The 141,862-nt window shown below is 38.8% G+C and overlaps 2 protein-coding genes and 1 long non-coding RNA gene across 4 annotated transcripts; 2 read left to right on the top strand and 1 right to left on the bottom strand.

Moving 5' to 3' along the window:
* Window positions 1-351: 351 nt before the first annotated feature.
* On the top strand, window positions 352-18,079 carry POU1F1 (POU class 1 homeobox 1). Of its 2 annotated transcripts, none has more exons than XM_051819177.2 (6): window positions 352-493; window positions 3,665-3,736; window positions 13,249-13,473; window positions 15,836-16,000; window positions 16,706-16,766; window positions 17,869-18,079. In XM_051819177.2, exons 1-6 carry the CDS (start codon window positions 352-354, stop codon window positions 18,077-18,079), a joined length of 876 nt encoding a protein of 291 aa, XP_051675137.1. The 2 variants fall into 2 exon arrangements, with proteins under 2 accessions (XP_051675137.1, XP_008265321.2); XM_008267099.4 differs by having other exon boundaries at window positions 3,587-3,736.
* Window positions 18,080-21,550: 3,471 nt separating this feature from the next.
* CHMP2B (charged multivesicular body protein 2B) lies at window positions 21,551-54,486 on the bottom strand. The gene is made up of 6 exons (XM_008267100.4): window positions 54,175-54,486; window positions 36,826-36,917; window positions 32,798-32,992; window positions 28,503-28,605; window positions 23,438-23,544; window positions 21,551-23,244 (listed from the first exon to the last, which is right to left on the bottom strand). The coding sequence occupies exons 1-6, from the start codon at window positions 54,206-54,208 to the stop codon at window positions 23,134-23,136; spliced, it is 642 nt and encodes a 213-aa protein (XP_008265322.1). The 5' UTR covers window positions 54,209-54,486; the 3' UTR covers window positions 21,551-23,133.
* A 117-nt stretch (window positions 54,487-54,603) lies between these two features.
* Window positions 54,604-66,543, top strand: LOC127482965 (uncharacterized). Its single transcript, XR_007908949.2, has 2 exons — window positions 54,604-55,225; window positions 58,720-66,543. It is a non-coding gene; the product is annotated as an uncharacterized lncRNA (long non-coding RNA).
* Window positions 66,544-141,862: the final 75,319 nt, after the last annotated feature.

Here is a 141,862-nt window from a genome sequence, read left to right as displayed (position 1 = left end):
TTCTTTTCTCTCTTAAAAGTCTGAATTAATGAAGTTGTCAAGTCAAGTTTCAGATTTCTTCTTTCTCAACCTGTACCCCAGAACTGGCTTCCTTCTTGGGCATGGATTATGTTTGGGTAAGAAAGGAGGACGGTCCAGATTGATACAGCAATACTCCTGGGAAAAGACTATTAACATGTATAAAGGGATTTCCTTGCAGTATAAATTCTAGCACACGCCCTCCTGGTGCCCCAGAGCCTTCCTGATGTATATATGCAAGGAGTGAGAATTGAAGCGGCCCTTTGAGACAGTAATACAATAACACGGACTAGGGAGCAGCGGTTCTTCTTCTTTTTCTACTTTCTTTTGGGAATGAGTTGCCAATCTTTTGCTTCAGCTGATACCTTTATACCTCTGAATTCTGACGCTCCTGCAACTCTGCCTCTGATAATGCATCACAGCGCCGCTGAGTGTCTACCAGTCTCCAACCACACCACCAATGTGATGTCCACAGGTACTAACTACAATGTCAGTTTGCAAATGGCTAGACCTAAGTATTTCAGAACGGATGCTTTGTTTTACTTTCCCCTTCAATTTAATATGTTAAATATGAAGAATATTTTAAAAAGCCAAAATGTCTAAGATTGTTTAAAGAAATATTAATAAGTGCAATCATTTAAATTATTCTTGGCTTTATTATAATAAAGATGTTTTCTACCTAAGAAAACAATGAACTTGAATATTTTAATATGAAAGCACTGTGATGGAAATGGTTATGAAATAAGGAACAAAACAAACGTTCTAAAGCAGCTTAATGTTTAAAAGTCATTATGTTTTTATATTAAAGATTGATTTGATTTTTCAGACATTTCCGATGCATAAAAGGAGCTATTATATTATAATAAAAAACTGCATAATAATTTCCAATACCAATAACAGAGTTCAAAGAATAAAATAATTAACTTTTAATGGTCTTAGACTTTAATATATCATAAAACTTACAGTTCAAATCTAGAAGTAATATAACATAGGGAGTCCATAAACAGTTGATTTTTTCACATTATTATATTCTTTGAATTGTATCTATGAACTATATTAAATATGTTAAAAACTAAGAAAAATTGACTTCTAAAGCGATTTCCACCTCCAATCAAGTTTTAATATTTGTCCTTAGTAACTTTATTGAATAAAAAATAAACTTGAAAATTCAAGCACATTGTCTCAACACATCAACCAGATATATATATTTTGCTAGTAAATCAACTCCTTATCTGAGATGTAGCAAGCAGTGATTTATTTATTTATTTATTATTAAATCTTGAACTGAGTAAATTTCTTCCATTAAGTAGCAGCATGATATTCATTTTCCATTTGTTTTAAATGTACTTTTCATTTAGAAATGAAATGAACTGTTTCATATTTAGAAATCAAAACTTGAATCGATACAGTTATATTCTAATTTAAAGAATTTATGCTTGGTCTTTTATTATAACTAGGCAGTTTCCAAAAATATATTTAAATTTAACATCAAGTTTTAGCTGAGATTTTTAAAAATCTAGAGATGAGATAGTTGGGCTTTGGTAAAATCATTAATGAGATTTTTTTCCCACCTATCAAAAATTATCATAATTTAATTAAAAAAACAATACTGTAAGTAACTTCAAAGCACGCTGTTTGGAAAATATAATAAAGTGCTTCGTTCACGAAAAATATATGCTATAAATAAATCTAAACCTTGACCACACAGCTAATTATGTATTCACATAATAGATCTCTCTGTCTCTAGGTTGGGAATAAGGAGAATCATGTATTATTTCTTTAACCTACTGTGGTGAAGAGCATTTGACCAACATGAAAATAAAATTTAGAATTTAAGTAATGATGTTAAAAATGATCTAATTTTAGGCTCATAATTCTATTTATTTTTAAAAAGTAAATGTATATATATTTAGTAACTTTGCCGTCCTTTACCCAACTTCTTAAAATCAGAGAAACAAAATTATTTAAAACTAAGAAGTAAAAAAAAGAATAAAAAAGTCCCAAAATATTTTGACATAATAATGTTCAAATTAAAATTATATACATCAAATTATCTAAGAAGTATAAATTCTAACAAGAGCACTTTCGTACTTGTTTTGTCCATGTTTATTTGTGTAACTTTAGAATATATAGTAAAATGTTTACATGTAATCATGTTGTCAAATGAAATTAGTTGTTTCTACATGCCAGTTGTAAAATGAAAGCATGCAGATATTTTAAAAAGTGAAGGTGTTCCTTTGTTTAGAACAAATATTGTACTTTTATTATTATTATTTTAGAGAGAGACAGAGAAGAAAGGTCTTCTTTCCATTGGTTCACCCCCCCAAATGGCGGCTACGGCCGGCGCACTGCGCTGATCTGAAGCCAGGAGCCAGGTGCTTCCTCCTGGTCTCCCATGTGGGTGCAGGGCCCAAGCATTTGGCCCGTCCTCCACTGCCTTCCCTGGGCCACAGCACAGAGCTGGAATGGAAGAGGAGCAACCAGAACAGAACCAACGTCTCAACCGGGACTAGAATCCAGGGTGCCGGCGCCACAGGCAAAGGGTTAGCCTAGTGAGCCGCAGCGCCGGCCAAGTATTGTGCTTTCTTCATGAAGATGTCACACATTTTTATCACAAGGTTATTTTTCAATATTCTCAAAGTAACTTCATTCTATATATTACCTCATATTTACTCACTAAAGTATAGTTATATTTCCATATACACCATATTCAAGATGTAAAGGAAAGCTGAGAAAATAAAATACATAAGGAAACATTGACTAGTGGTTTTATTGTCAGTAGTACATTTTTTTGTCATCTTGGTGGAAGTTTAGCAATTCAAGTTTACTTTCATAATACACATTGATTCCATGAAATCTATAAGTACTTATGAGTAAGGTGATATATATATCTACTAGGTTCAGTCATTATGAAACCTAGTCACTGAACAGTCAATTAACTTCTTTTTTGGCCGGCTTTATCATTAGAGTGGTTGAATGGATTATGGGCATGAAACATCAACATCATCAATATCAGCATATTATGCATCTGTTACAGGTTTTTCATAACACCCTGAATGAAGTAGGAGTTTTATGATTATATCCAACATGAAGCTAGTTACTCCACCATTTCCTCATTGACAGAAGAAGTTTGTTAAGAGGATGAGTAAAAGTAAAAATTAATCACATCAATTTCTGTGTTTTCTTCCAGAGAAATACCACTTTATAATACCATGGTACACAGGAGTTTTAAGACTATTCTTCTAGTCAGTTGTTGCGATGTCTGTGTTGTGTGGGACTTACATGGGTTATGTAAATTCCAAAAAAACAAAGTAAGAACTGGCCAGTCATCCCTTTTTTGTGGGGCCCTTAGCTGTAGCACAGGACGTGGGATAATTAATGGAGGTTATTCTTCTCTTTGATGACCTCATTACCTGAAACAAACTTTGATGCCTAATTTTAACCTATTCATCAGAGAACCTCCAGCAAATGAGAAAAAAAGTGTTTTGCATAATCTTAAGAATGGCATAAATGTCTATTTTTGAAATTAAGTGAATGTGTCTTGAATCCTCATACATTTTCTTACCAGTCCCATCTATTTTGTCTTTGATCCAAACTCCTAAATGTTTGCACACACATTTGTTGGTGATGATGTTGGAAAACACAGCAACGGGACTTCATTATTCTGTACCTTCCTGTCATTATGGAAACCAGCCGTCAACCTATGGAGTGATGGCAGGTAAGCCAAATTGTCCTTATACATGACATTGATTTGCAGAGACTCTTTTTTTCTTTTCTTTTTTTTTTTTTTTTTTTTTTTTTGACAGGCAGAGTGGACAGTGAGAGAGAGAGACAGAGAGAAAGGTCTTCCTTTTTGCCGTTGGTTCACCCTCCAATGGCCGCCGCGGCCAGCGCACTGCGGCCGGCGCACCGCGCTGATCCGATGGCAGGAGCCAGGAGCCAGGTGCTTTTCCTGGTCTCCCATGGGGTGCAGGGCCCAAGCACCTGGGCCATCCTCCACTGCACTCCCTGGCCACAGCAGAGGGCTGGCCTGGAAGAGGGGCAACCAGGACAGAATCCGGCGCCCCGACCGGGACTAGAACCCGGTGTGCCGGCGCCGCTAGGCGAAGGATTAGCCTAGTGAGCCGCGGCGCCGGCCTGCAGAGACTCTTTGCTGGATTTCCTGGGCCCGAGCGAATAGTGACCAGATGTGATGAGAGATCTGATCACTTAGCCATGGAAATCACTGGGAAAACAACCACTTATTGAGATGTTCCCTGATTTGTGATGTCTGCTGAGATCACAGTTATATCTAATTGTCCTGTTTTACATCCTGAACTCTTGTTTCTTATATCCTACGTTCGCTTTGTGTAAGTTTTGTTTGAATTCACTGTAGTCAAATTCTGGGCTGTCCCGTGTTAATGATATTACAGGATTGCCTTCAGTAATAATACAGTAGTTACTAGTTTTATGGGGCTATTTAAATTTAATGTAGATTAAAATAACATAAAATGTGAAATTCGGCTCCTCAATTGCACTAGCACTATTGCAAGTGCTCAGTACCCTCATGTGGCTGGCTAGTTGCTAACGTATGAAAACAACACTGCAGAATACTCCCTTCATCACTATTTCTATAGGATATTTGGTCCATAAAGATAAACAAGACACTGAATGAAGGCTAAGAGTGATGTTCAGGGACTTTAGCAATAGCTGTTCCAGGCTGTGGCAGTCCCTTCTGAATTGCGTCTGAGTCTTAACTGAGACTGCAATAATTGAAATTATACACTTTTCTCTTCTGGCTAAGGAAAGTATCACTACACCATCTATAGCCATTTATTTACTGATGCTTATAAGAATGCATTGAAAGCATGGTTTTTAAAGAATGGGAACATCTGGCCAATGAAGTTCACTCATCTCAAAATTCATTGCTTAATTTCACAGAATGGCCAGATAAGTGATTTTAATGATTTAATGAACTATTTAGTTGTGCTATACATAGACTTTGTACTTGTTGCTCTGTTTATAAAGGAGATTTTTGATCTATATTTATTTCTTCAGCAGAAGAACTCATCAGTAACAATAAATTACGATGATATGATAAAATGTACATATGTCTGTGTGTGTGTTGTGTGTTGTATGTGTGTGTATGTATCTGTGTGATACTGAGAAAGAAATATTGGATAAACGAATCAGATGTTAGGAAAATCTTTTCTAACTTATTTCTATTTTGTTATCCAGGTTAGCAATAAAACACAAACACACATAATACAAACACACATACACACAAACATACACAAGGATTTATGCTTTTAATTTTGAAATAAAATGCAACAAATAATTTAGTTCACCAATCTTTTTTTTTTTCAGATTTATTTATTTGTTTGAAAGGTAGAGTTAGAGGCTGAGACGGAGAGAGGGAGATCTTTCATCTGCTCGTTCACTCCCCATATGGTTGCAATAGTCGGGGCTGGTCCGGGCTTGAGCTGGTCTCAGACAGGAGGAATCCAGGAGCCAGGAACTTCTTTCCAGGTCTGCCAGGTGGGTGGCAGAGGCCCAAGCCCTTGGGCCATCTTCCGCTGCCTTTGCAGGCACATTAACAGAGAGTTGGATTAGAAATGGAGCAACCAGGACAGGAGCCAGCACTCGTATGAGATGCTGGCATTGCAGGCAGCGGTATCACCCACTATATCACAATGCTGGGCCCTAGTTCACCAACTTGTGATGCCTCAAAGTTTCTTAGTTGGACACTAAATAAGATACTAAAATTTTAAAATAAAAATAATATCCCATGAAAATGTTGGCTTCCCTAACATTCTATCAAGCAGCATTTTGAGTAAGCTAGTGTCCTCACATTTATGATAAAACGAAGGCTAATGTTCCTAAAGATTGCTATGAATCCTGATGTTTTTATTTATCAATTAAGAAACAAGGAATGCTACCTTTTTTCTTCCTCTTTGAAACTTGATCACCTAGGATCCATATACTTGATAAAGTGTACTTAGTAAAATGTATGCATTAGCTACTGGAGGTACAAGTGGATGCTTCCTGTAGCCTTGGAACATTTTGATTATGCAGACAAGAAATGACAAGCTCATGGCCAAGTGCTCTTGTCTCCTGGAGGAAAGGCCTCGCAGTTCAGTCACAGGAGTCCCAGGAACAAGGATGCTTCTTCAGCTTTTTCTCTAACCAAGCAGGGTCTGACCCTCTAACAACTGCCCTTAGAACAGAAATGAAATCAGTCACCCAATAGCTACCACTACCTTCTCCCTCAAACAACTTAAGAGGGTTTTGTGCTAGCAGCTTGCTTCCCACTAAATCGAAGTGGGCTGTGGCTCGCCTATGAGTTTGGCATCAGGCTCAGACGTCAAGCAAACTTCCCGCTCTGGAGACTACAGCCAACGGGCCTGTTGGGCACATTGAGTGTCAATAGGCAGCTCAGGTTTTGCTGATAAAACTACCCTCAGTGAATTTGCTTTGCATTTTCCTCTTCCTCATCACAGTTAAAGGAAAGGTTCCTAGAAAAGGCTCTTAAAAGTATTCAAAACCTGGCTTAGTGACAAGATTTAGAGGTTCCACTGTAGAATTAAATATATTTTTTCATTAAAAGAAAGGCCATGCCAGTACAAGATTGCAATTGACTATTTTTAAGAAGGATATTATGAAAAGGTGATATGCTTTATAATTTGCCAACATGGCTATAGTTGACATATATTCAGTATTAGCATTTACTTAATGCAAGATTAAATCTTAGAGAATCTGAACTCTCCTGCCTTCATCCCCAGAGAAGCTGCACAAATTGAGTTATAAATACAGGAATTCAGAAATACGAGAGATCTAGTAGGAAATACACAATAGAAACCTAGTGATGTCATTTTAATGTTCTGAGAAATCAAAAAGTGTTAATCAACTCAATTGCTTCCACAAAATCCAAAGCCACAGAAGTGCCTTGCCAACAACAAAGACAGGTTCAGTGTCACATATTTACATGAAAAGGAATCCACAGAGGACTGTACTTCAAAGGTGTGAAATTATTTTATTTTAATATGGCTATTTTATTACCCATATTTTGTTGCATTAGTCTGAGCATTTTATTAAGTTAATAGCCCACAGAAAGGAAAGAACTAGAGCTAGAATTCTGTCAGGTTGGTAGAACTTTTAGAAACACTGAATGAAAGCATCTCATGGAACAGGTGCAGCTAAACAAAAGAAAATGACTAATTGGGAGCAATAAATTAGCCACCCCATTAACGCATTTCTAACCTTGCTCAAGTCACTTTAACGCCTCTGAATTTCAATCTTTTCTTGTCTACATTGTGGTGGGTGCAAGAACTCTATGACAATTGAGTTGCAGTAATTTTTTTTTTTTTTTGACAGGCAGAGAGAGAGAAACAGAGAGAAAGGTCTTCCTTTTCCGTTGGTTAACCCCCCCAGTGGCTGCTGCAGCTGGCACACCGCGCTGATCCGAAGGCAGAAGCCAGGTGCTTCTCCTGGTCTCCCATGTGGGTGCAGGGCCCAAGGACTTGGGCCATCCTCCACTGCACTCCCGGGCCACAGCAGAGAGCTGGCCTGGAAGAGGGGGAACCGAGACAGAATCCGGTGCCCCGACTGGGACTAGAACCCGGTGTGCTGGCACCGCAGGCAGAGGATTAGCCTAGTGAGCCACAGCGCTGGCCGAGTTGCAGTAAATTTGTATCAACTCAATCTGCTTTCTCTTTTGATCTTGACAGATATAGTGGCAGCTAAATTCCTGCTTCTGTTTCTTCATTCCTAAGAAGTTAGATAATTCAACAGTTATAGAAAAAAATAATAGAGAACAGAGACTTTTTTTTTTTTTTGACAGGCAGAGTGGACAGTGAGAGAGGGAGACTGAGAGAAAGGTCTTCCTTTGCCGTTGGTTCACCCTCCAATGGCCGCCGCGGCCGGCGCATCGCGCTGATCCAATGGCAGAAGCCAGGTGCTTCTCCTGGTCTCCCATGGGGTGCAGGGCCCAAGCACTTGGGCCATCCTCCACTGCGCTCCCTGGGCCATCCTACACTGCACTCCCTGGCCACAGCAGAGAGCTGGCCTGGAAGAGGGGCAACTGGGACAGAATCCGGAACCCCGACCGGGACTAGAACCCGGTGTGCCGGCGCCGCAAGGCAGAGGATTAGCCTAGTGAGCCGCGGTGCTGGTGAGAACAGAGACTTTCAAATGCTATTCAAAACCTTTTCTAGGCCAACACAAAAGGAAAAAGTTTCAAAATTCACTAAATTCTGATTAGTGGATATTTGAAATCTTTCTTGTTCTCCAGTTTCTAAAACAGAGTGAAATTTAGGAAAAGCGCCCAAAGAGTTCTTCACTTTCCCACTGCCTGGTGGAAACTGAGCAACAAATGTGGCAGTCTTAGGCCAGCCATAGTTAACACGATGTAACTGCCACACCAGGAGGTGGTGGCAGAGTCCTGGTTTAAAAAATACTGATCTAAGAGGAAAGAAGAAGAAAGGAAACACTATTATTTGGGAATTAATCAAGATGGCAAACAGCTGCTTTATTTAATAAGTAGATAATAAGAGCAAAGACTGAATCTGCTCTCTTCACCTGGGCTCACACAAATGGCAGCAGACCTCAGCGTGACCGCCGACCTGGAGAAAGCGTCTACCCAGCATTCCATCTTCCTCCCCCCCCACCCCCTTCAGCTTCCTTCCTCCAGTTCTCCCTCTTTCTCGCCCTACTTCCCTCCTCCCTCCTTTCTGTTCTCCCTTCCTTGTTTGCTTACTTTATTTTGTTTAATGTTCTTTCACCCTAAATTGTTCTTTTGTAGAAGTTCTAACAGAAGCAGTAATTCTGAAGATCTTTGGTCTCTGAACAGAAGCCATCATTCAATAGCAGTTATTTTCAACTTGTCTACCTTTTTCTGTAAAGAACAAGACAGGAAATGCCTCAAGCTTTCTAGTCTCTGTTACTATAGCAGAAAAATAGTCATAAGTAATAAATGAACAAATAGGCATGGCTGTGTTCCAGTTAATTATTTACAAAAGCAGGCAGCGGGGGCTGGCACCGTGGTGCAGGTTAAGCCTCCACCTGCAGCACTGGCATCCCCTGTGGGCGCCGGTTCGAGTACCAGCTGCTTCACTTTCGATCCAGCTCTCTGCTAATGACTGAGAAACTAGTGAAGGATTGGCCCAAGTGCTTGGGCCCCTGCACTTACAAAGGAGACCCCGAGGAGGGTCCTGGCTCTTGACTCTTTGCTTCGGATAGGTCGGCCCAGCTCTGGCCGTTGTGGCCATTTGGGAAGTGAATCAGCAGATGGAAGACCTCTCCTCTGTCTGTAACTCTGCCTCTCAACTAAATAAACAAATCTTTAAAAAAAAAAAAAAAGCAAGGAGTGGATCCTTTTTGTACTTGGACAGGACATACCAACACACAAAAGGGAAAGAGCGCTGTGGAAATCTATGATTTGCTTCAAGTTGTTGTGTTTCAAGTGTGTTGTGCATATAAAAAGGAGAGAGAAATGGAAACGTCAGTGTTCCTGTGCATGTCAACATCAGGGGGTACATTTTATGCTGTCCCTTTGCCTCCTCTGTTGTCGTAAAGCTTCCACCCTGTATCCTGATGTCAGCTAGCGAGATGCCACAGAGATCAATTTGCCCCATTCCACGGTACATTGACTTAGCAGCGCCTTGCAAGGCAAGCCCTGTCTCTGTCCCCCTTTGCTATAAATGATTTACCATTTGTTCTCTTTCTACCTCCACCACACAAAAATGCACAGAGAGCAGTTCCGACAGGCCGTGGCACATGTGTCTGCATGTGAAAATGGACTTGTGACTGTACAGAGTGTGCAGACACTTCCACACTATTAAGCATGCACTTGTCTAGATCTAATGACAACTTTGCTCGGGCAATGTTTTGGAAAATCTTTGGAAGACTTCTGCTGCACTTGACTCGCCCCTTTTAGAAAAAGTCTTTTTTTTTTTTTTTTTTGACTCTTTTTAGTTTGTAGAAACACAGACTTTAAAACAACAGGAGAAATACCTTGCCACTTATACCATAGCATCTTTTCTCCATACTCTCTCAAATACAAGATTGAAACAGAAATTTGTTTGGCTGTGCTTGTAACTACCTAGTGAATTTCTGTGCAAAATCAGTTCCATGAAAACTGACACCTGCAGATAATTGTGGATGCTGTCATACAAGAGAAAATAGAAGTATGTGAGGCTCAGATTTTCCTTCTTGGCTGGAGGTCAAATGTTAGAGCATTCTATTTCTTGTCCACTTTTAATGAACTCCCTTCTAATTTATTTTTTATGTATCCACTTTTCCAAAGGAGTTATAATGTATAAAATACCTCTAAGCTTTCTTGATCTAGGGATGGCATGTGTCTAATATTCTCTGAACTAATTATAAATGTTTTGTCTTAAGGCATTTGCTTAATGCAGCTCAATGTGTTCAACTGCAGGGAAAAAAACTTTAAAGGAAAGTCATTTAATTTACCTGAGTACATCTTGCCTGCCAAATGAATTGGGTAATTATTTTTATGTGGTTAATTGCAACATTTATTGGAATTCAATTCTTCTTTGAACTGTATAACTAATCTGTCTTGGAATCAGAGGAAAGTTAAATAATTTCTTTTTACTTAAATTTCTTAAATTATAAGTTTGGGGAAACACACACACACACATATATATCCTTCTTAACTTGTTTTTACATATCTATCTATAAGGATAAAGAATGCAGCAAGTGTTAAGTGAGTAAAAAATATTTCATAGAAGATTTATAGTATTCATGATTATGATTAACAAGAGGAACAGAAAGTAATGATTAATAGTACTAAAATATTCAGAAATTAAATTTATGTAAAATCTACAACTCCATATGAGTCTCCCACATGGATAATAGTGGACAAAGCACTTGGAACATCTTATGGCGCTTTCCCAGGCGCGTTATTGGGAGTTGGCTTGGATGCGAAGCAGCCCAGACTCAAACTGGTGCTCATATGGGATGCCAGCGTCACACGCAACAGCTTCACTCACTTTGACAAGGTGCACACCCTGATACAATCAGGCTCTTTATGGCTTTTCTGTGATCTAATCAGCACACTTTACACCATAGCACAAAATGGAATGTTGTCATTTGCAGAAGTAAAACTGGATGATTTGGGTTTGTAAAATAACATAGACTTTTCAAGGCAAAATAGTGTGTTCCAAATTTTTTTCCCACTTTTAAGCAGCCATGCACTTTTCTTTGATCCTTCACTTGTATGTTTACTTTTCTTCAGAAAAATGATGTTCTGTTGGATTGCGGTGTACTTTATAATCACATATTCTCATGTAAATAATATAAACCAACAATTTGCTGACTTAACATGGTTCTTTGCTCATTATATATTGATATATTAATACAAGATTTATATATTCTGGTGAAATACATTATTACTCATGTCTTTGAATTATGAATGTATTTATGCAAAAATAATAGGCAGCATAAACTCCTGATGTGATTTTTAGTAAGTTTCTAAGAATAAGTATTGCATATATTCTGTAGCAATTGATTTTTAAATATTTATTTAAACTCATAAGAACAGTGATTAATTACTCTACATTTTTATATCCAAATGTCTTGATTATGCATGTTATTTAATATAAATTTAATTGAAAATTTTTTTAAGATTTATTTATTTGTTTGAAAGACAGTTACAGAGAGGGAGGTAGATACAGAGCCAGAGGTCTTCCATTCACTGGTTCACTCCATAAATGGCCACTACGGCCAGAGCTGAGCTCATCCAAAACCAGGAGCTTCTTCCAGGTCTGCCCCGTGGTTCAAGGGTCCAAGGACTAGTTTGGAAGTGGAACAGCCAGGACTTGAGCTGGTGCCCATATGGGATGATAGCACTGCAGGCTGGGGCTTTAATCCACTGTGCTACAGCATCAGCCTTTCAATTGAAATCTACCAATAAAACCTGTAATATAGTGAGGAAAAAAAGTGGAACAAAATTTGGCCCATGTACCATACTCTCAGCTATGCTCCAAACTAGGATAGACTCTTCTCTCCTAATGAGGAATAAAATCTGAAAACATTTTTTTAAATTTCATAGTATTTTATCTTTTTTGTGATCTGTCATTTCACCCGCTCAGTAGGGCTCATACATCATCACTGTCGGATAATTACCCATCATATCTGGGACTGCAATGTTCCTTGTCACTTATTTTTGCTTCTCCTTAAAAAATAATGTAGATGTGACTTCACTATATATTTTTCAAGAAATTTTGTAACTCTCATTTTACTAGTACACTTAATAATAAGAACTTTTTTATTGACTCCCCAAATCTATTTAACCACATTAGTGTATTTTATGTTTTCATAACTCTTTATACCTGTCTTGTTACATTTGAAGACACAGATATTTCTCACAGAAATTAAGCATTCAGCAGTAAAACAGTGGGACGTTTTAATACTGTAAAATCAATTTCTCAATCACAGGAGAACTCCTCAGTGCTAGTCTTAGCACCTTGAGTATAACAAACATCACAGATAACTTGTTCAATGAATTAACAAACCAGAGCTCAACACAGGCATTCTGCTTCTGGTGGAGCCTCAGAAAGTTATGTTTTAAGAAAGAAAAAAATGAAGGTAAACTGGTAAGCTGACATTTTTTTTTTTTTTTGACAGGCAGGCAGAGTGGACAGTAAGAGAGAGAGACAGAGAGAAAGGTCTTCTTTTTCCATTGGTTCACGCCCCAATGGCCGCTGCGGCCAGCGCACCGCACTGCGCTGATCTGAAGCCAGGAGCCAGGTGCTTCTCCTGGTCTCCCATGGGGTGCAGGGCCCAAGCACTTGGGCCATCCTCCACTGTTCTCCCGGGCCACAGCAGTGAGCTGGACTGGAAGAGGAGCAACTGGGACTAGAACCCGGTGCCCCGACTGGGACTAGAACCTGGTGTGCTGGCGCTGCAGGCGGAGGATTAGCTATTGAGCCGTGGCACCGGCTGAAAACTGCCATTTTTAGAAGTTGCTTGTTTTACTTCAGTCAGGGCAATCTCCTGCTTCTTTCCTTTCACATTAGCTTTGATTTTGCTCCTCTGGAGAAGGTGGAACATTAGCGCCATTTCTACTAAGCTGCTCTGACTCCTACTTTGGAAGACTGAAAGTTAAGGTAACCTTTAACCACTGAGGCTGGTGATAGCAGAGTAATGGGCTCTAGCAAGGAAAACCCTGGCTTTGCATAGAAATTAGAGATATTAACAAATGGCCCTTTCCTTTTCCTTGTTCACTCCCAGGTAGTTTAACCCCTTGTCTTTATAAGTTTCCTGACCACACCTTGAGTCACGGATTCCCTCCCTTACATCAGCCACTCCTGGCGGAGGACCCCACAGCTGCTGATTTCAAGCAAGAACTCAGGCGGAAAAGCAAACTGGCGGAAGAGCCAATAGACATGGATTCTCCAGAAATCCGCGAACTTGAAAAGTTTGCCAATGAATTTAAAGTGAGAAGGATTAAGTTGGGTATGTTTTTTTTTTTTTTTTTTAAGATTTATTTAATTATTTGAAACAGTTACAGAGAGAAGTAGAGACAGAGAGAGAGGTCTTCCATCTGCTGGTTCACTCCCCAAATGACCACAATGGCTGGAGCTGAGCCGATCCAAAGCCAGGAGCCAGGAGCTTCTTCTGGGTCTCCCATGTGGGTACAGAGGCCCAAGCACTTGGGCCATCCTCTGCTGCTTTCCCAGGCACATTGGCAGGAAGCTGGATTGGTAGTGGCCCAGTCGGGACTTGAACTGGTGGCCATATGGGATGCCAGCGCTGCAGGCCAGGGCTTTAACCCGCTGTCCGCCCCGAGTATGTGTTTTTTAAAGCAATGGGTCAAATGACGGGGTCTGCAAATCTTTACTCTTCCTACTGTTCAGTCTCTTCTACACTGTTTAGAAGTTTAAACAGTCATTCTACATTTTCAGTGTGGACTTTTTATAAAAAGCCTACAAAAACCGCTATTTCCTTGTATATTCTTGGCCCCAGTACATAGATTTCAAAATTAATAGTATTCTTTTCCAACTTAGCCTCTCAAAATTAGTTTTGGAGTGCCCTTTTAGTCCACATTTTCTTTGTATAGATAATGCATTCATTTGATACCAAACCGTGAAGGGTATAGGGACTTGAAGACAGTCTGTTTTTCCTGTTTATCAACGTTATTAATGTCTTGTACATCTTCCCAGATATAGCTCATACATATATAAGCAAATATTCATACTTTTTTCACGCCAGTATTTGTTGGAGACTTTTCGTTATTAATTTGCTTAGAGCTCCTTTCCTTTTATGGATCTGTCAAATTCCACTTTACAAATACACTGCAATTTACTTAACCAGTCCTCTACTGCTAGGAATGTTTAGAATATTTTGCTGTTAAAATCAATGCCACGGTGATTAGCCTTAAAACTGTCATTTTGTATCTATATAAATAAATGTTTAGAAAAAATGTTAGAAGCAACCCTAGGCAAAAAAGAAAAAATGCCATATGAAATAGAACTTGTATTGTAATTTTGATGGATACTGTCAAATTGGACTCTAGCAGTTGTACCAAATTTATTACTATGAGGAGTGCCTCTTTTGCCATCCTCAGAATGTAAGCTCCAAGAAGGCATAAGGTTTTTGGTTTTTGTATTTTCTTTTGCTTTCTCCTTAATGGTATATCTCCAGCACTGGGAACAGAGGCTGTAATATTGAATAAACAATGGAGGAAGGAAAAAATATGCTATTGATTTAATATTTGCAAATCAGATAGGTCAAAGTAGCATCTCATTGTAGATTCATTCTAAATTTCTCTTATTATGTGTAGAATGAAGTGTTTTCTTTCTTATGTTTTGCTGTCACTTGTATGCATTCTTTGTGAACTACCTAAGGAGAATCTATGCTCATTTTCTATTGAAAAATGTTTTAATATAAAATAATAATTAAGTTCAGTTAACATCCATAAAGTAGTACATTTTTTAAAAATGGATTGAAAAAGTAATTCAAACCTCTGCATTTGTGGAATGAACCACAGGTAATTTTAAAATAATATTTATCAATGGGCATCGCATGTAATCATTTTGTACAAATAGGTATGTAGCCTTGGGCAATGAAATAATATGTGGTTGCCACTTTCAATATAAACACAATAGAGGCACCTTTTTTTAACAATTATTTTCAGATTTATACTTATAGTTCTGTGAATGTTTCAAGTTATATGGTGATGGTTTATTTCAGCTGTATTTTTTAAAAAGTTTGGAACAACCAACAAGGATATTTTGCCTGGAGATAGAAACATTACCAAACAATATAATAAATAAATATGCTCAGAGATATGCATAAAACATATGATCACAGCCTGGTAATAAACATGTTTTTAGAGGCAGTAAGCATCATTATTAATTTTACTTGACACTCTTCAGCAATCTAGTTGAATTTTTCACTCTTACAATGGAAATAAAAATATTTATATCACCATAGATTTTATGGATTTTGGTTAGTATGTTAAAAATTTTAAGCATATATCAGATGTTTAAAATTGTTTAAAAATACAAGAACTTTTAAGTGTCTTGCAAAGTGTTTATGACCTACCTATCCAACTTGTCTAAATACTATGAATGGCTGATGTCCCTATCTGAATTTTTTGACTTCCAGGGGAAAAACAATTTACTAACTAGAGGGAATATTTGTTGAAGCACTGTACAGTCTTACCCTGATCCTTATTAAATAATGTAAGTCTCCAAAAATAAATAAGAACCAGAATTTAAAAATTTGCAAAGAATGCTGCCAGATTTGTGTAAGCATGGGCCAAAATGAATGCTCCGGAATAGCTGGCGCTAACGGTCTCAATGTCCTTCCACAGGATACACCCAGACGAATGTCGGGGAAGCACTGGCAGCTGTGCACGGCTCTGAATTCAGTCAGACCACTATCTGCCGATTTGAGAACTTGCAGCTCAGCTTTAAAAATGCCTGCAAACTAAAAGCAATATTATCCAAATGGCTGGAGGAAGCTGAGCAAGTCGGAGGTATAAAAGCTTTGTCTCTGAAAACTGCCCGATGTTTTAACCTAACAATAGGAGCTCCAACTGGTAGAATTAATGATAAAGCGAAAGGTGGGAGAGCACTCTCCTTTTCTTTGGAGATAAAAACTAAATATCTTGCTATATAATAGTGCAAAAGGTGGGGAAGGCAAGTGTCAAAATGTTTACTGAGAACAAGTAGGTAAGGAAAGCTCTCTAGATAAAGAGGCATCTGCAGGAAGAGGTGTAACACATTTTTAACATGTGCAGATTTTTTGCCTCTACTATACTGAAGTAAATGTACATAATCATTTTTTCAAGCTAATATTAATGAATGCAGAGCCTTGTACGCACTTGACATTCAAGAAAACAGATGAGCAATTTAAGGCTATCAAGTTATCTGCTCATACTAATGTCAAGACTGGAAAAACAGCAAGGTTTGCAAGTATTCACATGAAGTGTTTTAACAAAGGTGAGGAGAGGATATCATTTGAAAGAAATTATCTTTTCAAGGATAATACTTATCTCTACATTAACATCTCCTTTAGCATCTGTAATATAAAATGACATAGACTGTAAAACATTCAAGTCAAGAATGCGTGGAAGTTTTATTTTGCATTTTTTATAAAGAAAATTTGAACCCCAAGTCTGATAGGAGGTTAACAAAATCTACGTGGTGTTTGTAATTATCCTTCTTTTCCCATTGCACAGCTTTATACAATGAAAAAGTGGGAGCAAATGAAAGGAAAAGGAAACGGAGGACGACCATAAGGTATTCTTTTGAGATACTAAAATCACTAGAGGAAGAAAAAGATAGCTTACAAATGGAATCAGCACCTGATTGTACTGTAGTGCAGCATAAACACACAAATGGAAGATGAGGAATCAACTGAAGATCTAAGATAACATTATTAAACTTTAAAAACAATATAAATGGAGAACCAGTAATTTTTACAATTTGGTGGGAAAGTACGTATTGTTTGATTCAAGAACCCTTTTGCCCCAATAGTTTTTGATAAAAATAGAAACAAAACAATCATTTTTTTTTTAAGATTTTTTATTTATTTATTTGAGATGTAGAGTTAGACAGTGAGAGGCCTAGAGAGAGAGAGAGAGAGAGGGAGGTCTTCCTTCCGTTGGTTCACTCCCCAATGGCCACACGGTGCTTCTTCATGGTCTCCCATGCTGGTGCAGGGGCCCAAGGACTTGGGTCATCTTCTACTGCCTTCCCAGGCCACAGCAGAGAGCTGGACTAGAAGAGGAGCAGCTAGAACTAGAACCACCCATATGCGAGGCCAGCACAGCAGGCGGAGGATTAACCTACTGCACCATGGTGTTGGCCCTCAAACAATCATTTCTGAGAGTGTGATCACTTCTGCTGTTTTACCTTATTAAAAAGAACAAAACTAGTAATCAGTATTTCATTCTCAAAGTCTCTTAAAGTCTTGCATTTCACTACGGAAAGATTGTTGATATTTTCTGCAGTTTCTGTGAGGCACCACAGGAAAAGACAGGTTTTGTTTGGGTTGTTTACTTGTTAGCTAGACATCTCACTAACTGTTGAGTAACCGAAATGATTTGGGGGAGCACATTTAGAAATGCCTATGGAAATATTCGTTCCTTTTCAAGAACGTGGTGCCCTCTTGTGGCATAAAGTGGGATAAACACAGAAAGTAACCTGACTGGCATAAGAAACATCGAAATGTTTAGCAAATCGTGTTTGTCTTTGCTTGATGAGCTTCGAAAATATTTCTTTAAGTCTCCTTTTTTGTTAGTATTTACAAAATTGAATCTAAGTAGTTTCAATCTGCCAAAAAGAAAAAAAAAACACTAAAAACAACCTAATCTCACCCTCTGTCCCCATCCTACCCCAGCATTGCAGCTAAAGACGCTCTGGAGAGACACTTCGGAGAGCAGAACAAGCCTTCCTCTCAAGAAATCACGCGGATGGCTGAAGAACTGAACCTAGAGAAAGAAGTAGTAAGAGTTTGGTTTTGCAACCGAAGGCAGAGAGAAAAGCGGGTAAAAACAAGTCTGAATCAAAGTTTATTTTCTATTTCTAAGGAGCATCTTGAATGCAGATAAGATTGTCTGGTTAGTAGTAGCCATTCCTCCCCCCATACACCACCACCCACCCATTTTTTTCCTTCCTTTCTTTCCCCAGAAAAAACAGAAATTACTTGGTTAACTTAAAAACTCATTTCATACAAAGAACTTTTTGCAGATTTTCTTCCTCTATTTTAAAAACATCATCCAACAATTTGTATTGTTATCTTCTTTAAAATAATTATTCTCAGAAGTCACGTGGTACATTGTAAGCCAAAGAAGCTAACAGGAATAAAACGAGTCTCTGCTCACAGACAAGGTTATGAGGCCACATAAGGTTCTTTTCACTTAAAAGTTCCTTTTTGGAGCCTCTTCATTAGCATGTTAGCCTCATGGCGAGTGATGTCACATATTTAAAGACTACCTAATTATAAAATAAGCTAGCCAATATTCCACTTAACAACTCTGATAGTTTGAACTGAAAGTTTTGAACTTGAGGGCCAATATAGGTTCCTTAGAATTTTATTATGACATTAAGAACCTCTATCATAATTGACACCTTTGAAGCAAATATTTAGAGCATAGGGCCCAAAGAAGTGTTTCACAGCAATTTGTTTATTATTTTTTAAATCTTTCCAAACATTAGCTTTTTGCTGTTGAGCCACAGCAAATGTACTTTATGGATTCTTGCATCCTGAACTGTTAACACCAGGGCAGGGCAGACCCCTGGTGTGTCTGCTGTTACTTCTCCAGGTTTGCCAAAGTGTTGGCTCACAGTAGGCGTGCAGTCTTTGTTAAATGAATGAATGAGTGGAATGCTAACAATGACTACAGATACACAGGCTGCACCTACTTAATTTAAAAATGTAGTTTTGAAATCTCAACTAGAAAATCATCTTAACTCCTGTAAAAAAAGACTAACTTTTGGCATCACCAGAATCTCATTTATTAAGAAAAATGTGGGGGCTGGCGCTGTGGCTCACTTAGTTAATCCTCCGCCTGCGGCGCCGGCATCCCAATGGGTGCCGGGTTCTAGTCCCAGTTGCTCCTCTTCCAATCCAGCTCTCTGCTGTGGCCTGTGAAAGCAGTGGAGGATGGCCCAAGTGCTTGGGCTCCTGCACCCACATGGGAGACCAGGAAGAAGCACCTGGCTCCTGATCAGCGCAGCGCCGGCCATAGCGGCCATTTGGGGAGTGAACCAGTGGAAGGAAGATCTTTCTCTCTGTCTCTGACTGTCTAGAACTCTGTCAAATAAATAAAAAATATTTATTAAAAAAATAAAAATGCTTGATATGTTGAGCTTTTCAGTTCTGGCAACTGTATCTCAAAGACCATATTTATTTAATTTGTAACACTGCACTTTGAATCTCACAAGAGCAAACTCCAATGTGATATAAACCTAGCTCAATGATATTTTTTCTTTTTGCATTTTGAATGTAAATCTGCTGGCAATATTTATGTAATTTGTTTTGTGTAACAAAAATGGAAACTATTAGGCCAAATTTTGCTTTAGAATGCTATGCTTACTAAATATACTGTCACTCTCTTACTTTTCCTAAGGATCTCACATTATCCAGGTCAAAATCTACATAGATGATGTATTCACATGACACCCCTACATAGTCACCATCAACTGAATGGCTAGAATTTTTATATATTACTAACCAAAAAGATTTTTAACACTCACTGTACCCCATTAAAGGTACAAGTATTTCATGTTAATCCAAAGTTTTAAATAAGTTAAAAAACTTAAAAGTTTGGATAAAAGATAGTTTTCAGTGGCTTGATGATCTAAGCTTAGCATACCTTCCGCAACAAAAAGATGTGAAGATATTATACAAGAATAAATTGCAAATTACCCAACTATGCTGGTGTTTAGGTTTCTCCTCTGGATAACTTAATAATTCTTCATCTACCTAAAGCACACATTAATTGAGGGAGGTATTCTTCAGTTTGCAAAAGGTTCACTGTATACATACATTCATTCACACATACAAGCATTTAGGTAAAATTGAATATATTCTTTCAATTTGAAAATTACAAATAGAAGCAGATTGTAATATAATAAATCTAGATTTGCATTTTGGAATCTGCCAGCAAAGTTTAATCTGACAGGCTTATGTAACAAAGTGTGTATATATGTTTAAAGTTCATTTAAAATATAGTTTAGATCATAATCAGATGTTCATCCACAAGGTCATTTGCTTTCTTTGGGGGGAGCCACTTTCTCAACCTAAATGGATTTTCGAATGAATACTTAGCACAGAAATAACAATTCTTTATTTATTCACATTAGTTGTAAATGTACTGGTGTTTCCTATTAACTCATTTGTATTGAGTTTTAAGACTGTTTTCTATTGATATATTTTATTTGATATATCAAATAAAAAGTATATATATATATACTTTTAAAACAATAGAAAATGGTGAATATGATTTAGAATCCTAAACTGCACTTAAGCAAAGAATAGATGTGATTTACTGCATAGTATTGCTCTGTTTACTTTTGGGAATAAATGTCAAAGGCCGATTTAGTCTTATAGTTGTCCCATTGTGTGTGCTTATGAACTCTTCAGTGGCTAAGTCTTCAGGAATGCAATAGACTTCTACATTGAAATGGAACACCTAATTATCATTTTTACCAACTGACTCATTAAATTTTACTTAATAAAGCTGATTACAAACTCTTTCATATAACTGCCTTTCAGTCTCTAATGGTGGAAAGGATTTGTTTAGTCAAAGAAGCAGGATAGGCAAGGTATGAATATAGGTGTGTGTGGTCTGTTTTAAGTTCTTGACAAAGGGAGGTGACGATTACCTGAAATTAGTCTTGCCCAAAATCAATGCAAGCAGCACTGCAAGGAACTAAATTAGAAAAATGTTTTTAAATCCCCTTGTAGACTCAGTTTCTACAGAGAGGAAACTGGAAAGTAAATCTGAAATAAGTGTTATGCCATTGAAATATTTCTAGAATTGAAAACTTGGGATTTAATGAGTTAAGCTCAATCCCTAAGCATTCTAATTTCTTATTCTTTAAGAGTCTAAAAGGAACTTTTATTTCAGCAAAGGATAGAGTAATATTACAGATTTATGGTAATTGTGAAAACTGTCACATTTTATAAATGTAGTCATATCAGAATGACTCCATGCTCTTCAGGGTCCAAAAGCCTTCTGTGATAGCCATATTTGAATGAAATAAAAACAATCCCTAACATTTTATTGGTTCCAACATAAAAATATGTAGTCAATGGAAATTCCAGGAAAGGAATCATCAGATGAATTTAATGTAAAACCATTACTTACTTACTCCATTCACAAACATCAGTCTGGTAGCAACTGCTAATTTACAATAATATATTTTTTGTTTGCTTATTGTATGTAACAGAATTATCTAATTTTCCTCTCAAGAAAATAACCTAAATCATTCTTTTGAAAAATTACCAAAATGTATAACTCTAATTTCAGCAGTAGCCAGAAACAGATTAATAAAGGCGAGGGGGGAAAAAAGGATAACAGTAATAAATCTTTATTGGGATTTTTTTAACAAAATAATTTTTAAAATCAAAATCCCCCATATGTAAACAAGAAAGTAAAGTTAGATGGGTATTATTACATATACTCAAGCATCAAAACATGTTCTGGATTAACATTCCATAAGCCAGTAAAATGTTTTGACCCATCTACTATTCAGGGAAACTGTGTAGTACTTAAAATTGCTAATAATCAAACCTAATCTTTGAACATTGCAAAATGGGCTAGATTCAAAATGCACAGCGTAGCTTTTATTCCTCCCACCAATCTATGTGACACGTGAATACTAATCCTAAAATGTACTTTTTCTTCTGTTAACATTAAGCCCAAAATGTACATCACCCCAAATTAACAAGATTACACAAATCTGATCTCATTCAGAGGTTTTTTTTTAGTGAAATGTGTCAGAACTCATATATTACAGCATCATTTCCAAAACTAACCCAATTCAAAATTCTATTTCTAACCTGGTACTCCCATTTTCTCTCATACATACACTAAATATTACAGCAACTTTACCTTAAAAATACAGCTAATACAATAATGCACATTTAGGCAGTAATTTCTGACAAAGTTGTGGTTTATTTACAAAAAAAGGGTAATTTTTATTTTAAAAATTTAAGTCAAGTTATTGTCACAGTAGCAAGTACTTAATAGAGAATAATGGCTTGAATTTAGAGGGATCAATATATACATTAGTATGTTCAAAATTTAATGGACATTAAATTGCAATTCATATGGAGAAAATCTCAGTTCTTGGAAGACAGAACAAAATCTACCATTTTATTACTATAAAGTGTCACTAATTCAGTGTCTTTTTTTTTTTGGCCAATTATATTCAATTCACTTTTGTAAGCTTTACAAAAGAGAGCCTGGATAAGTCTTGTAAGAGGCCTCAATTTTAAAGTGTAGTCTTTTCTGCCAGTTAAAAATTTAAAGATGTGCACAATATGCTTGTGCTATTTAAGGCAGGTGCCAAGCACATCTTGAAATGCAATAAACCTACCAACTACAATGTTCTCCCAAAGGAAAAGAAAAGGAAAGGAAAGCTCGTAACAGTTTTGCTTAAGACAGATGTTTAAATAGCATCCTTCTTTTAGATCCCTTAGAAATAATTTGGCAAATGGACTGCCCATGGTCAAAACACGTAATTGTTTACAAAAGACAAGCAACAGATACAGAATTAACAATAAATTTTTAATAATTTACATGTCTCTTTAAGTTAGTGCTTATTGGCATTTAATGAGTTTTTTTATTCAATGTAAAAAGATTTAGAACAGAACCTGACACTAAATAATGAAGATACTTTCTGTATGCCATGCAGAAAAGAAGCCAACTTTTTCTACATCATCACGCCTAAGTGGCTGTAATTAAAATCCAAAATGTTCCCACTTTGCATCATTGTCATTCTTTGGCAAAAAATTCAATATAGCCATGGTTAGCAAACTGTTCACTCATGGTCTTCATTTTTGGAAAATAAAGTGTTTTGGAAAAGGAATCTGGACTGTGCCTGGTTGATACCTAATACTTTTCCATAAGCAAAAATACTACAATGTTTTTGACTAATCTACTCCTAAAGCTTTCAGTTGCCGTTCAATCTCTTCATCGGAGATTGTAGCCTTTGAAGTAGAGGCAGATGGTAAGCTTCTGGCAGCTGATGGAGCTTTGGCCATCTACATTAAAGAAAGGAAAAGAGAATAAAAAATATTTTATTAATTGTATGAGCCAGAATTAAACCTTTGCAAAAAGCTTTCATTTATTTCTGAATCAAAGATAAAAACATACAAGTAACTGCAAGCACAATTTAAACAAACTAAGGGAAAAAACTAGTCGGGACTATCTCCAACTGAGGAAAGACATTCATACCTTCCCAGAGATTTCAATTCCAATTTCATCAAGAACTTGATTCACAATATCCTGGCTTTCTTCTTCATCATCAGAGCCATCAAAGATGTCATCAAGTGTGTCATTGACTGGGGGGGGGGGTAGAAAAAATCAGTTATTTTCAAACAGATTTCACGTTGGATTTTACATTTTAGAAGGCAGCCCATCTATTTTGTATACATTTTACATATTATAGAAGACAAATGTAGGTTAATCAACAAACTGCAAAAGTCATTTTCAAGTGTCAATGAAGTAAATTAATGAACATATTTTTGAAACACTAAATCTGAAAGAATGTTCATTTCAACACAAATTATCCTATAATAAAACAAATCTACACTCTATCTTTAAAAGATTAAAACTAGGTGATATCCATAGCTACAGGCTTAAGGGTTTTAAATGTGATTTCACCAACTATATCCACTGAGCTGTTAAACCTAACCAAGGGGGCCAGTGCTGTGGCATAGTGAGCTAAGCCTCCGCCTACAGCACCAGCATCCCAAATGGGCATTGGTTCATGTCCCTGCTGCTCCTCGTCTGATCCAGCTCTCTGCAATGGCCTGAGAAAGCAGCGGAAAATGGCCCAAGTGCTTGGGTCCCTGCACCCACATGGGAGACTCCAAAGAAGCTCCTGGGCCCTAGCTCTGGATCATCCCAGTTCCAGCCATTGTGGTCATTTGAGGAGTGAGCCAGCAGACAGAAGACTTTTCTCTCTGTCTCTCCCTCTCTCTGTCTGTATTCTGCCTCTCAAATAAATAAATGAAGACCTTAAATCATTTATACTTCAATAGTAAAGAAAAAAAAAATCTGACTGTGGTAATGGAAAACTAAATGATGAGCCGGCGCCACGGCTCACTAGGCTAATCCTCAGCCTTGCGGCGCTGGCACACTGGGTTCTAGTCCCGGCTCTCTGCTGTGGCCCGGGAGTGCAGTGGAGGATGGCCCTGGTGCTTGGGCCCTGCACCCCATGGGAGACCAGGAGAAGCACCTGGCTCCTGCCTTCGGATCAGCGCAGTGTGCCGGCCACAGTGCGCCGGCCGCGGCAGCTATTGGAGGGTGAACCAATGGCAAAAGGAAGACCTTTCTCTCTGTCTCTCTCTCTCTCTCTCTCTCAATGTCCACTCTTCCTGTCCAAAACAAAACAAAACAAAACAAAAAACACCTAAATGATCACAAAGCTTCAGAGGGAAGACATCATACCTAAATAGCAGGAAGTAGCAAGTGAAGTAGTCCTGGAAGGATGCATGGGATTTACTCAAAAAGATAGAGGGCCCAGCAGGAGCAAAGACATGGTGAGGCAATAGGGACACATGCAAGGCAGAGCAAATTCTTCTGTTAGGTTATTTAAAGTGCATGAAAGGAAAATGTCTAAGAGGGAAAAAATTAAAGCGACTAGCCCATATTCGTATCTCCCCTGATAACTGGAGGATGACAGACAAGAAACCTAGGCTGATCTCCTTGTAACCATGTTGAAAATGGGGGTCCCGATAACAGGATAATACTTGCTAGGAAAACAGTCCTTGGCTATGCACTCAGTCAGCAGGATGTTTGGTACCCTGATTTCAGTCACTATAGTAACAAACCTACAGTCTATAAGCTAATGAGCCACGACTCCCTGGAAAATGTCACATAAGGTAAGTGACTGGCTGGGGTATACACTGGAGATGTTTCATAACCTAAACATTCCCTTCAACATAAAATGATAGGCAAACCTCATGAGAAACATTATTTTTCTGAGTCAGGATCTTGTGTCTGAGATGGGAAGGAAAAATGTGGAGGATTATTTAGGATATCCAAGTCCTCTCTCTCTGCTTTGTGCTTCTTAATTGCCTATATTCTTCACATTAATAATAAAACTTGATATTAAGATCTTTGATTTGTATAAGCATGACTTGACAGATTTTTCACTTTAGTTCCATAGTATAAAGTGAATCTGGAACAGACTAAACAGCTTATGGATACAAAAATGAACATCATTTCTAAAGAAATAAACTCAAAATAGAATCTGAAATTCCAGTTAGTACCAAAATACCCATATAACTTTAAGGGAATGTCACTTTAAATCGCTGGGGCTCAGTATTTTCAATGGCAAAATAAAGGGACTTAACCAGAAAATTTTTTTTTTTTATTTATGATTTGTAAATTCACTTTGTAGTCAGTAGGAAGCCACAGAAACAATCTATCAACATGTTCAGAGGTAAGCTTTTGGAAAAATAACTTAGCAGAATGCTATTTGGATGGTAAAGTGACATAAGGCAGGTGGGAAATCCATGTTAGAGTTTATAAGTATCTGAATTAGTAAGTGTTATAGTAAAAAAATCAAAGAAGGGGAGAGATGAGAAAGACCAGAAAGTTATAATCACAGATCCACACAGAGAAGATTGCTTTCAGAAAAATATGCAATAAAACTAATCAAAGATATAACAATGTCTCAAAAATCTTGTTTCTAAAACTTGGATATGAATAAAAAAATAAACTGGAGCTACACAGCAAAATATACATTCTAAGCAGGGGCAAGTGTTTGGCCTAGGAGTTAAGATGCTAATATCATCCACTGCAGTACGTTGTATTCACTACCCAGCAGCAGATCCTGACTCCAGCTTCCTGCTGGCCCAAGGAGGCAGTGATGGCTTATGTAATCGGATTCCTTCTATACATATGGAAGAATTGTGTTCCTGGCTGTTGCCTTCCTTCAGTCTCACCTCAGCCTGACCATTGTGGGCAACTGGAGAACAGGCCAGGCAACTGGAGCTCTCTGTCTCTCTCCCTCTGTCTCTCTGCTTCTTGAATAAAGTCAAATAAATAATTATTTTAATAAATTCTAATTGGAAAAAGATATACCTGTTTATACCTTGAATTTATTTTTGGATAAAAATGTGTTAATGTACTTTCCTAGGTTACTGAAAATATGAGTAACCATAAAAAAAAGCTTGCAAAGCAAATGAGAACAATTGTGACAGATGTGATCAATACAGATTGAGGGCTTACTGATTCTTTCCATCAGGGCTTAATGGAAAAATTAATTCCTGTTATCAGACTCACTGATACTTGTGCTATCACTGGAAATCACACAAACATATTAGATACTATGATCATTATATAAATAGCAATTTTCTCAGTCATTAAAAATCTATTGACAATGTTTTGAAGACCTGGAAAAAAATTGTGACTTTCAATGTAGAGGCTTGAAGTAAAATCTACAGAACTATGCAATTTTCAAAGGTAAACATATAGTAAGAAAAACATACTTTGAAATAGAACACCAGAACAATAGTGAGTTCTGTAATCTTGATAATCTAATTTGTAATATTTTTACATTGCATGCCATTAAACTAAAATGCCAACAAATAAGCTTACACAAACTGGCGTATTCCCCCATAGCTGAACAAAACTAGAAAAAAAAAATATATATATTTTGTTTTGACAGGCAGAGTGGACAGTGAGAGGGAGAGACAGAGAGAAAGGTCTTCCTTTTCCATTAGTTCATCCCTCAGTGGCCGCTGCGGCTGGCATGGGAGGCAGGTGCTTCTTCTGGTCTCCTGTGCGGGTGCAGGGCCCAAGCACTTGGGCCATCCTCCACTGCACTCCCAAGCCACAGCAGAGAGCTGGACTGGAAAAGGAGGAACCGGGACAGAACCCGGTGCCCCGACTGGGACTAGAACCTGGGGTGCTGGCACCACAGGCGGAGGATTAGCCTAGTAAACTGCGGTGCTGGCTGAAAATATATTGTCAAAACAACAATGCAAGCTTTTAACATGTAAGCACTGATTCAATTTTGACCAGAGTTTTGCTCTTAGTGAAAAAAACTGGCATAGTCTTTTGGGGAAGAATTTGTATTATGAACCAATAGTCTTATTAAGCTTAAGTAAAAGTCTAAAGAGATTTTAAACATTTAGACAAAGAAAACACATAAGCATATTTTTCCAAAGTATCAAGTACACTGAAAATTTTAAACTAATATTATTGACCAACACAAAGTGCATGATTAATTTAGGTATACTGATGTTACAAGATTTTAAAGCCATTTTTTAAAAAAAAGACTTCAGAGAAGATGCTTGTTATACTATTATATTTTTGAAAAATAGGATAAGATTCATAACTATAGAGGTAGCATTTATGAAAGCACTCTTAAAAAATAATGGAAAAACAAAGTAAATAAATATACATCATCAGAAGTGATGAAATCAGAATAGATCTTTTTATGGGTTCTGTATCTTTGTATTCTCCATATTTCCACCCAAAAATGTAATTATTTCATATTTTTTTAAAGATTTATTTATTTATTTAAAGGTCAGAGCTACACAGAGAGAAAGAGGGCGGCGGGGGGGCCTTCCATCCATTGGTTCACTACCAATTGACCGCAACGACCAGAGCCGCGCCAATCTGAAGCCAGAGCCTCCTCTGGGTCTCCCACGCGGGTGCAGGGGCCCAAGAATTTGGGCCATCCTCCACTGCTTTCTCAGGCCACAGCAGAGAGCTAGATTGGAAATGGAGCAGCCAGGTCTTGAACCGGTGCCCAAATGGGATGCCGGTGCTTCATGCCAGGGCTTTAACCCGCTGAGCCACAGCGCTGGCCCCAATAATTACTTTATATTTAAAAGAACAAAATTAACATTAAATGTATTCTGTTGAGGGGAAAAAAAAAAAAGAGTTCCAATATCTCTATCTTCAGTACAAAATATCTTCTGAAGAAGGAGTCCCTGCTACACTGAAACTATCTAATTTATATTAGGAAGAGCTATTTTATTCACAAGTTGGTTTTGGTACATGAATTTATAAAACTGTGAGGCCAATATCTAACAGAAATATGCCATAATATATATTTTCTTTCTCAGTTAAACAATGATAGAATTTTAAGCCTCACACATTACCAACCTGAAAATGTACTGAGGCTTTGATATAAATGTCTATCCACAAGGTTGCTCATATCATTTGTTGCTTAATCAATTGTGTCTTCATCAATGAGAATACGAGCATGCTAGAAAATCAACTTGGTTAATACAGAGATGAGAAAATTGTGAATTTCATTATGACTTATTAAACTTACTCATTTCTTCAGTCATTTCCATTTTCATGTTTTCCTTCTGGAAATTCTGCATTGTTTGTAATGTCTTTTGTGGATCCATCTTCTTGTTAACTGCCTGCATTGTCTTTAAATATATGAAAAAATTCACATTAGCTGCATAATTATGAAAATTTTACTATGGGGCAAGTTCAAAGGAAACATATCAAATATATACAAGCTTTTAGAAAATACACATCCTGTTACAATCAAATGAAAATTGCTAAGTGTTCTAGAAAAAATGAAATACTCATTTGGAAACCATCTGCTTAACATCTACATAATGAAGAACAATGTGAAAAACCTCATCTGAACAGTAGCACAAAAATCACACAATAGAAAACATCATCAACATAAAATTTATTGCTATTCAAATGGGAAAACTAAATTGACCTGTTATGTGGCAAGTAAATAATATCTAAATTTAAAATAATTTTATATTTAATTTTTAATTTGCATTAAAATTTTTAAACAAAAGAATCAGTGTATATGGCACATATTTATCTGATTTATTAACACATTTTAAACATTATTTAAAATAAAAAGTTTTTCAAAAATACATGAAAAGAACTCTCTCACAGTATATGATTACAACTTATTTTATTTAAAAAAGAATAATGCCATCTACTATGAACATAATTGATTTATATACAAACCATAATATATACATATCGTGTGTATGCATGTATGTATATATTATATAGTTAATTCAGTATATTAAAATACATAGTAAATACTAAAACATGTTGGTTTCAGGTTTCTCAATCTGCATGCATTGGTTTGCTGCAGCCAAGCCAACCTTTCCAGGGACACAACACTCTGCCCATACCACAAAATCTGCCTTTGAAACCTCACATCTATGGAACTATGCTTAACAAGGCTGTCTCATTTTGCATCACTGCCCCCTAGGTGAACTAGTCTTTTATTTCCTTCCATGTGTTATACTCTCTCCTGCAACTGGATCTTTATATATTTTAGTCCCTCACCTAGAATGTTTCCTCTACTTGTTTTCACCATCAATAATGTAGATTTCTACTTACACGTCTCTTTCTTAGGGAAGTAGTTTCTGATACCCTAGATCAGAACAGTCTCATTAAATCTTATTCACTAGACTACTGATGTAACTTATGTTACTTTAATATCCTTGTTATTGGTAATTCTAATAACAATAGTAATCATGATGATAATGATAATAAAAGAGTACCTAATATCCATATAATATCACCGTGTGCCAGGCACTATTCTAAGCACTTTATGTGAAATTATATTATATGATATTGAAACTGGACAAAAACTTTACGTACTAGGTATTACCATTTTCCTTATGTTACAAATGGTAAACAAAGGAATAAAAAGACTGAATAACTTGTTCAAAGTCACACGGCTACTAAATGAAGTGAGATTTGAACCAAAGTAGTCTTGTCCAAGAGTTTATATTCCTAACCACTGCAAAAACTACCTCTCAAATAGCATGTTTCTTAAGTAAACTATAAACTCCATGAAGGTTAAGCCCTTGCCTGGCTTTGCTCTCCATTTCATCTGTATCACTTGTTACAGTTCCTACTAAAGGACCTAAATAAATAGTTGCTGAGATAACATGCTCCCAACCAATTTAAATGAGAATTTCAATGCAGGGCCACAGGAAGCATCTTTCCCTAGCCCTTGACTTTCAGTAAACTGCAAATGAGTAATGTTCTTCAATGCTACGTCTCTGAAAAATTATGTGATCTTCATATGTGATCTTTTCCCCCAATCAGACATATTCAGTTCTATCTGTAAAACCAAAAAAGGAAAACAAAAGTTTTTGGCTTCAACTATGTATTTTTCATTCTAAAATCACTAAAATCCATCATGAGTAATTAACAGAGAAAACAAACTTTTTAATGTTTTTTAAGGTTTATATAATGCGAAAAGAAAGATAAGAAAGACAAAAATACACACAGGCAAGCAGATAGAATTCCCAGCCACTAATTCTCTCCCCAGACTGAACTCAATCCAGGTCTCCCATAGGATTGGTAGGAATCCAACTACTCCACCATCATTTGCTACACTGGCAGGAATCTGGAATTGGGAGCTGGAGCTGGGAATCAAACCTAGATACTCTGATGGGGAGCAAGGTATCTTATTTGGTATCTCAACTGCTAGGCCAAATGCTCATCTCTCTCTCTCTCTCTTTCTCTCTCTCTCTGTCTCTTAATATTGGTTCCTGGGTGGCAGGAACCAATTTTTATGAGCCATCACCATTGTCTCCCAGGTTCCCCACCATCAGGAAGCTTGAGTCAGGAACTGGGGCTGGGTATCAAACCCAGGTATGTTAATTCGATTCATGGATGTCTTACTCAGCATCTTCAACATGAGGCCAAGGACCTATCCCTATTTTATGTATATGACATAATGTGTCACTGTGTTTTCTGTACCTTGTTAAGATGGATGCATTCTACTTTCATATGTCTATAGTACAAAAGTCAATTAGAGTTGATCCTCATTATTTGTGAATTTGCCCACCTGCTAAATTTATTTGCACTCTCAATTCAGTATCTTTAAGGCTTGTCAGTGGACAGGCAAGGAGCAACAAAAATCCAAGTCACCCAACATGCCTGTTTCTAGCTGAGGTCAAACAAGACAACACTCCGCATTTTTATCTCAGCTTTCATATTGTAACCAAGTGTTCTTTTCACGATCTTTCACGATCTATTTAGTGTCACATTTTTCCCCTCACTTTTGTGCTTTTTATTGCTGAGTCTGCTGCTTAAAATGGTTCTCAAGTATAGTTTGCATGTGTCACATGTTATTCCTAAGTGAAAGCCGGCCATGATGTGCCTTATGGAGCAAAGACATGAAGTACGATACGTTTCATTGCGGTTGATATAGTGCTGTTGGTTGTGAGCAAAATGTTAATGAATCAGGAATATATATTAAAAATGTTTTCAAACAGAAAAAAGGTTAGAAATAGGCTGGTTGATGAAAATGAGACCAAAGGCTCATAGGAACATAACTGTATTACCTCTAGAAGCAATGGTTCAATAATCAGAATTTCAGGGTTTGTAACTTCACAGAACATAACTACCATGAAAACAAGAATCAAATACATACAAAATTTATCCTATAAAGCCTGTATTTTCCTCTACAGTTTTTCCTATTGTTTTTAATTTCCATAATCCCCCTTCCATACATCTAACACCTAGTAATATTTTTAAGACTTTGGTCTTCTGCAAAGTCTTTTGAATTATTGGATTCAAAGATCTGTGAGCTCAATGAAGTTTAGCCCAGACTGATGTACAATGGGGTAGTTTCCTACTCTGGTATATCTTAAGCTCCACCCAAATGAACTGTAATATCTATAAAACAATGCCTTTGTCTTAAATCTCTTTGGATTATTCATAGTATTTTATATACAATAAATCACTCATTATGTATTAAATGTTCAAAATGTTTAAAAGACTCAGTCTTTAAATACAATAATTATATGAAAATTACACATAAGTACAGTAAGTTAAACATAAGTTCCTGAGAAAACATTAACTGATAAATCCTTTTGACCATATGCCTGTGTCCTGACACATTCATAAAAATGATCGAAAGTGGGGGCTGGCATTGTGGCATAGTGGGTAAAGCTGCTGTCTGAAATGCTGGCATCCCATGTGGGCACCAGTTCAAGTCCTGGTTGCTCCCATTTCCTACTCAGTTCCCTGCTAATGTGCCTGGGAAAACAGCAAAGAATGGCCCAAGTACTTGGACCTGAGCCACCCACATGAAAGACCCGGAAGAAGCTTTTGGCTCCTTGCTTCAGACCAACCCAACTTTGGTTGTTGAAGCCATTTGGATAGAAGCCAGAGGATGGAAGCATGCGCTCGCTCGCTCTCTCTCTCTCTCTCTCTCTCTGTAACTCTGCCTTTCAAATAAATAAATCTTTAAAAAAATGAATCAAGAAGAAATTATTACTGGAACAAAATTAGAACTTACAAATTAATCAAAGAAGCAGCTCAACAATCTTCTGACAATTTAAGGGAATAATACAAATCCTGTTCAAATCAATTTAGTAAAAACTTAAAAGCTGTATGTGACTTTGGGAAACAGAATTTCCAAAACCAAGAAATTTTACATTAAATCTTCAAAAAAATCAAAAATTATTTGAATTATCTAGTACTATAACTATTATACTAAAAATTATACAGATTCTGAACCACACTTAGGAGGTATTTTTAAATCTGATTCAAATATAGATATTTAAGTATCTTAGATAAAATCATAAATTTATGAATACAAAGGCCGCCACTTACTTTTGCTGTGGTAGACATCGCACCAGCCATCTTCATCTGAGAATTCATCACTTTTGTTTGTGTGGACATAGAAGTGACTTTTGAACTTACAGCAAAAGTTCTTGTTTTCTGTTTCCGTAGATGTACAAGCTGTTTGGCTAAAACCCTACAAGCATCTTTATTACCGATCTTGGCCATTTTCTTAATTTCTAATTCCTAAAAAGAGAAAATAGAAATAAGAGAGTAAAATCACTGATGACTACTCCTCAAGAGTTTACAGATGAATAGATCTAACATCCATAATAGGCTCTTTCTCCCTGACCGCAAAGAGTAATTTGAGAAGACAATTTATTATATTTCGGAGAAAACTACTATCTTTATGCCCAATATAAACCAAGTCTAAAAGACAGTACTCCTATAAAATCCAGAAGAAAGTTAAAATAAAAATTCATTCAAAAGTAAGTAGTGAAAAAAGAAACAAAGAGTTGGTAGTACAAGGCAAAAAAAGGTAGAAGATTTAAAGCTAATATAGATAATTACATCAAATGAAATGGTTCATCTTCTAACTCCATTAAAAGCAAACTTTCAGATCAGATATGAAAGAATGCCCGGTTATGTACTACCTCAACAAATCGACTTTCAGTATTATAAACAAAGCTAGGTAAAAGAATGGAAAGTATTATTATATAAATGTTAACCAAAAGCTGCAAATCTGGAGTGGCTATATTAATATAAAGTCAAATGAACTTGAGAATAAGAAATATTATCAGAAATAAAAAAGGACATTTCACAACAATAAAGGAATCACTATATAATGAAATCAGGACAATCCTCAATGTGTGTGTATGCACCTAGTAACAATGTTCAAATGAGATACAAAGAAAGCAAAGGAAGGGAACTAAATAAATAAGAAAGCTGGAAGTTAGGAAAGGAAAACTAGTACAAAAAACTAAAAACTGAACATTTTCTCCTTAAGGTCAGTAAATGATAGGTATTTGCTATCATCACTTCTAGTCAATATTGTTCAGGAATTTCTAGGCAATGTAAAAAAAGTAAGAAAAATAAATTTTTCTTAAAGATAGACTCATTTATTTGAAAGACACAGTGAGAGAGAGAAGAAGAGAAACAGACAGAGAGATGTTTCATAATGTTGATTAACTCCTCAAGTGTCCACAGCAGCCAGGTCTGGGCCACGCTGAAGCCAGGAGCCTAGAACTCCACACAGATCTCCCGTGAGGGTGGCAGGGACCCAAGTACTGGGGCCATCATCTGCTGCCTCCCCAAGCTCGTCAGCAAAAAGCTGGATCGGAAGAGGAGTAGTCAGGTCTCAAATCAGCACTCTACATGGCACGCAAGCATACCAAGAATGGGTTTAACCCACTACACCAAAATGTGTATCCCAAAGAAATTTTTCAAGATTGGAAAGGAAGATACTAAGATTTATTTACTCATGATGACATGATCATCTATGTAGAAATCTCACAGAATCCACAAAAAAAGCTACAGGAATAAATGAGTTCAGGAAGGTTACAAAATTAAAGATGAAAATACAAAAAAGTAATACCTCTCTATACAAGCGCAAAAAAAATCAAAATCACTCTTAAAATACCATTTATCATCAAAAAATATAAAATGTGTAGGAATGAATCTGATAAAAGAAGTGTAAGACCTGTGTAGTTATAAGTACAAAGAACTGCTGAGAAAAACTAAAGACAATCTAAATAAACGGAGAGATAGAAAGTGTTTATGGATTTGAAGACATAATACTAATCTCCCAATTAGAACCTGACCTTTTTATTAGAAACTGACAATTTATTCAAAGGGAACAGAAAACATCTATAGCCAAGCTAATTATGAAAAAGGTAGTACAAAGTCAAAGCATTAATATTACCTAACTTGAAGACTTACTTTAAAACTATAATAAACAGCTTGATGTTGGCTTAAGAACAAACAAGTCAGTGGAAGAGCACATAGTCGGCCAGCGCCACGGCTCACTAGGCTAATCCTCTGCCTGTGGCACCAGCACTCCGGGTTCTAGTCCCGGTTGGGACGCCGGATTCTGTTCCAGTTGCCACTCTTCCAGTCCAGCTCTCTTCAGTGGCTCGGGAGGGCAGTGGAGGATGGCCCAAGTGCTTGGGCCCTGCACCCGCATGGGAGACCAGGAGGAAGCACCTGGCTCCTGGCTTTGGCTCGGTGCAGCACGTTGGCTGTAGAGGCCAGTTTGGGGGTGAAACAACGGAAGGAATACCTTTCTCTCTGTCTCTCTTTCTCACTGTCTAACTCTGCCTGTCAAAGAAAAAAAAACACACACACACACACACACACATAGTCCAGAATGAAAAAACTGACTTTTCTCAAAGACAACAAGGGAAAGGTGTGAGCAACAAATTTTGTTGGCACTACTAAATTTCCTTATGTAAAAAGTGAACTTCTAACTTCTTAACTTACACCATACTGAAACTTAATTCAATGTGGTTTAGTTTTACAAGTAAGAACTAAAACTTTAATACTTCTAAGGGGCAAAAAAAAATAAGAGAAAGCACTAGTCACTTCAGATTAGACAGATTTCTTTACAGAAGAAAAGAATACTATATTGTATCATAAAAACAAAGAAAAACCTTTTGTTCCTCAAAAGACACTTAAGAAAATGAAAGACAAGACAAGGAATTTGGAGATAATATTTGTGAAAAACATAAACTTAAGAAAGCATTAATATTTAGAGTATATAAGAAACCATTACAACTGAATAAGTTGGTGGAAAAAATAAGTAAAATATTTGAAAAGATGCTTTAGCAGAGAAGATATGCAAACTGCAAACAATTAATTGAAAATGTGCTCAGTATCACTAGTGATGGGGATACATGGTTTAAAACAACCATCTACCATAAACCCACTGGAATAGCTAAAATTAAAGACTGTCAATATGTAGAACCAGTGCTGCTGGTGCGAGGGGGAAACATTAGAGCCACTTTGGAAGTTGTTCAGCACTTTCTCATATAGTTAAACACACATTTACCCCATGATCCAGCAATCTCACTCTTAGAAATATACCCAAGAAAAATAAAAATGTATGCTCACAGAACAACTTTATTGAAATGTTTATAATAGTATTGTTTAAAATAAAAAAGATCTGAAACAACCCAAGTGCCCATTGCTTAGAAAATGGACAAACTGTGAAACATCCACACAATGGAATAACACTTACCAATAAAAATTAATATTGATGCATATAAAAATGTTGATTAACCTAAAAACAATTACACTAAGGAAAAGAAATCATGTTTTTAAAAGTTCATATGATACAACTCCACTCAATATTCTACAAATATAAACTAACCTACAGAGACATCAGTATTTGCCTCACTGGGCAGAAGGTAGACAAGAAGGGGTGGGTAGAAGGCATCCCAAAGGGCATAAGGATATCTTTGGGGATGATGGAAACACTCATTTGACTGTGGTAATGGTTTCATGATTTAACATGTATGCCAAAACATATCAAATCACACACTTGAATTAGGTAGTCTGTTGCTTGCCAATTATGCCTCACCAAAGCTTTTTAAGATTTGAGACAACATACATCTAAAAACATAGCATAAAGAATATTTAAAGACAGGCTAATAAAATAAAAAAGCATATTTGCTGTCACAGACACTATCTTTAAATATGAAGCAAGACACCTAAAGAGTTAATGTAATTATTTTTTGCAACCCTCTCTGTTTCCCATGACTATTTTAGCTTTTCTGTTAACTAAGAAGACAACGGTTTTGTTTTATACAATATTTCTTTGTAGGCATTTATGATGTACACAGCTGAAGAATAATTTGGTTCCATAATCAGTAGAATACACACAAAGAATCTCAATAAAAGTCAGCAGAATGACACTATAAACAAAGGTAAGCAGAAAACACAGGAAGGCATTAAATGCCATGTTTTAGTCAAGTAAATTACTTACCACCTGCTATGTGCCTTTTTGCTAGTTAGCTAATTATTCCAACACTAATTTCCAAATTTGTTTGAAAAGTTAAACTGAAATTTAATGTTCTACTTACCAGCTGTTTTTCTTGTTTCTCTAAAGCTGCTCGATCTCTGATTATAGCTCTCTGTGTACCTCGTAATTCTCGATTCTGCTCCTTTATTACATCTAAGAGAACCACAAAAGAAACCGAAATTTATGAGTTGTAAAATTTTAAATATGCTTTAAAATATTAGACTCAAAGCTCACAATTTCAAAAACAAGAAACACTGACTTAGCAGATGTTAAACTTTTCTCTCTCAATTTAACTCACTAAAAAAGTGTTAAACATTAAAACTTGTAGAAGATAAATGTAAACATGCTATAGTCTAAGGTTTAACCAAAAATAATAAAACATTCCTTAGAGAATTGATTAGTATAATCAATTAATTAGTAATAATAAATAATGTTTTATATGGCACATCTCCCTCTCTCTCTCAGATGGGTCATATATTTATTAAATCTTTTTTTTTATTCACAGTAAGTAAAAGTATAAACCTTTCAATGAGGCAGATCTGGGTCTGAATCCCTTTCACCATTTGATTATTATGCAATTATACATATCACATCTTGGAAAAGTTAATAAAAACACCTAAGACATTTTATTCATAAAGGATGGTTTTTAATGAGTAATTAACATCTGCAATGTCCCCTAAGTCTCCATTCAATTTTACGTTTTTTCTAATTTATCTCAACTCATCAGGTTTCTGTAGTATTATCTTTTGAAGAACTGAAGTAGTACCCTAAGTCTGATAGTCTATAATTCAGGTCAGTTTTACTAAACAGTGATTTCATCAAAAGTTCACAGATATTAATGTTAATCAGTACCAATACTGATCTTTTACTGTCAGAGACTTTTCTCAGTGCTTTACATATATTAAATAATTTAATGCTCAGAATAATGCTATGGAGTTGATTTTTCTACTATTTTATACACAAGAAGATTGAGTGTTAGCAAGGCTAAAAAACTTGCTCTAGGTCACACTGGTGGCAAGCAGTACCCAAATTTGGATCTAAGCACTCTGCCTTCTGAATCAGTAACATTCACCACTGTACTAAATTTTTTTTAAATAATGAAGTATATTAAAAACAACAGAAATGACAGTATCTTCATCAAATGATCCTGTGACAACTGGATAGCCACATGAAAAGCAATAAAAATTGGAACCCTACCTCCCAGAGAATAGAAAAATTAGCTCAAAGAAAAAGCAATATCTCAAATATAAGAGCTAAAATCACAATTTTTTAAAATGATTTATTTTATTTATTTTTGAAAGGCAGAGTTAAAGAAGATTTAGAGAGAGTAGCTTCATCAGGGTCTCCCATGTGGGTACAGAGAACCAAGCACTTGGGCCATCTTCGGCTGCTTTTCCCAGGCCATTAGCAGAAAGCTAGATCAGAAACTGAATCTGAAGTACAGGAGCTGGAACTTGAACTTGAGCTCAGAAGAGATGCCAGCATTGCAGGAAGTCACTTAACCTGCTATACCAGAAGGCTAGCTCCAGTAAGCTTCCCCCTCCCTCTTTTTTAAAGTAAGGGAAACCTGTCATTGTTAAATGACTTTTATTTTTTATTCTTTTAAAGATTTATTTATTTATTTTAAAGGCAGAGACAGAAAAGACAGAGGTAGAGAGAAAGAGACCTTCCATCCACTGGTTCACTGCCCAAATGGTCACAAAGGCCAGGGCAGGGCCAGGCAGAAGTCAGAAGCCAGGAGCTACATCTGGGTTTCCCTTGTGGATGCAGGGGCCCAACCACTTGGGCCATCTGCTGCTTTCCCAGACACATTACGAGGGAGCTGGATCAGAAGTGAAGCAGCCAGGAATCAAACCAGCACCCAAATGGGATGGCAGCACTGCAAGCGGCAGCTTCACCTGCTACACCACAGTGCTGGCCCTCCTGATAAACTTCTAACGTGGGACCAGCGCTGTGGCATAGCAGGTAAAGCTGCTATGGCATTCCATATGGATTCCAGTTCAAGTCCTAACTGCTCCACTTCCAATCCAGCTCTCTGCTATGGCCTGGGAAAACAGTAGAAGATGGCCCAAGTGTTTGGGCCCCTGCACCCACATGGGAGACCCAGAAGAAGCTCCTGGTTCCTGGCTCCTGGCTTCAGATCTGAGCATCTCTGGTCATTGCGGCCAACTGCGGAATGAACCAGCAGATGGAAGACCTCTTCCTCCCTCTCTCCCTCTCTCTCTCTTCTCCTCCTCCTCTCTCTCTGTGTAACTCTGGCTTTCAAATAAATAAATAAATCTTTTAAAATAAATAAATAAACTTCTAAAGTAGAATACACAGGAGTAAATTTTCATGACCTAGGATTTAGTAATGAATTCTTAGACATGACACTAAAAATATAATCAACAAAAGAGAAAAAACATAAATTGGAATTCATGGAAATTAGAAACATTAATTTTTAATTGGACATTATCAAGTGAGACAATCTACAGAATCGGATAAAATGCTGCAAATTACATATCTGATGACTCTGGTATTCACAAATATAAAGAATTCTTATAAATCAAGAACAAAAGACAAACTACCCCATTTCAAAAATGTCAAAGAGCTTGATTAGACAAGTCTCCAAAGAAACATAAGATGCCCAATAAAAACATGAAAACGATGCTCAACATCATTGGTCATTAGGGAAATAATCTACAACTTCATATCCATTAGAATGCCTGTAATTTTAAATAATTAGAAAGGAACAAGTATTGATGAAGATGCAGACTGAAACCCTTGTACATTGCTATCAGAATGTAAAATGGCATCAAGGCTACCACTGTGGCATAGTGGCTTAAGGTGCTTCACCTGTAAAGCCAACATTCCATATAAGCACAGGTCAACTCCTGGCTACTCCACTTTCAACCCAGCTTCCTGGAAAAACAACACATGATGGCCCAAGTACTTGGGTCTCTGCCACCTGGATGGAGTTTTAGGTTCCTAGCTTTAGCATGTCCCAACCTCAGCTGTAGTAGCCATTTGGGGAATGAATCAGTGGATGGAAATCTCTCTCTCTCTGTCTCCCTCTCTCTCTCTATCACTCTGCCTCTCAAATAAATCTTTATTTGAAAAGCAGAGTGACAAAGAGGCAGAGGAAGAGAGGGAGAGAGAGGTCTTCCGTCTGCTGTTTCACTCCCCAAATGGCCACAATGGCTGCAGCTTGGCCAACCCAAAGCCAGAAGCCAGGAGCCAGGAGCGTCCTCCGGGTCTCCCACACGGATACAGGGATCCAAGCTCTTGGGCCATCTTCCACTGCTTTCCTAGGCCATGGCAGAGAGCTGGATCAGAACTGGAGCAGCCAGGACTTGAACCAGAGCCAGGTGGGATGCCTGCACTGCAGGTGGCAGCTTTACCCATTATGCCACAGTGCCGGCCCCTAAATAAATCTTTAAAAAGAAAGAAAAAAAATGTAAAATGGTTCGGCCACCATGGATAATAAATTGCTGATTCCTCAACCAGTTAAACACAAAACTACCATTGGACGCGATTCCACTTACAGATATTTATCCTCAAGAGCTGAAGTAGGCACTCACGCACAAATACTTCTTTATGAATGTTCATAACATTATTTACATTAGCTGATCTAAAGCACCATGAACAGATGAACATATAAACAAATTGTGGTCTATACTTGAAATGAAATATTATTCAGCTATCAAAACAACTGACATTACAGGCTGGCGCCTTGGCTCGATAGGCTAATCCTCCACCTTGCTGCGCCGGCACACCGGGTTCTAGTCCTGGTCGTGGTGCCAGATTCTGTCCCAGTTGCCCCTCTTCCAGGCCAGCTCTCTGCTGTGGCCAGGGAGTGCAGTGGAGGATGGCCCAAGTGCTTGGGCCCTGTACCCGCATGGGAGACCAGGAGAAGCACCTGGCTCCTGGCTTTGGATCAGCGCGATGCACCAGCAGCGGCAGCCATTGGAGGGTGAACCAACGGCAAAAGGAAGACCTTTCTCTCTGTCTCTCTCTCTCTCACTGTCCACTCTGCCTGTCCAAAAAAAAAAAAAAAAAAAAAAAAACCAATTGACATTACAACAGATAAATCTCAAAAACATTATGTAAAGTGAATAAAAGCAAGATTCTAATGTCACAATTTATGATTTTACTTAAATGAAATATTCAGAATAGGTGATATAAATGGAAAGCAGATTGGTGGTAAGGTAGTTGCCAGTTGATAGAGAGAGGAGAATGTGAGTCACTGCTTAATTGGTTTTAGGTTTCATTTTGAAGTAATGAAAATGTTTTGGAACTAGATATAGGCAGTGGTTATCTGCCACTATGAATGTACTGAGTGCCACTGCACTGTTCCCTTTGAGATAATATTACATAATGTTCACCACATAACATTGGAGCAAGTGCCCATTATCCTTTTTAGGATAATTGTTAATACTACATAGTTAGAAGAGTTATAAATGGATCAACAGTTGCTATAATTATACTGTAAAAAAAATACTAATAAACTACAAGGAATTTCTAAACAAAAGTTACAATAAGATACCAAAGCTCCCATAGCATACATGTACGACACCAATTTTCCTTCCTTTGCTTACTTTGTTTCTCAATTAGGCTATATTATTGGCCACTTAGTGCTCAGGACTTACAGGGACATATCCTACAGGTTGTTTAAATATAGGACAGGGTACCATGGCACTTCTATATGCAAATGAAGAAAGTAGGGACTTTCTTTCCTAATACATTTCTTTCAAAGTGGTAATACTGGATAGAAGACATATTTCATTTAAAAGACAGAGAGGTAGCCAGCACTGTGGCATATCAGGTAAAGCCACTGCCTGCAGTACCTACATCCCATATGGGTGCCAGTTCCAGTCCCGGCTGTTCAACTTCTGATGTCTGGGAAAGCAGTGGAAGATGGCCCAAGTCCCTGTGCCCCTGCACCTGTATGGGAGACCTGGAAGAAGCTCCTGGCTCCTGGCTTTGGATAGGCGTAGCTCTGGCCATCTGGGAGTGAACCAGCGGATGGAAGACATCTCTCTGCCTCTCTATAATTCTGCCTTTCAAATAAAATAAATAAATCTTTAAAAAATAAAATAAAAAAATAAAAGACAGGGAGTAGATATTCTGTACACAAATATATTTGGGAAATGTCTAAATTGGGGGTAAAAAGTCTTTGCCTCAAGACAAAGAAAATGTTTTATTAATCAATGTTTTGTCAACCCTTAGAGGTGGAATATATTACAGATTATTTCCCAAATTTATTAAGTGAAGAATCCTTTCTAAGCAGCATCTATTAACATTTCTTAGATACTAGTGTTCCATGGCGCAGGTTGGGATTCTATTGTAAAACAATGTTATGCATTAGTTTTCTAGGGCTGCCACAACAAGATATCACAAACTGGGTGCTAAAACAATAGAAATTAATTCTCTCACAGGTCTAAAGGCCAGAAGTTCACAATCAAGGTGCCACCTGCAGGTTTGGTTTCTTTGGAGGCTTCTCTCTTTGGCTCGCAAATAACCACCTTGTCTACTATGTTTTCAGATGTGTACCCTTTCTTTCTGTCTCCTGCTCTACTTATAATTCGATCAGGGCTCCATTCTTTTGAATTCATTTAACTTGATTATGCCCAGTTTAAATATGTAGTCAAATTAGAGGTCAGAGGTGCATCATCAGAAATTTGGGAGCAAATAATTCATCTTTTATCACAGAACACCTATACATCTATAGACAGGTCTCAAACAAAGAAGGCTCTCATTTCTCCTATCCTAAAAAGCAATCATCAGTGTCTTCACCCTCAAAACTAAAAAACAAAAAAACAAACAAAAAAACCCTCTATTTTCTTCTTTTAGATTTGCTCACCATCTTGCCAAAGAAAAATGAGTTGGTATGAAAATACCTACCCACTACTATCACAGAAAATGACTCTAAATTTAAAATTATGAATTACAAATGCACAACTGGAGTATAATGCCTTTGAGTACTAAGAAGTCCCCTAAATTCAACTTGTATAAAATGGCAGTATCAGCTAGTGATAATGGTTGTCTACAGCTTCAGCTCAAAGAAGCCACTTTATAAATGTCTTCACCTGCTTTCTGTTAGTCTAACTCAATGCCTGACACCGAGGCAAGAAATAGAGGAAAGTTTTTTATTTAGCTCATAGTTCTGGAAGCTGAGAAACACAACAGCATGGTGCCAGCACCTGCTTAGCTTCTGGTGAGGCCCAGGTGCTGCTTCAACTCATAGTGAGAAGTGGAAGGGTAAGCAGATGTCTCCAAAAGAGGGAAAACACAAGGGACAGCCTCACTCTAAACCCACTTGCTCTCTTGCTTCAGTTCCTCAGAAATAAGAACTTACTCCTTGAATTCATTTATGAGATAAAGGCATCAATCCCTTTTACAGATCTAATCAGCTCTGAAAGGTCCCATCTTCCAAACACAAAAATGATCAAATTTCAACATGCATTTTAGAAGAAAAAAAAAAAAACCTGTGAATACATATACATAGCAATAAGTTAAATTTTTTCCAGATAATTAAAAGAAATGCAAAGCAATTGGTAATAACCCAAATTCTATTATTACACATATTTTTCCATGACTAGGGTAGTATAATTAAAAATATAAATTTGGTCTTTGCCCTGGATTCCTGGCACAAAGGGACTAAAAGGTTTCCAATTTCCTGAATAATAGGAATGTGTTTTGTTATTTATAACAAGTTAAGGGGCTGGCGCTGTGGCACAGCGGGTTAATGCCCTGGCCTAAAGCTCCAGCATCCCATATAGGAACCGGTTCGAGACCCGGCTGCCCCACTTCCAATCCAGCTCTCTGCTATGGCCTGGGAGAGCAGTAGATGGCCCAAGTTTTTGGGCCCCTGCACCTGTGTGGGAGACCTGGAGGCTCCTGGCTTTGGATTGGCACAGCTCCGGCCTTTGCGGCCATCTGGGGGGTGAACCAGCGGATGGAAGACCTCTCTCTCTCTCTCTCTCTCTTTCTCTCTCTCTGCCTCGCAAATAAATAAATAAATCTTTAAAAAAAAAGTTATATGTGAATAAGGTGAATTGGGGAAGGGGGGAGTGTTGAAAGCTTCAGGATGAAGCTAGCCAACAAAAGAACCAAATACCTCATTAGAAGGTGGGACTTCATGCCATACTCTATCTCCAGACCTCACAGGAATACGGGTGCTGAACAATGGGTTACAAGCTTCTTAGCAAAGAGATACTGAGAGTTTCCTAACGGGTGAACAGACAGATGTGCTGAGAAGGTAGCACAGTCAGAGAGTGTGGGAACGCTGTTCCCCTCCCACAACACTCCCACTGCTCTATGCATCTTTTCCATTTGGCTGCTCCTGAACCACATCCTTTAAAAGGAACCAGTAATAGTATATAAAGTATTTTCCTGAGTTCTGAGAGTTGTTCCAGAAAATTATTAACTCTGAAGAAAGAGTTGTAGTAACACCCGATGAGTCAGAAGTACAAGTGGCAATCTGGCACTTGGGAGTGGCATCTGAAATGGGGGCAGTCCTGTGGGACTCAATTCTTCACCTGTACCATCTGCTCTAACCCCAGAAAATTAGTGTTAGAATTAAACTGAATTTTCAGATAGCCAACTGGTGTCCAAGAATCTGAGTTGAGACAGCATACAGCCATCTTTGTTGCAAAACAAAAATTATGACATATGGCTTAAAACAAAAACATGTAACTTAACAAAATTAGCTTGGTTTCACTTTTTAAATTTTTATATCATTATGTGTAGCCTGTCATTGTATATCATAAAAGGAAAAATAAAGAAAATTAACTGCTGCATATTCCATAGCCTCATAGTTGTTAATAGACCTATTAATATTTAAACAGTTCTAAGCTATAAACTCAGAGTGGCTAATCTTATGCACTAAAACATAATCATAACACTTTAAAACATATTATCATAAGTAGAAAAAGATAGTAAAAGATCTTTTCACATAAGACAAATAGGAATATCCTATAAAATAAAAAAGACTCTTTAATTTGTCTTTAAGAATTCCTTTAAATCAAATTTCATGAGTTAGTCTTCCAGATAAGTAAAAAAGAATAAATGAGAATGGTTCTGAAACACTTTTAATGTTTTTTCAACCAAATTTATTTTTCATCAGATTTTTTTTTTAGTAGGACTGATTCTGTCCCAAGATCATAAACTCCTTAAGAGTACAGACTACATATATTTATTTATTTGCCTGCTTGTCTTCTCACCTTATTTCAGTGATAAATGCTATCCCAACATATCCTACCTAGTAGTAACTTACGAGTTACATATACACATAGAGAAAGAGAGAGAAATGCAAAAGGATTTGTCTAATAGGCATCTTTAAGATACTCCTTAAATGTATAATAAGTCTATTGCTTATCAATAAAGATGGTTGATAATTTAACAATTGTAAAATGTGAACAACAATAAAATGGATATTTTCTACAAATGGAAACATACAGCACTAGCTTTTTTCCTTAAATTTTTTTGCTCTCTTATTTTCAATCTGAGTCAAGACAATGATAAATGCATATGGGGTACTGCTGACATCTAGAAGAAACACAGCATGTGGCTCCTGCCTATCCTCTGCTTCCTTCTTATTTTTTATTTATTTATTTTTTTTGACAGGCAGAGTGGACAGTGAGAGAGAGAGAGACAGAGAGAAAGGTCTTCCTTTTGCCGTTGATTCACCCTCCAATGGCCGCCGCAACCGGCGCGCTGCAGCCGGCGCACTATGCCGATCCGATGGCAGGAGCCAGGTGCTTCTCCTGGTCTCCCATGGGGTGCAGGGTCCAAGTATTTGGGCCATCCTCCACTGCACTCCCTGGCCACAGCAGAGAGCTGGCCTGGAAGAGGGGCAACCGGGACAGAATCCGGCGCCCCGGTCGGGACTAGAACCCGGTGTGCCGGCGCCCCAAGGCGGAGGATTAGCCTAGTGAGCCGCGGCGCTGGTCTGTCTCTTCCTCTTTGTAATGCTGAGGTTCAAATAAATAAATACATTTATTTTAAAAAAGGAAAAAAGTCAAAAAAATAAAAATGAAACAAAAAGGGTCTCTGTAATAGTCTGGATGTTAAATGTGCCCCAAAGGCCCATATGTTAAATATCTGGACCTCAGGTGGCACCACTGGGAGGTAGTAAAAGCTTCAGGAGGTGGGGTTCAATGGGAGGTCCACAGATCATTGTTAGCATGACCTTGAAAGGTAGCTCTTGTGTGGGTAGTTCTTGTGGTAGATCTTGTGTGACTTCTGAGTTTTCACAACATGGTTGTCATAAAATTCTGAGTGTAGCCCAACCCACTCTGCTTCTCAGCTCACCATGGCATCCTCTGTACACGCTCCACCACCATCCCAGGGCCTTCACCAGAGCCTGCATCATCTCCTTTGGCCTTTCAGCTTCCAAAACTTTGAGTTGCATAAACTTTTCTTGCTTTTACAGCTAGCTTTTCTCAGTTATTTTGTTGTAGTAATGAAAAGCTGACAACACAGTACCCCATATGGTTCAACATAGCTCACTACATTTTTCTACTGGAATTTGAAACCAAAACCCAACTTGAATTATGATTGTCCTCTCTGCAACTTCCAGGGAAAAAAGCAAAAAGTAATTATTAACCATAAATATGGAAATTTGTTAATCTTTGAGGAGCACTACTTGTCTTTTCTGGGGGGAAAGCACAGGGCCTGTCTCAAGTTTGCACAGCTGTACAGGCTTACTGCTGATTATTGGCATAGATCACATCACCCAGTAAGATTCAACAAGACCAATAGACAGCATCCAATGTATCATGTACATACTCTGTTACGTGTAGACAGTGAGTTTGGCTATATGGTAAGTACCATCTTCTTACACTGATGAGAGAAAAATTTGTTCAAAAATGCTGCAAATTCAAAGGTACAGTGTAAGAAAAAAACACTTAAAGCTCAGTACCCAGACATCACCAGTTCTAGGAACCAGATTTACTTGAGGGAAGGAATGAAAATGACAGTGGGAAAAAATAATCGGAATATGACAGGCAAATAAAATTTATTTCTCAGGTCCAGCGCCATGGCGCAGTAGGTTAACCCTCCACCTGCGGCACCGGCATCCCATATGGGCACGGGGTTCTAGTCCCGGCTACTCCTCTTCCAATCCAGCTCTCTGCTGAGGTCTGGGAAAGCGGTAGAAGATGGCCCAAATCCTTGGGCCCCTGCACCCTCATGGGAGACCAGGAAGAAGTGCCTGGTTCCTGGCTTCAGATCAGCGCACCTCCGGCTGTTGCAGCCTTTTGGGGAGTGAACCAACAGAAGGAACACCTTTCTCTGTCTCTCCTTCTCACTGTCTGTAACTCTACCTCTCAAATAAATAAAAATCTTTAAAAAAAAATTTAGTTCCGAAGCCAGGAGCCAGGTGCTTCTCCTGGTCTCCCATGCGGGTGCAGGGCCCAAGCACTTGGGCCATCCTCCACTGCTCTCCCAGGCCACAGCAGAGAGCTGGCCTGGAAGAGGGGCAACTGGGACAGAATCCGGCGCCCCGACCGGGAGGGTGAACCAATGGCAAAAAGGAAGACCTTTCTCTTTGTCTCTCTCTCTCACTGTCCACTCTGCCTGTCCAAAAAAAAAAAAAAAATTATTTCTCAGGTTTTGAAAATGGTGTATCAGAAACACAGAGAAAAATATTATCATTTTAATTAACCAGTTTTAATACATGGTAAAGATATATATATAGAGAGAGAGAGAGCGCGAGCTATGGGAAGAAGAAAGGACAATAGATCATGTCAACAGCTTTACATACAGCCAAGAGCGTCCCTCAATTTAAGAAAGAGGTTGGGGCCAGTGTTGTGGCATACTGAGTAAAGCTACTACCTGCAACGCTGGCATCCCATATGGGAGCCAGTTCAAGTCCCTGATGCTCCATTTCTGATCCAGCTTCCTGATAATGCACCTGGAAAGGCAGAAGAAGATGGCCCAAGTGTGTGGGCCACTGTATTCCTGTGGGAAACCTGGAAAAAGCTCCTGGCTCCTGGCTTCGGCCTGGCCTAGCCCTGGTCATTGCAGCCATCTGGGGAGTGAACTAACAAATGGAAGACCCCTTCTCTCTCACTTTCTCTCTTTCTCCAACTCTGCATTAAAAAATAAATAAATTAAATAAAATAAAGAATGAAGTTAAACTCAGAAAACTCAGCAGGACTTGTCTGGAAGGAACAGGCAGAATACTTCAAGAAAATAGAATCAAATCCATGGCAGCATAAGCAATAGCAAAGACACACTTTGATGTTTTTTCTCCTGCCAGTCAGTCACAATAGTCACTAAAACCCAGAGGAGTTCATTCAAATGTATTATTATTAAAGTATACATGCTTTCAAGAGTTCAAGGAAGGTTCTGAGATGAAATGTGGCAGCAGATCTTTGATCTTCAAAGACAAAGGCTTTGGCAACATGATCAATCACAGCTTCAATTCAGAAAACAGTCAAAGGGTATTTTTACCTTAGAGAAATGAGGAAATGAGAGGAAAAGATACCCTAGAAGAAAAGTATCATAGACTTGGGGCCAGCGCTGTGGCGCAGCGGGTTAAAGCCCTGGCCTGAAGTGCCGGTTCTAGTCCCAGCTGTTCCTCTTCCGATCCAGCTCTCTGCTATGGCCTGGGAAAGCAGTGGAAGATGGCCCAACTCCTTGAGCCCCTGAACCTACATGGGAGACCTGGAAGAAGCTCCTGGCTCCTGGCTTCGGATCGGTGCAGCTCCGGCCATTGCAGCCATCTGGGGAGTGAACCAGCGGATCAAGACCTCTCTGTCTCTACCTCTCTGTGTAACTCTTTCAAATAAATAAAATAAATCTTTAAGAAAAAATAAAGAAAGAAAAGTACCATAGACCTGCCTTGGTGTCATGCCTGGGTTGTAGAAGTACAGAGGGAAAAAATGTTCCTCAAGAAATATCTGTTCCGAAAAACAGAACTATACTGTTATCCTGAATCCCACATTCCATTAGTTTTCTTTGGTGCACCAACAATGTAGGAGTCAAAAAGAAACAAAAAATGTGAGTTTTAAAACATGCAGAAAACTGAGCACTAAGCGGATCTACAGCATCCTAGAAAAGATCTGGCTACTCTTAGATACCACCCACCTACTCCAGAGGGGAATAAGAAGGCAAGCCTCACAGCTGTTCTTCATCCCCTCAGGGACATGGCTCAGTGCAAGTGATGGTCGTGTGGATCCACCGCATCTTGCTGATACTCTGCCTGAGTCTTCGCTGACCAAAACTCTGCTCGCCACTCCACTCGATCCAACTCGCCTGGACATCCCAACCACTGCTGCAGCTGACATCAGATCTGGACCAGACTTCTCATGGGTGACTTCTCCAACCCTTCATCATCGAGCCTACTGCCTAGAGCGCCAGATATCCCATGACCAATGTCCGTAAGTGACTGTTCTGAGAAACGTTTCTCCAGTGTGGTAACGGAGACTTTGCACTCTGGATTTTGAACTTTGACTTTTTTGTGACCATGATACAAACCTTGAGAATGCAGCATTCATATTACACCCTCAGCCATGAGTGTTTAGATTGATTGTGCTTTTTATGCTTTATACTTATTACTATTGCTGGATATTTTTAGAGATTGTCTTACTCCTAGATGTGTGTTATCACCTGTGGACATATTGATATATTGAATGGTACTGAACTGAATATATGTATTGAATGGTATTGAATAATAAATTATGTTGAAAAGACTATCACGATTCAGTGTGATTCTTCCCCATGCTCCAATATGTCACATTAGCCTTGTCGAGCTGCGTAACAAGTGATGCTCGTGACAAGAGGGATATTAATATCCCTCTAATAGCCCACTAAAGACTCTGAAACTTTGCGAACATACTATGTAGAAAAGACTTAGTATAAGCATAATTCAACTTTGGAAGTGTGGGGGAAAGTTCTATTTTGATTCCAGGTAACACAAGTGAGAAAGCAGATTGATTCTAGGTAAGACAAGTACACATGCTAAAAACTGGAACACAAGGAGTTGAGATACTTAACAAAATTTGCAGTCCCATCAAAGAAGATTCCCTGGAGCAGGAAAATAAACTGAGATAATTCAAGTAAGTAAGAGAAAAGGAAAAAAAAAAAAAAAAAAAACAGAATTCCAGGCACTAGGGCACTAGGGCATCATAAGTAAAAAATATTCCAGGGTAAGAAAAAGTACATACTGGCAAGGGCCAGATCAAAGACAGTCATACATCCATTATTAACAAGTTCCCACTTGACTCTGTTGGTATCAGAGTTTCAATATTGCTGCCTCCCAGGGTCTCCAACTGCAGGAAGCTTAAATCAGGAGCCAAAGCTGAGCATCAAATCTAGGCAATCCAGTATGGCACATGGGCATCTTAACCAATATTATAAATGCTAGGCTAAATGCTTGCCCCTAAAAGTCACTTTTGATCTAAGCAAGATCTCACATCAGATGGAACGCACCCTACTACAGAGTGGAGGGCATTTAAGACGCAAAGAAACAGAAATAGGACACATCACTACTTTTTCAAGAGGTTTCAGAATTAGAACAAAAAGAGATTGGACCATGCTTCCTAAAAAATGTTGGGGTTGGTGCTGGTGCTGTGGCACAGTGGGCTAAGCCATGGCCTGCAGCGCTAGCACCCCATATGGGTGCCAGTTTAAGTCCGTTTAAGTCCTGGCAATTCCACATCCCATCCAGTTCCCTGTTAATTCACCTGAGAAAGCAACAGAGAATGGCAGGTCCTTGGACCCCTGCACCCCTGTGGGAGATCCAGAGAAACTCCTGGCTCCTGGCTTCAGCCTGGCCATCCTGATCATTGCAGCCATTCGAGGAGTGAATCAGAAGATGGAAGATTCTCTCTCTCTCTCTTTCTCTCTGTCTCTCTGTCTCTTTTGCTCTCTCTAACAATGCCTTTCAAATAAATAAATAAATAAGTCTTTTAAAAAAAAATTGGAGCCCAGGGACAGTCAGGAACAGGAAATTTATTTCCAGTTCTTACAGCATTAGAAATTGGGGTTTGAATCCTAATCCTGAGAGGAGTATGATTCTCTCACTGTCTAACTCTGCCTGTCCAAAAAAAAAAAAAAAAAAAAAAATCAAAGGTAACAGTTTCAAGATACACATCAAAAGTTGAGAATTTCATGCACTTAACAAGAAAACCAAACTGCGCACTAGGATCAGTCACTAACAATCATAACACTCAAACAGTAGTATCAAATACTTAAGAGCTGTACAATCTTGAACAAGCTACTTAGTCCTTTGTCTCTTAATTTCCTCATCTATAAAATGGGGATAATAACAGTAGTTATCTCATAGGCGATGGGAATGAAATAACATACTGTATGCAAAATGTCTAACAGAGTGTTAGCTTAGCATAGGGCCTCAAATTTGTCTTCACTTATAAAAGACAAAAATTAGTGTTTTAAAGAACTTCATCACTATTTTTTTAAGATTTGTTTGTTTATTTGAAAGCCAGAGCTACAGAGAAAGAAGGAGAGAAAGAGAAAGAGATCGTTCATCTGCTGACTCACTCCCCTAATGGCCTCAACGGCCAGGGCTGGACCAATCCAAAGCCAAGATCCAGGAGCATCTTCTGGGTCTCGCAGGTGACTGCAGGGGCCCAAGTAGTTGGGCCATCCTCCGCTGCTTTCCTATGCACATTAGCAGGGAACTGGATCAGACGTGGTGGCAGCTGGGACGCGAACCCCCCAACCAGCGCCCATATGGGATGGGCCAAAATGCAAACAGAGGCTTAACTTCCTACACCCCAGTGCCAGCCCCAAAGCAGTTCATTTTTTAAGAGACCGGTTTAGTTATGCATTGATGACAACTCCTCATGGCATCCTGATTTTCAGGTTCACACTTAGCTTCAACAAATGTGTCACTGCTACTCCACATTGTTTGTGGGTGAGGGGTGAGAGGTGGGAGTGGAGAAACTGTAGATTAACACATTACACTGTATATATGTATGTAGCCTAAAAGTCAGTAAAAGGAAAACCAGTACTCAATATTGTAATCTCAAATCCAAGAGTCTGTTCACTGGTATTGAGATACACCTCTCATTAATTTCTGGAATAAAGTATATACTGTAGAGACTTGTTCATCTTTGTGTCAAAAATGAATTAAACATAACTGTGAATAGTAATAAGTGCTGTAATGTTGTCTCCCTTTTTAATTTACATGTACAGTAGTCTTTAATGATATAGTATATAATTCTTCCAGCCAATCCAAAGAGACAAAAAGATTCTATTATTCGCCAGATCTACAAGCAGTTACATATTTCTGGTGTAATCATATATCAGAATTTCATTATAGCTGGAACAGATAAAAAAATCAGCATACAGTAAAAGATCTTATGATCAATAGTCAACACGTCCAAGGATCTGAGAGAAATGCATAAAAATACATTAAATTTCATAATATATGGCCTCATTACTGCTAAGAAGAATGCTGTCACTTTTTAAACAAAACAAAAATCCTTCCTTTTAATAAAACAAGGAGTAAAAGCATCAGTGAAGCTCTACATCAAAATAATGAAAACACAGATCTATAATTAGGAGGTGGTTATGATTGTAATTGACAATGTAATTTAAGAAACCAGCAAGCAGGCAGGTTGGCTAGTGGTCGTAATGTACACGCTAGCCAAATTTACATTCAGAAACATCACACACAGATCTTCAATTCAGTGGCATAGTTCCTAGCAAACATTCTCAGGACTTTTTCCTCATTGATTAATGTATTAAGCAAAACCAGTATTTCTTGGGGGGATTAACTCAACTGCAAATGAGTATACAGTTGAACATCCTCACTGCACATCCTCTTGTCTCTTGCTGGTTCTTTACACTTCAATATGTATAGCAGTCACTAGATTACCAAAAGCACCAGTAAGCACAGAACTAAGATTTATGTCTTTGGAAATATTGATCAGATACTAAGCAATGACCACTGGGATGTTCAGTTTCAATGTTAAAAAAGATTAAATTGAGTTTATAATAACACAGTAAAGGAGATGAAATCATTTTTCCCCTGTTCAGTAAATTCTCACAGATAAAACTCAATAAAAAAAATCTCACTATGTAAAACTAAAGGAGGAAGAATTTTATAGTACTTTGGAAGTACTATAAATGAACTGCAGATCACAACATTGGTACTCAAAAAACAAAGTGTCAAAGATTAAACAGCATTCTCAGGAAAAACACTCACAAAACCCATTTCACGGAACTGCATCACATCCTATACTAAGTTGGCAGCTCAATTAATAAAAAGTCAGGAAACCAAAAAATTTTTTGTTTGCAAACAGACTATGCAAAACTGCATTAGACTGTGTGATACATTAGGGTGGAAAGGCATGTGCCAAAGTGGAAGGTAAAGTGGCTGGGCAAACACCGTGTCTTTGTTATCCTCCCCAAAATAATTCTCCTAGCATTGGAAGAGTCCACACAAAGGAATGAAGGAGTTACCCCCGGGTCTGAACTGAACACCCTGTCTGTACCAATCACAGTCTAGCTACCACTAGCTCCTTTTGTGGCTGAGACAGACTCTTACAAAGAAGCGATTCTTTTCCTGAACCAGCAACTACCTAGAACCTAGAGTAACACGATTTTTAAATAACTTGAATCAATTTATCTTTCTGGTACCAGAGAAGAAAAATATCAAGTCAGTGTTACGTAAATAAACACTACAGGCACTGCATGTGAGCACCACAAAACTCAATTCCGGCGCATTTGCTTTTTCCCTCTAACACGACATTGAGCTGAACGTCTGAAAACATGCAGGTATCACTAACATTTAAACTTGTGTGCCGATAACAGATATGACATCTTTCACTTTCTAGTTAGCAAAAGATAATCAGAGGGAAAGAAATCCATTATGGAAATTAACTCCAGGCACTTCCCTGGGGTTTCCTTTTACTTTTCTACAGGAGTGGATCAGGCACCACGTAATTCACAGCTCTTCTGAGGGAGGTGTTTCTAACTGGGCCAAGCGGTGCAGCCCCAAGTTCCTCTGGTAACTGGAATCCATCTTCCTACCTCCATCCCCACCCCCACCCAAACGCACAGGTTTCCGGTGTGGAAGCCTTCAGGTAGTACATCTCCAAACTGAAGGTGAAATAAATCAAGCAGACAGTGCCAACAAGAAATCCACTAAATCGCCAAGTGTAATACACTCATGCGCCAGCGACATCCGCCGGCTCCAGGAAACACTCGGGATACTACTAAGGAAAACGCGAGGTTGGAGGAGAGTCGGCAGGAAACCAGGCTGCCCAGGTGAGGCTGCAGTGGGCAGGGTCGCCAGAGATGGGGAAGCAGAGAAGTGACGCAGCGAGGGCGGTCACCTGTGGGGCTACTTGATCCAGCCCCGCCCCCCCGGGGAAATGCAACCAGAATCGCCTCCCGGAGCCCCCGAAAGGACACGGGGCCGAGGAGACGCAGAGCCCGGCCTGGAACTCACCATCCACGGTTTTCTTCTTGAAGAGGGACGCCATGGTCAGGGACCGCGCCCCGGCGGCCCGGCTCGGCCCGGTCCGGCCTGCTGCTGAGAAATGGACAGGAGGGACCAGAGAGACCCTCGGAGGGTCCTGGGTGGCGGGGCGGACAAACAGGCGGAAGAGCGCAGGGTCGCCAAGCAGGACCAGCGGAGGGCGTGTATCCCCGCAGCTCCCGCAGCCGCGTCGCCCGGAGCTCAGGTGACCGGGAACTAAGACACTTTTTGGAGAAGTCACTTCTAGGCGGCGCCTGCGCGCCCTGCGGCCTGCGCCTGCGCACTGCGGCGCTGAAGCCGCGCCGCTGCCCTCACTTCAGCGGCTGCGGATTCCTGCAGCTAACCGGGTGGCTTCCTGGCGCGACCGGGGCTTAAGGGGGTAGGACAGCGCTGGAGACGGCCGGGGACTACAGGGTGCGGGTTCCGTACTGATTGCGGCCAGGGATGAGCCTCGCTTAGTGTCCTGCCCCCGGGTAGGAGAGAGTGGAGAAGCTTAAAATGAGTGGCCATCCCAGCACCCTGGGACAGGTGTGAGTCGTCTCTAACAAGCCTGGATCCTCTCTGTGTTGACTGATGGCGACCCCGTTGCTGTCCATCCCACGCGAATAAGAGCAGAGTCGTGTGGGAATGCCGAGTTAGCGCCCTGTGGTGGGTTGTTCCCGGGGTTCACGCCTTTGGCGCACCGACTAGCTCAGGGAGGTTTCTGGCGCCCACTTGGCGCAGACTGCGGGACCCGCGGTGTTCACCTGCCCGGCTGGGCTCCGACGACCAGCTGTGAGGCTCCGGGGTGTGGAGCTCAGGGTCTGGGTCGGCGCGGGCGGAAAGGAAATGGGAGCAGGTGTCTTAACACAACATTTTTTGTTTAATGCTGGAAACATGAAAAAATATGTATCGGTACATGTTTGTATACCAGTGTCAGTGCTCCTTAACTCTATTCATGGCTGCCTTGTGAACCTATTTGAACCCGTGCAGCTGCATGATGGTCTTTGATGTACAAAAAAGCCTCCACATAAGGATAAAGGTAAAGCATAATGTTAGTCCTTGCATGTATAAGATTAAATATGGAAAATATTGATATTTGTATATAAATATATTGTACAAAATATATATTTATGTAACATTAATATATGGTGTATATTACATAAAATATAGTTATGTAAATGGCAAAATATGTACATTTATACACAGAGATATGTTTATTATTTCAGTGTTGAGAATCTTGACTTTGCTTTCCTCAGAATCTGCTACTTTAAGCACCACTGCTTTCTGCAGGATAAAAACAGTTTATTTTTCATAACTGATTTCTGTTATGGAAAACACAAATGGCAATGTCAATATTATAAGTCACTTATGCATTTATGAGTCATGTCTCAAGAATTTCAATGGGGGGCTGTCCCCATTTTTTTTCCCTTTAGAAGCTATCAAAGCCCTCCTGGCCCCTGTAATATCTACTGTTGCTAAAATGTGGCAGAGCCTGTTCAAGAACATGTTGTCATAATGACATAGTATTAGGCAAGATGAAATCATCTTGCTCCTTCTCCAGTTAGTCTGTTTCTTGTAGGAGGTGAAGTGAGGAAACAATAAGAGGAAATTGTAAAGAAGACTTCGTCTTTGTACCCACGGCCTAGGCTTCTCCTTAAGTAAGCTCTATGGCAAAAAGGCAGTTTGCCCAGGCTGCCTGTTGTTAATAAATGGCACAGAGCTTGTGCTTGAACCCGAGAGAGGCTATAAGCAGCTATGAGGGTGGTAATGGTGCTCCTCCCTGCTGCAGTCACCCTTGTTTTATTACTCCCACACAGTCCCCCCTACTGACCCAATTGTAACAGTTGGGAAAATGCCAAAATACTTAGCAGCAACCATATGGAAGACCCTCCAAAAGTGCACAGCAGGAGGCAAAGAGGAAGCTCCTTCATTACAATAAAGATAAAACAGAAATATGGACAATTTAAACTCAGCACTCTAGTAGCTTGATTATCCCACACTTGGAAGCAGATTGATACTCGACTGATAGACATTAGTCTAGCTGGCTCCCATCCTGAGTAGATGGTGCTCACTTTGTACCCATACATGTTTTGTCTATCACACCTTGCTTAAAGGGAGTAATACACTTTTTAGATATAGCTGAGATTCAGGACACTGAGAATGATCTATTACCTCTCTGTTCTATATACTGCTTCTGACTGCACACTCTGCAAATGCATTAGCAATTTTGACAATAGTGTTCTTTGAATGACATCAGACTTTTAGTTCAGTAAGGCTTTTGGCCTTTTTAACATGAATTTCTACTTAATCCTTTCTACCCTATACTTGATTAGTAGGCAATTTTAATGCAAATACAGAACTTTTTCGCACATAATCTAAAAATACCCACGCAGCCATCTTTGTATTGATACATACACTTTTGAGACATGACAACTTTCTAGGAATCCAGTCATCAAGGTTCGACTGAATTTTTTTTTTTTTTTTTTTTTGACAGGCAGAGTGGACAGTGAGAGAGAGAGACAGAGAGAAAGGTCTTCCTCTTGCCGTTGGTTCACCCTCCAATGGCTGCCGCGGCCGGCGCACTGCGGCCGGCGCCCCACACTGATTCGATGGCAGGAGCCAGGTGCTTCTCCTGGTCTCCCATGCGGGTGCGGGGCCCAAGCACTTGGGCCATCCTCCACTGCACTCCCGGGCCACAGCAGAGAGCTGGCCTGGAAGAGGGGCAACCGGGACAGAATCTGACACCGCAACTGGGACTAGAACCTGGTGTGCCGGCGCCGCAGGTGGAGGATTAGCCTAGTGAGCCACGGCGCCGGCCGAATTTTCATTTTTAAGATGATTCTGTAACTTTTTGTGTTATCTTTAATAAGACAAAGCAATTCTATGAAGGAATGAAATACTTCTGTTATAGTCATGTTCTTTCAATTATAAAGATAAAAGTGAATTGAGTTTGACATCATTCTTGAAATAATATTCACAGTATTTGATCAATATTTTCTAATTATTTCAAACATAATTTATTCAACTATTTAAAACTGCTTTCTGAAATATTTTGTAACCTAATTACTTCTTAGAAAACTGGAATATTTGCCATTGTTCAGTCTTTAGGTATCTTAGGTTCTAATTTGGACCAGTGCCTCTTCTGTTCTCTTGGCTCTTGTAGATAGAACTTATCACACTGGAGAATACTGACAATGGACACAGACTGTTGATAACCAATTCAGCAAGTTTCTGGTTGTTAGACCTGGGGCAAGCCGTTGAAGCTCTCCATGTTTGCAACATCACATGGATGTTAAAGATTCACATTAGCTTTACCCTGGTATAGCCACTGGAAGGACTGTATGAGTTAATACTTACATATATGCCTAATACATAACTGCTATAACGGAATACCACAAACTACCACATTTGTAAGCAATAGAAGTTGATTTCTCATGGTTGTAGAGCCTGGGAAGTCCGAATCGAAAAGACTTGCAGATTGTTTGGTGAGGGCAGCTCTCTACTACCAAAATGGTACCTCGTTCCTGCAGCTTCCAGAAGGGAGGACAAGAGTACAAAAAAGAGGGAGACAGCTCCCTCATGCCCCTTTTACAAGGCCACTAATACACTGAGGTTCTGCCCTCATGGCTGAGTTACTTCCCAAATTCCACCCCTTTAATACTATCACATCTGTGGGGCCAGCGCCGTGGCACACCAGGTTTATCCTCCACTGCAGCGCCGGCATCCCATATGGGCGCCGGTTCTAGTCCCAGTTGCTCCTCTTCCAGTCCAGCTCTCTGCTGTGGCCGGGAGGGCAGTGGAGGATGGCCCAAGTGCTTGGGCCCTGCACCCGCATGGGAGACTGGGAGGAAGCACCTGGCTCCTGGCTTCAGATCCCCGCAGCTCCAGCCGGTGTGGCCATTTGGGAAGTGAACCAACAAAAGGAAGATCTTTCTCTCTGTCTCTCTCTCTCTCTCTCTCACTGTCTGTAACTCTACCTGTCAAATAAATAAATAAAATCTTTTTTTTTTTTTTTTTTTGACAGGCAGAGTGGACTCTCACTAGAGAGAGAGAGAGACAGAGAGAAGAGAGAAAGGTCTTCCTTTTGCCGTTGGTTCACCCTCCAATGGCCGCCGCAGCCAGCGCGCAGCAGCCGGCGCACTGCACTGATCCAAAGCCAGGAGCCAGGTGCTTCTCCTGGTCTCCCATGGGGTGCAGGGCCCAAGCACCTGGACCATCCTCCACTGCACTCCCGGGCCACAGCAGAGAGCTGGCCTGGAAAAGGGGCAACTGGGACAGAATCCGGTGCCCCGACCAGGACTAGAACCCGGTGTGCTGGTGCCACAAGGCGGAGGATTAGGCTAGTGAGCCACGGCACCGGCTGAATAAAATCTTAAAAAAATACTATCACATCTGTGATTTAGTTTCAGCATATACTTTTGGGGGGGACACATTCAGACCATGGTGCATAATAAGCATTCCAAAAATATAGCTCTCTGTTTTATTGTTTCCAGCTTTCTTACCCTTTGTGTTTTTGTTTTTGTTTTTCTGGAGAGTTATTGCCTCCCTGTGAAATGCATTCATCTATAATACAAAAAAAGGTAAGTTGAAGATTTCTACTTTCGAGTTTCTAATACTGGTTACCTTTATTCTATCAACCACCTCCTCCCCCAAATTAGATTTTCCCCTTAATTAAAAAAAGTATATTTTCCTTACCCTTGGATATTTTCTTTATAGGAGTTGTTTTGTTATAAGAATGTGTGGATAACATTGTTTTTATTATATATATAATAAATATGTATTTATTATATATAATATATATAATACAATATATTGTATTATATATTGTACCTTCCTTTCCTATAAAGCGGCTGAGACCCAATTATTTGAGCCATTGCCACTGTCTGTAGGGTGTTCACTGCCAGCCTAAGTCAGGAGCTGGAGCCAGGTAGCAAATCCATGTTCTCAGATGTGGGATGCAGACATCATAAGTGATAAGCAAAATGCTCATTCCAAGGAGAGAGTCTTATACTTTAAAATGATAATTCTTTTGTCTTAGGTCCCTAAGACAAATTTAAAATGCTGTAGAATTAGTGCATTATTCTTCATTTTGCTTATGAATAGGCTATATATACTGTAACATTAAATATAAAGCAGGCTATTCTGAAAGGTAGCAAGCAAAGTAGCAAAATGGCTTCCAGTATGTCCAGATTTGGACCTATGTGAAACTAGGAATGAAAAAGGGGGGAGGCACACTAAATACTTACATGAGCTAAGACAGAATGACAGAATTACCTAGTAACTTTGAACTAGGCTCTCTAGATTTACGCTATTTGAAGACAGATAAGGTAGGCTGCCTTTCACATATATGGAAATTTATTTTCTTTTTAAAATTATTTTATTTATTTGAAAGGCAGAGTTACACAGAGAAGGAGAGACAGAGAGACAGAGAGAAAGAGAGAGAGAGAGAGAGAGAGAGATCTTCACTCCTCAAAAGACTGAAGTGGCCAGTGCTGAGCCAGACTGAGTCCAGGGGCCAAAAACTCCACCAGGGCCAACCACATGGGCAGTCGGGGTCAAATCACAGGGGCTACTTTTGGCTGCCTTCCTAGGTACGTCAGCAGAGAACTGGAATGGAAGTGGAGCATCTGGGACGCTGCTCTGATAAAGGATGCCTGTGTCCCAGGCCGCAGCTTAACCCATGGCACAACAATGCCAGCCCCAGATATATGGAAATTTGAATCAAGTGTTTCAAGTCAGTATAAAAGTATTAAAGAGATGTTATGTCACTTTTCATTTAAAAGCATTGACAGACAATTAAAAGGCTATTACTGTATTAATTTCCCACTAAATGTGAATGCATACATATTTATATTCCAGTGGGAACATTATCGAAGAGTCTGATAAGACAATCTCTTTGAACCCAAGGTGATTAATAATTGGAGCAGAAAAGACTAACGCTAACTTACTTTGGGAGGTAAAGCCTCCCAAAAGCTATGCAGTTAGTAATGTGTTTAGCCAAAACATGTGAGAACAGACTCCGTTATTGTGTCCATACATCACAGCCAATAAGGCCTGCTCTATCTATTCCCTTGTTACGGTGAGTAGTAGAGATGAGACTCAGGCCAGGACAGTGAAGAGTGTGAACCTGTCTAAGGTTGCTATTTCCAACAGTCACTCACAGTGGAATACAAGACTACATTTTAGAGAAGGATTATCCAAAAGGAAATCTTATTGTACCTTTTTTTCCTGTCTCCCATGCCTTCTTAGTACCCCCAAATTACACTTTAATGACCTTCTCTGAACTCCAAATTCAGAACAAGTAGGCAGTATTAATCTTGCCTGGCCGGCTATCCTCAAATAAGATTATGGCCAACACATGTAGAATATTTTGTATATTTCAAAGAAAATAATGCCTTCAGCCATTTACCATGTTTTATTATATAAATCTCAATATTTGAATTTTTCCCATAATTTCTATATCCGTACTTAGTTCCAGATATTCATCTTATTCCTCTCTTTGTCACATCCTACTTTCAAAAATACGTGCCATAAAGAAAGAGTCAGACTATTTAGACACTTAGTCAATGAGAAGCTAAATGAGCACCCTAAATGTGTGTGGCTGCACATCATTGGTTTTATAGTCTAAAAGACTTCATGTGTTATTTGGTATATGTAACAACATGATCCTTGAAAAATAAACTAAACTTTGCCCTGAATTCCTCTCAGTGTTAATAGGAGTTGCACATGAGTAAATCAAAACAGAATTTGTGCCCCCTGGCACAACAGAGCATATGTATATATTTGCTCTTCAATTCAGTAAGGACTCCAGAGTACAGAACTACTGCCATACACAATAGAAATGAACTTAACTATGAGGGTAATGGATTTGGTTCTTCCATAAAATGAAGCTGCAATAGCTATCTCACTTTATATTTTAAATGAATAGAAATTAGGACAGGCTCTGGATGTTAAATGTCGGTAAATTAGTAAGTATGAATAATTTACTAAAACCATGGCATTGTATTTTCTGTACAAATAAGAGAGACTTTTATTAACAATACCTATTTCAAGCTACATTTGAGTGGTCTTCTTTCACTGTTTTATTCAGTCATGTAACAAATCCTCACAGAGCACCTGCTATATGAGGTTAAAGGTGTACTGCCGGGTCATCCCTCTAAGGGATCTAAAAATGAACTAGACATGGATTCTGTTCCAAAAAAAATAAAAAGTCCATTAAATTTATTGGAGGTAGATCAGCATTTATATGATGCAAGGTATGTACACAAACATACAACTTGGCATCACTAACAAAATTAATTAAATATATGAGCCTAGATTTTGTTTTTAAATCTTTCTGATAATTGGGATATAATTAATGTATTTTTAAATATATCCTGATTTTAAAAAGATGTCTCTTATTCAGTTTGTTTTTCTTATATGCAAAGAAGTAGTTCAGATGCTCAAAGATGCCTAATTTCACATGAAAATTTTAAGCAATTAAATATAAGAAATAAATAAATCTGAACTGACTGATAGACACAACAGTAATGTAGGTAATATGTGAATGTACAGGTATATTCACACTCTGGGAGAATACTGTATCATTTTTGGGAGTTCAGTGGGGCCAGTTCTGTGATATAGCTGATTAGGCTGCCACCTGCAGTGCCAATATCCCATATGGGTGCTAGTTCGAGTGCTGATGGCTCCACTTCCGATCCAGCTCCCTGCTAATCACATGGAAAGGCAGCAGAGATGGCCCAAGTTCTTGGTCCCCTGCACCTACATGGGAGGCCCAGGGGAAGCTCCTGGCTTCAGATTGGCGCAGCTCTGGCTGTTGCAGCCATCTGGGGAGTGAACCAGTGGATGGAAGATCTCGCTCTCACTCTCTCTCTCACTCTGGTTTCAAATAAATAAATTTTAAAAAATTAAAATTGCTTTATCCTCACACATTGTAAGAAAAATTAAAATCTGAATATTACTTTTATATTATAAAATTGTAAGATAATCACTCATAATAATTTTGATTTGTTCCCATCTTGTTAATACATGTTTATACTCAACTGTAGGATTGCTCTTTGCATAAGACTATCTTAAAGGGCTGGCCGGCGCCGTGGCTCACTAGGCTAATCCTCCACCCGGCACACCGGGTTCTAGTCCCGGTCGGGGCGCCAGATTCTGTCCCGGTTGCCCCTCTTTCAGGCCAGCTCTCTGCTGTGGCCCGGGAGTGCAGTGGAGGATGGCCCAAGTGCTTGGGTCCTGCACCCCATGGGAGACCAGGAGAAGCACCTGGCTCCTGCCATCAGATCAGCGCAGTGCGCCGGCCGCAGCGTGCCAGCCGTGGCGGCCATTGGAGGGTGAACCAACGGCAAAGGAAGACCTTTCTCTCTGTCTCTCTCTCACTATCCACTCTGCCTGTCAAAAAAAAAAAAAAAAAAAAAAAAAAAGGGCTATTATGATGATGCAACAAATAATCAAATCTAGGGATGGCCTATTCTATTTATGGTATAAAGATGTATAAAGAAGTATTAACAAAGGTTCTCTACCAAATTAAGAATAATCTATTTTGAATAACACCAACTAACCACAAAAGCAACATAACTTGTACTAAGAGGATTAAACTTATAGTTCAGAGTAGCAAGTTAAATTTTCATGTCAAACAGACTCTATGGATTAAAACAGTTTTTATGGCAACAATTGCTTCATCTGGATATGTGGAGAGTTTGGGGTACAGTTTTGAGTTCAGTTGGAACAGGATAACGATTTATAAGGGAGGCTGTTCATTGCCCTTACCTCTCTTAAATGTCTTTATTTGATTTTCTAATAGAGGGAAGCTGTTTTAAGTGTCCTCTTACTGCCAAGTAACCACAGACATGACATAAAGCACCCAAAGTTATTTTGAAGTCATGGAGGTCAAAAGTATAGACTTGGTCTCATTTAGTTAAAGTTACAGTTTCAACAGGAATGTGGTCGTTTAGTGACCAATCTGTTTCTGCTCTTTGCAACTCCCAGAGGCCTTCTGGAATTCTACGTTCTATGACACTTTCTTCCATCTTCAAAGGCAATAGCATAACTATGTCTTCAAATCTCTTTTTGACTCGACTCTCCTGCCATTCCTCTTCATCCAAGGACCATTGTGATTATACTGGTCCCACTTAGAAATTCTAAGACAGTCTCCTTATTTGAGAGTCACTGATCAGCAACCTTAATTCCTTCTTATCATAAAAAATAACACACAAGGTCCAGGGATTAGTCCATGTACATCTTTGAGTGACACCATTATGCCGACCACACATGAGACTAAATTTTAAATAAAATAAGAATTCATTGACCCTGTATAATATGCCTGGGGCTTAGCCAGTTGCAGATTGCTTTCCCAATGGTGCCTAATATTTCTCATAAAGGATGCTGTCAACCTTAGTGACATGACTATGTTATTCTTTGCTACTCTGTGTATCATTGTTCAATGTGTCCAAAATACTAACCTATCAGACTTCGTTTGACAAAGGTACCAAGCCTGACAATTTTCCAGTAAAGGAAATAAAAGTCTTTTGAACAAATCCCGACATGGAATTTTTTATTGAAACAGAATTGATTTAATGCTTTGTTCCAAATTCTGCCATATGGATATAGTGCATTGATGTTAAATAGATGTTTTACATAATTAGCGTTGAATTTTGAACTCAAGCCACATTTGTTGTACTAGCCATCAACATATGTTAAACATTTAAATAACTGCTTTCATTTCTCTTTTCTGTTTTTAAATTATTTGGTAAAAATTATTTGTGAGAGAGAAAGAGATGCAAATGCTGGCAACAGCCGTGGTTGGGTCAGGCAAAAGCTCAGAGCCAAGAACTCTATTTGAGTGTCCCATATGTGTGACAAGGACCCATCTACTTGAGCCATCAACTGTTGCCTCCCAGCATGCACATTTGCAGGAAGCTGAATGGGAATCAGAGCCAGGATTGAAACACAAGTATTCTAGGATGGGATGAGGGCACCCCAAGTGGCATCTTAATCACTGCATCAAATCCCTGCCCCTGTTTTTCTTTCTCCATATATGTCTGACATATAAGGGCTAAATGAATATTTGTTATATGAAGTTAAAATTATTCAATCAACTTTTGGCTTATAATTATCAGTAACTTCAAAAATGCATTCTTGCATAACACCACCCAGTTTTTATTATAAGAAAAAAAAACTAGACAGAAGAAGCAAAATTTCCAATAATTATCTTCAGCCATTCATTTGTGAATGGACTTATGCCAGAATTTCAGAGGTTAAAGTGATGTTAAAAGTCATCTATCATGGTGCTTGCACTGTGGCATAGTGGATAAAGCTTCTTCCTGCAGTGCTGGCATCCCATATGGGCACCAGTTCAAGTCCTGGATGCTCCACTTCCAATACAGCTCCCTGCTAATGTGCCTGGGAAAGCAGTGGAGGATGTCCCAAGTACCTTGCCCCTGTACCCACATGGGAGACCCAGAAGAAGCTCCTGGCTCTTTCCTTCAGATGGGCTCAGCTCTGGACGTTGTGGCCACTTGAGGAATGAATGAGGACCTCTCTCTCTCTGTCCCTACCTCTCTCTGTAACTCTGTCTTTCATATAAATAAAATAAATCTTTTTTTAAAAAAAAAAAAAAGTCATTTATTATTGGCCCTTCAGTTTACAAATAGTTCTGTCAGGACCCATTATAAAAAATTGACACATGTGAGCATTGAAGAGCAGATCTACAACTAGAAGTCCAGATGATCCAGTTGTCAGGAAATGCTTGTCCAGGAACATGGTTCTTTTTATTTGAGAGGCAGAGTTACAGACAGTGAGAGGGAGAGACAGAAAGGTCTTCCTTCCGTTGGTTCACTCCTCAATGGCCACAATGTCCAGAGCTGCGCTGATGCTAAGCCAGGAGCCAGGAGCTTCTTCCTGGTCTCCCATGTGGGTGCAGGGGCCCAAGGACTTGGGCCATCTTCTACTGCTTTCCCAGGCCATAGCAGAGAGCTGGATTGGAAGAGGGGCAGCCAGGACTCAAACTGGTGCCCATATGAGATGCCAGCGCTGCAGGTGGAGGATTAACCTACTGTGCCACGGCACCGGCATGGTTTTGTCTTAACAAATAAGCAGAGAATAAAGAGACTATCTGGAAGACAATCCCTCAGAAATCTGCAGCTGCTACTCCTACATTTGGATATTTTGACATATGAAGAAATGACCAGATGCTTCCACCACTTTTAATAGCAGGATGTAATTCACATAGTTCATTGAGATTGATTGTATGAATATCAGAGACAAACACTTTGGACAAACTTCTTCTCATTCTGACAGGTACATTTGGGCTAAGAATTTTTTCTTCAGGAAATATTTTCTTCCATTCAATGTGCAGATTTAGAAGTGAATCCATTGATATTTTTAGTGAAGATATCCTAATTCTAATGAAGACAGAAAGTTATTTTTGTCTGAAGCATAATTGGGCAGAGATGGTATAAGTTTCTAAAAGGAGTAAAGCAAAACTGGGATTGATATTATGAAGTCTTATATAAAGTCATAAACAAATTAGAGGGAGATGAAAGCAATCATTATAGATACACATTACCACATCATCTCTGATTTCTAAGCCTTTCAAAACCATTCTTTTGCCGTCCAACCCAGTCTACGATCATGCTGGTTGGAGCTGTAAGGCATGGGTTGGGAGAAAATATTAGTATTTCTGTGGGACACAATCTACATTGAAGGGGCAATAATAAGAAACATTAAAAGGCAAACCTTTGACAATTAAAATTATGGAGAGATTAAATACCTTCTGGGATATGGCTTTAAAATGAAAAATGAATTGCAAGAGATTTCATATCAGAAGAACACATATTGACCAGGAAGACTTTCCCAACATAGAATTAGAAATGTTGGTCAGATAAAAAGTTAAATGAATACAAGCACTGTTATGGCTATTTCATTCATTTTAGGAATTTCTGAGATTACAAGGTAGGACATATTCTTTCCTATAAGTTTCACATAATCCATTATGTAGAAAAGCAGAACTAAGCCCAGGGTGGTGCTAGCAAGGGAGGGTTGGGGACTCTCTCCTTAAGGGTCATAAATATAGTTTCCCATCTGCCTGAAACTGTTTAGGTGGAACATGCCTGAAGTCAGGGGCTGAATCAGATGATCTCTGGGGGTCTCTTCCAGCCTTTTGAGTCTTTGAGAGAAATTTCTAATCAGCATGTTAATGAGTACTTTAAATTTATATTCTGGTTTCCTTGAAGATAATTACCAGACACACTAAGTAGAGAACAGCATTTCCTCCTGCCTATTTAAAAGAAAAAAAGAAGAGAGAGAGCGAGAGGGAGAGAAAAAGAGGATGTGAGTTCTGCTTAAAAAGAAAAAGATAATAGAAGGTGACCCACTTGATGTCAGTGAAAGCAATTAGCTGGGACGGTGGTATGTATGCTTCAGTACTTTGGTAACGTCTGCTAAGTCCAAGGCTACTGGACCTGTTCTCGTTCTTATGATGTCTTGCTGTGTGACTCAGGGCAAGTCACTTGCCCTTGGCTTCCTCATCTGAAAACACAAGAGCCCAGCAGTTGTGCTCGATTACCTGGCTAATATCAAGCTATAGGAACTGAATGAAGAAAGGGATTTCACTTGGGGCTTTGACATCACTGTCACGATGACAGATGGGAATCACATGGATGACGTTGGCCCCTATGCTTCATTAACTGACGGAAAAAGTCTGAATGACAATGGGTGGTAAATGAAACTTTGAAAACCCTTAAGAATCATAATTTTAGATACTCTGTAGGTGACAACCATGGCAAAGTTTATTTTGGTTTTTGCATTCTGAAAAATCATTTGTGACATTATCCTGTGTGCTCAGTTAACTTAGTTATTCCAGAATTGGTCCTGCAAGTATACAGACAGGGAAAAACACATACTCAGTGAAGACAGTAAGTTTTTTCCCAGGACTTAGTTGTTAATAAGGAAGAAACCCTTTATAAATATTAGAAATAAGATCAAAAGTGTTATCAGCACAAATTTTTTCTCCTTCTGGCCTTCCTTTCTTTACTAGTAGCAAAATAAGTTTAATTTGAGTTGTCCTGTTTCTTGGAACAAACTGATTTACCCCGGGTGACTGAGCTGACAGGTTTTCAAACCTGGCACATAGGTTAAATGCTTAGCTGCATGTTGCTTTAAACAACACACTTTTTTTCTACAAAAGAACACTGTCTTAATAAATATGGTATATATGAGAAATCAAACAAGAAAGGTATTAAATTTAGGTATAACACAGAAGACAATGTGTTCTAAAATTATATTTTAGACACCATTAACAGAAGAAAAATAAAAGATGATATAAGAGTGAATTGACATGATGTTTGTGACTGAGCTTGGGAAACAAATATCTTTATAGAGCATTTCAATATTTTTATATTTGTCATGTTCCCATTAAAGTGAAAGACTCAAACGTATAGAAAAAATGTAGTTGGTACTTGTATTTGAGATGGAAATTATATGCAGCCTTTTGTTCATGGACATTAAAAAGAAGGCAGAGATATCATAGAAAATACTGTTCTACATGAGGTTCAGGGAATCATAAATTCTGGTTTCAACTCTGCTTTCCAGCTTTTAAATGGCATTATACCTTCGCCTCACCATCTGTACAGTATGGATAATCATATTTTGCCAATTCACAGGTGAGTGATAAAGAATAGACAATGAAAAATTACTGAATATACAACCATACTCAGAGCCAAAACAATAAGGAGAACAAATGGTTAAGAGACAGGGAACAAACAGATTGAACTTTCTAATGACATGCTATGAGAATCACGTTTAAGCTGAAACAGAAACATTTTCCAACAATATTTACCTATCAGAATGTTCCTGTGGTTTAGATCTGTCCACAATCCAAACTCTGTGCAACAGCCAAAGAGAAAAATATGTCCCGCTCTTAATGTGTGTTTGGCATGTTATATGAGGGATCAGCTAATGATAACTTCTCTGATTTTATGTTGTATTTAATATTGAATTATACCTTTAATTAAAGGATTGAGCAGTGCACTGTATATGAAGGGCAAGGTCTAGGGTAACTGTAAGTGGTATGAAAAACTCCTCTTTTTCTACAGGTACTGAAATTTATTAACATGGCATAAGTAAAATAACCAGCAAACATTTGTGTCTCTTTTATAATTTCAGATTCTAAGGATACCAAATCTATCTGCCCAATTTGGGTAAGATGTCTACCATGGATATTCATGTATATTTACAGTAGTAAATTCAAATTACAAATATGGCTCCTTTAAACAATTTTCTGGGACTTAGCATCCACTTCTGCTTTTATAATGGGATATTCCCAGATATGGGAAAATCACTGTGAATCAAGAAATCCCCTGGTTGATGACTTCTAAAAGCTAACAAATGGTAGTAATCCTTTGGCATACAAGAAAGAGCTAAGCTAGCATGTTCATTTTCTTCTCTTTATGCTTGAGAAAACATTTCTACCATCTACTGCCTGATAAATAACTTCATCTTAACCCCTTTACCCTCCATGGAAGAAAATCATTTTGGAAATTCAGAGTTAGAAAGTTATGTGTTTCCAAATTCCTTCCTTTGTATGATGTTCTGGGAGATTTCTCTCTTAATATTACATCTTTCTTTTACTAACCTCCCTTAATTTTTTTCTTCTGTAAAATTTGAGCTTCTTATAAGAAAAACAACACAAATAAGTATTTGATGGGCCCTGATCAGCGTTAGGAAATTCAGAAGGAAAGAGAATTTCAAGGATGGGTAGTCAAAACTGTTAGGTTGATGCATAGTGGATGAAAAGTATAAAGCAGAGAAAGGCCATTTTGTTTTGTGATTATCATTGGTGACCTTCAGAAATGCATTTTCATTTGTGTAGGGGCAGAAGGTCAAATACATTGAGCTAAGGAGTAAAGAACATTGAGAAAGGAAGTGGAGGCAGCAAGTATAGAACACACTTCAAATTTTTGAGACTGAAATGAACAGAATTAAATTGTTTACAAGTCACTTGAAATAAAAGTTCACCATTATACCTTATGACTTCTGATGATATACTAACTCCAGGAACACTTTTGGAAGATCCAAACGTGTGCATAGCTTATGAAGAAAAGTAAGAAACTTTTTTTTTTTTTTTTTTGACAGGCAGAGTTGGACAGTAAGAGAGAGAGACAGAGAGAAAGGTCTTCCTTCTGTTGTTTACCCCCGCAAAAATGGCTGCCACAGCCGGCACACTGCGCTGATCTGAAGCCAAGAGCCAGGTGCTTCCTCCTGGTCTCCCAGGCGGGTGCAGGGCCCAAGCACTTGGGCCATTCTCCACTGCCCTCCTGGGCCACAGCAGAGAGCTGGACTGGAAGAAGAGCAACAAGGACAGAATCCAGCGCCCCAACCGGGACTAGAACCCAGGGTACCTGCACCACAGGCAGAGGATTACCCAAGTGAGCCACAGCACCAGCCAGTAAGAAACTTTCTTAGCCTCTTGTCCATACCTCATTTTAGTGCATGTACATCAGTTTTGAATGGATGCTCTTTTATCATTCATTATTTTTCTCTTTCTCATCCTTCTATTTTCCCTTTCCTCGCAGGATCAAGGTAAGCAGAATACCTTTCTGTGCAGGCAATAGATACTGTTGTTTTGAGCTTTTATCCTGTCCTCAATTTGAAATGCTTTAGAGCATCTGGATTCATTTGAATATAATCTTTAAAAGGTAGGGGCCGTTGCTGTGGTGCGGCTGGTAAAGCTCTGGCCTGAAGTGCCAGCATACCATTGGGCGCCGGTTCTAGTACCGGCTGCTCCTCTTCCAATACAGCTCTCTGCTATGGCCTGGGAAAGCAGTAGAAGATGGCGCAAGTCCTTGGGCCCCTGCACCCGTGTGGGAGACCCGGAAGAAGCTCCTGGCTCCTGGCTTCTGATTGGCGCAGCTCCAGCCATTGTGGCCATCTGGGGAGTGAACCAGCAGATGAAAGACCTCTCTCTTTCTCTGTCTCTACCTCTCTCTCTAACTCTGTCTTTCAAATAAATAAAATAAATCTTTAAAAAAAAATCTTTAAAAGGTAAACAACTCTTTATTAACTGTGGGGAGCAATCCGGACTAGACTAAGTTACTCGAATTAGGACTTACTCTATGCATCTGCTCTCCCACAATATGGCGCTGGGAGAGAAGTAAACAGCTTCCGCACAGCTGCCTCCAGTTCAACCAATTAACTGTAGGACTTGCTCCTGATTGGAGAGCAGCGTACTCAGCCGAGTTGGGATTGGCGGAGGAGGACTATAAAGGAGGAGAGAGACGGCATGCACCGGGAACATCTATGGGGAACATCTAAGGGAACCCGTGCAGCCCCCGAAGAAAGCCGGCCGGCGGTGTGCCGCTCCCCTGCGGAAGTGGGGAATGCGGCCAGGGGGAACTGCCCTTCCACGGAGGTGGAAGGGATAGTAGCCAACCCGGGAAGAACCAGCAGCAAACCCGGGGAGGGCCGAGCAGACGAAAGAACAGCGCAGGGTCCTGTGTCGTTCCTCCACGAAGAGGGGGAGCGACAGGGAACATCTAAGGGAACCCGTGCAGCCCCCGAAGAAAGCCGGCCGGCGGTGTGCCGCTCCCCTGCGGAAGTGGGGAATGCGGCCAGGGGGAACTGCCCTTCCACGGAGGTGGAAGGGATAGTAGCCAACCCGGGAAGAACCAGCAGCAAACCCGGGGAGGGCCGAGCAGACGAAAGAACAGCGCAGGGTCCTGTGTCGTTCCTCCACGAAGAGGGGGAGCGACATAATGGTGCCGTGACTCGGATAGAAAACCTAGGACGGATAGGAAACCTAGCTTGGATAGGAAACCTAGAACGGATAGCAAACTTAGGAGGGAAGAAACGGGAAGAACTGGGAAATTACCGGAGAGAGAGATTAGCAAACAGCCTAGGGAAAAGCCGGACGAAAAAGGAGCCGGAAGAAGCTATTGAAAGCCTAGGCATAGACTCGGATACGGACTACGGGGGGAAGCTGGGAGAAATCTCTAAGGTCGAAAGCGAAAGTGAAAGCTAGAACAAACAGACTCGGACGCGGACTGTGGGGAGAGGCCAGGAGAAATGAGGGAGGAATATCGTTGGAGGAAAGTTTGGGGAAACATACCGGGTAGAGAAAAATGTTAGGGAAATTGAAGCCGCAGGGGGCAGGCCGAGGCGGAGACGAAAGCCACTTTGGGGTTCTCAAGTTAGCCCGGGAATAGGAGGCGAAAAGTTGAAGCCAGAAGCTGAGACGTAAGCCAGATTGGGATCCGTCTGATTAGCCCGGGGAGCAAAGGACGGGAAGCCAAATCGTGGGGCGGAGACGTACGCTGGGTTGAATTCGCCAGGCTAGCCCGGGGAACTTAGATTGAATCCTAGTGGCGGAGACGCAAGCTACGCTGTGTTACTCGCGGAAGCCGCCGCGTGCAGAGAGAGCACGGGGTGTGAATAGATAGGGAACGCTGGCGTAGGCCGTGGTTCAGACGCGAAAGGGTTAAGCGTGGAGACCGCGGAGCGCGCGAACCCGAGCCGCGCAAAGCCGGGAAGCTGCGCAGATGAGAGAGGCGCGCGGGCTGAAGCGGCGCAGAGCCGGGAACCCGCCGGCGGGGCGAGGTGCCGGAAAGCCGCAGGGATAAGAGAAACAGAAGTTTGGAAGTGAAGTAAAAGAGAAATGGGAATGCTGGAAGATAGAAGTGAAATGGGAGAGGTAGGAATGCCCGGAGATAGAGAAATAGAGAAAAATAAGGCCTCCCCTCAACATGCCAATTAGAAGGCTTGGATTCGGTCTGCCTAATCAAGTGAGGCGATGAGCACATGCGGGCAGCTAGCAGCTTATGCGCCACAGGTCACCGAAGACAGGCACGAATTAACATCAGTAAGGCTTCCCCACAATACAACAATATTAAGCTTGGATTCGGTCTGCCTGATTTAAGGCGGTAAGCGCCAGCAAAGCTCGACCAGAGTATGAGCTGCAGGTCACCGAAGATAGGCACGAACCAACACTAATAAGTCTCCCCCACAATAAGGCAATGAGAAGGCTTGGATTCGGTTTGCCTGATAGGTTTTGTAAGCCCCTGCGGGCAGAGCAGAGCATGCGCTGCAGGGCACCGAACACAGGCATGCATCAGCGCCTAAAAACCTCCTCACAATGGCGAAGAGAGGACCCGGATTCGGTTTTCCTGATTGATAGGACTTGTAAGAGCCTGTGGCAACTCTAGCAAGTAGAGCAGAGTGTGTTCCGCGGGACACCGAAGACAGGCGCGTATCAACGCTAAAAAATAAAAAGAAAGGGGGATCTGTGGGGAGCAATCCGGACTAGACTAAGTTACTCGAATTAGGACTTACTCTATGCATCTGCTCTCCCACAATATGGCGCTGGGAGAGAAGTAAACAGCTTCCGCACAGCTGCCTCCAGTTCAACCAATTAACTGTAGGACTTGCTCCTGATTGGAGAGCAGCGTACTCAGCCGAGTTGGGATTGGCGGAGGAGGACTATAAAGGAGGAGAGAGACGGCATGCACCGGGAACATCTATGGGGAACATCTAAGGGAACCCGTGCAGCCCCCGAAGAAAGCCGGCCGGCGGTGTGCCGCTCCCCTGCGGAAGTGGGGAATGCGGCCAGGGGGAACTGCCCTTCCACGGAGGTGGAAGGGATAGTAGCCAACCCGGGAAGAACCAGCAGCAAACCCGGGGAGGGCCGAGCAGACGAAAGAACAGCGCAGGGTCCTGTGTCGTTCCTCCACGAAGAGGGGGAGCGACAGGGAACATCTAAGGGAACCCGTGCAGCCCCCGAAGAAAGCCGGCCGGCGGTGTGCCGCTCCCCTGCGGAAGTGGGGAATGCGGCCAGGGGGAACTGCCCTTCCACGGAGGTGGAAGGGATAGTAGCCAACCCGGGAAGAACCAGCAGCAAACCCGGGGAGGGCCGAGCAGACGAAAGAACAGCGCAGGGTCCTGTGTCGTTCCTCCACGAAGAGGGGGAGCGACAATTAACAATGATTGCCTTAAAGGAAGTGAATGAAGAAACAAGAAATGTGTACTTCCCATGGGCATACTTATAGCAACATGAAAAGTCCCAGTGGAGATGTAGTGATGAAAATGGAAGACTTATTATTTAGCCAACTAATCTGAGACCCCTACATCGCAGTCACCTGACAAGCTTATCTGTATACAGTTTTGTCAAAGAGAAAATGAGCTTAATCTTGGAAACAGAAAAACATACCTCTGCTTCTAAGGTGTAAGCATAAGAAAAGGGTCAAGATGAGCATTGTGGTAAAGTGGCCAGGTGAGTACATCAGTAGCTCACTTATAAACCTCAATTCCCCATAGTGTAGAGAGCAAAGTCACCTGAGAGAGAAGTTAACTGGTGGAATTGTGAGCTGAGAAAAAATAGTTTTATAATGATCTTTGTGCTGAATTCCCTAGGAATCAACAATATTTTGTTGTTTATGAGGCACATTTTTTCCTAACATTTTAATAGCTGATGGCAACTTAAATCACTGCTGACTAAATTTTGATATATTTGCTACTTTCAGCATATGTGGGAACTTCATCATGGCTATTCATATTGTCACTTAACTTGAGCTATGTGCATTGTTGAAAATGTCATCAAAGAGATTACTCTGTGATTCAGCTCTGAAATAATAAGTTATTTTGTACTCAGAAGAGCATGGCAAAAGCAGTGGGGTATGAATTTGCTATTAATGAAGCAAATATTCATCAGAAGAGGAATGAATACAATTCCATAATTTCTTGCAAAAACAACTAAAGCTTTAATGGGATCCACTCATAAAAGATATTCACATATCTATTACTGAGATGTTCGTTACAAGATTGGCTATCAGAAACCAAGCGTTGTAGCTGAAATGAAGGAAAATTGCAACAGAATAAATTAATGAACTTTCAAAGTAATAAAAAGCTGGTGTGACTAATTCAATTGTAGCACAAGATTATCAAACTTCCCGTTAAATGAATAGTAGCATTTTTACTCTCAGCAACATTTGATTCAATTGAGGAAATGATAAATACAAGTTTAGTCAAACAGGACAAACTGATGAATATTAAGGGTACTAAAATGATGAAGATCATGATTGTGGATGTAGGAAGGCAAAGTCATCATGTGTAGTTATACATGATTGCTAATGGCAAAACATTTCTTCCATGTTGAATTTCGAGAGATACTTCAGCAGAGTATTTCTCTCAAAATATTACTCTGTATTTGCATGAATTCGCCTAGGTGCACACACTTGTAAACACAAATGGATGGGTAATAGAGCAGATGGACTGGCTGTGTGTTATATAAAAAAGACACCTAGGATCACTTCTTAGCAAGTGTCAATATTTAATTTTCTAGAGTCTTTTTGCTTTTTATTTATTAACCTTCTTGGTGAAGTAGTAAGCCTTTTACTGAAATGTAAATTTAAAATATGTTATCTCAAAAACTAAAAAAAAATGAAGGGAGGGAGGGAGGGATGAGGAGGGACGGGGAAGGGAGGGGGAGGGAGGAAAGGAGGGATGGAGAAAAGTAATATTATGTACTTAGAATTGTATCTTTAAGCCATATTGAATCTGTTAAAACAAACTAATTAAAATTAAAATAGTAAAAAGAAGAAAATCAGTTGGATTAGAAAAAAATATTTTATTTTTTCATTTGGTTCATGGATATGCATCAGCTCTGTTTGCAAATGAGCTCACTGAAACCAATACAGTTCTTTATTTGTTTTTCTATTTAGTTATTTGAGAAGCAAAAAGATAAAACAGAGAGAGAGGGAGGAGAGAGAAAGAGAGAGAGACCTCTCACCCACTGACTTATTCTCCAAATGCCTCCAATGCCTGAGGATAAACTGGAACCTAAACTGGGAGTAGAGAATACCTGGTCTCCCTCTTGGATGGTCGGGACCCAAGTACTTAAGCCATCACTGCTACCTCCCAAGGTCTACATTGGCAAGAAGCTGGAGTCAGGAACTGGAGCTGGGCATTGAAGCTACATACTGTGATGCAGAAAGAGGCTTCTAAATTACTTGACTAAAAATACCTCCTTCCCAACAGTTTAGAGTCAACTAAACTTTTAAGGACCATGTAAGAAAGGGCATCAGTTCTAATTGATAGGAAACTATCTGTTGACATCTTCTGATAAGATTGACAAACTGCCAGGTTTCAAAACCTGCAGATTTGGGGTCAAATCTAGATGAAAAATTTGAAGAAAATAGTGGAGTTATAAAACATAACTGCATCATCAGAAGATAGAAGTACAAAGTATGCTAAGCATTGAGAAAACGTTCATTAGTGAGTGAGTCAAAAGAGATCTGAAAGAGTGGGACTCTGAATGTAGCACACTATAGGAATTCCATAACCAATTGAAATTGAGATTTGGAAAGTGATGTAATCTTCCCAGGGTGATACAGGTTGCCTATCAGAGGTGTAATCAAAGAGTTCATGGAAATATAAACTATGGTTTCACATGATTTCAATTCTTCTGCACAAAAATGAACATATTTTAATTCCATTTTTCTGCAAGTTTTTTAAAGTTCTCTTGTGTTTTCCTTTGTATGCATCAGATGACATTTAAAATTTAACACATCTAAATCAATCTAAAAGAGTTCTTCCTGTCAGTATTTTATTTATTATTTCTTTGAAAAGGAGAGAAACAGACATCTCATCTACAAGCCCACCACCCAAAAGCTTGCAATAGCTGAGGCTGGGTCAGGTCAAAGGTAAGATCCAGAAACTCATTCTGGGTCTTCCATGTGGGTGGCAGTATTTGAACTGTCACCTGCTGCCTCCCAGTGATTAGTGGGAAGTTGGAATCAGGAGTGAGCCCACACTGGAACCCAGGCAATCTGTTATGGAATGCAAGCATCCCAAGCTGCAGCTTAACTGCTGTTCCAAACTCCTGCCCCAAAGGAACTCTTTTAATAGCTATAAAATTTTTTTTAAAAGGCTTTAGGAGAATAGTTTAATTGGCAGCCTTTTTTTTTTTCTTTTCAGTAAGATATAATATCATGTTACTTCTGAGAATTAATGGCATCTTGGATTAAATGAAATATCTTAAAAAGAATTTTTATATTTTTATTTGTCCCATTTTTTTTCACTCGGAATAAATCACCCATTTGTCACCTTTCTTTTTATTCACTCCCAATATTATGCAATGCGTAATAGGTAGAAGATTTGTTCCATCACTTCTACTAAAAAATAGGAATGCAAAGGTTAGTGACTCACAGTCTGGCCCTAGGTGTGTTTACAGTATTTTGGGGGAGGAAAGTAGAAGGAACTACTTACAATACAAGATAATAAGTACTGTAGTAAAAGTATACATGAAATAGTACTATTGAATTGTGTGCAAGGTATTCTGCCAGGGAGAGTTGTAGGAAACTTAACAGAAGAGCGATTAGAAATTGAATCATTAATAAGATTAGACATAATAAAAGAACATATCTAGGGTGAGGGAACAACATAGAGACAAAGATCCAATGGTGATGATGTGCTCTAGAATATTCAAAAAATAGTGTGAGAATCAGAAGACAGAAACACAAGTGGCAGAAGAACTTGGAGGAGTAACCTAGAACCAAAGAATATCTTATTTTCAATGATGAGGCAATGATTGTTGTGAGAAACACTATACAGTTTCCCCTGTATTTAAAATGCCTTATTTATTTTATTTCTTATTTTGGTAAAATACATAAGATATATCATTTATAAATGTGCAGTTCAATAGCATTAAGTACATTTGTGTTGTTTGTTTTCTAAGAAGACAATTTTGTGGAAATAAACTTGGAGTACAATGCCACTATATAAAGCATGAATATTTCAGTGGAGTTATGTCAAGTCCAAACTTAGAGCTGGAGAATAGTAGGTACAGACAATTAGGATGAAATTTTCAGAAGGAGGCTGATTTGAGGGGAATACCAATGAGTTCTGCTGTAGACATGTTATGCTTGATATGTACATGAAACATCTACATGAAGCCCTTCAGTGCACACCAGAAAATACAGATTGGCATTCAGGGAAGTTGTCGAAATGGACTCTCTTAAATAACATGCAAGAAAGTAAAAAAAAAAAAAAAAAGGAAACTGGAACCTTGATGAGACCCAGCATGTACAAGTTCTCTGGGAATAAGGAGTCAAAGAACAAAGAAAGATGGCATTACAATAGTTAATGGCTCTGAGGGTATAGCAGAAAGATGAAAAGGGGAGAGAATTCAGAAAAAGCTGAAATTGCCAATATAGTGATTTCAGCACAGAGGTTCTAGACAGGGCAGGGTTATTTATCAAATTGTCAGTTGAGGTTAAAGTGTGGGGAGCAATCCGGACTAGACTAAGTTACTCGAATTAGGACTTATTCTATGCATCTGCTCTCCCACAATATGGCGCTGGGAGAGAAGTAAACAGCTTCTGCACAGCTGCCTCCAGTTCAACCAATTAACTGTAGGACTTGCTCCTGATTGGAGAGCAGCGTACTCGGCGTGTGGGCAGCCGAGTTGGGATTGGCGGAGGAGGACTATAAAGGAGGAGAGAGACGGCATGCACCAGGAACATCTATGGGGAACATCTAAGGGAACCCGTGCAGCCCCCGAGAAAGCCGGCCGGCGGTGTGCTGCTCCCCTGCGGAAGTGGGGAATGCGGCCAGGGGGAACTGCCCTTCCACGGAGGTGGAAGGGATAGTAGCCAACCCGGGAAGAACCAGCAGCAAACCCGGGGAGGGCCGAGCAGACGAAAGAACAGCGCAGGGTCCTGTGTCGTTCCTCCACGAAGAGGGGGAGCGACATAATGGTGCCGTGACTCGGATAGGAAACCTAGCTCGGATAGGAAACTTAGGACGGATATGAAACTTAGGAGGGAAGAAATGGGAAGAACTGGGAAAATACCGGAGAGAGAGACTAGCAAACAGCCTAGGGAAAAGCCGGACGAAAAGGGTGCCGGAAGAAGCTATTGAAAGCCTAGGCATAGATTCAGATACGGACTACAGGGGGAAGCTGGGAGAAATCTCTAAGGGCGAAAGCGAAAGTGAAAGCTAGAACAAACAGACTCGGACGCGGACTGTGGGGAGAGGCCAGGAGAAATGAGGGAGGAATATCGTTGGAGGAAAGCTTGGGGAAACATACCGGGTAGAGAAAAATGTTAGGGAAATTGAAGCCGCGGGGGGCAGGCCGAGGCGGACACGAAAGCCACTTTGGGGTTCTCAAGTTAGCCCGGGAATAGGGGGCGAAAAGTTGAAACCAGAAGCTGAGACGTAAGCCAGATTGGGATCCGTCTGATTAGCCCGGGGAGCAAAGGACAGGAAGCCAAATCGTGGGGCGGAGACGTACGCTGGGTTGAATTCGCCAGGCTAGCCCGGGGAACTTGGATTGAATGCTAGTGGTGGAGACGCAAGCTACGCTGTGTTACTCGCGGAAGCCGCCGCGTGCAGAGAGAGCACGGGGCGTGAGTAGATAGGGAACGGGGCTGGCGTAGGCCGTGGTTCAGACGCGAAAGGGTTAAGCGTGGAGACCGCGGAGCGCGCGAAGCCGAGCCGCGCAAAGCCGGGAAGCTGCGCAGATGAGAGAGGCGCGTGGGCTGAAGCGGTGCAGAGCCGGGAACCCGCCGGCGGGGCGGGGTGCCGGAAAGCTGCGGGGATAAGAGAAACAGAAGTTTAGAAGTAAAAGAGAAATAGGAATGTTGGCAGACAGAAGTAAAATGGGAGAAATAGAAATGCCCGGAGATAGAGAAATAGAGAAAAATAAGGCCTCCCCTCAACATGCCAATTAGAAGGCTTGGATTCGGTCTGCCCGATTAGTGAGGCGATGAGCACCTGGGCGGCTAGCAGCTTATGCGCCGCAGGTCACCGAAGACAGGCACGAATTAACATCAGTAAAGCTTCCCCACAATGCAACAATTAGGAGGCTTGGATTCGGTCTGCCTGATTTAAGGCGGTAAGCGCCAGCAAGCAGCTCGACCAGAGTATGAGCTGCAGGTCACCGAAGATAGGCACAAACCAACACTAATAAGTCTCCCCCACAATACGGCAATGAGAAGGCTTGGATTCGGTTTGCCTGATAGGTTTTGTAAACACCTGCAGGCAGTTCTAGCAGAGCAGAGTATGCGCTGCAGGGCACCGAACACAGGCACGCATCAGCGCCTAAAAACCTCCTCACAACATGGCGAAGAGAGGACCCGGATTCGGTTTGCCTGATAGGACTTGTAAGAGCCTGTGGCAACTCTAGCAAGTAGAGCAGAGTGTGTGCCGCGGGACACCGAAGACAGGCGCGTATCAACGCTAAAAAATAAAAAGAAAGGGGGATCTGTGGGGAGCAATCCGGACTAGACTAAGTTACTCGAATTAGGACTTATTCTATGCATCTGCTCTCCCACAATATGGCGCTGGGAGAGAAGTAAACAGCTTCTGCACAGCTGCCTCCAGTTCAACCAATTAACTGTAGGACTTGCTCCTGATTGGAGAGCAGCGTACTCGGCGTGTGGGCAGCCGAGTTGGGATTGGCGGAGGAGGACTATAAAGGAGGAGAGAGACGGCATGCACCAGGAACATCTATGGGGAACATCTAAGGGAACCCGTGCAGCCCCCGAGAAAGCCGGCCGGCGGTGTGCTGCTCCCCTGCGGAAGTGGGGAATGCGGCCAGGGGGAACTGCCCTTCCACGGAGGTGGAAGGGATAGTAGCCAACCCGGGAAGAACCAGCAGCAAACCCGGGGAGGGCCGAGCAGACGAAAGAACAGCGCAGGGTCCTGTGTCGTTCCTCCACGAAGAGGGGGAGCGACAGTTAAAGAAGGAACGCAATGTGGAGAAGAAAACCAAGGAATACAAACTAGAAGGTGGTTGGTTGTGAGAATATCATAACTTCATCTTTGAAGCTTTCAGAGAGGCACTCCCAAGAGATGGCTAATAGGAGTTGCTCCATCTTGAGTTTTGCTAACGAAGGAGGAATAAGAAATCCCCCAAATAAAGTCATAGCTGGTAGGGCCGGTGCTGAGGCTTAGTAGGCTAAGCCTTGGTCTGCAGCATCGGCATCCTGTATGGGCCCCAGTTCATGTCCTAGGTGCTCCTCTTCTGTTCCAACTCTCTGCTAATGGCCTAGGAAAGCAGTGGAAGATAGTGCAAGTGGTTGGGCTCCTGTACCCACATGGGAGTCCTAGAAGAAGCTCCTGGCTTGTGGCTTCGGATGCCCCAGCTGTTGGGACCATTTGGGGAGTGAACCAGCAGATGGAAGACCTCTGATTATCTCTCCCTCTCTTGTCTATAGCTCTGCCTTTCAAATAAATAAAATCTTAAAAAAGAAGTCATAGCTGGTAAATAGGGGTTTTAAATCTGAAATTTTACTTGTTATAAACATTCTAGCATATCATTTGATAGTGTTTTGATAGAGAAAAATGATTATCAAGAATGCAGTTACTCCTAAGACACAAATATTCTAAGCCTAAATTTTGATTTCATGAAAATTAAATCCTTTCTTGGACAGATAGCAGTTTCTCTCAGTTCTGGAGTGTGAGTGTTGCTGCTACTCTGGTTGTAGGAAACTGCACTTGCCTCCAGGTCAAGTCTTGAATCCTTGAAAACATCTCTATTACTCTTCCTCAAGCCTTGATTATTCTATTCATGATCAGTCACTGATGACTGGCAAACATTTTTCAGACTTTCTTTCACATTTTTGTGTTTATTACTAAGATAATACTTAAGAATTTCCCTAGTATCAATTTACATAATGTTCTCCATCAGCATTTGCATGACATTGTTCATTTTTCTACAGTCGTCTTGCCCTCTGCCTTTAATTGCCATATTTTTAAAAGGCTCGTTTTAGTAAAAAAGATACCTATAGTTGGAATGTAAGCAAGTATCTAAGGATACTATCACTATATTATATAAAGTTCTGGGTAATGAGGCGTTGTGTTCATATTTCTGTTTTAAACCAAAAATATACAAAACTACTTGAAAACTGAATCTATATATAATCAGATAACTGTATTCATTGGTTTTCTTAAGGCATACTGACTGTATGGCAACTAATATGTAACAACATGAATCTTTACCATACTTTCTCATCCAGTTTAAATGTTGGTTATTAGAAAATCTTCCCCAATTTCTCCAGGCGCAGTTAATTATTTCCTTGCCGTGATCATATAGAACTCTGCTCCTGTGTGTCATTTATCATATACCATATTGTGTTGTGCAATCTGTCTACAGATCTGAACCTTTCTTTAGACTTTGACTTATTTGAGGGTTAAGGCTATCTTACTTATCTGTAGTGCAAAAGCAATAAACGTGACTCATAACAGATTCCTAGTAATACACTTTTTTGTTACATTATGAAACACAGAGAGAGACACACAGATCCTAAATGTGAAACTTGATGAATCACAAAGTGTGTCCAACTTTGGCAGTGAAATGACCGTTTAGAATCATTCACTTCTCATCCTAAGGCACCCTGCCCCCTTCTGACCCTCAGAGTCATGAACTTTCCCATGCCCAAAAGTAATCTAATCAAGACAGTTAACCATAGATCAAATTTGCAGTAATGTATCAAAAACTACTTTACATATGTTTTGGATTCTGAGTAATTTTGAGTAAAAGCTTTTGTACCTTTATTGTTTTCATATGAATAAAACACAAATTGATGATAATTTCAAAACTTAACATAATGCAAAATCAATTATACCAATAAACATCAAGAAATTTTAATACCTAACTTGAACACACAATAAAGATGTGTGTGATATATTAAGAGTAACAGACAATAATTTCTCTTACTGTTCTAGGAACATAGGAACAGATCTTTTTCTTTCTTACGTCAACCAACATGCAATTTCTAAACTAGAAGTGTAATGGTTGTTATGGACTGAATGTTGTATTCATTAAAATTCATTTGTTGAAACCGTAGCCCTTAATGTATTAGTATATAGATTTGAAGCCTTTGGGAGGCAATTAGGGTTAGACAGCTTCATCATAGAACGGTTCTCATACTTGGATTGAAGCCCTTTCAAGAAGATATACCATATAGCTCTCTTCACTATTACCTCCTGCTCACAAGAAAAGGCCCACATAAATATACAGTAAGAAGGGGATTATCCACACGTCAGGCAGAGTCCACAACAGTTCATGACCATAGCACACTGATCTTGGACTTCCAGCCCCAGACACAGGAGAAAATAAAATTTCTTTTGTTTAGTTCACCCCGTCTATGATATCTTGTTATGGCAGACTAAGCAGACTGACAATGGTAGTTAGCACTTTATATGAAATTCAGACCATAAGTTTTTCATATACTTGTCATAACATTGATTTCAATTTGTTAGAATGTATATAGGAAATATATGAGAAGCTTACTTCAATCTCACCAAAGATAGTATGCATATTACTTTCTTAAATTTTGCCACTGAGAGCCTGGTGATAGCTTCCAATTGTTAACGGGGTAATTATAATATTGTAAAATTTAGATTAAATCTTTTGCTTAGAACAGTGGTTCTTCAAGAAGATGATTTTGCCCCCGAGGGGACATTTTTGGTTGTCACAACTAACGGCATGTGTGAGGTGAAGTAGGAACACAAATGAAATCTACCAAGAAGAAGCCAAACAGCCTACAAAATGTTGGATGATGCACTAGGAAGCCTTTCTCAACAGAGAGCTACACAGCCCTGGCTTTCCTTAGTACTGCTGCTGAAAACACTCTGACAAAGGAATTTCTGCAGAAAAATAGATTCTACCTTGTGTTAACTTGTTATGTCCTAATACTATTTGTTGAATTTTGTGATGCTTAATCCTTAAACGATGTTGAATGACATGCGCATGCAATTTTTTATACCTTTGGCTTCAAGAGATGAATATCAATTTAAGGGAAATTAAACTTGAAATACCTGGAGAAACTCAGAGACTGAAATGCTCAAACACCACTTCCGGTCTTGTAAGAGGAAGAGACTGTCTTGGTTTAAATGTGCTTTGGGCTATACTCTATATCAGGCACATATCATTACGGATATTCTGAGTCAAGAAGATGCATTCTCCATCCCTTACTAAAGCAGTTGTATTTTATTTCTTAAGCTATGATACCACAGTCTAAATTAAATTTTGATCTCTTGCCTGTGAAAATTAACAATATGGGAAAAGATTTTTTTTTTCAACAAAAAGGTACCAGACAGCTCACTTCCTAAAACATGAGTCATGGAATATTCCTGTACTTAACTGTTTTGCTTGACTTCTAGAAAATGGTTCCACAAAAACTGCTATTTTTTTTATATGACTTTGCCAAAGGTAAAATTCCAGCCAGTGGTGCCACGTTAGTAGTAAAATACTGCTGTTTACCTCATCATGATTTATAATAAGGCATGCATATTAGTGAAGAAGGAGGGGAGGACAGAGGCAATATGAGAGCAGCAGAGGAGACGGATTACACAGGGGCTGTATATATTATCACCCCAAGTCAGTAGGGAAGGCTGCTAAATGCTCTTACAATTGTAATAGCCTATCTCATGTTAATTCTAGCCCGGAGCTTTTTGACACTTCTTGTTCAGAGATAATGGGGACAAAACTGCTCTGCATTTTTTTTTCTGGTTGAACAGCAGATTTTTTTTCCCAAGGACGTCAAATAAATTAACCAGTCTTTGCAAACAGCTACACAAAAGCCTTTTGCTTTGTAGGAATTCCCAGTAATAACATGCAAGAGTTATTACCCTTGATACTGAGTGGATTTTTTAATGGCTAGCAATAATCGTTTTGATTGAATATTGGCTTATAATAGGCTTGTAAAGGAATTTAAGCACCCTTAACTGCCTTCAACCTTAGTTTCACACGCCTAAGGAAATCCTCAAAACAATAGATCTTGAAGTCATTAACATGGAAATATTTTATAAAAATGAAAGTTAATACCTATTGACCTCAAAAATGAAGCCAATTAAAATTGACTGCTTATAATAACTTTTAATAATTCAATATATTATTGATCTTTCTTGGCAAATTGCAATTTAGTGTTCTTAAACACTCAAATCTCTCCTATATAGACATTAAATAATTTTTATATAAATCAAGTGGGATTTTATGTACTCAATCCTGAGTGTAAATATTCCAGACTTATTCAACTAGTCAGGAAAAAAATCAATGTTTATTAAAAAAAAACCTGATATTATTTGAAATATTGGAAAACAAGATTATTTTGTTTGATATTTATGTCTCCTTAGTGAGAATGCTTATAGGCTATACTATGGTTTACAAGACGTTGTGAATAAAAAGCACATACTCCAGAGGCTAATCTACTGAAAAATATGTGAAGTGATTCCACTATGAGGATACAGAATCCACTAAAGCCTAGCTTCCACAGCATGAATGGGCTGCAAGAGAAGCGAGTTTGGGGCTAGATTGGACTCTGAAGAATTATGAAAAATGATTTCTTACTTGTTGTTTTATCACTTCCTATCTGTTAGTGCAGGATAGTATCAGTAATTGAAAAATCCTGGAGACCCTGGAGTCTTACTACCCAAAGGAGACCATAGCACAGGACTGTGGGAAAGGTGGTTATAAATTGAAAGATCTGCAACTGCCACTCTGCAGACTTTGTAGCTATTGCTGGTAAAAATGATGAACCACCCTAGATTGCCAAGAATTTTCATTATTACAATTTTTAGGTCACTATAAAAAGCACTTGTAGACTACTCTCACTATTTTCCTATGTATATTTTAATATTTCCTTATTTTCATGGTTCCTGATCTTGATTCTATTCTTTATGTATAATACTGAAATGCTTACTATGTCTTTACAGCATGGAAAGAGACTGGTGTCTACTTGCACATTCCCAATATCACTAGTACATTAAGTTAATTAGGGCAAGAAACCATATAATAGACCTTCATTTACTAGTTACTGCATTACTAAGGAGATGCCTGCATATTCTTGAACATTTACACAGATCCGTTGATTGAAACAATGCTAAAATACAAACTGATTAAAAACCAGTCAGTCATGATTTTAGGGCATTTTTTTGTTTTTATGTACAAAAATTATAGTGATGACCCACAATCAACAAACTGTGTATACTGAATCACATACATGTTCAAATTATCATATTGAATACGTTGAGTGACCAATATATTAAACCCAATATGGGTTCTGTTATTTCCATTCCTGATTACAAAGGCACATTTGAAGATTGATTCTTGGGCTAATGGTCAGAAATATCACCTTAAAACTTAACCAATGATGTAGGAAAACAAAACAAAACAAAAGCCCAACACATGGTTTTAAGCTAATTAATATCATATGCCAAGCAGGCACTTAAACATAACAGTAAATGTCTGTCCACAGCATTCATATTAATGAGTGATTATCTGTTTTCTTCCTCACCAGCTTTGCTTCCCTACTCCTCTTCAGTGGCTTTTCCCTGACACTCTTTAACTATCTTGTGACTTCAAGCCTCCCTTCTCCCCACCGCATACCCCCTTCAATGATGTCTCAGATCAGACACTTTGCTGACACCTGCACTAATAGCAGGGTAGATTATCTACTGCTCTTAATTATCTTTCCCACAGCTCATCTCCATTAGCTTAGATAATTGACTGTATGTATAACAGTCATAGTAGAACAACGTGCTATAGAAAAAAAATGAAGGATAGAAAAAATAAATCTTTTGTTAGTATAAATTTAGCTGTTTGGATGTCAGACATTGTACAGCATCTGGAATCTTGGGGGAAGCATGTTTTGCTTTGGATGGGAAAGTTATTGAGAATTCACAATGAGATTTTACAAAGGATAGGAGGAAGTACAATATACATTTTTCACTGAAAAATTATTCAAAAATAAAAGAATTTCAATGAGGGAAAGTTATTCCTTCATGAATGAAGCAGCAAATAAGAACTGTTGAAGAACAAAAAGATGGGCCATGAATTTCAGAGCTGCTTGGAAACCCAGAAGAAGTGAGTCACAAATTCAGGGGAAACTGGTTCACAGCAGAACAATTATGGAAGAAGAAAAATATCTTGTCCGTATTCCTTAACTCAAATCTGTAGATTGTCTCAACAATTTTAAGACAGGTGTTATTCCTACTAAATAGCCAGAAAAAAATGATTAAGTGGATTTATAAATTTCTCCTAATTGACAAATGATGAGATTTGGATTTAAATCGAGGCAATATGACATTAAAGATGCCCTGGGATCCAGTATGCTATTTGTACTACTGTGACTATTTCAAAAAGCATAACTCAAAATTGTTTCTCTTTAGAAGTAAACATATATCATCAACCACAGATTCACATATATGAAAATTTAAAAAAAAATTTACTGATTTTCATTTTAGTTGAAAAACAGAGAGAAACAGAGATCGAACATCCATTTATTGGTTCACTTCTTTAAGATCCAAGATACCAGGAATCTTTAGATAAAAACAGGATGAGGAAATGGTTCATCTATAAAATAATTGCACAATATTTTCCCTTCTTTGTGTTAAATTAAATAATAGTGTAAGCTTCTTTAACTTTGCATATTTTCTTTTTTTAAATATTTATTTATTTATTTGAAAGTCAGCATTACTCAGAGAGAAGGAGAGGCAGAGAGAGAGGTCTATGTCTGCTGGTTTGCTCCCCAAATGACTTCAATGGCTGGAGCCTGATCTGAAGCCTGGAGCAGGAGATTCTTCTGGGTCTCCCATGTGGGTGAAGGAGCCCAAGGACCTGGCCATCTTCCACTGTTTTCCCAGGCCATAGCAGAGAGCTGGATTGGAAGTGGAGCAGCCGGGACTCAAACTGGCACCCATATTGGATGCTGACACTGCAGACGGCAGCTTTACCCGCTACGCCACAGTGCCAGCCAGTGCAAATTTTGAAATTAATTTTTACAAATAAAGATTAGGCTCTTTGTAAACCTCATCATCACAAGCCCTTAAATGACTTACAAAGACTCCCTGGCATATTATGACTGTGATTGTAGAGAAAAAAAAAAAGGCAGAATTTTGCTGTCATACCTCTGATGAGTCGATGTTAGAAAGAAGTATGTACAAAAAACGAAGCATACTTCGAAGTGATTTATTAATTATGCTTTGTGAGACAAAGTTGTTTGAGAATTTAAAAATTCGGGTTTCATCCTCCTTTGTTCAATTTCTGGGCTGGTTGAAGTGTTTAAAGTAGAAAGGTTTTCATTTGTGTTTCTGCTGACTTGCACATTTCACACAATAGGCCTTGTTATTAAGGGCCTGATCATGGTCAGTGCAATTTGCAGTGCTGGCTAATTTTGAAACTACTAGTGAATTTGAAATTAATTACAGACTATTTTGGGTTCATTAGTGTCCATAAAGGATTTCATGCCTGTTTGTTTGTTTTAATTGAGTGAAGGGGACAAAAATTAAAAAAAAATGCTGCTTTCTCTCAACTGCAATAATAAAGTGATAAAATCTTCATCTGAAACATGAAAATAGCCACAAAGACTATAGAATCATATAATTCAGCAGTGATGGGACATATACGGTTATCCCATTTTTTATTTATACATCTCAAAATATGGAATATGAGGAGCAATGCTAAAATAATAAAATAACACAAGGTTTGCAATTTCATGCATATTTACTAAAAGAGGTCAAAGTTTTAAGCATTCTATATAATCAAATAATTTATTAGATTTGTGAGGTTAACTGCTTTCAGCTAAGCAACTTGTAGCTTAATTGCTTCTCATACTACAGTGGAGTTAGAAATGTCTTTCGGGCCCCTATCCCCAAAGCAGGAAACCCAGCCTAAGGCATAGAAAGTGGAGTACAGGAAACAGTAGGTAGCATAATTCAGCCATGTCAAATTAATGTTGCTATCCTGGGAAAACAGATAGCATAAGGAAGGAAGAATAAGGACATTTAGGAGAGGAAGTCCTTCAGCAGGACATCCCTTCTGATTTCTATTTATAGGCAGAAAATAAGGATTTGCTTCTCATTAAAAATAATATTCTAGAAATTAGTTGTGAGAGAATAGATGCACAATTTGGATCCATCCGTTCATTCTTCTTCATTTTAAATGTATGTTTATTTTCTATCATAGATAGCCAAATTTTCAAAAAACAAAGAGGAGAACATTGTGTATAACTCAAGGAAGGAAGTAAGTTGAATATATTTCTTGTGTGAAGTCCAATAAATAAATCTCCTTGTAGGCACTCTTTGCTCCTGTGGTTGAAGTCATCCTCACTCCTGGTAGATGATAGATTATTAGCAGAGGAAAACAGCAGGTCTGTGTTCACAATGATAGATAAGGGGTTGAATGAAAGTGTGTTCCTGAACCTGGTTGAACAGCCAGCTTCATCTCTAAAGACATTTAAAAATTTACTGGGTAAAGACAAAGCAAATGCCCTTTGGGGAGAAATCTTTTCCTTATGCATAATCTGTCTTTTCAAGATTTTGCTTTATATGAAAAGTGAAACTAATGGTATACCAACAGAGAAAGGATAAATGTATTTTAAACTCAAAAAAGAAGAGAGGACAACTATTATGACTCAAATGAAAACAGAAAAGATAGTCTGTCCTCCAACAGCGGGCATGAACAGTCACCTAAGATGTGCTCAGTTACACCTGTTTATCACTTCTCTGAGCAGCTGGGGGCATACTTATAACCTTAAATAGCATTTGATTTTTTTTTTATTTGAGAAGCAGAGAAACAAACTCTCAGATAGACAGGCAGGGAGAGCTCCCATCTGCCGGTTCATTCTCCAGATGCCTGCAATGAGTGGGATTGGACCAGGCTGAAACCAGAAGCCAGGAACTCAATCCTGGTCTCCCATGAGGATAGCAGAGACCAAAGTCCTTGAGCCATCATGTGCTGCTTACTAGGGTGCACATTAGCAGGAAGCTGAAGTTCAGAGTCGGAGGTGGGTACTGAACCCTAGCACTCTGATATTGAACAAAGGCATTTTAACTAGCATCTTAACTGCCAGGCCAAATGTCAGTCCTTTAGCTGTCATTTTCATAATTTGCTGAGAAAAACAGGAACTAAGGGTAATTTATGCCAATGAGTATAAAATGGCCTAAGGTGGTATATATACTGATTTGACATTCCTATAATTTAAAAAAGCATATTTTGGCATACTATGATGACATGTATGGGAATGATCTCCTTGTTGTATACAACAAAATAAAGGAGAGTTTTAAATCACTATTACAGAAATATCCATACAGATCTCAAACTAAGTTCCGTATGATTAATACAACTTAGAAAATGTTATCTATTTAAGTATTAAAGTATTAGCTGTATCCCAAAATAATCTTGGACACAAGTGCAGTGATGATTAAAAAAAAAAAAAAAAAGATGAAAAGCAGGCTTACTCCATTATTTGTTTTAATCAGCAATAGCAAATGAGATATGACCTGTTCCAGATATTTGGATTTCTTAATGTGTTGTAGTAAATAGATTGTTGTTCATATTATAATAGATTGGACTCACTGCCTGGGGCGGGGAGACTGCATAATAATTAAGATGTTGCCAGAAGGGTTATCAGAGAATGTTTCCCCCAGGTTCTCAAGTACCTTTAACCAGGGTGTGCATTGCTTTTTGTAAACATTTTTGTCAACATTGAGGAAACTTCTCAGAGGGTTTCTCTTTTCTGAGAGAAGCACTAGGGCATTGTATAACAATCTGTTAAATGCATGGAGTGTCTGTGGCTAAGAGGCAGTGAGTTCTACAGTTCAAGTAAAATCAAACGCGCGAATCTATTTCATGTGATTTTTATAAATGTCAGAATATTTTATTTAAATGTATAACCTAGAAGACTTTCTAGTCCGTTTCTGGAAAAGGAAGTTTACATGAAAATAATTTGCTACAGTGTCTTTTCCTGATCCCTAAACCTGGTTTTACTTCCTATTTTATATTCCACAGTATTAATTCCAGTTTCTTAGCCAGGGGTAAGAAGAGTTTTTTCAGGGTAAAGATCACACTTGTCCCCACCATTTACCCTAATGCTGACTCTGGCCTTCTTCAGGTTGATGACTGTAAACAAGGAGTTATAAGAAATAGAAAATAATGTTTGGACAAGCATAGGTGTTAGAGTAATGGTGCCCTCTGACTGTGGACGCTTGCTGACATTCATTCTCCCTGCAGTTCCATAGTTCCGGGCCTTCCTGGGGTTCTTTGATTGCAGTGTCTCTAAGGTGAACATGGTCTTCAAACTGTCCATTTCACAAGCTATCCCTCCTTCAATCCCCAAGGTCCTTCCAGAGGCCCATTTCTCTCCCAGGGTCAAAGCAAGCTAGCAGGCAGTCATCTGTATTAACATTTGCAAGGACTTCCTGCTGTCCCTGGAGAGCAACACTTACCTTCTTCATGCCTTTAGTGGAATTTTCTTCTATTGCAGCCTTTTTATTCTGTCATCCAGTCTACTCTCCATGGACTCTTTAAGGTATTGGTCTGTTAGCAGTTTCTGTACCTAACAAATTTCAAGGGCCAAGTGTTTCCTTTAAAGACCCTGCTGCTCAACCTAGATCAAAAGGGAAGCACCATCTTTTCTCTTTTCCAATGTGGGGTGTGTGTGTGTGTGTGTGAGTGTGTGTGTATGTGTGTGTATTATCAGCACATGCACACATGCCCAGCTGTGGAAGGTGGGTGGATGCACTCCACACAGTTTTCCTACAACCTAACCTAAGTGGATGATTGGTTGAAGGTTGTGAATCTGGTTTTGCCAATCTCTTGGTAACCCTGTGTAGATAGTACATCATCTCATGTGGGAATATGATCACAAACAGCATCTATTGTTCTAGGCCTTGTGGTAACAATTCACTAGCTGAACATAAAAGTTATATTTTAAAAAGCCCATTTCATGGGGGCAGTGCTGCAGCCTAGTGGGCTAAGCCTTCGCCTGCGGTGCTGGCATTCCATATGGGTTCCAGTTCGAGTCCCTGCTATTCCATTTCCCATCCAGCTCTCTGCTATGGCCTGGGAAAACAGTGGAAGATGGCCCCCAATCTTTGGGCCCATGCACCTAAATGGGAAACCTGGAAGAAGCTCTGGGCTCCTGGCTTCAGATGGGCTCAGCTCTGGACATTGAGGCCATTTGAGGGGAGTGAACCAGTAGATGGAAGACTTTTTTCTCTGTCTCTCCCTCTCTCTGTCTGTAACTCTACCTTTCAAATAAATAAAATCTTAAAAAAAAAAATCCCATTTCATGTAAATGTAACTATGGAGTTCATCCTGAAGGCCATGAAGAATCATTGTATACTTTGAGAAACGTGGATGAAATAAATAGGATCATACTTTAGGGAGTTTATTGCAGCAGCAGAGTAGGAAATAGATTGGAGGAAACGAGACTGATTATAAGTTAGGCAATATTGTGAAGAATGTTGAAGATGAATCAGACTCCAGAGACATAAAGGAATAAGAATCTACATGGCTTGATCACTCATTACATTCAGGGAACAAGCGAGAGGTACTAAAAAAGATTTCTAGGTTTCTGGCTTAAGTAACAAAACAGAAATTCATGCCATTAACACAGATTCAGAGAATGGGAAGAGGAGCAACCTTGAGTAAAAGACAGTGAGCAAGGGTCCCACCAGTTGCATAGCAAGATTAGAGTGTGTTTATACACACATATGCATGTAATCTATACTCACATTTACTGTACATCATGCAAATTCTTCTCAGTCTCTGTCACTTTTTAAAAGACATTCATAAAAACACACTGAAATCAAATGAATTCCACTTCAAATTGCAGCAAGATTCTGGTGCTCAGAACAGGAAAACAAATAATAAACCTTCCTTGTGCATTTCCACAGAAGTGACTGGATTATTACTTACTCACTTCCGGCTAGGATTATAGACACATAGCTGAAATACTAACCATACAATACACCTTGATGCTCGAGTTTGAAAGGTCAAATCAACTGGAGTTCTGTATATTATTTAAACATGAACACTACTTTGCTCACTATTGGAATGACTACTCCCAGTCAACTAATTTAAACTAAGGAAAGGGTAGGAATTTTATGTGCTGATATGGAATCAAGAGGGATTAGTTTGAAAATCTTGAGAACTGACAATCACAATCTTCTTGTGATCCATGACTGGAATCTGGGCTTTCTAAAGCCAAATAGAATAGTTGCTATTTTCATATCTGCTCTGTTTCCATCTCCCAGTTAAAAATTATATAGAGAAGTTTTCAGTGGTATGAATAAGTAAATAAATGTCAGCTTGTCAATGATGGGACACGGTACATGAGAACTTAGATTAAGCCTCATCTCATTTAATGAAAATGTTATTCCTGGGGCTGGTGCCATGGCGCAGTAGGTTAATCCTCCGCCTGCGGCGCCGGCATCCCATATGGGCACCAGTTCTAGTCCCGGCTGCTCCTCTTCCAGTCCAGCTCTCTGCTGTGGCCTGGGAAAGCAGTAGAGGATGGCCCAAGTCCTTGGGCCCCTGCACCCGCATGGGAGACCAGGAGGAGGCACTTGACTCACGGAAGACCTTTCTCTTTATCTCTCCCTCTCTCTCTAACTCTACCTCTCAAATAAATAAATAAAATCTTTAAAAAGTTAATTAATCCTAAATTACCAAGTGGTTTTGATATTTTACTGGAATGATCATAACTCTGCTGTTATCCCATCAAGATATGCAGTTTTCCTCTATTCCTTGAATCTTGGCTGGCTTTGTATCTTGCTTTGGCAATAGAATTTGAGCCATGAGGCTCTGAGGTCAAGCATCAAGAGAACATAGGTATTTTGTTTGTTTGTTTGTTTCCTTTTATCACCTTTGGCTGCTATGTGAACAAGTTTAGGCATATCTTCTGCATGATGAGAAGATAGTCTTGCTACTCTTGCTAACATCAGGAATCAGCTGGCCAACACCCAGACATCTGTAGTATTCTATCTCAGGTGTAAAACACCCAGCCATCCCAGTAGCTCACTGCTGGAACATTTGTGAATCTAGCTATGATCAACCAAGGCTGGCTCACATAAGCATAACTTAGAGATTCAATTCACCCCACTGAATTTTGGAGTATGGTATACAGTAGTTTAAAGCTAACTGGTAGAGGAACTTTTTTTTTTTAAGATTTATGTATTTATTTGAAAGAGTTACAGAGAGACAGAGGCAGAGAGAGAGAGAGAACAAGGGAGAGAGGACTTCCATCTGCTGGTTCACTCCCCAAATGGCCATAGTGGAGGAGCTGGGCAGATCTAAAGCCAGGAAACATGAGCTGCTTCCCAGTTTCCCACATGGTTCTAGGCACCCAAGCATTTGGGCCATCTTCCACTGCTTTCTCAGGCCCTTAGCAGGGAGCTGGATTGGAAGTAGAGTAGCAGAGACTCGAACTGGCACCTATATGGGATACCAGCACCACAGGCAGAAGCCTAACCCACTCAGCCGCAGCGCTGGCCCTGGTGCCTGCCACAACCACAGATATTTTCATGGCAGCTGTATGAGCCAATGTCTTAGTCTGCTTTTGCTGTAGAAGAATAATTTACAGACAAGTTTATAAACAACAGAAATTTATTTTTCATGGTTCTAGAGGCTAAGAAGTTCAACATCAAGCAGATGGCATCTGGTGAGGCTCTTCATCCTGTCACCCGAGGCAAGATGAAGGGAGGCTGGGGGGAGAGTGACTAAAGGGAGCAGAATTCCTGAGATAAAGGCGTTAATCCTTTCACTCATTCATCCCACCATCACAGCCTAATCATTTCTTGTTAGGACCTACCTTCCAATGTTGTTACAATGGGAATTAATTTCTCATTGTATTCTTTTGGGGGAACAAATTCAAACCATAACAGTCAAAAAATCAGAGTAACTATAAAGTTCCAGTTATCATATAAACAAAATGCCCAGTTTTTACCCGCAATCATATTTGTTATTTGTGGTTTACTTACATTTATGCTAAATTATTCAGATGCAACATAAATTATTTGGGAAAGTATTTTTCTAACTTTAGAATCTTAGATTACTTAGCGATTAAAGAATACTAATGCTATTACCATTTTTATTTTTTTAAAGATTTTATTTATTTATTTGGAAGTCAAGTTACACAGAGAGAAGGAGAGAGAGAGGGAGAGAGAGGTCTTCCATCTGCTGGTTCACTGTCCAAATGGCCGCAACGACCGGAGCTGTGCCAATCTGAAGCCAGGAGCCAGGAACCAGGAGCTTTCTCTGGGTCTCTCATGCAGGTGCAGGGGCCCAAGGACTTGGGCCATCCTCCACTGCTTTCCCAGGCCACAGCAGAGAGCTGGATTGGAAGAAGAGCAGCCGGGACCAGAACTGGCGCCCATATGGGATGCTGGCACTGCAGGCGGCAGCTTTTACCCACTAGGCCAGAGCGCTGACCCCTACCATTTTTAAAACAAGAAAAAAGATAGTTTACTTTTTAGGTCTTATTTCAAAAATTGGGAAGAGTCAAGCAAGTTTTTTGCATCGCATGATATCTTACTGCTAATTATAGCTATGTGGTAAAATCTTTGCTCTTAACTGCAAGTATATTCAGACCAAAATTCAAGAAAAATTATATGTAGATTAACATTTTAAAATAGATTTTAAAAGTTGATGGATAAATATGGAAAAACAGGGCCTGTGTTTGCTAATCTACTGTCTTCCATTATTAGTGGTTTAGGTTTAGCTGATTTCTACTGGGAGCTGCAGAGAGCACACTGTGACTAATTATTACGCCATACCTCCAGGGTTTTAGTTCTTGTCTATTCAGTTCAATTTAAAATGTTCATTTGCAATACAAGATCTTTTGAAGATTTTTAGAAAATACTTTGGTCCATTGACTAATACCTATAGTTAGCTCTTATATGAGATATGTCTCATTTGAAACATTTCCAAAAAAATGGTTGATACTAAAATAGATTTGCTAATTTTTAATGAAAACATTGTGTTTATTCCTGATGAAATTGTGGATTGTCAGCTGAATTCATTGCATTCCAATATTGTTAATATTTGATAAAAGAATAAAATGGGGGCAATAAGGATTTTATGAGTACTTAACATGAACATCTCTTTGGCTGTATTTCACATTTTCAAAGCTAAAGTGACCAAAGTTAAGCATGGTGTAGTTTGGCCGTTGTGGCCATCTGGGGAGTGAACCAGCGGATGGAAACCCTCTCTCTTTATTTCTCTCTCTCTGTCTCTCTGCTTCTGCCTTTCTGTAACTCTGCCTTTCAAATAAATTAGTCTTTTTTTAAACTTTTATTTAATAAATATAAATTTCCAAAGTACAGTTTATGGATTACAGTGGCTTTTTCCCCCCCATAACTTCCCTCCCACCCGCAACCCTCCCATCTCCCATCTCCCGCTCCCTTTCCCATTCCATTCACATCAAGATTCATTTTCAATTATCTTTATATACAGAAGATCAATTCAGTATAAATTAAGTAAAGATTTCAACAGTTTGCACCCACACCGAAACACAAAGTGTAAAATACTGTGTGAGTACTAGTTATAGTGTTAATTCACATTGTACAGCACATTAAGGACAGAGATCCTACATGAGGAGTAAGTGCACAGTGACTCCTGTTGTTGACTTAGCACATTGACACTCTTGTTTATGGCGTCAGTAATCACCCCAGGCTCTTGTCATGATGTCAAACAAATAAATCTTAAAAAAAAAAAAAAAAAGCAAAAGAAAAGCATGCTGTGTTTAGTTTTTTTTATTCATTTAACAGACACTTATAGAATTGCTCTATGTCAGAGACCGTCATAAATGTTGATGAATATCAGCTCTTTTAATCCTTGTAATAACTCCAGAGGCAGTACTAACGTGCTCATATTGTATATGAAAAAATTGAGACAAAGAGAGAGAAAAGTTAAGATAAAGAAATTTCACTTTGGCTGGCGCCGCAGCTCAATTGGCTAATCCTCCACCTGTGGCACCGGCACACCGGGTTCTAGTCCTGGTCGGGGTGCCGGATTCTGCCCCGGTTGCTCCTCTTCCAGTCCAGCTCTCTGCTGTGGCCCAGGAGTGCAGTGGAGGATGGCCCAAGTGCTTGGGCCCTGCACCCGCATGGGAGACCAGGAGAAGCACCTGGCTCCTGCCTTCGGATCAGTGTGGTGCGCTGGCCATAGCGGCCATTTCGGGGGTGAACCAACGGCAAAAGGAAAACCTTTCTCTGTGTCTCTCTCTCTCACTGTCCACTCTGCCTGTCAAAAAAAGATAAAAGAAATTTCACCAATGTTATATGTCTAATAAACATGGACTTTAATACAAGAATTCTATCTCTGTCATTCACATTTTAATGACTATTCCATAAAATGTACTTACTTTCTGTAGTCATCACTCAGGAATTCAAGTTACTATATATTGAGGCACTATTAAATATTTGATCCTATATTACACAAAAGAGATACTATTTCTTTTCCCAAACTAAAATAATTTCCTTGGTATGACCTTTCAGCTCTTCTGTTATCTTTTATATGATACTATAGCCAGAATGTTCAGAGTCGATTTTAACATCTTTAAAGACCTAACAGGATGATGAATATTAGAGGAAGCCTAGTAATGTCTTCAAATACATGACCATTTAACTTGATTGGTGCCAAGTATAGAAAAATTCTAGAGTGTTTGAGTCAATAATATTCTCTATGCACTGTATGTAATGTACATATGAATATACACACTGAATGAAAATTAAATTTCACAGCACTAAAAACATTCCAAATGCTTAATATTCTGGTGCCCAAGACTCAGAGTGAAGCAACAGATGGAAAGGAGGGTACAGAGAGAGTTGCCAGGGGTGCTTGCTAATTATCATGTACTACTGTATGCCCCAGTACTGTATGTAAATTGTCAGTTGTATATAATATTGATCACTAATGTCATCCTTTATCTGCAGGCTATTTTCAGAAGCTAAGTATGCTGCCCAAACTATTAACCACTTCATTTAGCTCAAAGTGGAAAGGGGGCTTTTATGAGTAGAAATGTATAGAGGTGGCAGTCAAATTCATAATTTAGTAATGCATCATGAATCCTTAACTTTCCCATTTAAATATTTTACTTTGCGGGCAAATATAGGTTCACTTTCAAAAGTATAGCCATAAAATATTATCTCCAGGAAATAAAAAATTATCCTAACGTGGCATAGCACCAAGATATTATTTCGCAGTCAACTTTTAGCTATATTTTTCCTTAGGGCAGCATTTAATGCTGTCATTATAAAATATTTTGACAGAACATAATTTCTGTAAACCTAAATGCTGCAAGGGATTTTTTTAAAAGATAAGCTCAACTTTATTGTGGACAAAATCAAATTGGTTTTTTTTTTTAAACATAGGAAGTTTAGAAGGAAATATGGCTCGTATCTAGACAAAACAATGCAATTTGAGTTGAAATGGCATGATTTCTATAATAGTCTATTAATAATGCATCCAAATATTTTATGTTAACATTGAAAATATAGCCTGATGATGACTAGAAATATAAGTGTAGGTATCATTTAGAAGCTTACTATGTTTGAAGAGGATGAAATCTAAGTAGCAAAAGAGATAGCATTATGAATATCTGATATTCCAGCAAGTGTTTGACACCAAACTGGGTCAAAGTGAGAGCGCCATTAGGGAGCAAATCAACACAGTGGCTGCTCTGCTGGGCATGGCAGGAACGGCTTATAAGGGCCTTGTCCTGTACCATGACTTTTCTGCTGACTTATTCTTTGAGAACGGAACGAGGAGGAAAAAGAGGGAAGATTGCTTACTTTAGGAAGATTATGAATTATAGTAAGAGAGAAGTTAAACAGATTAGCAGTGTTTCAAGACACAGATTTCTTTTTCTGGAAGACCAGAGGGTACACACAGATAGCTGTGGCATGTGTGAAGTCAGGGTGACTTATTCTGAAGGCTTATGAGCTTAGGGTCTGCCAGAACAGTCAATGACAAGGAATATAAATTTCCTACAACATCCTGGAAAGAAAATGAAAAGCAAAGTCGTGTTAATGCTTATGCTGGAAATGAAGACTCGAAGCGATATTTTGACTAGGGCAGAAGACAAAGGAAAAATATGCAAGGATGAAGATGAGAAGGGCAGATCACTGAAGGGAAGCATAAATAACTGAATGTAAATTAAACTTGGATGATGTATTATTCCCTACCCATCAAGATGAAAAGATTTCTAAAACTGTCAATTGAAAAACTCAGTATGGTAGAGTGCAGTGGTTCTCAAAGAGTGAACCAGGGACTCCTGGGCATCCTCAAGAACTATATCATCCAAGTATTTTTCACAGCACCATCAAACTACTTATCCTTCTTACTCCCTTTCTTTCACAAAAGCATTGTAGAGTTTTCCAGAGGTTGCCTAATATTTGGAGGATCATCACTCCAATAATGGAATGTGTAGTTATGTGACTATACTTTTTCCAGTTTTCATTTCTTTTAATTAGTTAAAAGGCAAAGGAAGAGACCTCTGCCTTTTAAATTGGTCTCAATTTAAAATTGAGAGAGACCAATTTACTATTTGTTCCCCAAATGCCTACAACAGCTAGGGCCAGGCCATTTTGAAGCTGGGTGCTGAGAACTCAATCCAGGTCTCCTACTTGGATGGCAGGTATCCACGTTCTTGACTCATCACCATTGAGTGCCAGGGCGCACATTAGCAGCAAGCTGGATTGAGGCAGAGCCAGACTTGAACTCAGGCACTCCAGAGTAGAAGCAGGCATCCCAGCAGGAGCTTAACGGCTGCACCAAATGTCTGCTCCTAGTTTTAGTTTCTAATATAGTGAGTGTAGACAATGCTAACTCACGTAAACACAGGTTCACTAAATATTAATTAATCCTGACACCAAAAAGATTGAGAAATAATGGTGTAGTTGGAAGGAGCACACAACCTTTTTTTACACAGTGTACACTAATTTGAGGCAAGAACCTTAAAAACAATCATTTCTCTCACAGCTATGAAATCTTATACTTATAAGCTATGAAATCTAGAATAATTATCAGTCAAGACTAAATATTATTTGTAGTAATAAACATCCCAACATTAAAATAGCAAAATATTGAAGTTATCCAAAAAGGAAGTGTTTAAAAAATTTTGCTGCTAAGTCCAGAGAAATCAAACATTCAGGGATTTATGAAATGGCTTATAACCAATAGTGATTTAAAAATAATTATGCCCTAGCAGCATGATTATGCTTTATCAGCCTGCTTCCCAGGGAGCAGAATTAGGCAATGGTTAGAAGCACACACTCTGGAGGCAGGGTGTTTGGGAGCCTACTACAGTTAAAACAGTTGACTACTGTGTGACATTGTAGGAAAACGTCATCTTTTTGTAGAGCTGACACTCCACACTGCCACTGTGGAATTTGGAGTTCCTACCACTCTGTTATATTAAATGGAATGTTTCATGTAGCATTTAGCATGAAGCTTGATATATTGATCAATAAATGTCAGCTATTGTCATATCTGTGTAAATATTGTAAATTACAATAAAAATATTCAATCACTTAAGAAATATTTGTTAAAATCCCAGTTAGGTACCATGCACTATTCTAGGTACTTTGCTTAGATCTGTGGACAAAAGAAACAAGCTGGGGCCGACGCTGTGGCGCAGCGGGTTAACGCCTGGCCTGAAGTACCGGCATCCCATATAGGTGCTGGTTCGAGACCCGGCTGCTCCACTTCCGATTCAGCTCTATGCTATAGCCTGGGAAAGCAGTAGAAGATGGCCAAGTCCTTGGGCCTCTGCACCCATGTGGGAGACCTGGAGGAAGCTCTTGGCTCCTGGTTTCAGATCGGCACAGCTCCGGTCTTTGCAGCCAATGGTAGTGAACCATGGGATTGAAGATCTCTCTCTCTCTGTCTCTCTCTCCTCTCTGTGTAACTCTTTCAAATAAATAAATAAATATTAAAAAAAAAGAAGCTATCATTGTGGAACATATTCTAAAGATTGTTCCTCAGGAAGGGTTACCAGTTCCTTTTTTCCTAAAAATGTTATCCTGTTTCCAAATTTTCTATAATGAGCAATATTAATTTTAGCAGAAGCTAGAAAAATATGTATTTTGTTAATACTTATTTATCTATTTATTTGAAAGGCAGAATGATAGAAAGATGGAGAAACAGAGGGGGAGAGAGAGAGAGAGAGAGAGAGAATGAGAGAGAGAGAGAGAGAGAGAGAATGAGAGAGAGAGAGTTCCCATCTGCTGGTTCACTCCTCAAATGGCCACAATACCGAAAGTCAGGGCAGGCTGCAGCCAAAAGAATCAAGAACTCCATCTGGATCTCCCACAGGGGTGGCAGGACCCAAGCACTTAAGCCATTATCTGTTGTTTTCCCAGGAACATTAGCAGGAACCTGGATCAGAAACAGAGCAGTGGCCAGCGCTGTGGCACAGCAGGTTAAAGCCCCAGCCTGCTGCACAGGCATCCCATAGGGACACTGGTTCAAGTCCCAGCTGCTCCACTTCTGATCCAGCTCTCTGCTGTGGCCTGGGAAAGCAGTAGAACATGGTCCAAGTCCTTGGGCACCTGCACCTACATCCAGAAGAAGCTCCTGGCTCCTGGCTATGGATCGGCGCAGCTCCCACTGTTTTGGCCATTTGGGGAGTGAACCAGCAGATGGAAGACCTCTCTCTCTGGCTTTACTTCTCTCTGTAACTCTGTCTTTCAAATAAATAAAAATAAATAAATAAATAAAAAAGAAGCAGAACAGATGAGACTTGAATCAGGGCTCTATTATGAGGTACTGGTGTTGCTAGCAGGGCTTAATCTGCTGGGCCACGGTGTCATTCTCTAGAATCATTTATTAAACACAGAAGACATCACACTTACTGACTAAGATGCCATGCTGGGGCCGGTGCTGTGGCTCACTTGGCTAATCCTCCACCTGCGGCGCTGGCACCCCGGGTTCTAGTCCGGATTGGGGCTCCGGGTATTAGTCCCGGTTGCTCCTCTTCCAGTCCAGCTCTCTGCTGTGGCCCAGGAGGGCAGTGGAGGATGGCCCAGGTGCTTAGGTCCCTGCACCCGCATGGGAAGCCAGGAGGAAGTACTCAGCTCCTGGCTCACGGATTGGTGCAGCGCCAGCAGTAGCAGCCATTAGGGGAGTGAACCAACAGAAGGAAGACCTTTCTGCCTGTCTCTCTCACTGTCTATAACTCTCTCTCTCTCTCTCTCACTGTCTAACTCTGCCTGGCAAAAAAACACAAAAAAACAAAAAAACAAAAATAAAAACAAAACCAAAAAAACCAATGCTGGATACTGCATCTTGTATTGGAGTGCTTGAGTTCAACTCCTGGCTCTGCTTCCAATTCCAGCCTCCTGCTAATGCACACCCTTGGAGGCAGCAAGCGATGGCTGAAACATTGTGGTCACTTCCACCCAACTAGAAGACCCAGATTGAGTTCTAGATTTCTGGCTTCAGCTTGGCCCAAGCCCTGGCTATTGAGGACATTTAGGGAGTAAAACAGAAAATGGAGGATCTCCCTCTGCTTGTCTGTTTCTGTCTATCTGCCTTCAAATAGATAAAATTAAATAAATAAAAATTTTAAACAATAAGCATAGAAGAGGTGAGTGGTTCATAATTTTTGTTTGCCATTTTTTAACTTAAAAAACCTTAAATTTGTTAAGAAATTATGTGGCTTATTTTTAAAGAAAGAGAATACTTTCTAAAGAATTATGGTGAGCAAGAGCACAATCTCTAGTCTTTTAAAATGCAAAACTAGTGAAATTAAAATAATTGCATGATATCAAAAATAAAATTGAAGATATTCTATGCTCATTAAATTAAAGTCTTACAGTTAATTAAATAAGTAACACATTGTTTCAAGCTTTCTGACAAAACAATTTTCAATATTCAGAAGATATTAGAGTTGTTTATACTTTCTGACAAGGTAATTCTACTTCTAAGAATCTATGACAGGAAAAGTATCAGAAAATCTGAAAAAATTTATGCAAAAAGGTTTATCAGAAGTCTGGCTTCTGAGTAAAAAATACTGGAAAAGCTACAGAGAAATAAATAACAAAAAAGAAAAAAATTAAATTAATTGTAGGATAGCCATAAAACAATGTTAAGTATTAAAATAAATGTAATGATGCTCAGGAATATTTATAATGATTGGGAAATATTCATGACATAATATTAAATAAAATTTAGGTTGTAGCTGGTACAAAAATCTTATCTTCACCATACAGGGACTTAAACACGCACACTCACCCACTGTTCTGTCCCACGTTTTTAGAAAGAGAACCTGGAAGGAAATGCATCAACAATTTTATTTTCATGCATTTTAATTAAACATGCATTATTTTTATAGTTTGAAGCGGTAGGTATAAGAATGAAAATAAAATGAATATGTCGTTTCTCATGAGGAATATGAAGTTTTCTGATTTTTTTGTTGGGACTTGCAATGATCCCAGAGACTTTAATCTGAAAACACAATATCAGAGTTCCAGTTCCCGTGACAAAGCTGTTCTATTCAGTCTTTGTTTCACTGTAGATATCCAGAGCCAACAAAAGTCCTGTAATAACCTTCTAAGCATCTTCAAATGGCTCCCAACTTGTCCTCTCTCCATCCTGTGTTCTCTAGGTGAGCATAGATCCAGGTCCTCAGCCTTTCTCGTCTTGTGTATTGCAGTCAGTTACTCTCCTTGTCACCTTCTCACTCACCCATATTCATTTGCAACCCCTGCTCTTGAGGTGACCTTTCTAAAAAGCACATGTCCACCATAATCCTGACTCACTTCCCTGTCTTAGCGTCTTCAAAGATCCCAAGTACACTGAGGATGGTGTCGGTGTAAGAAACGAGGCTGTGCACAGTATGGCCTCTGTCTAGTCCCAGTTTCATGTCTTCCCTATCTTGCCTGTCATCCTCCACATCATTTGCTTTCCCAAACAAGCCTTATCCTTTCACACTTCCGTGACTTTGTGCCACTTTTTGCCCATGCTTGAATGTGTGTCAGCACCTGCTGGGCTTAATTAAAGATAAACCGTGTCTGTGATTCAGGTAAAAAGACCCTCTTCTTTGATGCCTCCTACTAAGTCATGTATTCTGGGGCAGGTGTTTGATGCGGCAGGTAAGATGCTTTTGGGACACTCAGGTCCCATATGAGAGTGCCTGGGTGTGAGTCTCATCTCTGCACATGAGCCAGTGTCTTGTAATGCACACTCTGGGAGGTGATAACTCACGGGCTTAGGTCCCACCACCCATGTGGGAGAACTGACTTTGGCCTACCCCAGGCTCCAGTGCTGAGTGCATTTGAGGGCTGAACCAGCAGATGAAAGACCTCTGTCTGTCACTGTCTCTCTTTTAGTCTCTCTGCCTACCAAATAAAGCAAAAATAAATAAACAAATATATTTAAAAATGAATAGTGCATTCTTTCTGCATGTCTCCAGAACACCACCATGCTTACCGAATATTTGCCCTGTGGCATTATGATTGTTTACCTAGCAATCTCCTTTCGCAGCACATTTAAGCTTCTTGATCCCCAGAACTTGGAAACATATCTGGTATTTTAAAGGTTCTCATAAAGTATCTTGCCTTCATACATATTTCTCTTTTCTTTTATTTATTTATTTATTTATTTATTTATTGCCACATAGAGTTAAACAGTGAGAGAGAGAGAGATGGAGAGAAAGGTCTTTCTTCCATTGGTTCACCCCCAAAATAGCCGGTATGGCTGGTGCTGCGCTGATTCGAAGCCAGGAGCCAGGTGCTTCCTCCTGGTCTCCCATGGGGTGCAGAAGCCCAAGCACTTGGGCCATCCTCCACTGCCCTCCTGGGCCACAGCAGAGAGCTGGACTGGAAGAGGAGCAACCAGGACTAGAACCCGGCACACATATGAGATGCCGGCGCCGCAGGCAGAGGATTAACCAAGTGAGCCAAGGCGGCAGCCCCTCTCTTTTCTCAGTATCATTTCTCCTCTGAGTTTCACCCTCTGGGAGAAGGAACCTCTATCTGAATGTACCCAGAATGTGAGTTCATTGTTAAAACAAAGCAACTCCCTTTAAACCCGCAGGTCTGCTCTGAGGAAAGGTGACAATCTGGGGTCTGGAGAAGAGAGGCACTGGGCTCCGGAGAGACCGTGTGATTTGCTCCAGTAACGCAGTCTCCTGAGAAACCTTTCCAGGTGGGACTGTTTTTTAAACTGTTCATCCAAATTATTTAAAATACCTCATGAATCTTTAGGTTCATAAAAATATTTTCTGGTCAAATCTGCTAAGAAAATACCATACACTGCAAGAGGGATCTTCAAAAAGTTCTAGAAATGTGTATTGGGAAGAAACCACATAGATTTCATTTTTTTACTCCAAGACAAACTTATAATTCTATTTTCTCCAATATTTTGAAATATCCTCATACTGCCTTCTCAGAGAATAATTACACACGTAAGTTTGTGAAAAGCATGGAAAAGTCTTGAAGAAAAGAAATATTTAGCTTTGTTTAGCTCAGGATTTCCCCAAATAATTCAGCATGGATTTCCCTTCTAATTCAGAATTAAATAAATATAAGACCTTGGAAAATTTTCCAGAACTGTCTTCTGAAGTATAGCAAAAAGTTGCATTAGCCCTCAAAAACAGACAATGCCTTATAGAATCCTTCAATTTTACCAGAATACAATTGGATAGTACTCATCTTCCAAATACCCAAACTTTAACCTAGAGGAGGTCAAATTCTCTTGTCTCAAAGGATCCTGAGGATCTTTTTAAAAAAGATTTATTTAATTGCTTGAGAAGCAGAGTTCTAGACAGAGAAGTCTTCCATCCACTGGTTCACACTCCAAATGGCTGCAACAGGGCTGATCCGAAGCCAGGAGCCAGGAGCTTCTTCTGGTTCTCCCACACAAGTGCAAGGGCCCAAGCCATTAGGTCATCTTCTATTGTCTTCCCAGGCCATTAGCAGGGAGCTAGATTGGAAGTGGAGCAGCCAGGATTCTAACTGGTGCCCACATGGGATGCTGCAGGCAGCTCCTTAACCCACTATGCCACAGCATTGGCTGCAGGATTCAATGTTTTTTATAAAGTGCTTAGCACTGGACCAATGTGATAGCATAGTGGGTAGCGCTGCTGCCTGCAGTGCCATCCCATAAGGACACAAGTTCGAGACCCGGCTGCTCCTCTTCTGATCCAGCTCTTGCTATGGCCTGGGAAGTACTAGTACTTAGTACTAGTGAAGAAAAAGGACAAGATAGACCTTATTATTATCATTTTGTATATTGTTATTATTTCCCACTATAAACTTGTTAGTGCTGCTGTGTAAAAGTATTTTGTTTTAATCTTATAAGCTTAAAAATAAAATCATAATTTTTTAATATTGTTTTAATATCATCAAAAGTTTTTTTTTACAAAAACATTTGGATTATATATTTTATCTATAAATAATGTATATATTGGTTATATTATAATATCAGAAATGGACATATTATCATTGAACTGCATTATTTTTCTTAATTAACAGATTTTAGCACTTCAAATCTTGCAGCTTATAAATGCCACTAATTAAAATATCATGTTTGTGATTCTAAAACTATATTTTATAAGTTCTACATATATAAAAATCTAATTATGGGCAAGATTATGCAACTTCTAAATAGGGAGGTCATATTTATAGGATACATGGGGAAGATCCAATACATTCTATTTTAGAAGTTCATAATGCCGCTGCATTTTGAGAGTGAACCAGTGGATGGAAGAGCTCTCTCTTTCTGAATTTCTCAAATGCATAAATAAATATTTTAAAAAGCGATTTTAAAAAGGAAGAAAAATATAGAACATCAAAACACTAAAGAGAGTTAAAGTGACATCATTACCACTTTACCTAAAAGGAAATGAATTAATCATTAATTCATATGTACACATATGAAAATATATCAACTGTCACTAGTGATAAAAGAAACACAATTCTTTGTCAATAATACATTTTCAGTGAGACAACGAAAATTTAAAACAAGAATAGATGACTTATATGATATATTGGAGTTATAAATACATTTTAAATTGATAAAATCTTTTAGAAAAGCAACTTAGTGTTGTATTTAAAATGTTTTTACAACGTTGGGTCTTTTTATCCCATATTCTGCCTCCACATATTCCTTGCTTCTTAAGAAAAATGAGTTTTCCTATATGTAATAGCAAATGTCCTAACAAAAGATATATATTTTCAAGAGCTTATTCATTTTAGCTTTTATAAACAAGATAATTTCCTATTTTACAAATTCAGGGTCTCATTATTTCAAATTAATATTCAAGACTTAATTTAGTTTTCCTAATAAATACAGGATAAAAATCATAGTCATATTTTGACTTTGTATGTTTTAAAGCTATATATAGATTTCGATCTAAAGACTACACTATCATAGTCTCAATTATATTTTTGTGGCATTTTTTTCATCCTCAGATTTGAATTGCTAGACTCTATAATGATATCATTGGCAGACTCCCTGTTCAGAGAACAAAATTTCTCTTATTTATCCTTAAATCCTCTGTAACTAACCATGCAGCGGCCATGGAGAATATGTGTAGTACCTGTTTTTGACTAATGTATGAAGAAATACCTTCTAAATAATAATCTCTTTAGGTTGGAAATTTTCCTTCCTATTTTCTTTAAGGATGTATTCTTTGTGTTTTAGGTTGGTTGTTACTATTTAAATATATTCAGACCCTAAGGGATTATTTCCACCTAATTTTATTCAGATGGTTCCAATCTTAAAAACAAACATAATCTTTCAAGTCATCTACCGTTACTAATTTTTGGCCATATTCCATATTTCTTTTTCTTTGTCTTATCTTCTGGGAGATTTTATGGCCTAATTTTTCAAAGCTAAGCCAGAGTGTCAGTGACAGAATAAAGAATTTGGAAGGATTTTAGAAACTCAGCAATCTAAGTTTATAGATACAATAATCAAGTCTCAAGTAATTTATTCAGTTACGTGAGCAACTTGTGGCAAAGTCAGGACTAGAACCCAGATCTAGATTGCGTTGCTTCAGTCTTCCTCCCACCGCAATCCTAAAATTTGCCTCCTGTTTTTCTCAGATATTTTTCTTTCATCTATCCTTTAATTCAAGAACCATTTAACCAAGCAGACTTCTTGCAGGACTCTGAGGATAAGCAGTTTTAAACAAGAGCAAAGGCAAAGGTCAGTATTTGATTTGAACAGCCACACTTGGTAGTCAGGCATACAGAAATGTTCTCTCCCTCATGTGTAATACTTCTCAAGTCTTTTTAGATTTGTTGTTTTGTATCTTAAACAAGCTGATTCAGCTTAGTGTTCAACACTGAGCATCTTCACTATTTTTTAAATTATAGCCTTCCCTTGAGAAACTTGATTAATTCATATTGCCGAAATTATCACCTTTGTGCAAATGACATATGGCATCATTCTGTTCTTAGTCTGTCTACTTCAGAGCATATTTTTGGAACACTAATAGATTTCTTATCATGAAACCCCTTAATGCTTTGACATTAAACATAGGCATTAAAAAATGTAGCGATGTTAATTGAGAATGGTAATCAGGATGTCACCACTGGGTCCTATTTCATGTGAGTTAATGTAACTCAATTATGCCTGATGTCCTTAGAATGGAACCTGAACAATGAGCTATTGTTTTAATTTTATATTATTTCTACCATAGAACTGTGCTCTTTGTAAAACTGCAGTATTCAAAGTTCTCAAGATGTAAGAAATGCTTAGTTACTACTAAAGATGCTGCTGCTAGTATTCACCAACATTCTTTTTAAAATTTTTTTAAGATTTAATTATTTATTTACAAGCAGGGTTACAGAGAGACAGAGGCAGAGAGAGAGAGAGAGAGAGAGAGAGATATCTTCCATCTGCTGGTTCACTCCCCAAATGGCTGCAACAGTCAGAGCTGGGACAATCCAAAGCCAAGAGCCAGGAGCTTCTTCCAAGTCTCCCATGTGGTTTCAGGGGCCTAAGCACTTAGGCTATCTTCCACTGCTTTCTCAGGCACATTAGCATGGAGCTAGATCAGAAGTGGAGCAACTGGGACTTGAACCAGTGCCTATATAGCATGCTGGTGCTACAGGAAGTGGCTTTACCTGCTATGCCACAGCTCCAGCCCCCCACCAATATTCTTAACATCTCTATTTTTCAAGTCCAATCCTTTTAAAATATTTTAATCATTTTATAAATGCACACACTCCTTAAAATATTAGCATTTCTTTTTATTATGTAAAGAAAACACGTCTTTGCTCTTGAGAAGTCAGTGAACTATTTTTTTTCAAGAAATAGTTTAGTTTTTTAAAAACATTTATTTATTTGAAAGGCAGAGTTACAGAGAGGCAGAGGCAGAGAGAGAGGTCTTTCATCCACCAGTTCACTCCCCAGATAGCTGCAAAATTTCGGAACTGTACTGATCCGAAGCCAGGAGCCAGGAGCTTCTTCCAGGTCTCCCTCGCAGATGCAGGGGCCCAAGGACTTGGGCCATCTTCTACTGTTTTCCCAGGCACAGTAGCAAACTGGATGGGAAATGGAGCAACCTGGACTCCAACTGGCGCTCATATGGGATGCCGGCACTGCACATGGCAGCTTTACCCTCTATGCCACAGTGCCGGCCCTGAAGTATTTTTAATCACTGATAATCAGAAGTAATAATTATTAATGATAGCTTGCTACCCTAAAATGTACATGTTAAAAATTGGTACTTGACACTCTTCTATACCAAGTTTATTTTCTCCATGTCCTATACTGACTGAAGTCTACTGGTTTATCTCTGAAGTATGAAACTGAAGCCAAGGGTTCAAATGTCAGAGCAATGAGAAGGACTGTTCTAAAGAAATAGTAAGTTTTTTTAATGAAAATCATCGAGGCCAACCCTACTTGAAACGAGAAGGATCTCCTCTATAGCATTAATTTTTAAAATCAATGGGGATTAATTGAATGGCTGGTACTAAATTTGCTTCTGGGATTTTGAAAACAAGCCAATTTTATCCCGCAGAATCATTAGGGAAGGAAACTTGGTGATTTTCCTTTTCAAAATTTGACCAGAACTTGCTCTCTTGCTTTTCCTCCCTATATATTTGCATTGTTTTGCTTTGCTTTCAGAAGGGGACTTTTGCACCTTGCACTTAAGCTTTCTCTTTGATCATTTTCTTCCCATTGTTTCACCATTTTTTCTATTTGTTATAATTGGGACTTAGTGTCTTTCTTTACTTTCCTCATCCAACCCACAAAATATTTTCTGGCCTGTCCCTTCAAAGGCCTATGATATTTGATAAAATTAGCTTGTAACACAGACACCTTAATCTAGGTTCTGGACTGTGTATCCATTTGGAAACTTCCAGCTACACATTGCAGAGTACGGCAATTTATATTGTTAAGGAATGAGAAAACTATTTCATATAGTCTGAGTCCGTGAGTGGAATGGGTCAGTAACGGCAGGCAGGATCAGATGCTCAGTCATGGTTGCAGCTCCGTCAGTCTGCTACTCTCAGTGTCCTCTTCACACCCCTGAAGCAAGTTTCCTTTGTGCTTGCATAAAAAGGGAATAAGTATAATATTCTTGGAAAGAAAAAACTTTCTGAAATGTCCTCTGCTGACTTCTCATGTTATCACAACTCTAGCCTAAATATTGGACATGGAATTTTCGTAACTAAGTTTAGAAGATCCATTTGGGCACAGACTTCTTGCATATGAATTCTTGAGTGTAGACAGTATCTGATGAATTCTTTACTGCATTCCCAATACCAAGCTATTTCCTGGCACATTATAGGATCTCTGCATGTGTTCTTGAATTGATATTCAAATCCCTGTGACTAGTACATAGCAGCACATTCTAAAAATTCATGGAAAAGTCACCTAAAAGGTAAGTTTATTTTGGGTTAGAAAACTTTGAAAGTCATGCATTGCTTTCTTCATAAGATACAATTTCGTGGACTTTTTGAAGTCTTTATGCATGCATGGATTCAATTTTTTTGCACTGAAGTAAACTTATCTTTTAATTCCATTTTCATTGAATTTTTGAGCACTCTCATATGGTACGTGACTTTAAGACTTACAGATGATAATGCCCCAGGAAGTCACTTGAAAGGCCATATGCCAGATCTCTCTGGACTTTCCTGAGCTCCATCAGATCCCTAACTGTGTACTCAACTCTGCTTTGATTTCTACATCAAGCTGTAGACTTTAAGACTTTATGTAACTCTTATTTTGTCTTTTACTCCTCCATCAACATAATGGAATTAATAACTGCCCAAAGAGAGAATGTGTGGATTAGAAAACAATATGTGCATAGCATCTGACACATTGTCACCCATCTAGAAGGAACTTGATAAATGGTAGTATTTTCTGAATTCCTTATGATTAAACTAAACAAGATCACAATTATACCCTGAAGTTCCATCCTGTGCCACTAGTCATAATTATGGCTAATCTGATCTAGGACTCTGGGTCATGGGACTGAGGCTTGGGCTTTACATAGCTTTTACCCTTTTGTGGTATTTATACTCTGAACATATTTTTTGCCATTGAAGTGTCTATAGTCAACATCCTAGTTGTTCTTGTCACTGTCCTCAGCGTCTAACTTGTTTTTGATTTATTTTTGTACTTTCTTTGCCCAATTCTTCAGCTTCCCTGGAATTTCAGCCTTTTTACTCTTATTTGCATCAAACTCAAATTGTGAATTGGGTTCCCACATCAGTGGAATGACTTCCCCAAAGTCCAATGTATTCCTTCTCAACTGGATATTCAAGTCCTAGTTAGTTAGATTCCCCATCATATGCAAGTCTTTCTTGCTGGTATAGCATATTCCTAAAGTTTCAAACCTCTAGGGTAGGAATTGACCTAAAAACCACTATACTTTGCAATTCTGTGATTCCTGCATCCTGCACAATGACTAACAGCAGCCAATCTGATAGCATCCAGTGTTCCTCTGTGATATCTCAAATGCCAATCTTTGGTTCTCTCTCCATTTGGGTTGTTATCCAAGAATTCACAATCATATTTGTCCCTAACTCTGAGTACCTGACACTACCTATTGTTTCTTCAAATGTGCAAAGATATAGAATTATGGAAATTGTTTTTATGGCTTATTTTTATGATAAAATATGTAAGACTAAATGTGAAAGAGATTTTGAAATTGTTAGAGGGAGAAGAGGAAAGAAAGGGGCAGAAAGCTTACAGTTTTAAAGTTTGTGGTTTTTAATATTAGCAAGTATGACTAGTAACGTTTAATTCAAAGCAATTTTTAATTATTTATTTTATCAATGCCTTTCGTACAAGATTTTTTGAAGTGAAGACAGATACTGAGCCAGCACCGCGGCTCACTAGGCTAATCCTCCGCCTTGAGCGCCGTCAACACTGGTTGCCTCTCTTCCCGGTCAGCTCTCTGCTGTGGCGAGGGAGTGCAGTGGAGGATGGCACAAGTCCTTGGGCCCTGCACCCCATGGGAGACCAGGATAAGTACCTGGCTCCTGCCATCGGATCAGCGCGGTGCACCAGTCGCAGCGCGCCGGCCGCGGCAGCCATTGGAGGGTGAACCAACAGCAAAGGAAGACCTTTCTCTCTGTCTCTCTCTCTCACTGTCCACTCTGCCTGTCAAAAAAAAAAAAAAAAAAAAAAAAAAAAGATACTGAAAGAAAACTCTCTGCTTATCATAGTTTCAAATAGGTGAGCTGTTCTTACTGTGTTCTTACCACATTTTCTTTATCTTATCATCAACTGATGGACATTTGGGGTGATTCCATATCTTAGCTATTGTGAATTTGGCTGCAATAAATATTGGGGTACAAATAGCACTTTCTAATGCTCATTTCATTTCTTTAGGGTAAATTCCCATGAGTGGAATGGCTGTGTCATATGGTAGATATGTTTTCAGATTTCTAAAGAAACTCCATACTGTCTTCCAAAATGTTTGCACTAGTTTACATTCCCACCAACAGTTTATTAGGGTACATTTTGGTCCACATCCTCACCAGCATTTATTACATTTAGACTTTTCGATGATAACCATTGTAACTGGGGATATGTAATATCTCATTGTGGTTTTTGTATATATTTCCTGATGGCTAGTGATCCTGAACACTTTTCTACGTATCTATTGGCCTTTTGTATTTCATCCTTTGAAAAATGCCTGTTCATGTCCTCTGCCCATTTCTTCCTTTTTTAAAAGATTTATTTATTTATTTGAAAATCGGAATTACAGAGAGAGAATGAGAGGCAGAGATATCTTCTGTCTACTGGTTAACTCTCCGGAGATGACCCCAATGAGCAAGGCTGGCCAGGCCGAAGCTAGGAACCAGGAGCTTCATCTGGGTCTTCCATGTGAGTGCCAGGGCCCTAAATGCTTGGGCCACCTTCTGCTGATTTTTCCAAGACATTAGCGTGGAGCTGGATCACAAGTGGAGCAGCTGGGACTCCAACAGGCTCTCATTACCTGCTGTGCCACAACATTGACCTGATTTGCCCATTTCTTTTTTTTTTAACTTTTATTTAATAAATATAAATTTCCAAAGTACAGCTTTGGGATTACGGTGGCCCCCCCCCCCATAACTTCCCTCCCTCCTGCAACCCTCCCATCTCCCGCTCCCTCTCCCATTCCATTCACATCAAGATTCATTTTCAATTCTCTTTATATACAGAAGATCAATTTAGTATACATTAAGTAAAGATTTCACAGTTTGCATCCACACAGAAACACAAAGTGTAAAGTACTGTTTGAGTACTAGTTATAGCATTAATTCACATTGTACAACACATTAAGGACAGAGATCCTACATGGGGAGTAAGTGCACAGTGACTCCTGTTGTTGACTTAACAATTTGACACTTTTGTTTATGGCGTCAGTAATCACCCTAGGCTTTTGTCATGAGTTGCCAAGGCTATGGAAGCCTTTTGAGTTCACCGACTCTGATCATATTTAGACAAGGTCGTAGTCAAAGTGGAAGTTCTCTCCTCCCTTCAGAGAAAGGTACCTCCTTCTTTGATGGCCTTCATTCTTTCCACTGGGATTTCACTCACAGAAATCTTTCATTTAGTATTTTTTTTTTGCTAGAGTGTCTTGGCTTTTCATGCCTGAAATACTCTCATGGGCTCTTCAGCCAGATCTGAATGCCTTAAGAGCTGATTCTGAGGCCAGAGTGCTGTTTAGGACAACTGCCCTTCTATGAGTCTGTTGTGTATCCTGCTTCCCATGTTGGATCATTCTCTCCTTTTTAATTCTATCAGCTAGTATTAGCAGACACTAGTCTTGTTTATGTGATCCCTTTGACTCTTAATCCTATCATTATGATCAATTGTGAACTGAAACTGATCACTTGGACTAGTGAGATGGCATTGGTACATGCCACCTTGATGGGATTGAATTGGAATCCCCTGGCACGTTTCTAACTCTACCATTTGGGGCAAGTCTGATTGAGCATGTCCCAAATTGTACATCACCTCTCTTTCTTATTCTCACTCTTACATTTAACAGAGATCACTTTTCATTTAAATTTAAACACCTAAGAATAATTGTGTGTTAATTACGGAGTTCAACCAATAGTATTAAGTAGAACAAAAAAATACTAAAAGGGATAAAGTATTAAGTTGTTCATCAACAGTCAGGACAAGAGCTGAACAAGTCACTGTTTCTCATAGTGTCCCTTTCACTTCAACAGGTTTCCCCTTTGGTGCTTGGTTAGTTGTCACCGATCAGGGAGAGCATATGACATTTGTCCCTTTGGGACTGGCTTATTTCACTCAGCATGATGTGTTCCAAATTCCTCCATTTTGTGGCAAATGACCGGATTTCATTGTTTTTTTTATTGCTGTATAGCACTATATAGAGTACATGTCCCATAATTTCTTTATCCAGTCTACTGTTGATGGGCATTTAGGTTGATTCCAGGTCTTAGCTATTGTGAATTGAGCTGCAATAAACATTAAAGTGCAGACAGCTTTTTTACTTGCCAATTTAATTTCCTTTGGGTAAAAACCAAGGAGTGGGATGGCTGGGTTGTATGGTAGGGTTATATTCAGGTTTCTGAGGAATCTCCAGACTGACTTCCATAGTGGCTTAACCAGTTTGCATTCCCACCAACAGTGGGTTAGTGTCCCTTTTTCCCCACATCCTCGCTGGCATCTGTTGTTGGTAGATTTCTGTATGTGAGCCATTCTAACCGGATTTGCCCATTTCTTAACTAGATTTTTTTGTTGTTGCTGTTGAGTTTCTTGAGCTCTTTATATATCCTGGATATTAATCCTTCATCAGATGTTTAGTTAGCAAGTGTTTTCTGCTGTTCTGTAGGTTGCCTCTTTGTTGAATGTTTCCTTTGTTTTGCAGGAGTTTCTTAGCTTGGTGTAATCCCATTTGTATTTATTTGCTTTTATTAGCTGTGCTTCTGGGGTCTTATCCAAGAAGTCTCTGCCTATACCAATGACATCAGAGTTTCCCCAATGTTTTCCTCTAGTAATTTGATGGTATCAGGTCATATATTTAGATTCTTGATCCACTGTGAGTTGATTTTTATATAAGGTATAAATACAGGTCATGTTTCATACTTCTGTGTGCAGAGGTCCAATTTTTCCTACACCATTTATTGAGAAGCCTGTCCTTTCTCCAGGGAGTGATGTTATCTTGTTTATCAGATTAGTTGGTTGTAGATGCATGGACTAGTTTTGGCATTTCTATTCTGTTACATTGGTCTACATGTCTAATTTTGTGCCATTACCAGGCTGTTTTGATAAAAATTTCCCTGTATTATGTCTTGAAATCTATGTCATCTTTAATGTAAATACTTTATTGAAAGCAGGAAGTCATTCTATCCTTGTTAATTAGCGAATGTAAGATACCCAAATATATGTCTCATGTGCTGTGAACAAGGAGAAAGCACTGTCTATGTGTTACAAAATATTGGGAAAGCTTGTCAATCAGTGTTCTATAAAAGATTGTGATCGACATATTTGTGCCCTTACTGAAATAGTAATAATGTTTAGAGCATATCTTCTCTCATGAAAGCCATCCAATCTTGTCCGCAGGAACTTAACTGTGGGTCTAAAGAAAATCGCACTGCTCAGCCGGCGCCTCGGCTCACGAGTCTAATCCTCCGCCTGTGGCACCGGCACACCGGGTTCTAGTCCCGGTTGGCGCGCCGGTTCTGTCCCAGTTGCTCCTCTTCCAGTCTGGCTCTCTGCTGTGGCCCAAGAGTGCAGTGGAGGATGGCCCAAGTGCTAGGGCCCTGCACCCCTGTGGGAGACCAGGAGAAAGCACCTGGCTCCTGGCTTCAGATCAGTGCAGCGCGCTGGCCGTAGCGACCATTTGGGGGGTGAGCCAAGAGAAAAAGGAAGACCTTTCTCTCTCTCTCTCTCTCTCTCACTGTCCACTCTGCCTGTCAAAAAAAATTGCACGGCTGTCAGTCTTCAATGCACTTTGAGCCCAACAGGACTTGGCGTCTTGAGATATTGTAGAGAATGAATGACTCTTACTTTCAGGTAGAAGTCTGGGCACAGTGTGCAGCATGTTTGATACTATTTTAAGAGAGACTAAAACTTTACAAAAATGATTTCTGCATATTTGCAATTGAACAATCAATGTAAGGTCTTACTTAGAAGGCAAACTACCCTAAAATTGATAAATATGCACATACGTAAACTAATAAAAAAAACTAAAAGGAAGGTTTTCATTTTTGAATATTTGATGTAGTATCAACATCTTTCCTAATAATTAATATAATGGCTATGGCTTCAAAATTTTGAAAATCTAACTATGACTGGAAAAAAAAATCACTGCCAAAAGTCTGAGTAACTTTAGAGTGGCAGAGCTAACAAAAATACAAAATATGGGAGAAACGGGGGCTTCTGGTGCCAGTTAAGAAGAAAACAAAGTGGGTAAATGCTTGCTTGAAATAGCCAGCTGTTTTTTATTCAGTGTTGTCTCTGTGTGTGTGTGTGTGTGTGTGTGTGTTTGCACTTTAACGTATACTCTTAACTCTGATTGTAATACCAGAATCAAACTGAAGTGTTTGGTTTGGAAACTGAGACCATATAGATCACTCAGTAGTCTGAACTTAGTTGATTATCCTATATCTAACTTTTTATCTTCAGTAATTTGGAGTATTTAAATAACCCTTCTTCTTGCTCATGCATTGCTCAATTATCGATTTTATTGGCAGAGGTCAAGTCCCTTCTTGCTGTAAAGACAGCAAATGGTGCAGTGCTGCCTGCACGCCTGCATTCCTCACATGCAGTCACTGCACCCTCTGCCTTTTATGGCTGAGGACATTCCTGGGCAGTCTACAAACAGTTCTGCTGGAACCAGTCCTCACTTGGCTCTCTGTACTTGACTTTAGTAACACTCCCTGATTCCAAAGAAATGCTGACATGTGGAAGATTAGCATGAAGGTGAGAGGGAGGAAAGAAATCAAGCCAGCAAGCCCTAAACTTGTGTGTGTGTTGAATATTTCATGGGTAACTGCATATGGGATTGTGTGCTTTTTTAAGTATGTGTAACATCTGGTTTCCTTTTTCACTGAAATCATATGCAGTGCTTTTTTTCTACTTTAGAGCAGATTTTCTATTGTTTCATAAATAATTTTGCATTTGTACCAAAGGCATCTCTATTAATTCAATATGGTGCAATAAAAGCATTCTGTGGAATGGATTTGGCCATATTGTTTATTGATCTCTCCACTTATTGGCTTTATGTTCATCTTTTGCCAGCTATCACATCACGTTTCTTTGGTATTCATCTGGACACAGATATTAGATATTGAAGAAACTCCTACTATTTATGTCTTTTTTCCCCTAGTTTTTGGAAAGCAGTAGGTGGGAGGGGAAAAGCAGACTTCAAGGCCGGCTGCTTTACGTTTGCAATGCAGGAACAATATATATGCAAATGAGTCTGCTGCTGCTCTCTACTTAACAAAGGAACAGCATCCTTGTGAGTCTGAGATTTACCAGTCAATGATAGACCTGCAGAACTCAGTTCTATCCTGGACTTGCTTTTCATCACTCAAATGGACTTAAATTTGTCACAAACTCTTTTTGCAAATTTGGGAAGAAAAAATATATTTGCAGCTAACTTGGCAGTTACATAAATGGAAAGATTTAGAATTTTTTCATTTTGTGATGCCTCTTACTTCTTGTTACATTTCTGATCTTAATTCCTATTCTGGTTCAGGGTGAAGATCCGAATCATGACTCTGCTCAGTGGTCAGGGCTTTGTGGGCACTAGTCCTTGAGCTTTACTTGTAAGCACGCTGAAAGATAGTGTTTTCTATGTGTACCTCTAAACAAAGCTTCTCTTCTGCCTCATTGTTAACTCACAATTAACATCCACATTTTTCCTGCTAAACCAGCACTTTTTTCAACCTTGTTTAATTATGACTAAGGATCCATCACTTCGCTAATTCTAAGGGCTCCCATGGTGTGTACTAACAGGAAGCTGGGATCAGAAACCAGGGCATGGACCCAAACAGAGGCACTCTTATATGGAATGTCAGTATCCCAGGTGGCGGGACTGATGGATTTTTTTATTTTATTTGCTTATTTATTTTCATTTTTTTATTTTTTATTTATTTATTTTTTAATTTTTTACAGGCAGAGTGGACAGAGAGAGAGAGACAGAGAGAAAGGTCTTCCTTTTTGCCGTTGGTTCACCCTCCAATGGCCGCCGTGGCTGGCGCATCGAGCTGATCCAAAGCCAGGAGCCAGGCACTTCCTCCTGGTCTCCCATGCGGGTGCAGGGCCCAAGGACCTGGGCCATCCTCCACTGCACTCCCGGGCCACAGCAGAGAGCTGGCCTGGAAGAGGGGCAACCGGGACAGATTATGGCGCCCCGACCAGGACTAGAACCCGGTGTGCCGACGCCACAAGGCGGAGGATTAGCCTACTGAGCCACGGCACCAGCTGCTTATTTATTTTCATTTGCTAGGTAGCATGACTGAGAAAGAGGAGAGAAAGAGAGAGTGAGAGAGGAGAGATCTTCCATCCATTGGTTCCTTCTCCAAATACCTGAAACAACTGGGGATGTGTTAGGCTGAAGCGCATGAACTCCAAATCTCCCACGTGGGTATCCTGAGCCATCATTTGCTGCCTCCCAAAGAGTGCATTAGCAGGAAGCTGGATCAGAAGAAGGAAGAATTACTTCAGGCACCTTGATACGGCATGCAAACATCCCCAAAATCTACTGCATCACGACTGATAGATTTGTCATTAATTACCTAACGAATAATTTAATACATACCTTATATTCAAATGTTTTGTGATTCTTTGTGACTTAGTGGTGTAAGCTCAGCATTGATGATTATCCAGGCATAATTGATCTTAAATAGGATACTGTGAAATGCTCTTGTAGAGACTTTGTAGCTGTGAAAGCAATTGCTATAGTTAAGTTGAATGAAATTCTAACCCCTTCCAAATTTATAACCCTATAAATCATGACCATTTTTCTTTAATTTCCACTATTACTTAAAAAAACTTTGTTTTTTGCTTTAATTAATGTGAAAATTGGTCACAAAGATGTTTGGGTTGTACTTTCTACATATCCAAGCTCATCTTAATTATCAAAATTTGCTTGAATTCGATTTTACTCATGCATTCTTACCTGGCCACCTAATCCCACTCTTTTACTTCTATGTAGCATTTATGGCCGGACTCACTTATCCAGCATTATAATTTGTTGTCGTGAATTAACATTTTCCATTGATATATTCTTTTGATTGAGATGGTAAGATCTTGAATAAAAGAATAATGTCTTACATCACTTTGTTTCCCCCTACTTTTGTACAATCTCATGGCACTATGCAAATGGAAGATATTCACTAAATGTTTGCTGATGGTGTTAATGATCCTTTAACTTCACCCCCTGGGTGACTTCTGCTCAGATGTTTGTCAAATTTGCATGCTGTACCAAAATGTGTCTGACTATGCGGACCAAGTAATTTCTAGTCTCTGAAAACCTTTTCCCACTCTTAGCGGTAGTAGATTATAAACACTATTGTTATCTCTGTCTTCCCCTTCTCTTAAGGATTCTGGGCACAAAGGAAATGCTTATACTAAGTGATTGCCTGATAATTTTGCTGAAAGCATGTGAATCTTTGTCCAGTTCTCAAATTTGTAGACAAATAAAAGTGCTAAGCTGTGTTACAAGAGTCATCACCTCTAGTTATTATCTGGAAATTAACAGGAGTGTATGTGCAATTGTCTAGTGTTCTCTGTCCCTCCAAGAAATTATATCCGCATAAAACCCAAACTAAAGGGCTATTTGGATAGTGTGATAACTTGTCAACCAGACCAGAGATGGGGTGGTGCAACCTGTCTGCACTATCATAACTCAACTACTTCATGTACGCTCAAATGTACACACCATACCTAAGTACATGAAGCTTGGAACATATTTATCAGACTGACCAGACACCTATATTAAGATACAATAACTCAAAAATCACAGGCTGTACTACCATGTCAGCCTTCTCCATGATCGCAGTCCCATCATCCCAGTGACTAGACACACATTTTTTGTATGACTTCATTCACTGGTTTGTGCCAAAGAAAGACAACAGAAGGAAAGATCCTGTGTAGACAGCTATGCCAAATGGATGTGGCGCCACTGCTGCCCAAGAGTGTCAGTCCTAGTGAACCAAGTTTTTGGAGACAGCCAGAGGGTAGGCCAGCCCAACATAAATATAGATAATATTTGTGGTTTGACTCCCACACAGTTATGCAGAAGGCATTAGGGATTGGCTTACAATTTGATCTGGTATTTTTAAAATTACTAAAGCATAAATAAAAAAAACATGACCTAAATGCATAAATAGAGGTCTCTGTCCTCCATGTGCTGGAAAACTATCTCAGGGTCTCAGGACAAAAATAAACAGGATTTCTACCATGTGTTAAAACTCTTGACTCTCACCCAATTCACAATTAGGCAAGGCACGAATATTTAGTAGTAGGATTAACTTTTTTCTCTCCCTTCTCATTATAGCTTCAGGGCAAAGAGAGAAGATGAGCAATTGTGCAGTGGTTTTAATTGATACAAGAAGCCAGTTGGGTTAACTCAATGTAGAAAATTAACATCACTCCTCCACCACCATGTAGAGGAAATTTGTATATGGAAGATAATTACTTGAACTCTCTTTTTTATTCTGTAAATATATCAACACATTTTTATTGAGTAGAAAAACATATAAATAGAGAAAAAATAAAGCTACAAACATCTCCTTGTAGAAATGAACTTTAAAAATTTTTGCCTTTTATTATTGTGAATAATTTTTTCTAAAAGAGGAACTAAGAATGGAATGGAATAAACTGAGGAGTGAGCCTTCAGAACCCATTAGGAATGGTTTCCTAATGGACTTAAAATTGATCCATCAAGTGGTATTTATGAGTTGGTTCTGTTCTAATAAGGTAAATGGATTAATTTAATCAGAAAAAACTCCAATTATGTATGTAGTTTCTTTAAAACAAAATCAAATTGTTCCATGAATTTTATAAACAGTTGGCCCTTGTATATACTATCACCAGGCTATAGTATCTTAATATAGTCTTCATATTTAGAATGTATGTACTGTAAAGAGATATCACTTTCATTTAGTGATAACTAGTCTGTACAACTTATTCTTTCCAGGACCAGAAATGGCCCAGCTAGTGTTTGTGTTTTCGTGTAACAGATTAGATAATTAATTACTGCAAATTGGTATAATGGAAAGCATATGAGTCATGTATCACATAGACAAAAGTTTAAATACAAACTTCATGTTGTGTACTTCAGTATGTAATTTCATTTTTCTGAATCTTAATTGTTCATTTATATGACAATAATGACAATCTGGAACCTTGTTGAGATAATTTATAAAGTGTCTAGTATATGGTAGGTCTAAATAGCTGATATCTCTTATTATGGTCTTTTGATCAAAGAGAATGATGCTGCAGTTAACCACTTTTTGTGTGACCATGGACTATTACTCATTTCCTCAATTTAAGTTATTATAACAGCAGCAGAATCAACAAAGATATATTAATGTTATCTGGAATACTGAGCTGGTTGTTGTAACAGTACAAGAAGAATACGGGGCCAGCGCTGTGGCTCACTGGGCTAATCCTCCACCCATGGCACTGGCACCCTGGGTTCTAGTCCTGGTTGGGGCACCGGAATCCGTCCCGGTTGCTCCTCCTCCAGTCCAGCTCTCTGCTGTGGCCCGGGAGTGCAGTGGAGGATGGCCCAAGTCCTTGGGCCCTGCACCCGCATGGGAGACCAGGAGGAAGCACCTGGCTCCTGCCTTCAGATCAGCACAGCGCGCTGGCCATAGCCGCCATTTTGGGGGTGAACCAACGGAAAAAATAAATAAATAAACAAATAATTAAAAAATACGGGAATACGAACAAATTAATTGATGAATGGCCTTACTTGGCTAAAAGAATCCAAAAAGGAAAAGGAATAAATTATATGAGAAAAGTAAGAAGAGTAGGAAACTAATTAAGAAGTTCAAGTCTAAGAATTCATTTTAGGAATGGAATGAGCCAGTTTTTCTATTATACAATCTAAAAGTTCCAGAAAATCATGATGTCTACCCTCCCCCCAACTTTTCTACTGGTCTAATATTCTTTTTCCAATTTTTTTAAAGATTTATTTATTTATTTGAAAGTCAGAGTTCCACAGAGAGAGAGAGGAGAGACAGAAAGAAAGAGAGAGGTCTTCCATCCACTGGTTCACTCCTCCATTAGCTGCAAAGGCCGGAGCTGTGCCTATCTGAAGCCAGGAGCCAGGAGTTTCTTCTGGGTCTTCCCACATGGGTATAGGGGCCCAAGAACTTGGGCCATCTTCTACTGCTTTCTCAGGCCACAGCAGAGAGCTGGATTGGAAGTGGAGCAGCTGGGACTCAAACCGGCGGCTAAATGGGATGCTGGCACTGCAGACAGCAGCCTTACCTGCTACACCACAGCGCTGGACTCATCTTTTCCCAATTTTCAAGCAGAACAAAAACTAACGAGATCATAGTTACGCAAGCAGTATGTGAGAGAGAGCATTCCTTTGAGCAGTAAAGCAAAATTTACACCATTGAGAAGAAAAGATGAGGCATTTTAAGTGATCTGTATTGATAGAACTTTGTCTAGACAATACACTACCAAAATAAATTTTGAGCCATAAAATCTTATTTGCAATTTCAGGACCAACATTCTATGAGAAAAATGTTAGAAATAAAGATTTGTCAGGCCTGGCACTGTGACGCAGTAGGTTAATCTTTTGCCTGCAGCACCAGCATCCCATATGGATGCCAGTTCTAGTCCTGGCTGCACCTCTTCCAATCCAGCTCTCTGCTATGGCCTGAGAAAGCAGTGGAAAATGACCCAAGCTCTTGGATCTCTGCACCCATGTGGGAGACCAGGAAGAAGCTCTTGCCTCCTGGCTTCAGATTAGCCCAGCTCTGGTTGTTGCAGCCATTTGGGGAATGAACCAGTGGATGGAAGACCTTTCCCTCTGCCTCTTCCTCTTCTGTCTGTAACTCTGACTCTCAAATAAATGAATAAAATTCTTTAAAAGGCTTTGTCTTTGAATATAATGATCCTTTTGCATTATAGTTCTTTTCACCCTAATGACATATATGACTTATAACTGTGCAAATATTTCTCCAGTTTTATGTTTCAAAAATATTATGTCACTGATGCACACATAAAAATGGCACCCTATAACTATATTGCTTCCGAAAGTCTTCAAATAGCACAGGGGTGCATACTATGAAAATATGGGCAGTGTTTCTAGAATGGCAGAGATAAAGTGATTGGAACAAAGAGATCTCTGCATCTACTCAGCATGAAAGCGCCTTTTAAGCTGAACAGATCATCTAAGCACATCTGAGAGAATTCATTCTGCTCAGAACTCGGTCATGCTTTCATGTCAATTAAGATGATGGACTGTACATTTAATAAATTTTACCATCGTGAAAGAATACATATTAAGAAATAACAAATCTCTATGGTATGTTTTTATTATGTTATAAAAGCCTTTAAAACACTTAGTGCCGATAGGACATGGCTTTTTGCCATAATTATTTTGGAGTTGTGCTTATTTTATTCTTCTCGGTTGGCACACTGTGGTATTTATACCAATTGCACTTAACCTGTGAGCAATTTATCAGCAGGGGGAAGCTTACACAATAGTGAGTGCAACCTTTAATGGGAAGATATTACTAACGTTGTTATTAGAAATATTTATATAATGTAATAAATATGTCTATTTTCTTAATTAGTGCCAGCAAAATGAGTCATCGCCCTGAGGATATAGTGGTATGATGCTGTTATTCATTAGAAATCACGTTTGTACATGGTTTGGGCTAAGACATCCAGTTACTTGACCCAGGTTGAACTCACTATTTCTGAATTGCCTCAGCTCACTAAGAATGAAGGTTAATTATAATTGTTTATGAATTATCAAAGGCTGTCCACTATCTGACAATATATTTTATTATCCAAACCAGGACAACTTTAAGAGTCCAGGAATTGACTTGGAGGGCTAGAGCTATGGCACAGCAGGTTAACCTGCTGCTTGACATGCCACCAACCCATTTTGGAGTATTGCTTCAAGTCACAGCTGCTCTGCTTCCTTTCCAGCTCCCTGCTAATGTGCCAGGGAAGGCAGCAGAAGGTGGACCAAGTGTTTGGCCCCTGATAATCCTGAGGGAGACTAGAATGGAGCGCCTGGCTCTTGAATTTGTCCTGGCCCATACCTGGCTATTGCAGCCATTTGGGAATTGAACCAGCGACAGAAGATCTCTCTCTCTCTCTTTCTATCTCTCTCTCTCTCCCCCCTCCTTACCCCTTTCTCTATTGCTCTGCCCTACTAGGGGAGAGACAGAGAGAGAGTGAGAGAGAGAGAGAGAGAAAGAAAGAAAGATTAAAATTTAACTTGAAAAAAAATTTAGCCTGGTTTGTGCAAGTGCCTTATTGGTTACCTTTACTGTTTGTGATGCAACTTCATTAATAACTACTTATTCTCCCCTACTAATCAATCACATGAATTTTAATTAGGAACTTTTTGTTCCACCAGTTCCTATTTGTATTATATTGATATCTCAATCCTCTAGGCAACTTGTTCCTCGTCTTTAAAATGGGCATAATCTGGGACTGAATCCTGCCCGCCACTTATAATCCAACTTCTTGCATCCCTGGGAGGCAGCAGATGATGGCTCACATACTTGGTCCCTGCCATTCATGTGGGAGACCCAAATGGAGTTTGTGGCTGGCTTCAACCTGGCCCTGTCCTGGCTGTTGGTCCTGTTTAGAAGGTGAACCAATGAATGCAAAATCTCCCTCTCTATCTCCCTCTCTTTCTCTGATGCTTTGTCTTTCTAAGTAATAAATATTTTTAAAAGCTTTAAAAGGGAATAATATATGGTTGGTTGTTGTTATACATAAAAGGGTTATCATAGTTCTTGAGAAATAGTAAGAACATGATTAAAGATAGCCATAATTATTCATCGTTTTCCTTGAGAGTCTCCAGAGTAGAGCCACTGGTGTTCTCACTCAGCAATGCAATTCATGAAGCTTGCAGTCTATGGCACTTGGCTGAAAAGAAGAAGGTGAAATTTGGATAGTATTGCATTAGAAAACATTCATTTCCTAAAAGACAAGCAACAGGGAAAACTCTACCAGATGAAGGGATAACTTGAATTTCCATTGTTTTCCTCCACACTTATTTTTTTAAGATTTTTTTGTTTATTTATTTGAGGGGTAGAATTATAGACAGTGAGAAAGAGAGACAAAGAGGAAGGTCTTCCTTCTACTGGTTCACTCCCCAAATGGCTGCAAAGTCTGGAGCTGAGATGATCCGGAGCCAGGAGTCAGGAGCAGGAGGGTGCTCCAAGTCTACTGCTTTCCCAGGCCATAACTGAGAGCTGAATCAGAAGAGGAGCAGCAGGGACTAGAACTGGCACCCATATGGGATGCCTGTGTTGCAGGAGGAGGATTAACCTACTGTGCACAGAGTTGGCTCCTCCCCCATACTTTCAACACACATCTGTTTGGCAATTCCTGTTGTGCACTGGCCTTCACTAAAGCAAAAATGTAAGGTAAGCACAGCCAATGCCAGCATGTCTCTCCCAGATCCCAGTCTGGCTTCAGCCTGCTCTTCCCCCACCTCCTAATAATACTCACAGTTTGGAAAATTTTTTCTGTGTGGCGTATTTGAATATCATGGTCTCTTTAATATCTAGTTTATTTATATTTTTAGCCTAAAGAATTACTAGCTTTTAGGTAGGATAATCCCCCTCTCTGGCACCCACAGAACTTCTACTTCATTTTCCCATATCTGGTATTTATTGCTACTTTCACACCAAAAAGCAAAACAAACCAAACAAAAAAAATCTGTTAGAAGTAATAGACTATAGTTAACAACATAACTTCTGCAATGAGATAATCAGGAGACTGGAGTTTGAATTCTGAATCCAACATTTACAATTTGAATGGTGACAAATTTACTTAACTGAAACATCAATTTCCATGTATAAAATGGGGCTGATAATAGTGCATCATCATTAAATTTAGCAATGTATTTACTTAACATAGTTTGTAGAATGCAGGAAGCACTCAGAAAACATTTACTATTTTCTTACTTGTATGTTTCATTCTACTGTATTACTTACTTCTCTGTTTAATAAATTAATATTTAGTGTTTCATGTAATCAAATATTTCATCAATTTTAAGAAGAAGCATTATGTTATATACCACTAAAATGAAAATACTACTTCTAGCTGATCTATCATGTGCTACAGATGAAAACCTAGACCTCATTCTCAAAGATGTTATATAAATGCAAAATGTGCATTTTGAATCAATAAAGGAGTAATCACATCAAACCATCTCTGTTAATGCATTAATGGGAGATCATGAGAAAACTCCTCCTTAACACTTTGCAATAAGAATCTTCTGGAGATCTTTTCAAAATGCAGATTATAATTCAGAAAAATCTATTTCTGAATTAGAACCTGAGTCTGCTGTTGATCCTCAGACTTTGAATTCTTAATAAGCAAAAGGTGATACCATGGGGTCCACATGTGGAGTTATAAGGAACAAGAGAGGCAGTCTCCTAGCTGATGATCATTTTCTGAAGACAATGCTCTCATCAGAATGTTTTTTCTTTTAAAAAGCAAATGAATTTTCAAGTTCTCCTGCTTCATTTCAAGTTCTCCTGCTGGCATTTCTGATAGATCACAGCTTGTCTTCTTGTCCTTCCTCCCTTTGCACCACCTGTTTCTTTGTGGCTCTACTTCTCTCTGTATCTGTGCTACTCTCTCTGTCCACCTCTGTGTCTGATTTGCTCTCTCTCTCTCACATAAACATAAGTACAACACATTAAACACTATGAACCACTGATGCTTTAGTTTGGAGTTAAATTGTTTTTGCAAATCTTCATTTATCTCAGGAGAAAATGTTTTCCTTTTCTTAAACAAAAATAATAGGAAGGATCAATGCACTAGGCAGAAAGTAGTCATGTAGTTGAACAACAACCTTTTGTTAGGTATTCTAGCAGAATGCAAGCTTTATCCAAAACTAGCCCAGCACTTTTTTTGGAAGTTTTAGCCTTAGCAGCAAAGCATTCTATTGACCATAGCTGACGATGTTTTGTTTGACCAACAGATGGCAGTATCAGTCTCCTTTTCCCTTGTTGAAATACCAGAAAATTGAAAGTAACCCACTCACAAGATTCTTCTAAGAGCACTCATCAGCTTTTTCTGGGTTCCTTGAGTTCTTAGCTGATTTGAAAATGTTATCTCCCTCCTTGGATACTGGATCACTTAATCACTCATAAAATTTAACCATATTTTCAGAAGACATACCTACCAAATTCATATCTGCCTGATTCAAATGGAAAACTGGGAGACCGTAGCTGTCACACTTCCAGTGTGCATAATTTTTTACTTTATGCATTTTGATATTTTGGCTACACTAAAATTGCATTTCTTTAAAGCAAAAAGGAGAAATCACAGTTTTGAAAATTACATATGCTTGCAAATGAATCAGAGTAGATCATTTCACTAATCTCCATCAAGATCCAATTTTTAGATATAGGCAGTTGTATATGTCATAGATATATAATATATTTAAATCTATAGTGTCTCTGAGAATATTTCTTGCTTTTGTTAGCAAATTTTTGTGTGATGCATTTTACAGAAGTCTGTGCATATTCCTTTTCCCCACACTGTCTATGTAATATTTGACAGAACTACATTTACATGTTCACAAGGAGTTTCACAAAAGAAATATAGGATAATTCTCTAGCTTTCTCAATATTTTAGAAGAAGATACATGTTTATGTATAAATTTTTGCAATTCTAAAATGCTATATGTATGTGTATGTATACATATATTTATACACAGAAACAGATATAATACACACATATACAGCATTCTACAATATTAAATTAGAATTAAATTAGAATTATAGAATGTAGAAATATATACAACTCAATATAATTATAGAATTTTAGATTTATACACATTGATACACATGATATTGCTTTCTACATTTAACAGCTACCAAACCTGTAAGCACTATAACTTATCTGCTAGCATTAAATTTAAACTTAGAATACCATTGATATATAGATGCATTTTTATTCTCTCCCATAAGTATTCAAATTAGTCTTTATAATTCATCATGAGACTTTCTATCCTTGATAACCACTATAACTCTAGATTAAATCTCAAATTTAGAAAGATTTGTTTCCTACATTTGCCATGATTTAATTTACTTACCTGTTTTGATATTTATTTATAGACATTTAATTCAGAAACTAATATAATGAAACAGAAATTCTTGTACTGGTCCTTGTGGATATGTAACTATGAATTAATGAAAAAAAACTTAGCACTGTCTCCTAAGCAAAAACAAGGCAAGGATGTCCTTTATCATCATTCACTCACTCAATTTTATACTGTAAGTTCTAACTACAGCAATAAGGCAAGAAAAAGAAATAAATGGTAAACAGATAAGAGCAAAAGAAATCTACTTGTCCCTATATACAAGATGTCATGATTGTCTACATAATAAAATTCTAAACAATCTTCAAAAACTAAGCCTAGAATTAATAAAGTAGCCCAGAAAAGTGGCAGAATGGAAAATCAACAAGCATTTGTTTGTATTACAATGAGTCAGGAAATTGCTGTTAAAATGCTTTGCCATTTTTATATTCCAAAGAATATAAAATAGAATATAAAATATTTCTTTCACATTAAAATATATGAAAATTATAAAATGCAATGAAGGAAATCAAAGAAGACAAAAATAAATGGAGAGATATCCCATGTTTAAGACTGGGCAGTTGGACCTAGTAAAGATATCTATTATCCCCATCTATTTGCTGCCTACAAGAAACAAATCTCACCAATAAAGATGCATGTGGACTGAAAGAGAAAGGATGAAAAAATATGTTCCATGCTAATAGAAACCAAAAAAATAGCTGGTAGTAGCCATCCTAATATCAGACAAAATAGATTTTAACACAAAAACCATTAAGAGAGATAAAGAAGGGCGCTATGTAATGATTAAGGCACCAATTCAACAGGAAGCTGTGACTAAAATAAATGTATATGCACCTAATTACAGAGCACCTGACTATTGGAAAGGAATGTTAAGGAACATAAAGGGAGACATGGACTCCAATACAATAGTAATGGGGGACATCAATACCCCACTTTCAGCAATGAACAGATCAACCAGACATAAAATCAGCAAGGAAACAACAGAATTAATCCACACTATAGATCAAAGGGACCTAAGAGCTATCTTCAGAACTTTCCCTCCTACAGTTGTAGAATACACAATCTTCTCACCAGTACATGGAACTTTCTCTAGGATAGACCACATGCTCTGCCATAAAAGAAGTCTCAGTAAATTAAAAAAAATATCAAAATACCATGCATCTTCTCTGATCACAATGGAATGAAGCTTAAAATCAACAACTTAAGAATCTCTAGAATATATGCAAACATATAGACTGAACAGTATGCTCTTGAAAGAACAGTGGGCCATAGAAAAAATCAAAATAGAAATAAAAAAATTTCTGGAAATGAATAAAGACAGCGATACAGCATATCAAGATTCATGGGATACAGCAAAAGCAGTGGTAAGAGGAAAGTTTATATCAATTGTTGCCTACAGTAAGCAACTGGAAAAGCACCAAATAAATGAGTTATAAATGCAACTCAAGGACATAGAAAAATGACAGCAAGCCAAACTCAAAATTATCAGGAGAAAAGAAATATTTTAAATTAGACAATAAATTAACTAATAGAAACCAACCCCCCAAAATCAGCCAAACTAAGAGTTTTTTTTTAATAAACAAAATTGGCACATCATTGACCTAACCAAAAAAAATGGATAAGACCCAAATAAAGAAAATTAGAGATGAAAAAGGAAATATAATAGCACATACCACAAAAATAAAAAGAATCACCAGAAATTACTATGAAGAGCTGATACCAACAAACCAAGAAACCTAGAAGAAATGGATAGATTCTTGAATGTATACAACCTACCAAAAAAGAGCCATGAAGGCACAGAAAACCTGAACAGATGAATAACTGAGATGCAAATTGAATCACTAATAAACATCCTCCCAAACAAAGAAAAGCCCAGTACTGGATAGCTTCACTGCTGAATTCTACCAGAAATTTAAGTAACTAACTCATATTCTTCTCAAGCTATTTAAAACAATTGAAAGGGAGGAAATTCTCCCAAACTTCTTCTATGAAGCCAGCATCACCTAAATTCCTAAACTTAAAAAAGATACAATAGAGAAAGAGAACTACAGACCAATTATCCTGATGAATATAGATGCAAGAATTCTCAAGAAAATACTAGCCGATTGAATGCAACAATACAACAGAAAGATCATTCAACAAGAGCAAGTGGGATTTATCCCTGGTATGCAGAGATGGTTCAACATTCACAAATCAGTGTGATAGATCATGTTAACAAACTGAAGAACAAAAATCATATGATTATCTCAATAGGTGCAGAGAAAGCATTTGATAAAATACTACATCCTTTCATGATGAAAACTTTAATCAAATTGGGTATAGAAGGAACATTCCTCAACACAATCATGGCAATTTATGAAAAATCCATGGCCAGCTTCCTATTTAATGGGGAAAAGTTGGCAGCATTCCCAGTGAGATTCAGAACCAGACAAGGATGCCCACTCTCACCGTTGTTGTTCAGTATACTCCTGGAAATTTTAGCCAGAGCAATTAGGCAAGCAAAAGAAGTCAAAGGGATATAAATCAGGAAGGGGGAAGTCAAACTGTCACAATTTGCAGATGACATGATTCTATAAGTAGGGTAACCAAAAGGCACCACTAAGAGACTACTGGAACTCTTATAGAAGAGTTTGGTAAACTAGCAGGATATAAACTCAACACAGAAAAATAGCCTTTGTATACACAGACAATGCCTGTAATCCATAAGCCGTACTTTGGAAATTTATATTCATTAAATAAAAGTTAAAAAAATCAATCCCATTTACAATAGCTGCAAAAAATTAAATACCTTAGAATAAATTTAACCAAGGACGTCAAAGAATTACAAAACATTAAAGAAAGAAATAGAAGAAGACATTAAAAATGAAAAAATCTAGATTGTTCCTAGATTGGAAGATTCCATATCATCAAAATGTTAATACTCCTAAAAACAATTTGTAAATTCAATGTGATAACAATCTAAATACCGAGGGCACTCTTCTCAGATATAGGAAAAAACAGATGTTCAAATTCATTTGGAAACACAGGAGACCCCAAGTAGCTAAAGCAATCTTATATAACAAAAACAAAGCTAGAGGCATCACAATATAATAACAGATATAATAACAGATATCAAGACATTTGGATAGACCAATGGGACAGAATAGATACTCCAAAAATCAACCCACATATCTACAATCAACTTATCTTTGACAAAGGATCAAAATTAATCCCCGAAGCAAGGACAGCCTCTTCAACAAATGGTGCTAGGAAAACTGAATTTCCACATACAGAAGTATGAAGCAAGACTCATACTTTACATTTACAAAAATCAGAATATGAAAGAGTTATCTATCCCCCATGTTTATTGCAGCTCAATTCACAATAACTAAGATATGGAATCCATCCAAATGTCTGTCAACTGAAGAATGGATAATGAAATTATGGAATATGTACACCATGGAACATTACGCAGCAGTAAAAAAGAAAAAGAAATCCCGTTTTTTGCAACAAAATGGATGCAACTGGACAACATTATACTTAGTGAAAAAAGCCATTTCCAAAAGGAAAAAAATACCATATGTTCTCCATGATCTGTGGTAGCTAATAGAGCACCTAAAAGGTAATCTATAAAACCGAAATTATACTTTGAGATGCACTGTTTTTAAACAGCCCTTGTCTTTACTGTTGAGAAGCAGGTTTTTTTTAATACTATTTGTTGAACACTTTACTTAATATAGGGTTAGTCTTATGTGTACAAAGTTAATTGAAAGTAGATCTTAGTAATAAATAAAAATTTGAATAGGAGAAGGAGGAAGAAGAAGGGTGGGAGTGCAGGTAGTTGGGCAGGTAAGGTGGGAAGATTCACTGTATTCCTAACGTTGTATTTATGAAATGCATGAAGTTTGTATACCTTAAATAGAAGGTTTTTTGGAAAAAAAAAAGATGTCTATTATTCCCAAATTAAGTTGTAGATTTAATATAATTATAAAAATCTCAGCAAGGGTTTTCTTAAGTATAGGCAAACTTATGTAAAGTTTATTCAGAAAGATACAACATCTAGAATTGCTAAAAAACTAGGAAAAAGAAAAATAAAGAGAGAGAATTCACAGTGTCTGATATTAAAGTTCATTATATAGCTGTAAGAATCAAGATTGTGTGAAATTTTGAGAGGGATATATATATCAATATATATCTATCTAGATAGATATATATAAGAAGAATGGAGAATCAAGAAATAGAGCCAAAAATATGCCAAACTACTTTTTTTGCAAAGGTGAAAAACAGTTGAGGGAAGAAAGGAATTATTTCACAGCCTCAGCTTGAGAAATGATCCTTGACTAAAACTCCTTCACATCTTATACAAAAGTTAATCCCAAATGAACTTAACTAGGAAAATATAAACCTTTTATGAAAAAAGTAGATGGAAATTTTTGGGATCCAGAATTAAGAGGAGATCTTAGATTAAATGCACATAAAAGGAAATATTGCTGTATTGAATTAAATTTCAAATGTTTTGCTCTGCATAAGATACAGCTACAAGGGTAAAAAAGAGAAGCAATGGACTGAACAAAAATTATAAGCCATAGCCTGACATGTAGCATATGTGGATTATATAAAGTATTTGGAAATTTTATAAAAAACTCAACACTTAGCAGTAAGCACACAAATAATGCAAATAGAAAACAGGGAAAATTAATGAACAGACATTTTATTGAATAAATTATCAAAATGGCAAATAAATATAGGAAATAATATTCAATATTAGGAAAATGGATTCTAAAACCAGGCTAAATATCATGGCAACCTATCACAATGACTAAAACAAGTACATGAAATTATTTTATATATAAATGTAAAATATATATTACAGACATATATATTATATATGTGAATAAATGTGCCTGTATATATGTGTAATGGTTGAGAAAGCTTATAAAATGACTATATCAAATGCTGATGGAGTTGTGAGTCATATTTTTCACTGTTACATGAAAATACAAAACAGTCATTTCTTGTGAATTGCCATAAAATTTTGCCAGTTCTTCCTTGGGCATTTGTGTCAGAGGAGTGAAAACCTATATTCATACCAATACTGAATGCAAATGTTAGCCACTTTATCTATAATAGCTTCAAACTGGAAACAACATATTTCCTTCAGTGCAAAAATTATTAAACAAATTGTGAAATATTCATACTGAGGGATGCTCTTCAGCCATGGAAAGGAAGGATATGATGAAACACAGAAGAACTTGAGTGAATGTCCAAAAATTAAGGCTGTGTGCAAAAAAACTATACCCCCATCTACTAAAAGTTCTTAAAAAGCCAAAATTTTAGAAATAGATCACAAGTTAATATTCACTAGATATTAGGACCAGGTGAGGGGAAAGCATGGATAGGCAGGACATTGGTAGATTTATATAATGACAGCGGGAGGGATCCCTGTGCTCCTCACTGTTCTTTGTCTTGCAAATGGTAATAGGTACATGATGTTACAGATGTAATGGAAAAGCATACAACAAAACACAAACATATGTAGTATAAACAAAACTGGAGGAATTTGAGTAATATTGGCATATTGTTTCAAAGTCAATATCCTGGTTGCAATTTGGTACTATGGTATTTCAAGATACTACCACTTGAGGAATTGGCCAACTAGTACTTAGTATATTTTTGTAATGAACATCATATTTTTTCTTACAATTTCATTTAACTCTGATAATTTCAAAAAAATTCATTAAAATGTTAGAGTAAGGAAGAAAAGGTGAGTCAATAAGGAAAAGTCATCTTTTTCTTAGTATAGAAATACTAATCACAGAAATGACATTAGTAATACAAAACAGATTAATAATATATTTGTCATAACATGGGACCTTTGATTATAATAATGAATCATTTCTAAGTTTTTTATCATGTATAAGAGGATCTCATTTTAAACAACCCTAAAAGTTGTATGGATTTTCATTAAACAGAACATTAGAAAGGTCAAAGTCAAGAATATTGTCTAAAAACTTATAATTTAGTCACAAATATTTTAGTTCATATATTCTGCTTTTGATGAAATGAAGATATTTCCAATTCAAATATAATTATTTTACCATCAGGAAGGAAATACAGATAGTAGCTGAATTCCATGAGGTAGCTGCTAAACAACTTTAAAGGTGACCCTTGCAAAAGGTATATTATATTCAGTTCTTTTACACAGATATGAAATGTCTATTATTTGTTCATATACTGACATTGGAAACAAGCTCATTTCTGATTACAGCGCTGGAGTCCTCTCCAAGCAAACAGTGTCCTTGTAAGCGTTACTTGTGTTCCATGTATCTATCTCTTGGGAAAGGTAGTATGATAAACTAGAATATTAGTATTCTCAGAAGAATTTAGGTTCTTGTAAAAAAAAGTGGTGCATTAAAGAAATGAATCATGGGCTAGATAATTTTGGTTCACAGAAGGTGTCAAAACATGAGATAAAAAATATGATAAAGTTACCTCTCCTCCCATATTTATAGTAGCTCAATTCATGACAGCTAAGATATGGAATCAGCCTACATATCCACCAACTGATGACCAGATAAAGAAAATGTGACGTGTGTGTGTGTGTGTGTGTGTGTGTGCGTGATAAATACTACTCAGCCATAAAAAAATGAAATCTTGACAATTGCAGCAAAATGAGTACAACTGGAGATCATTATGCTAAGTGAAATAAGCCACACCCGAAAAGAAAAACACCATGTGTTTTCTTTTATTTGTGGCAATTTATACCTATCTATATAAAGATACATAGTTAAAATAGATATGCTATGTGTGGTAGTTGATATCTATCTATCTATCAATATGTTACCATAGTTTTAATCATCTGTGATTATTTTAAAATTTATTATATATGAGTGAACTGGGCATATTTTCATTTGATTATTGTTTATAACCATTACCTATATTCCTGCTGACTTACGGTCCTTTACTCTTTACTTGTTGAACTCTTTATTTATTAGAGCATTAAGCTTTTGACTATAGTATAAATTTAAAATGTTATCTCAAAATTTAGAAGAAAGAAAGAAAAAGAGAGAGGGAGGGAGGGAGATAAGAGAGTATCATTATATTCATAGAATTGTATCTATGATCTACATTGAATCTGTTCTCTATGGATTCATATTACATTAACATGAGAATTATTGAGACTTGTGTTGTAGTAATTATCATGCATTTGCTGTAACCTTTAGAATGTAATGTATTAATAATTTCCTTTAAAAAATCAAGAGAAAGCAAACTATGATTAACAAGGCAAGTGAAAGTAGAATGGACAAATGTGTAGACTTCAGATCCTTTTTTTATTTTGTAAGGATTTTATTTTATTTATTTATTTGAGAGGTAGAGTTATAGACATTGAAAAGGAGAGACAGAGAGAAAGGTCTTCTATCTGTTGGTTCACCCCCAAATGGCCTCAATGGCCAGAGCTAGGCTGATCCAAAACCAGAAGCTAGGAGCTTCTTCCAGATCTTCCACACTGGTGCAGGGCCCAAGCACTTGGGCCAACTTCTTGTGCTTTCCCAGGAGCACTAGCAGGAAACTGGATCAGAAGAGGAGCAGCCAGAACAGGAATTGGCACCCATAGCACCCATATAGGACGCTAGTGCAGGCAGAGGCTTAGCCTACTACTCTACAGCGCTGGCTTTGACTTCAGATCTTTGATTCCCAAAATATTGATTTTAAAATTCTAAGTCTTTTATTTGATTCCTATGGGCCAATAAGTGAAATTCCATAGAATTTCATTTCTTTGTATTACTAAGAGCAACATACATACTATTAAGGACAATTAAGGGAGCCACATTCAACTACAGAGGACAATTACTACTCTTTGAGGCAATGATATTGGAATGTGGGGTGCCATATGATATCACCACGTGTGTATTAATAAATTCCCAATATTAATAAGCCTGTGTGGTTCTTGCCTAATCTTCAGAGAATAATTCTGAATACCGGCATAAATGAACGAGGCAGCATGATAGGTTTTTAAGCATTTTATTCAGTGAGAAAAATGCGTAGGAGAGTGAGGGCCCTATCTAAAAGGCAGATAAATCTGTATTAATACCAAGCACCAGGAGCCAGCCACGTGGAGGAGCATGCAGGCCAGGAAGCATGAGGCAGGTAGTCCAAAGGCCACGTGCCTTAGGGTGCAGGGCAGCATGGGCCCAAACTAGCAAAAGGCCAAAGAAAAGAACACTGTATCCCAGGCTTTTAATCCACATTCAAAGGGGAGTGTTAATTAACCTGATTAGCCGGTGGGCGCACAGGTGTGGCCAGGTAGGGCATGAGGTCATACAGGGTTGTGGTGAAGGCGTGATCTTCCAGCTCACAAACATGATCAATTTTATCCTGTATGCCTGCCTACCTCAGCAAGATTGCAAAACTATTTTGCAAAGTTCCCAATACAGATACTTATAGATCTTTGGAATTACCAGTTTTCTAGACTTACAGTATGTTTCCTTTATCCTTTTAATCTTCAATTGGCTATAGTCCTTAATTTCTTATACCACAGTATTGGGTGAATGTGTGTGCAATTGTAATAGGTAACAGTAAGCTTAGCTTTTTCTTATCAGTCTAGTTTATTTGTGGATTGCTGTTTGGTTAACAATAGAGGGTATTGTACATCATTATGGTAATTAAAGCTTAAGATGTTTATGTATTGTGTTTAAAATATGAATCAGTCACACATCTACTGTGAAGGCAGATATATACATCTCTCTTCTCCTGCCTCCAAGAACTTGCACTGCATAAAACAAACAATAAAGACAACTAAAATTAAAATCTTGAGTTATTTTTAAACTTTATAAAGGACACAGCTTCATAAAACAAACCACTGTGTAAATCCAAATTCTTTCCTCATAAATTAAGTATTGTTAAATAAGCAAACACACAAAAATTAATGTTGTTTGGAACAAATTTATTGTGTTCTTTATTTTATCCCCCTTCTTTTTACTGGAAAAGGACAGCATGATGGATAGGTAGGTCTCTGGAATTTTTCAAACTGAAGTTCAAAAATTTGGGTACCTCCCTGTCCCCAGAAAGCCAGGAAGCAGCAAAAGGTTCAGGAACTCAGAGGAAAAGGAGGTTTCCATTGGGAAAGAGACAGCAGAAAGAAGGGTACTGCAGACAGACATAGAGGGCTTTGCAATTTGATGAGGTTGACTCACTTCATTCTAAACTTACACAACATATTACAAGCTATACTTTAGCCTTTACTTGATGTTAAGCTTGTACTTAGCATTAGAATATGGCATTGTCTTTGGATCTATGAATGGAAATTTTCAGTCCAAATTAGAAAAGTAAGTGAATTTTAATAGAAGTGGAATCTATAAAATACATTTTATAATGAATACTATCTGATACTATTAGGAAAACAAATTGATGTACATATAAGCAGATATCCTTTTTTAAAAAAATATTTATTTATTTGAAAGACAGGGTTACAGAGAGAGAGAGAGAAGGAGAAACACAGAGAGAAGTCTTCCATCTGTTGATTCACTCCCCAGATGGTTGTGAGAGCTGGGGCCGGTCCGCTCTGAAACCCAGAGCCAGGAGCTTCTTCCAGGTCTCCCACGTGGATGCAGGGCGCCATGTACGTGGGCCATTCTCCGCTGCTTTCCCAGGCACATTAGCAAGGAGCTGCATTTGAAATTGGCTAACTTATTAATAATTTCAATATTAACATCTTGAAGGTCCTTGCTGTCTATTCAGAAAAGAATTCTAAACATCAGCTCAAATAAACCAGGTGGCATGGTAAGATTTTGGCATTTATTCAATGAAACAAATACACAGGAAATTGAGGGCTTTATTTAGTGGAGAAAGGAGTCTGGAAGCATAAGCTGGGTCCATACCAGGCAGAGAGCAGGCCAGGAGCCACTTGGAGCAAAACCACAGGTAGCGTAGCATGGGCAAGAGAGCAGAGGCAGCAAGGCAGCCAAAAGACCATGTGGCCAAAGGCCCGGGACAGCAAGGCAGGGCCCACACTTTTATTCACTTTCCAAAGGGCAGTGGTTATGTAATCTGATTGGCAGGTGGGCGTACAGGTAGGGGTGTGAGATCACAAAACAGGGCAGGGTGAAGGTGTGGTTTCCAGCTCACAAATCTAATCAATTTAATCCTATCTGCATGCCTATAACAGATTGCAAGTGGAACAGCCAGGACTCGAATCAGTGCCTATATGGGATGCCAACAGTTTTACAAGTGTATATATATAATTCAAAGGAGGTGATGCTCTTGAATGTTTATTTCCTGTTTATAAAATTATAGCACATTCTATCTATTTATGCATAAGGAAACTGAGGCAAGGGATTGTATCAGCTTGGCTGTTACTGACATTAGCAATTTATAATCATACTGCAAAAACTCCACGGAAAATTGAAGTTAAAACATGTTAACTTTGGTACAAAAAAGTCTGAAATCCATGAATAAGTTTTCATAATATGCGTTTTCCATGAGACTTTTGTAAAGCAATAATTTTTTCACATAGATTTCCGTTTATCAAAGATGAAAATCACTATGTGTTATAAAGTCTGCCTTGCCTTGAAAACCAGTTCAGCAATAATTTCATATTAGCATTTTTTATATCTGCTGAATGAAAGTGCAATGTTCAAAAAACATTCTATAGAAATGGTGCCTATGATATAAAAATATTCTTGCTGCTAATGAACTGAATTTGAAAGTTTCTGCCACATCAAAACATTTTCAAGTGTGATGCATTTTATTTAAAATACAATGTGAGGATTTAATGTCAAACTAATATCTGTAATAGTAATTAGAAAAAATAAAATACAGATATTTATAAGAAACAAAAGCAACCCAGAGAATGGATCAAACTGGGATAAATTAAATCTTTCTCTGTCAATTTCTATTATTTTCCTTTTAGGGTAGGGAAAGTGCTACCTAGTAGCCAAGAAATATTACAACTTCTTATGCACTGACAGCTAGTAGGTGCTTTTATTCTAATTGTACATACACCTAATTAATCTAGACATATTAAGAAGATTCTTATTTAATTTGTTAGAAGAAATTTAGAAACTAAGTGAATGCAGAAGAGCAGGTGGCCTTACAGGTTATCCTTGGGGAAAGAAGGAAGGAGGGAGGGATGAAGGGAGGGAGGAAGGTGGGGAGGTTAGAAGGAAGGAAGCAAAGGAGAGAGGGATGGATGGAGCAGCACAGATAGGACAGGATTATGCCCGTTTTACCTGGATTATTGCTCTCCCTCAGGCATGGGTCTCCAGGACCAATAGAGCAATTCAACATTGTTTTAAATATACTTAAATTTATTTATTTATTTTTGTTAGTGTCAGAAGCAGAGACATAGAAAGAAAGAATTCACACCTGTTGGTTCACTCCCCACATACCTGCCATGGTCCTTGGAGAAATCATCCAGGACCCCCATATGGATAGCAGGAACCCAAGTCCTTGAGCCATCACCTGCTGCCTTAACAGGAAGCTGGAATTGGGAGCAGAGCCGGGTCTCAAATCCAGGTACGCTGACAAGGAATGTCGATATCCCAAGTTGCATCTTAACTGCTAGATCAAATGCTTACCATTTATTGAAAAAAATTCTCCTTGCATCACAAAATTGCAAGAATCCAACTTAGAGTTAAGAGTAGTTGAGAACTCTTTAATGATTTGTCTTCATGTGAAGATGTGTGACATGGAGACTGACATCGTGGGAGCATCTTATCAAAGAGAAGCCCTGTCAGAAAGTAATTGATTTTTTTTCTTGTTTGGGGAAAGAAACTGCACTCAGCATGAGCCCAGATCCTTCGCCTTTGAGCAGATCATCATGCGCCTTATTGATTACACTGCCCCTCTGCACTAGCAAACTTGCCCTCGAGTGAGTGTGTCCAAGGGTGTTTGGTTTGCCTTAGCTTGGAACCATGGTTTTCAGAGCCTCCAGGGATGAGACCATTTAATCTGGAAGAAGCAGCTCAGCATCCACACTCAGGGACAGAAAGAGAAATATTTCTCAAGCATATTCCTAACCCCGACACAGACTTGTATATTCCTCAGGAAGACTGTGGATCACAGTCTGGCTCTGATATCTAATAGAAGAGAATGAAGTGTGAGTGTGTAGGGGATTTTGGGGGCTCAGGGGTGGTGTTATGTGTAGGTGGGGGGTAATTCTGAATGCAGAGCTCATCTTTCTGGGGTCAGTTTGCACCCTAGAAGCAGCGGGAATTAGAATTAAAGCATTCACTTTTAGGAGTTATGAAAATATGACTCATGGCGCCGAGGGTGTGGAGCCTGTTTGATAGCGCATAGCACATACGTTAGCTTCTGCAACAACTGCTTCTGCTTGACATTGCAGGATTAGGCAGTGGAATGAAAAACCAGGCTTCTGGGGCCATACAGCCTGAGTGCTCTTCTCACCGAGTCTAGACTCAGGGGAAGGCAAGGCTTTTCTAGATGGCGCAGGTTTGGTGTAGCTTCTCACCCTCAAGTCTCTGTACAGTAATAATAGTTTGCCAAGAAGAGTTAGTGCTTTCAATACTAAATTCAGACATGTTGGCATTTGGGCAGATATCAATATCCATCATCTGGATATAACTTCCATATCTGCACTATGGAATCCACAGCCAGTTAAAATCCGTAACTGAAGAGAGCTGGATTCTAATTCTCTGGTATTCCTTCTAGCTTTGGTTTTTACTATGGTGGCTTCAGCCTCATCCACTGCTGCCTCCATGAGACAGTTTTTAGACCCCGTTTCCTAGGCTTCGTCTTAAAGGAAAACTGAACTTTGTTCTTCCATCTTTTTATTTTTAATTTCTATGTATTTATTATTTTCACTTTATTGAAAGGTAAAGAGAGAGAGAAAGAGAGGGAGAGAGAGAAAATTATCCATATGCTGATTCATTCATCAAATGCTACAGCCGCCAGAGTTGACCAAGCAAAAGCCAGGAACCCAGAACTCAATTTGGGACCCCCATGTGGGTGGCAGGAACCCAAGTGGTTGAGCTACCACCTGTTGCTTCCCAGGGTGGCATCAGCAGAAAGCTAGAATCAGGAGCAGAGTAGCTGGGGCTTGAAGTAGACCCTGCATTATGGGATGCAGTCACTCCAAGCAGCATCCTGACTGCTCTGCTAGGCACTCATCTTAAAAACAAAAATAACTGAACAACCTCATTAAAATCTTAAGGAAGAGCTCTGATTACCCATGTTCAAATTTTTGCAGACCAAATATTCTCACCTCTTCTCTACTGATGTTCTGAGCCAGATAATAGTCTGTTGTGGGCAGTTCAGCCTTCTGAGCTCTGCCAATTCAATGCCAGCAGCAATTCTCTCCCTCCTTTTGTTGTGCAACAACAAAAAATGTCTAAAGAAATTGCTGAATGTCCGCTGCTGGATAGAATCACCCCACAATCAAGAACCACTGCTTTAAACATATTACTGTGGTTGGGAATGTAAGATCACATTATCAAATCGGAGTGCAGATGTAGGATTGGAATGGGAGATCGAATTCTCAATCTATTGTGAACAAGTTAGCCACCTCCATTTGAATCTTCTGCATCCAAACCTTCTAGCCTTTTCTCTTTTAAGATTTATTTATTTATTATTTGAAAGGCAGAGTTACAGAGAGAGGCAAGGGAATGATGGGAAGGGAGAGATTGAGAGGGAGTTTTTCAATCCACTGGTTCATTCCCCAAATGACGCCACGGCTGGAGCTGGGCCTATCCAAAACTAGGAGCCAAGAGTTTCTTCCAGGTCTCCCACATAGGTGCAAGATTCCAAGCCATCTTCTGCTGCTTTCCCAGGCACATTAGCAGGGAGCTGGATTGGAAGTGGAGTAGCTGGGACTCGAACTGATGGGATACCAGTGCTGTAGGCCTCAGTTTAATCCACTACACCACAATGCTAGCCCCCTAGCCTTGTTTTTATGTTGCAGGCTCCATGTGAGCTATTGTGCTAACAGCTCCCCTGGTCTTTGTAGTCATGCAGTTATTTCATTTTACCATGAAGGCTATTTACAAGATTTGGGTGGAATGAGGTGTAAGAATCAAGACTGGTTTCTTATTTTCATAATATTTAACCAAATTGAAGCATGCATGTTCATGTGGCATTATCTCAAATGTAGCATTTGTAAAGTCCTTGGATTTATATACTAACATTTTCCTTTGATAAAGGGGAAAACAAATTATTCATTGTTTTTCTGTTATCAAGGATAATCGACA

Source organism: Oryctolagus cuniculus, chromosome 4 (genome assembly GCF_964237555.1).
Source record: "Oryctolagus cuniculus chromosome 4, mOryCun1.1, whole genome shotgun sequence".
Classification (NCBI taxonomy): Eukaryota; Metazoa; Chordata; class Mammalia; order Lagomorpha; family Leporidae; genus Oryctolagus; species Oryctolagus cuniculus.
This window is presented reverse-complemented; position numbering and strand designations above follow the sequence as displayed.

Coding starts and splice junctions, on each gene's coding strand:
- POU1F1 (XM_008267099.4), top strand. CDS start 352: ATGAGTTGCCAATCTTTTGCTTCAGCTGATACCTTTATACCTCTGAAT. Junction 16,001..16,705: donor GGAAGCTGAGCAAGTCGGAG/GTATAAAAGCTT, acceptor CCCATTGCACAG/CTTTATACAATGAAAAAGTG. Junction 16,767..17,868: donor AAACGGAGGACGACCATAAG/GTATTCTTTTGA, acceptor ATCCTACCCCAG/CATTGCAGCTAAAGACGCTC.
- CHMP2B (XM_008267100.4), bottom strand. CDS start 54,208: ATGGCGTCCCTCTTCAAGAAGAAAACCGTGGATG. Junction 28,606..32,797: donor CGATGTCTACCACAGCAAAA/GTAAGTGGCGGC, acceptor ATATATTTAAAG/ACAATGCAGGCAGTTAACAA. Junction 23,245..23,437: donor GAATTGAAATCTCTGGGAAG/GTATGAATGTCT, acceptor TCTTTAATGTAG/ATGGCCAAAGCTCCATCAGC.